The 143,488-nt window shown below is 45.6% G+C and overlaps 2 protein-coding genes and 1 long non-coding RNA gene across 7 annotated transcripts; 2 read left to right on the forward strand and 1 right to left on the reverse strand.

Moving 5' to 3' along the window:
* Positions 1 to 18,020: 18,020 nt before the first annotated feature.
* LOC138748481 (DNA ligase 1-like) lies at positions 18,021 to 41,562 on the forward strand. Of its 4 annotated transcripts, XM_069908762.1 has the most exons (8): positions 18,022 to 18,151; positions 18,341 to 18,452; positions 22,565 to 22,734; positions 27,582 to 27,769; positions 33,247 to 33,562; positions 37,910 to 38,124; positions 40,071 to 40,090; positions 40,844 to 41,562. In XM_069908762.1, exons 3-8 carry the CDS (start codon positions 22,573 to 22,575, stop codon positions 41,335 to 41,337), a joined length of 1,395 nt encoding a protein of 464 aa, XP_069764863.1. In that variant the 5' UTR covers positions 18,022 to 18,151; positions 18,341 to 18,452; positions 22,565 to 22,572; the 3' UTR covers positions 41,338 to 41,562. The 4 variants fall into 4 exon arrangements, with proteins under 4 accessions (XP_069764864.1, XP_069764863.1, XP_069764865.1 ...); XM_069908763.1 differs by lacking the exon at positions 18,341 to 18,452 and having other exon boundaries at positions 18,021 to 18,151; XM_069908764.1 differs by lacking the exon at positions 18,022 to 18,151 and having other exon boundaries at positions 18,232 to 18,452; positions 33,265 to 33,562.
* Positions 41,563 to 43,757: 2,195 nt separating this feature from the next.
* LOC138748553 (serine/arginine-rich splicing factor 3-like) lies at positions 43,758 to 81,104 on the reverse strand. 2 transcript variants are annotated; one of them, XM_069908957.1, is made up of 5 exons: positions 81,015 to 81,104; positions 69,579 to 69,802; positions 57,627 to 57,770; positions 49,014 to 49,100; positions 43,758 to 47,198 (listed from the first exon to the last, which is right to left on the reverse strand). In XM_069908957.1, the coding sequence occupies exons 2-5, from the start codon at positions 69,785 to 69,787 to the stop codon at positions 47,171 to 47,173; spliced, it is 468 nt and encodes a 155-aa protein (XP_069765058.1). In that variant the 5' UTR covers positions 69,788 to 69,802; positions 81,015 to 81,104; the 3' UTR covers positions 43,758 to 47,170. The 2 variants fall into 2 exon arrangements, with proteins under 2 accessions (XP_069765058.1, XP_069765059.1); XM_069908958.1 differs by lacking the exon at positions 81,015 to 81,104 and adding an exon at positions 73,611 to 73,701.
* A 178-nt stretch (positions 81,105 to 81,282) lies between these two features.
* On the forward strand, positions 81,283 to 83,740 carry LOC138748967 (uncharacterized). Its single transcript, XR_011348336.1, has 2 exons — positions 81,283 to 81,362; positions 82,597 to 83,740. It is a non-coding gene; the product is annotated as an uncharacterized lncRNA (long non-coding RNA).
* Positions 83,741 to 143,488: the final 59,748 nt, after the last annotated feature.

Genomic DNA, 143,488 nt, shown 5'->3' on the forward strand with positions numbered 1-143,488 from the left:
TGCTGAGGTTGTACCAGTCCCAAGTGTTGCAAAGGATAGGCCTGGCCCCGCTGCCACGCAGCACCCCAGTTAGCTGGACGTTGCCGCACTACCTTCATGGAAAGGTTTGACACCTGAAGGTAGAAACTCACGTGAATAGGGTGGTGAAGAAGGCTTTTAGTATGCTGGCCTTTATCAATCATTGCATGGAATATAGGTGTTGGGAGGTGATGTTGAGACTGTATAAGGCGTTGGTGCGGCCTAATTTGGAGTTCTGTGTGCAGTTCTGGTCGCCTAATTAGAGGAAGGATATAAACAGAGTGGAGAGAGTGCAGAGAAGGTTGACCAGAATGTTACCTGGGTTTAAGCATCTAGAGTATAGGGAGAGATTGGACAGATTAGGTCTTTATTCTTTGGAGCGTAGAAGGTTGAGAGGGGATTTGATAGAAGTATTTAAGATTATGAAAGGGATAGACAGAGTGGATGTGGATAGACTATTTCCGTTAAGAGGAGGAAAGATTAAAACAAGAGGACATGAGTTAAGAATTAAGGGGCAGAGGTTTAGAGATAACATGAGGGGGAACTTCTTTACTCAGAGAGTGGTAGCCGTGTGGAATGATCTTCCGGGAGAAATAGTGGCGGCGGAGTCAATTGTATTATTTAAGAAAAGGTTGGACAGGTATATGGATGAGAAGAAGATGGAGGGTTATGGGCATTGTGCAGGGAGGTGGGACTAGAAAGGGGTGTTTGGTTCGGTGCGGACTAGAAGGGCCTAATGGCCTGTTTCCGTGCTGTAATTGTTGTTATATGTTACAAGGCCATCAGGCAATGGTCAGCACCGAACATACTGCAGAAACTGAGAGCCGAGGACTCGATGAACCTAGTGATGTTGTTCCCTGAACTGAACATCCAGGTTATCTGGCAGAATGCTCATCGCCAGGGCTCACAAACAAGCCTGGCTGGCGGTGAGGGGAGCCATCCCAGTCAGATCCTTCCTGTACAACCAGAACAACACATGTGCTGCCCTCGAGACGTGTGGAGTGGAGTGGAGACAGTCGTCCACCTCTTTGCCAAATGCAGATTCGCCCAGAGTGTGTGGAGAAGGGTGCAAGGGTCCTTGTCACGGTTCATCCCCAACAGCAGCAGCACGACAGAGGACTCTCTGATCTGTGGGCTGTTCCCGGCAGAGTGCACATAATCAGATATCGAAAACTGGTGGAAGACCATCAACTGGGTGAAAGATGCACTTTGGTCGGCTCGAAACCTGTTGGGTCTTTCAGCGCACGGAGACGGCGGTGCTGACTGGCACATTCCAAGCTGTAGGAGGACGTGGCGGGGGACGCGCTGAGGCCTGGTGTGGCCAATGCAAAGGCGCCGTGGGGAAGGGTCACAGTGTGGAGACCTTCCATCGCCGGGGCTGAGACTCAGAGAAAGTCCCTCAACCTATAGGGCTGGGCAAGGGGGGGAGGGAAGGTAATGGTGTAAATGGAACTGAATGTAACAGGCCAGGGTGATGGAAATGTATAGATATGAAAGTAAGGGTGGGAACAGACTCTGAACGGTTTTCCTTTTGTAATAGTTTATTGTGCCCGATGGAGATGTGGGGGGGCTGGTAGTCATGGTGGGGAGCTGGCTGATGGAGGACCTCAGTTTTCTTCAGGCTGACTTCCAGGCCAAACATTTTGGCAGTTTCCGCAAAGCAGGACGTCAAGCGCTGAAGAGCTGGCTCTGAATGGGCAACTAAAGCGGCATCATCTGCAAAGAGTAGTTCACGGACAAGTTTCTCTTGTGTCTTGGTGTGAGCTTGCAGGCGCCTCAGATTGAAGAGACTGCCATCCGTGCGGTACCGGATGTAAACAGCGTCTTCATTGTTGGGGTCTTTCATGGCTTGGTTCAGCATCATGCTGAAGAAGATTGAAAAGAGGGTTGGTGCGAGAACACAGCCTTGCTTCACGCCATTGTTAATGGAGAAGGGTTCAGAGAGCTCATTGCTGTATCTGACCCGACCTTGTTGGTTTTCGTGCAGTTGGATAATCATGTTGAGGAACTTTGGGGGACATCCGATGCGCTCTAGTATTTGCCAAAGCCCTTTCCTGCTCACGGTGTCGAAGGCTTTGGTGAGGTCAACAAAGGTGATGTAGAGTCCTTTGTTTTGACCAGTTTACCTATCTCGGCTGCACCATTTCATCAGATGCAAGGATCGACAATGAGATAGACAACAGACTCGCCAAGGCAAATAGCGCCTTTGGAAGACTACACAAAAGAGTCTGGAAAAACAACCAACTGAAAAACCTCACAAAGATAAGCGTATACAGAGCCGTTGTCATACCCACACTCCTGTTCGGCTCCGAATCATGGGTCCTCTACCGGCACCACCTACGGCTCCTAGAACGCTTCCACCAGCGTTGTCTCCGCTCCATCCTCAACATCCATTGGAGCGCTCACACCCCTAACGTCGAGGTACTCGAGATGGCAGAGGTCGACAGCATCGAGTCCACGCTGCTGAAGATCCAGCTGCGCTGGATGGGTCACGTCTCCAGAATGGAGGACCATCGCCTTCCCAAGATCGTATTATATGGCGAGCTCTCCACTGGCCACCGTGACAGAGGTGCACCAAAGAAAAGGTACAAGGACTGCCTAAAGAAATCTCTTGGTGCCTGCCACATTGACCACCGCCAGTGGGCTGATAACGCCTCAAACCGTGCATCTTGGCGCCTCACAGTTTGGCGGGCAGCAGCCTCCTTTGAAGAAGACCGCAGAGCCCACCTCACTGACAAAAGGCAAAGGAGGAAAAACCCAACACCCAACCCCAACCAACCAATTTTCCCTTGCAACCGCTGCAATCGTGTCTGCCTGTCCCGCATCGGACTGGTCAGCCACAAACGAGCCTGCAGCTGACGTGGACTTTTTACCCCCTCCATAAATCTTCGTCCGCGAAGCCAAGCCAAAGAAGAGTTTATTGTGAATAAAGTCTATTTTTGGATTTTTTAAAAATTAACGTGTTTTCAAAGGCATTACAAAGCCTGTACATGACATTGGTGAAACTGCACCAAGTATATTTTGTGTAGCTCTGGCCTCCACCAGGCTGAGGTGCAGATGGTTCCCCAGTGTAAATATCTCCAGTGTCCACCACATCCATGCAATGGCCAAGAAGGTACAGGCACCAGAGCCTCTCCTCCCTCAGAAACCTGAGGGAAGCTGGTGCATCACCTGCGTCCCTCATGAACCCCCACAGGGGCATCGTTGAAAGTATCCTGTCAGGGGGCATCACTCTGTGGGACGAGACCTCTCCGCCCAAGCCCCTCAGGGACTGCAGAGGGTTTGCGAGCACAGCCCACGACCTTGTGAAGTGGGGGGGAGGGGGGAGGAGAGACACCCTCTATGAAGCATTTGAAAGCTGCCAAGAAATTCTATCTCAGCAAGGTGCCAGGGGTTTTCGGTGCCCCCCTCCCCACCCCACATCAGCTCCTGGAGAAGGGAAGGAAGAGCCAATATGCTGAGGAATCAATGCCTTTGCCCATCCCCTCCTCTTCACCTCTGCCCCGATCTATTGTCTCTTCCACCCTGGCTCCCTGCAAAGTGTGAGGCGGTTGTGTGTGGGGTGGGGGGGGGGAGGAGGGTAGCAAAGCCAGCCAGCACGTCAAGGGTTAACTCTGCAGTCTTCCCAGGTCTGTCTGCCTGTGATGTTTCGAAATGTTTAAAAATAGAGCAGGTTCGTGTTTTAAAGTCAGCGACCCTGCAGTGCCAGAAATAGAAACAAGGTTGGTCGTGCACAGACTGCTGAGCAGGAGGTTCGTGCGTAATCTCCCAGCTGCAGAGCTCAGCTGAGCAATGGGCAAAGCAGGCGAGCAGGTTCCACACAAAGGGACACTCTCCAATTGGACGATGGGGGTTAACGCTTTAACTCTTATATGTCCACTACCTGATGCTCATTCACTTGCCTGCTAACCTGTATTTTTTGTCCTTTTACAAATGTAGTTTATCCAATTATGACAAGAAGCCACATTAAAACAATATTTCCAGTGTTTCAGTTTCACATTACACGCTCAGATTATAACGTGGTCATCGCTGGAGAGACTCAAAGACTTCAAATTTCTAGGTGTCAACAGCTCCGAGGATCTGTTCTGGAGCCTCCGTGTCGATCCAATCACAAAGAAGGCTTGAGAGCACCTTTGCGAGGCACTTGAGGAGCTTCGGTTCGTCCTCAAAAACTCTTGTAAACTTCTACAGGTGGACCACGGAGAGCATTCTGGCTGGTTCCTTCACTGCCCGGTACGGAGGTGTCAACTCTCAGGACAAGAATAAACCCCGGAGAGTGGTGGACTCGGCCTGCAACATCACGGGCACCAGATCGAGGACATCTACATGAGATGGGGTCTTAAACAAAGTAGCCTCTATCCTCAAAGACCCCCACCACCCAGACCCTGCCCTCTTCACTCTGCCACCGACGGGGAAAAGGAACAGGAGCCTAAAGACGAGCACTCAACGGCACAAGGACAGCTTCTTCCCCGCTGCCGTCAGATTCCTGAATGATCAATGAACCAGACGCTGCCTTACTTTTCGTGCTCTATTATATTTATTTTTTATAGAAATGACATAAAATGATTCATAATATGAACGTTTGCTGCAAAACACAGAATTTCACAACTTGCTCATAACAAAAAATTCTCATTCTGACCATCCAGAACACACTCAATCCCCTGTGGCACTCACCGGTTCTGGAAATCCCTCATCGTACCCGTCAACCCCGCATGCTCCTTCTCCAAAGACACACGGGCACGGGCGTAACCTCGGAAGAGGGCAGGCAGTCAGCCCGATGCCAAGCCCTCGACCACCCGCTGTCTGTACCCATATGGGTGGCCAACCTGGCCAGGCCCAGGAGCAAACCGAACAGGAGATCCCCCCCACCCCGCCGAGCGACCCACCCCACTCCTCCTCACAGGGTGACCAAAGATCAGGAGCATGAGAGTAAAATGCAGCCAAAACTTGAGGAACAGCCCCTTCAGATACTCAAATAGAGGCTACACCTTCTCACCGTCCGTATCTACATGGTACACCGTTTCCTCCTGGCCGCAGAAATGACAGGCAGTCAGGGTGTCAGTAAATTTGTTACACGGTACAGCTCGGTGTAACACTTCCCAACCCAGGTCTCCAATGTAACAGGGGAGGACTCCTTCGAAGAGAGGACCTCCATCAGCTCCACCTTCTGACCTGTTGTGAGTCCATGCACTGGACAGTGGAACTCCGTCCCCATTCAGATAATTATCACTTTTAGAATCCTCTTACTGAGGATTCTTACCCACGTTAATACCCATTCATTCACCCTCTTTCTCCTTATTGTCAGTACGATGGACCCTCAGTATGACTCATGTCTGTCCATGGCCTCGTGTACTGTCCCACCAAGACCATCCGTAAAATGGAAGAACCACACTTGATTTTCTGTCTGGGCACTCTCCTGCCGGATGGCATTAACCTCGACTTCTCCATTTTCTGTTGGCCCATTCTCCCTCCCTCCCTTTCCCTCATCTTCTTTCCTCTAGCTCTCCACCCCCTTCTCCGGTTTTCATTAAACCACCCCCCTTCTTCTTTCCAGTCTCCTTCACCCCAGCTCTCCTTCTCCCTCTCTCTCTCCCCTTCACTCTGTCCCCTTTGCCCCAGCTCTCTCTCTCTCTCTCTTCCCTTTTTCCTGTCTCCTTTCACAGAGCCAAAATCCATTCTTGCATTTCCTCTTATCGTATCCAATTAGCATCTTTTGTCCGTTGGCCTGGCTTCTTCCCTCCCGTTCTTCCCTTCTTCTCTCTCCAGTCTTTTTCCAGTCTCATTCCTGTCCTTTGTACCTTGAAGAAGAAGGGCTCAGGCCCAAAATGTCGGTGATATTTCTTTACCTCCTATGGGTGCTGCGAGACCAGCTGAGATCCTCCAGTATCTCTGTGTGTTTCCACCGCCATTCAATAAGATCATGGCTGATCTCTGGATCCAGCTCAGCCACTCTTCTTAGTCTGGAAGTTAAAGGTTACTGAAGCAAGGAGGTAAGATGTAGGAAATGTGAAGGTTAATTAGGAACTTTAAGTTCACAAGATACAAGACAACAGAACAGGTGCAGGCCACTAGGCCCATCGAGTCTGTTCCGTAAATCTGCACTAAGCTACTCTACACTAGTTCCAATTTCCGGCCTTTACCCCATATCTCTTGATGCCCTCACTCATGAGATGCTTGTCCATGATGTTTAAATACTCGCAGTGATCTGGCTTCCACTTCTGTGTGCAGCAGTGAGTTCCATAGATCCACAACCCTCTGGCTAAAGAAGTTCTTCCTAATCTCTGTTTTATATGGATAACCTCTAATTTTCAGACTATGACCCCTTGTCCTCGATTCACGCACCAAGGGAAACATCTTACCCCCATCCACCCTATCTAAACCTTTCAAAATATGAAAAGCCTCTATCAGATCTCCTCTCATTCTCTTATACTTCAATGAATACAACCCAAGAACTGCCAAACGCTCCTCGTACGTTAGCCCTTGCATTCCGGGAGTCATCCCTCTGCACCCTCTCCAACAACATCATCCTTTCTAAGATAGGGAGCCCAAAACTGCACATAATTACTCCAAATGAGGCCTCACCAGTGCCCCATAGAGCCTCATTAACACCTCTTTACTCTTGTACACTTTTCCTCTTGAAATGAAGGCCAACATAGCATTCGCTTTCTTCACTACGAATTTCACCTGGTCATTAACTTTTAGGTTTCCTTGCACGAGGACACCCAAGTCCCTTTGCACATCCGAGGTCTGACAAAAGTTGTCCCCATTATCTGACTGTGTGGTAGAATTTGGGGAGATTTGATGGGAATATGTGGACATAATAAAATCAGATTAGTCATGGTCAATACCAGGCTCTGCTCAACATTTATGGAACCATTCTCTGTGAAGCAGTCAAGTTTAGTTGATTTCTTCCTTATTTCTCTCTGACCAATTGCATAAAATATTTTATGATTTTTGTCCGTGAACCCCCCCCCCCCCCTTAAATGTGCTGTGGCCCCAATGGGAATGGCTGGTACAGGCAGGGATCCAAAGGGCCAGTTTCCATGCTATTTGACTCAATGACTGTCTATAAATCAGCCACAATCCCAATGGATTCAGAATAGGTTTGAGGGACTGAATGGCCTCCTTCCAGTTCCATTTTACAACATCATACCATATCCTTCATGGGCTATGTCTCAGGCAGTCCCTCATGGTTGGGAAGACTTGCTTCCACTCTGGTAGCCTGGTCCATTGTCTAAGGTGATCCAAGACCATTAGAAGCCAGTCTTTACTGCACATACTTGGTGCTCGCCAGCGGCTATACTTTGTGAAGATTTTGAGGAGATTCAGTATGCCACCAAAGACTCTAGAAAATTCCTCCAGGTGGACCGTGGAGAGCATTCTGACTGGTTGCATCACTGTCTGGTTCAGAGGCGCCAACGCTCAGGACAGGAAAAAACTCCAAAGGTTGTTAACCCGGCCTGCAACATCACAAGCACCAGGCTTCACTCCATCGAGGACATCTACAAGAAGCAATGTCTTAAGAAGGCAGCCTCTATCCTCAAGGACACCCCCCTCACCCCACCACCACCCAGGCCAGGCCCTTTTCACTCTGCTCCCATCAGGAATAAGGAACCTGAAGATGAGCACTCAGCGGCACAAGGACAGCTTCTTCCCCTCCACCATCAGATTCCCGAATGGGCAATGAACCCCAGACATGGCCTCACTGACTCCTATTTTCTTACACTATTTATTTATTTTTGAAATGTTGCTTGTAGCAATATTTGCTCTGTGACTCTGCCACAAGGCAACGAATTTCATGACATGTCCGTGACAATAAATTCTGATTCTGCTTGCATTGACAGGCACATCCACACTCACGTGGCGCGGAACACTGAACTGGGAGCATTGATCTAAAGTGGGACTTGAACCATAACCGAAGGTGAGTGAGATCCCAGCAGTCACTGATGACACTCTATACTCTCTGCTACCCGCCATCGCCCCCACACCCACCTCCTACCGTATGCCTGTGCTTTCTTTGGATGCAACCTGCTTCTATGCTCCCTGTATCTATTCATTTCCCCACATTCATTCACAAAGCTTCTCTCTGAGACCTCTGTTCCCATTCACAGTTTCCCTCGACATCCCTTCATCCCCATGCACAGCCCCCTGGAGGCCCAGGTGTTGCCAGGGAGATGCTGGATGGACACTGAGCCAGGACTTTGTCAACTCTGTGGTCGTTCTAGTTGGGAGTGGGAGGAGAGGTGAGAACAGAAGAAGGGAAGGTACACCCAGACAAACACACACACACACACACACACACACACACACACACACATGCACCCAGACAAACACACACACACATGCCCAGACACACAAACACACACAAACACATACACACAGTCACAAACACATGCAAGCATGCATGTATACACACATGTACACACACAAACACATAGTCACACACATGAAAACACACATGTATATCATACATATACACTCACACACATATATACACACACCCAGAGTCACACAAACATGCAAGCATGCATGTATACACACATACACACACAGAGTCACACACACATGAAAGCACACACACACACACACACACACACACACACACACACACACACACACACACACACACACACACACACACACACACACACACACACACACACACACACACACACACACACACACACTCCCGTGGTCAGAGTCAGGCAAGCAGGCCTTTGTTTGAATGATTAGCCACTCTAATGGAGTCCCTGTTCCTCCATGATTTCATTCTTTCACAGAGCCGCTGGGACTCGGGCAGAGCTGAGGATTCCCCGCCTTGCTCTCACTGTCTTTTCTTTGGTGGTTCCTCCACGTTGACCCTGACCCCCACCACCACTGGAATCCCTACAACACTCAATGGTGAACTTATTATCTATCTACCTATCTTATGTATTCATTGTCTCTTTCAATGTAATTTACAATTATAGTTTTTTTTACAAGTTCAGCTATTGCATTCGCTGGAATTTTGAAGAATGAGATTGGATCTTAAAGAAACGTTTAAAATTATGAAAGGAATAGAAAGGTAGAGGTAGGTAAGTTGTTTCCATTGGTGGGGGAGACCAGAACTAGGGGACACAGCCTCAAGATTGAAGGTAGATGATTTAGGATGGAGATGAGGAACACACACACACACACACACACACACACACATGCACCCAGACAAACACACACACATGCCCAGACACACAAACACACACAAACACATACACAGTCACAAACACATGCAAGCATGCATGTATACACACATGTACACACAAACACATAGTCACACACATGAATACATAAGATAGGTAGATAGATAATAAGTTCACCATTGAGGGATTCCAGTGGTGGTGGGGGTCAGGGTCAACGTGGAGGGACCACCAAAGAAAAGAGAGTGAGAGCAAGGCGGGGAATCCTCAGCTCTGCCCGAGTCCCAGAGAGGGGTGGGGTGAATCTATGGAGTTCACTGCCCATTGAAGCAGTGGAGGCGACCTCAGTGAATATATTTAAGGTAAGGTTGAGTGGATTTTTACATAGTTAGGGGATTAAGGAGTATGGGGAAGCGGGATGAGCCTGTCACAGATCAGCCATGATCTCATTGAATGGCAGAGAAGGGCCGATGGGCTGAATGGCCTGCTCCTGCTCTTATGTTCTTATTCTTGTTCAGTTGAGTATGATAATAAATTCACCATCATTTTTAACACAGATCGAACAACAAACCTGGTTCTTTCTCGAGGCTTTGGTCATAACTCACTATCCACTTCGTGCAAAAAGGCCACGGACTTGGTAACATGACCACGTCCCACAGTCTGATCCTGAGAGATTTCTGTCTCTCAGGTGAGCCACGAGGACCAAGGAACACTACAGCGCAGAAACAAGCCCACAGGCCCTTCTAATCCCCACAGACCTGTTCCATACCCCCTTCCCATCCATGTAACTGTCCACATTTTTCTTCAGTATCAGTATTGAGCCTGCCCTCACCACTTCAGCTGGCAGCCTGTTCCACACTCCCACCACTCTCTGCATGAAGAAGTTCTCCCAAGGGTAAAACGTGAAAGCCTGCAGACACCATGATTGAAGTAAAAACACAACGCGGGAGAACTCAGCAGGTCAAACAGTGTCCTTTATGTAGCAAAGATAAAGATACAGAACTGATGCTTTGGGCTTGAGCCCTTCATCAAGGTTAATGTTACCTTTAAACTTTTTGTCCTTAATCCTTGTCCTCTAGTTTATTTTTTAATCTCACCCCCCTCGCCCCCCCGCCCCCCCCCCCTGCCTCCCACAGTTCTAAGGGTGTTAGGGATAGGAGTAACTACTGGAGTGATCACTTCTTGCAATCAAAGGGTTAAGGACAAAAACATCAGGTGTAGCCTGAGGTGGTAGGTTAGATTGAAATTTGGAGCATAGAGAGAGCATGGTGCTTTCAAATTTGCTGTTGACCCAACCCCTCCCTCCCAGCATCCTCCAGTGCTGTTGGGGTGATCCCAATCTCTGCGCCCCCACTCCTCCCCTCCCCTCACCCCCTTGCTGTGCATTTATGTGTCTAGCTTGGCTAAATCTAATGAGGCTTCAGGCATATGGGAATGACTCATACCAATAGAAGGCTTCCCCTTGCTTTCTCACTCTCTCTCTCTTTCTGTCTCTCTAATATTTTTTAGACCGCAATGTCGGGGAAATCGCTGAAAAAATTAACATAATTACTGCCCATATGGTCGGTCACAATGGGCATCTTTTTAGACTGCAAGTACCTGAGTGCAACAGTCCCGGGGGGGGGGGGGGGGAGGGGTTGGACGTGTTGTAGACAACTAATTTTTCTGGAACAATTTACACTGCAGGTTACCTCCAAAAAGTTGTAGGGGTCCTGCTGGATAAATCGCAGGGCAGGAATGGACTCAAAATTCCTGCACTCTCCTTTTCAGACTGCCCGTGTAGAGGCAAAATTCCTGGATTGTGCCATTACATGCCTGCAGTCTAAAAACCATCTCACTCTCTCACAAAACGTACATGCACACGCACATGTACACACACGCGCGTGCGCATCTCTATAATCCACCAGCCTTCCTTCCCTCACTGAAGATCACATAGATTAACCTAACTTCACCAAGCAATGAGTCACAGTGTGAGTCAGGATTCCCTTCTTCAAGGATTTAACACTTAGTCTCTGTGACATGCTGTGCCTAGGCTTCACTGCTGGGAATTCCTTTGTTTAAGCAAGTGCTTCCAAGATTCCTATGTAGAGTAGCAGGGTAGTCTACCACATGGAGAGGGCCACTCGCTCCAGATGTTCAGACTCAGAGCGTTTGGGCTGAATAGTTCTTTCTGTTCTATTCTTTTCACTTACTTATCGATGGAACGTGAATATCATCGGCATTTACTGCTCATCTGAGCTTGAAAAAGCAACTGTACTGGGGCTCTGTTGTCGCTGCTACCATCAGGCAAGAGGTATAGATGCCACAGGACTCACACCACCAGGTTCAGGAACAGCTGCTCCCCCTCCATCATCAGACTCCTCGACGACAAACTCAATCAGGGCTCTTACTCGTGCACTTTATTGATTTGCTTTTTGTTCTCTCTGTATTGCATAGTCAGTTTGTTTACATTCATTATCTGATTACTGTTTGTTTACATGTGATGCAATCACAAAGCACGGCTATACTTAGTGAGATGTCTGAGGCAGTTCGGTACGACACTGAAGACCTTGGTAATCCTCTACAGGTGGACCGTGGAGAGCGTTCTGGCTGGTTGCATTACTGCCTGGTATGGAGGTGCCAACTCTCAGAACAAGAATAAACTCCAGAGGGTTGTTAACTCGGCCTGCAACATCACTGGCACAAAACTTCACTCCATCAAGGACATGAGGCAGTATCTTAAAAAACCAGTAACTACATCCCCACCCCACCCCCACTAAAAAAAAAATTTTATAAAAAGCAGCCTCTCTCCTCAAAGACCCACCACCACCCAGACCCTGCCCTCTTCACTCTGCTACCATTGGGGGAAAAGGTACAGGAGCCTAAAGACGGGCACAAGGGCAGCTTCTTCCCTTCCGCCATCAGATTCCTGGATAATCAATTAACCAAAGACACGGCCTCACTTTTCATGAACTACTACAGTTATTTTTTTATATAGTAATGTCATAAGATGGTTACAATATGAATGTTTGCTCTACAACGCTGCCGCAAAACACCAAATTTCATGACTTGTTCCTGACAATAAATTCTGATTCTGTTTTACACTGAGTACAGTTTATATTTTGCACTACCAATAAGTGGGAATTCTGCCTGGCCCACAGGAAAAAGAGAATCTCAGGGTTGTATGTGATGTCATGCATGTGCTCTGACAATAAATCACAAATCTGAAAAAATCTAGAGTCTCATGTGGTCTGATCTGGGTGGCAGATATTAGGAAAGAGCATAGGTTTTCACAGCAGCCTAGTAGTTTAATAGATGTTTAAAATTTCAAGATTATTTTTAGATATGTAATGAAACAGGAAATGTGATATTACATAAAATTTCTTTAGTCTTCCATAAGCAGACAAAGGTCCGCCATCACCAGAAATTGCCCGGCGCTCCTTACAGATGGAGAAAGAGAAGCAAAAGAGAATCTGCCCAGTGTCCGTCAATTGGCCTCCAGCGCTCCCGCAGGCACACAGACTCCAGTCTAAACCACCAACAACCCGAGTCTCAGATGCAAACCTCTGACACGATCAGGAAGCCTCCAGCGCCCTTGACACCCTCTCACATCCCGGCACCAAGTCTACAGCCAGTCTCCAGTCGTCCACAGCCTGGTGTGAGTCCTTTGACCTCAGTCGCCAGCAGCCTGCGTGGGTTCCTCACCTCCAGTCGCCAGCAGCCCGCCACCGCCAGTGTGCTCATCAGCCTTGGCACCCTCGCTGGCCCGCCGCCGTGGTCACCGTCCCTTAGGGTCATCTCCTCTGCTTCTCCTTCTCAAACGGGGCATGCTTTCCTCGTTTTCTGGTGCCCTGTCCCAGTCCACCTTTTCCCCAGAATCTGCAACCCCTTGTGTCTGATGCTGAGCTTCGCCTTCATGAATCAAAGTATTGAGTCCAGGAGTTGGGATGTTATGGTAAAGTTGTATTAGACATGGGTGAGGCCACATTTGGAGCATTGTGTGCCGTCCTGGTCGCCCAATTACAGGAAAGATATCAATAAGATTGAAAGAGTGCAGAGAAGATTGACTAGGATATTGTCTGGACTTCAGGAACTGAGTTACAGGAACGGGTTACTTTAAGATTAGGAGGATATATATCTTTTATATAGTTTATTTCTAGGAGAATAAGGGAAGATTTGTTAGAGGTACTTAAAATTATGAGGGGTAAATGTAGGAAGGCTTTTTCCATGGAGGGTGGGTGAGATACAAACCAGAGGACATGGGTTAAGGGTGAAAGGGGAAAAGTTTAGGGGGAACTTCTTCACCCAGAGAATGGAGGGAGGGTGGAACGAGCTGCCAGCTGAAGCGATGAATGCGGGCTCAATTTTAACATTTAAGAAGAATTTGGACAGGTACATGGATAGGAGGGGAGGCGAGGGTGATGGACTGGGGGGCAGGTCAGTGGGTTGAGGCAGAATAGTAGTTCAGCACAGACTAGACGGGTCCTGTTACTGTGCTCTAATGTTCTATGGTTCTGTGTAACACTTTTGGGATCTGACATCTGTACGTAGACTGCCCAAAAATTAGATTCCAGGTGTAACTCTTAATGCATATGTAAACCTTCCAAGCCAATCAATTAGATTACAGATGTAACCCCACATTCGGGTATCTGTCACCAAACTCCTCATTTGGATTCCAGGCGTAACTCACATCGGGAGCTCACTTGGGGTAGTTCATGAACTGCCAGAAACCCTCAAATGGATCCCAGCCTATAATTGACTCCAGTATATCAACACTGATATTTATTAGACCTGTCAATTAGACCCAGCCTGATATCAGGATCAGGATTATCTGAACTGAGAAATCCCAAATTGATGTGTTGGTCGCCACTGCCCTCTGCTGGCAAAGAATGGAAAGAAATCACACAGAGAGGCTGGATGAACTCAGCTTCCACAGGAGGTAAAGATCTATTACTGACATTTCGGGCTTGACCCCTTCTTCAAAAATCAGACAACTCCCCTTCCCATTCTTCCCCCTCAATCTCTCGTCTTTGATTGAGACGCTTGCCTGTTCTTTGCTTGTGAAGAAGGTCTCAGGCCCAAAATGTCAGTGTCTTTACCTCCTCTGGACGCTGCGAGGCCGGCCGAGCTTCTCCAGCATTTATTTCGGTTTTTACTACAATCCCAGCGCCTGCAGACTTTCATGTTTCATTCTGGCAAATGGCGGCGCGGTTAGCATGACACTGTCACTGCACTAGCGGCCGGGACCGGGATTCGAATCTGTAAGGAGTTTGTACGTTCTCCCTGTGTCTGCGTGGGGGTTTCCCCAGGGGGGGGCTGCGGTTTCCTCCCACCATTCAAAAATGTACCGGGGGGGGGGGTGTAGGTCAATCGGGTGTAACTGGGCGGCATGGGCCCGTGGGCCGAAATGGCCTGTTACTGTGCTGTGTGTCTAAATTTTTTAAAATTAATTTTAAGAAAGAATGGAAAAAAAGGTGTAGTAAAAACACATAGAAAAATGTTGAAGGAATTCAGCAGGAAGTGATGCTTCAAATGGTCTTGTGTTTTCACCCTGCACCATTTGGGTTAACAGCCCAGATGAAAGAGATGGTGACTGCAGGAAAATTGAGAATTCAAAGTAATATTGAAAAAGAAAGGAAAAAATGTGGACAGGTACATGGATGGGAGGGGTGTGTCCTGGGGTGCAGGTCAGTGGGACTAGGGAAAATAATAGTTCAGCAAAGACTAGAAGGGCCTATTTCCATGTTGTAATGGTTCGATCAATATTTATCACTTCACTAACTGGTCATTATAGCTTTAGCAACTGTGGGAGCTGACGTGCATAAATCGCAAGTACATTTCAATGAAGAATACCCTTCAAAAGAACTCACCGCTTGTAAATTTCACTGGGGAGTTCTGAGGCTGTGCGCAGCCTCCACGTATAAAAGGGAATCTTCACTTCCACTATGAATGTCCCTCCATCACAATTTCACCCTTTCTACTCATTCCCCCGTGCAGCGAGAGTCAGAGAAAGCGCGGCTTACACGCCCTAATGCGTTGAGAGAGAATAAACATATAGAATAAAGGGAGACCAAGGTTAGGAAATGAAATGGACAATTGGGAATGCTTTGTTGCCCTTGGGAAGAAAGATATTGGCCATCTGATGTGGGTAATCAGGTTGCAAAAGGCAACTGCAAATTTCCCAGCTCTGTCATGTTGAGTAATTTCTTCATTCACTCCCTTGAGGTTGACGATGCCCTCGAGTTTGAAGCTGATTATATCACGACCCTGCACTCACTCCACCGCCACGTGCCACCATAACAATTATTCACTGAGATGTCCTGTGTGACCAAAGTTACATCAGGTCAGCAGTCCACACTGATCAGGAATGGGTCTCAGAAAAGATTTTAATGCCCAGCCGCATATTAGGGTCAAAGGTTTCGGAGAGTGTAAAGGGAGATGGAGAGCTGAGGACTTCCACTGTGCGCCATTAAGTCACAGAGAACGACAGGAGAGAAGCAGGCAGTTCAGCTCACTCACTCCACACCAAGAACCCATTTGACACTACTCCTTCCAGTACAATTTCATTCTCCCCACCTTCCCACCAACCTCCCAGGTTCTCTCGACCGCTCATCCACACACCAGGGGCAATGCAAATTAACAGACCAACCCACAACTCCTGGGATGTGGTCGGAAATCATTGCGGGGATCAGAGGTGGAGAGGGTGAGCAAATTTAAGTTCTTGGGAGTCACTATCTTGGAAGATCTTTCCTGGACCCACTGGCATCATGAAGAAAGCACATCAATGCCTCTACTTCCTCAGGTGTTTGCAGAGGTTTGGAATGACATTGGAAATCCTGGCAAATTTCTACAGATGTGTGGCAGAAAGGGCGCTGACCAGCTGCATCATAGTCTGGTATGGGAACAACAATACCCCTGAGCGTAAAGTCCTGCAAAAGGTAATGGACATAGCCCAGGACATCACACCATCGAGAACATCTACAGGGAACGTTGCTGTTGAAGAGCAGCAGTGATCATCAAGGACTCACCCCACCCAGCTCTGTTCTCGCTGCTGCTGTTGGAAAAGAGGTACCGGTGCCACAAGGCTCACACCACCAGATTCAGGAACAGCTGCTACCCCTCCACTATCAGACTCCTCAACGACAAACTCAGTCAGGATTCTTACTTTTGCACTTTATTTATTTTTTTGCTCTCTGTATTGCATATCGGTTTTTTTACATGTGCACGTTGAGTACACTGCCGATAAGCGGTAATTCTGCCTCGCCCGCAGGAAAAAGAATCTCAGGATTGTATGTGATGTCCTGTATGTACTCTGACAATAAAGCTGAAATCTGAAAGCCATGCAGTCAGAGGGAGAACATGCAAGTTTCACAGTGTCAGGGTTGAACATGGGTCACTGGAGATGTGATGCCACAGCTCTATCAGTAACACCACTGTGAGTTCACTGTGTCCAGACACGTCAGGTCTGGACACTCGTTTTCCCCTTCACTTTCCAAGTGTGCAGCAGGTCAGCGCCTTTGAATTATGTTTATAATTAACTTGAGTTTGGTTTGAGTTGGCAAGTACCATAGAACATTACAGCAGAGAAAACAGGCCCTTCAGCCCTTCTATTCTGTGCCAAACTATTTTGGTGTGCTTTTACTACGGGCTTTCGGCAGCAGCACAGTTGGCGTAACGGTTAGCTCAATGCCATTTCAGCACCAGCGATCGGGACTAGGGTTCAAATCTGGTGCTGTCTGAAAGGAGTTTGCACATTCTCCACATGTCTCCGGGGGCTCCGGTTTCCTCCCACAGGGCGGCACGAACCCAAGGGCAGAAATGGGCTGTTACCATGTTGTATGTCTAAATTTAAATTTGAACATTTTTATGCTGGCTAGGGTTCCTCCAGCATTTCGATACTAACCTGTATCTATCCCATAGACTTCCATACCTCTCCCATCCACGTACCTGTCCAAATTTTTCTTGAATGTGAAAATTGAGCCCACATTCACCACTTCAGATGGCAGCTGGTTCTCACATCTCTCCGGGTGAAGAAGTTGACGTGAACTGAGGTAACAGCGTACAGAAATGGTGGAGGAACTCAGTATCCATAGGGGTTAAAGACGTTTCAGGCCTGAGTCCTTCTTCAAGGAATAACAGGAAGGCATCAGAATTAAGGCTGGGGGAGGAGTCCAGGCCAACAAAAGGTGTTGATTCACTATGGTGAGAATTGATTTTGGCTCTGTGAAAGGAGACAGAGGGAAAAGGGAAGAGAGAGAGAGAGAGTGAGAGTGAGAGCAAGAGAGAGAGAGATGGGGAAAGGCAATGGGGGAAGAAGAAGAGGGGGGAGGTTTAACGGAAACCAGAGAAGCCGAAGTTAATGCCTTCCGGTTGGAGGGTGCCCAGATGGAAGATGAGGGGTCGCTCCTCCAATTTGCGGGTGGTCTCCGTCCGCCAGTGCAAGAGACCACGGACAGACGTGTCAGCAGGGGGAATTGAAATGGGCGGCCACTGGGAGATCCAAGCTTTTGCGGCAGACGGAGCCGAGGTGCTCAACAAAGCAACCTCCCAGTCACGTGAACTGAGGGGACGGGGAAGAAGCTTGCTCTGCGGGCTATACAGCAAGTCAACCCGCACGGTTTAGTGAGTGCAACAAATAAAACTTCACGCAGAGTGACTTACCAGGCAGAGGTCGGCCAGAATGGAGCAAGAGGAATGTTACGAGTGAGACCTTCCTTCAGAGTCTGATCGTGGTGGGAAAGAAATGGCCACTGCAGGAAGATTTACAAAAAATACAACTCCACCTCAGATATAATTTTACTTTGTGACTGACCCTGGTGACGTCATTGCTTCCTAATTAGCATATCAGCTGGATTTGCTTGAACCATTCTGCACCAGATATTGAAACAATAGGAAACGTTTTTATATATACAAGTACCCTCTCATTAATCGAGTCCTCATGCAGACACATAGACCTGTGGCAAATTAATGAGACCATACAGGTAAGTAGAAAAGGGAGTTGGGGAGGTTTTCTCACGTTTATTAATGATTAGTAAAATTACATAATAATGAGAAAGGGACAGGAGCTGAATGATGAGGAGGGAGCTGGGTTGAGCTCCCGCTTTAAGGAGGGGGGCGGGAAGAGGTGTTGAATAGGGGGCTTGCCTTCAGCTCAGTTCCATGTAACACAGGTAGAGAGAGCTCCGACTGACGTCACAACCCGATGACGACAAGGCCTTTGGAATTGCGTCTCTGTGCAGGGGATTCCCTGCTGGCTCGATAGTGACCGGCCGCTGGAAGAGTGTGAGTACCGGGGCAGCGAGTGGGAGCGGGCAGCTTCTCGGGGTCCCTGAATGTGTGAATCACCATGTTCTCTTTCGCGACCCGCGAAGACTGCGGCTCCTTTCGCCAGCTTCAGCCACGCCAGACCCTTCGGCCCAACTTGTCGCTGCTAGCCGTTTGCATTCTGGGCTAGTCCCACTTGCCTGCATTTGGTCCCCATTGCATCTGAACCCTTCTTATCCAAACACCTGTTTGTGCCTTAATAATTCCCACTTCACCAAGTTTCTCTGGTGTCTGGGTCCAGATATGGACCACCCTCTTCGTTGAGCACCTCGGCTCTGTCCGCCGCAATAGCGTGGATCTCCCAGTGGCCACCCACTTCAGTTCCCCCTCCCATTCCCTTGCTGACATGTCTGTCCGTGGTCTCCTGCAGAACTGAGACCGCCTGCAAATTGGAGGAACCCTCCAACCGGATGACTAACATCAATTTATCTGGTTTCTATTAAACCCCTTCTTCCCTCTCTTTTCTCTCTCTCTCTTCCCCTACCCCCCCCCCCCATTTCCCTCTGTCTTATTACAGTACAAGCCCTCACTATTGCGCCGATAGCAAAAAAAACGAAACCCTTTCTACCTTGTAACCCTCTATTTTTCTTCCATTCACGTGTCCCTCTTAAATGTCCCAATCGTTCCAGCTTCCAACACCATCCTGGCAATGCATTCCAGGCACCAACGACTCGTGTTTTTTTTAAAAAAGCTTACCCCTCATGTCTCCCCTAAACTTTCCTCCCTTCACTTTTGTACAGATGTCTTCTGGTGTTTGCTATTCCTGCCCCGGGGAAAGGCACAGACTGTCCACCTTATCTGCGTCTCTCAGAATCTTGCAAACCTCCTTTCACAGAGCCAAATCAATTCTCACCTTTCCTCTTATCACATCCAATTAACACCTTTTGTCTGTTGGACTGGACTCCTGCCCCTTTCTTTCCCCAATCTTTAATTGAAGCGCCTGTCTTTTTTCACATAAGGGCTTAAGCCCGAATCGTCTGTTCTACGTCTTTACCTCCTATGGACGCTGAGCTCCTCCAGCATTTCTATGATTTGACCCTCTGAAGGTTACCCCTCAGGTCCCTCTTAAATCTCTCTTGAAACTTGCGTCCTCTAGTTCAAGTTTAGTTTTTTAATGTGTCCTCTTCACTTCTGTCCTCGTTCCCCATGGGTTCCCAGAGAGATGTGGAGTAGAGAAATGGAGTGTGTTACACCTCCACTGGCATCAAACTCGTACTTCACCTCCCACTTCCACACCTCCCCATCTCTCCAGCTGCTCTTTGTTCACATTTAGAATGACCTACTAGTTCTAACTCCCGTGCTGTCGAAAGGAGTTTGTACATTCCCCCTGTGTCTGCTTGGGTTTTCCCTGAGGGCTCTGGTTTCCTCCCACCATTACTGGGGATGGAGGTTAATTGGGTGGCACAGACTCGTGGGCTGAAATGGCCTGTTACTGTGCTGTATGTCTAAATTCTTTTAAAATTTTTAAAATTCAAATTTAAGTCTCATCAGCTCCATGCAAGTCCCAATAAGTAATCCCATTAGCCCCAATCCTTTCTCCTTGATCCCCACCTCTTGATCTAACTTGTGAAGCAACATGGACAGAGTAGATGTAGAAAGGTGGTTTCCTGTGGTGGGAGAGTCGAGGACAAGAGGGCACAACTTCAGGATCGTAGTGTGTCCACTTAGAATAGAAATGCATAGGAATGTCGGATGGTGAATCTGTGGCCAACAGCGGTTGTGGAGGCCAAGTCATTGGGTGTATTTAAGGCAGAGATTGATACGTTCTTGTTTAGGTTATGGGGAGAAGGCTGGGCAGTGGGGCTGAGGGGGAAAATGGATCAGCTCATGATTAAATGGCAGGGCAGACTTGATGGGCAGAATGGCCTAATTCTGCTTCTATGTCTTATTGTCTTGAAACAATAGAGCACACCCACAGGGCCTTTGTCCCATGATGATAATCTGACCAAGATGTCAAAGAAAACCAATCCTGTCTTTCCACACCTGATCCACATCCCTTCGTTCCCTACAGGTTTTCATACGCCTGCTTCAATGCCATTTAAGTATTGCTACACATCTGATTCTGTCACCTCCAAAGCAGCCCATTCTAGCCACCCATCACCTTGTGTAGAAACTATCCCCCTCTCAACTTAAACCTATACCCTCTCCCTCTCGTATTTGAAATTTCTGCTCTGAAAGAGAGAGATTCTGACTGTCTACAGTGGTTTTCAAACGTTTTCTTTCCACTCACATCCCTATGCCATAGGTGCTCTGTGATTAGTAAGGGACTACTTTCTTTTTAAATTATTTTTAGTAAGGGATTACCCCATCAATGCCTTCATAATTTTATACTTAGCCCTCAGCCTTCGACGCTCCAGAGAAAACAAGCCAAATGTATCCACTCTTGCAGCTCACACATCCCTAACCTGGGCAACATGCTGGTGAATCTCTCCTGCACCCTCTCCAAAGCCTCCACAAGACCTGACAAAGGGTTCACGCCTGAAAAGTCTGACCATTCTTCTCCCACTGACGCTGCTCGGCCCGCTTAGCTCCTCTCGCGTCCACTGGACGGCGGGAGCCCTGGTCTAAACTTGCGATTGAGCCAGTGAAGTGAACTAAATGCTTAGCCCGCTGCTGTTTAATATTCTGCCTTCATCCCAGCTCCTGCATCATAATGGGCAAATGAGGGCAGAACGGTGGGGAAGGAGTTGTGAGATGCTGCGGTCACAGGCATTGCTGTGTCAATTGAAACTTCTACACAAAATATGTGTTGCATTTATAAAGCTCCTTTGCTGGCATCTCGAAGGAAACTAGGGTTTGTGTTACCCAATGCAGTAATTCATGGCGTCGCCCTTCATGGACCTCCTCCTGATTTTTCTTCTCCTTTTCCTTTAATTACTACTTCATTCTCAAAAGAGTTATTGATCTCGGTTCACAAATGCTAACGACCGCGATACTGCAGCTAAAACACCTGAACGTTTGGCAGAAGCAGCGACTATAAAAACACCTGCAGCAACAAAAACAACAGCGCGAGCTGATGAAACCACACGATTCGAAGCGTTGTTGTCATTGGGTAATAACGACGGCTCTGACTGGAGTGCGTTAGAAGGTTCAAAAAGTAAATTAGCATCGAGTTTTAGCCTCGTAGGTATAGATATGTGGAACCTGGCCTTACGGAAAATGTTTTTTGTTGTTATAACTAACTACAGAGATATATTCTGCAGAAACTCTGCACAAAAATTTTATAGACAGTCACTTTGATGTCACCCCCCCTCTGATGGTATCACCTGGAGCGGTCCATACCCCCCCCCCACACCCCATAGTGACGCCCAGTGCACCCAATCTGTGCACTGCAAGGTCCCACAAGCAGTAACATTATTATGAACAATTGACCTGTGTTTTAGGCCTGTGGGTTATTGCCCAGCAACACAGGATCCATTCCCCTGATCTTCGTCGAAATGTTGATCTGGTGTGCCCACCTGAGAATGGCAGCCAGGGTCTCAGAATTGCAGATGATCGGGAAATTGGCACCTTTGACAGTGTAGCTCTCCCCCAGGGCTACGATGAGGCACTGGCCCCCCAGGGATCTGTCTGGAGTAAGAGCCAAGAGTGAAGCCAAGATACTGAGGTGGCCAGTGACTCGAAATAGTGGAAGTATCTCACAGGAGCAGGCCTGACATTGTGTCAGAAAGACAAAGGGGAGTAGCTGGACAAAGATAAAAGATGATGGAAATTTGACATCCACACATTAAATCCAGTAATTCAGAATAAGAATTTATTATCATAAACATGTCACGAACATTGTTTTGCAGTTGCATCACAGGGCAAATATTTATATAAACCAAATAAATGAAAAAAAGTGCAAGGAAAAGTCAAAGTAAGGCAGTGCCTGTGGTCTATAAATGACAGGTCAGGCAAAATTTATGTCCTGGGGCAGGAAGTCTGAAGCGTGAACCTTGGTTCTCTCTCCGCAGTTTGCCTCCTGACCTGATGAATATTTCCAAGATCCTCTGTGATTTTTTTAAATATATATCTTGACCTTTGGGGAGAAATGTTCACATCATTTTGCTTTCTTGTTTCTGTTGGGTCAGGAATCAGAATGGTCTCCCCGGATTCAGAAACAACTGAGCTCTGCAGTCCTCTTGCGAAGCAGAAAGTCTGCTTTGAATCCCCAACCCCTGGGGCCCTCCAGCAGCATCTGTTCTATGGAGAGTACGACCCCTTCAAGTATGCCCCCATCTTCGAGAGCGACTTCATACAGGTATCAAGGAATCCGTTCACGGGCGCTGTGTCCTCCCTCACAGAAGCTGACAGACATTGAGGCCACTGTTGGAAACTACACTGAGGCGATTGCATAGGCTTGCAGCCCAGAAACAGGCCATTCAGCCCATCAGATCCATGCCCCATACAGATGTAACCCAATTAGCAATTCTTTCTCCTGCTTAGTTGGTTTCCTCTCGCACATAGTAAAAACATGCTAAAGAAACTCAGCAGGTCGAACAACTGATGAAGGACTGAAACATTGGTTATGTCTCTTTATCTTTGCTGAATAAAGTACAGTTGACCTGTCAACCACAATATCTGCAAACCTTCATGTTTTACTTCCTTCTTCTCTTACACATCTCCGCTTGGCATCTAAATCATTCCTTTGGGAACGAGGGCTACTTTTTCAACTATCCCTGAGTGAAAAATAACCACCTGAACTCCCTGTTGGATTTTTTTTGTGGCCGTCTTTATGTTCATGGACTTAGTTTTTAATCACCCCTTAAAGAGAACCAGTTTTTGTGTTGTTTTTTCAGTGTTTATATAAAAAAACACTTTCACTGTATAATTTAACGTATTGCTTTCTGTAAATCTGTGTGTGCACTTGGTTCTGATGCCATCCGGCAGCGGAATTGTACTGCATCTCTGAACAATGCCGCAGTTCCACAGGCAGCCTGGTTTGCACCAAGAGCTCTGAGACTCCACTTGTAAATAGTGCTGGGTCCTGTGGATAAACGTCCAACTCTTTCGATAGAGACTTATGTATTCTGATGACATGCATTGTCAGTCTTCACCTTCCAAGAGAAACGACCACTGGTTTACCATATTGGTAACTCGGTTCAGAATTTATGGTCACGAACAAGTCATGAAATTCAGAGTTTTGCACCAGTGACATACTTGTACATCCATCTTCTACCATCTTGCTACATCACTGCAAGGAAAAAATAATAAATACATAAATAATAGTTCACGAGAAGTAAGATGGTGCATTTGATTCATAAAATTATTGATTATCAGGAATCTGATGGCGGAGGGGAAGAAGCTGACCTTGTGCCACTGAGTGCTCATCTTCAGGCTCCTGTATCTTTTCCCCGAGGATAGCGAGTTTGAGAGAACGTGGCCTGGGTGGTTGGGGGGTCTTTGAGGATAGAGGCTGCTTTTTTAGGACACCGCCTCGTGTAGATGTCCTCGATGGAGTGAAGTCTGGTGCCTACGATGTCGCAGGCCGAGTTAACGATCCTCTGGAGTTTATACTTGTCCTGAGAGTTGGCATCTCCATACCAGGCTGTGATGCAACCGGCCAGAGTAATCTCCACTGTACACCCGTAGAAGTTTACAAGCGTCTCCTGTGACATGCCGAATCTCCTCAGACACCTCGCAAAGTATAGCTGCTGGCAGCCTTCTTTGTGATTGCATCAACGTGATGGCCCCAGGACAGATCCTCGGAGATGTTGACAGCCAGAAGTTTGAAGCTCTCGACCCTCTCAACTACTGAGCCCTCGATGAAGACCAGGTTGTGTCCACAATCATCTCCTTGGTTTTGCGGACATTGAGAACCCTAGACTATTGATCTGGAGACAAGATCAAATCCAATTACCCTATTTAAGTAACAATGAATCAGAAGTGAAAAAATGCTCGTCCCAGTAATGGAACCCTTGAGTGACTAGATTATTGTAAAAGCCCTCTGGCTCATTGCTTTTCAGGGAGGGAACTGCCTTCCTCTCCTGGATCTACGTTAACCCCAAATGAAACATGAATGTCTGAGACGCTGTGATTGTAGTTAAAAACACACAGAAATGCTGGATGAACTCAGCCAGTCTCGCAGCGTCCATAGGTGGTAAAGCTGTATTACTGACGTTTCAGGCCTGAGCCCTTCCTCAAGGTAGCAAAGAGAGAAAGGTGTCTGAATAAAGACTGGAGAGAGAGAAAGAGGGGGAAAGAATGGGAGGGGGAGGGAGACCAACAAACAAAAGGTGTTAAGTGGATATCATAAGGAGGAAAGTGAGAATTGTTTGTGGCTCTGTGAAAGGGGAGAGAGAGAGAGAGAGAGAAGAGAGAGAGAGAGCTGGGAGAAGAAGGCGTGGGGTTAATGGAAACCAGAGAAGATGATGTTAATGGGTTGGAGAGTGACCAAACAGAAGATGAGATGTTGTTACTCCAATTTGCAGATGGTCTCAGTCTGGCAGTGCATGAGATTTCTTCTCCCTTTCTCTTTCCAGTGTTTATTCGGATGCCTTCCTGTCTTTTGCTTTACCTCCTATGGACACTGAGACGAGCTGAGTTCCTCCAGCATTTCTATGTGTTTTTATGATCTGTTACTCCCCAACATTCATCAATATTCTCTGCAGGCGTCGAGGAACACTGATGTTCCTAAGGCAAGCCCCAGTGGGCAGCTGATAACCTTGCCTCTGACATCCATCCTGTGGATGCTTGTATTTTATCAGAAAACCTGAGTGCGGATGTGATCCTTGTGGCCATAAGGACAGACAGACCATTCGACCCATCAAGTCTGCTCCACCATTAAAATCACAACTGATGTATTTTTCCTTAACTCCATTTTCCAGCCTTCTCCCCATTTCCTTTGGCACCCTTGCTAATCAAGAACCCATCAACCTCTGCCCGTGACCTGGCCTCCACAGCCGTCTGTGGCAACGAATTCCACAGATTCACCATCCCCTGGCTAAAGAAATTTCTCCTCAGCTCCATTCTAAAGGGATGTCCTTTTATTCGGAGACTGTGCTCTCTGGCCCTAGATCAGAGGTTCTCAACCTCTTTCTTTCCACTCACGTCCCACTTAAAGTACTCCCTATGCCATCGGTGCTCTGTGATTAGAAAAGGAATTGTTTAAGGTGGATGTGGGTGGAAACAAAGTTTGAAAACCTGTTTTTTAGTTGTCCTTAATTGACTCGTTATGTGCAAGGTTTCATAACTCCAAAGGAAATGGGCCAATGACAATTTTTCTCAAGCAAAATATTTCTGTAACAATTGGGTCTCGAGCAGTGATTCTCAACCTTCCCTTCCCACTCACATCCCACCTTAAGCGATCCCTTACAAATCACAGAGCACCGATGGCAGAGGGATTACTTCAAGTGGGATGTGAGTGGAAAGAAAAAGGTTGAGAATCACTGGTATCAACTCTCCCTCGACTGGAAACATCTTCTTCATGTCCATTCTATCAAAGCCCTTTCAATATTCAGTGTGCTTCAATGAGATGAGAGTAAAACACAAAAGTCTGCTGACCCCGTGGTTGAAGTAAAAGCACAAAGCTGGAGAAACTCAGCAGGTCAAACAGAGTCCTTTATATAGCAAGGATGAAGATACAGAACCAGCGTTTTGGTCTTGAGCCCTTCATTAAGGTATGAACAAAATGTAGCCAGGTACCCAAACAAAATGTTTTGCTAATTTTGCTAATTGCCCTGATGAAGGGCTCAAGACCAAAACGCTGGTTCTGTATCTTCATCTTTGCTATATAAAGGACTCAGTTTGACCTGCTGAGTTTCTGCAGCATTGTGTTTTTGTGTTTCAATGAGATCCCTCCCCACCTAATTCTCTGAGAGACCCAGAGCCATCAAATGCTCCTCGTCCATTAACCCTCTCCTCCCCAGGATCATTCTCCTAAAACCTCCTCCAGACCCCTCTCCATTACCATACGGGGGCCCAGAGCTGGCACGATCACATTGCTATTTTGGAGAACTTAATGTGTACAAGCCGACTGGGAGTTCCTACATTGCCAGCTGTGGCTCCACTTCCTGCATTAGCAACAGCATGTTTCAGGGTGTCCAAAAGGTTGTGAGAAAGATTTTGGAAATTAAAGGTTTCCAGTCTATTTTTATTTTTAAAAAAATTTAATTAAACATTTCCACCCCCCCCCTCCATTAAACGAACCTCTCCCTCTAAACAAGGTTAACTTGCCTATCTAATGTACATAGGAAACGAAGGATGATGTTTGGAAACCAGACCAGATCAGGAACACCCTAATTCATTAAATTATGTTAATACTCCATGAATGGGCTCCACATCGTGTAGAAATTCACATCTTTTAATATATAATCTGATATTTTTTTTCTCTCAACTTAGGAAGGACATGACCTCCTATAGTCATTGAGTATGAGTAGGTGGGGTACTGTCTTTCCCTTTCATCAAAATGGCCCGTCATGCTATCAATTAAGGGGCTTGGGTCTAATTTGACCTTAAAAATGATTTGAATTTTTAAAAATATTTTTAACCATACATGCATTCAAATATATTTCAAAATACAGATGCAATAACGTATTCAATAACAAATACATGATGACAATACCCCAACACTCCCCCCCCAACCCCTCCACAGTCCCAAGGAAAGATAAAAGAAAAATGTATAGAATTAAGTGTGAAAATAGAAAGAAAGGATACGAATGAACTGATGAAAGTGTTAAGTCCCATTTGGTCAAAAATTCACACCTATTTCATCGTTAATAGGGTCTCACATCCATCTTAAAAGCTAAGAAGAACATTTAGAAATGCAAAAAAATTCAAAATTTAACCCTATTCTTTGTAAATATGGGTGCCAAATTTATAAAACTATCAGATTTTTCCTCAAATTATATGTAATTTAAATTGTATGTAACCCTTGAAAATGATTGATAAACGTTAGAAATAATTTTTCCAAAAGTTTTATAAATTAGGGCAAGTCCAAAATGTGGATCAAAGAAGCCTCAAAAATTTTACGTTTATCACATATTGGATTAATATCAGAATAGAAGTGAGATGGTTTAACTTTTGAAATATGTGCTCTATGCACCATTGTGAGTTGCAACCCGTTTCCAGTTTTGAAAGCTAGGATTGACTGAATTCCATCTCTCGCAGGTGACGAAAAAGGGGGAGGTCCTAAACATTCATAATCAGGTTATCGTGGTGACAGTAGGAGTGACCTCCACCAGCCCAAACTTTTCCCTCCCAAATGTCATGCTGCTTGCCCGGCCTATCAACGTCTTGAGGGAGATGATGTGCAACTGCCAGGTTACGGTTGACAGATGCCCCATGGAACTCACGAGGTAAGAAAGAGGTCTTCTGCGGAGCCTCAGTGACAATCGATAGCCAGTGAAATGGTGGGGGGTGGGTGCAAGGGGGGGGGGGGTAGTAGGTGAGGTAAAGCAAGTCAGTTGGATTTGACAACATTGTAGGAAAATAAGAACTGATGTCTCAAATGGCGTAACATCACAAAATATAGGAGCAGAAGTCGGCCCATTGGGCCATCGAGTCTGCTCAGCCATTCTAATCATGAGCTGATCCATCCTCCCACTTGGCCCCACTCCTGGCCTTCTCCCCGTGACCCTTGAGGCCGAATGATCAAATACCTGTCAATCTCCACCTTAAATCCACCCAATGACCTCACTTCCACGGCCGCCTGTGGCAACAAGTTCCACAGACTCACAACCTTCTGACTAAAGAAATTTTTCTGCATCTGTTTTAAATTGAGGCCCTTTTTTTCCTGAATCTCTTGTCCTAGACTCCCCTATCACAGGGCACATCCTGGCTACATCTGGTTCACCTCAGGTATCAAATCAACACAGGTGTTGACTGTGAAACACACCCATGCATGAGGCTAATAATGATGGATTGTTCTTATTCATTTTGGGGAGGGAGGGGTTTGGAAATTACAGGCAGAATCCTGCAGAAGGTGAGGGTGAGCTACCTTCTGGAGGCACGGCAGTCCTTTTGGTGAAGGGGGAATTCCTCGGAGCTGTTGGGGAGGGAGTTCCAGAATTTAGACCCAGCAAAGGTCTGCCAGATATTTCCATGTCAGGACGGTGTGTGAGTTGGAGGTGGACCTGTAAGGGGTCGTTTTGCCCATGTATCCCTTTCTGGTGGGAAAGTTTAGGAGGTGCTGTCAGAATCACTTGGCGAAGTAACTGATGGGCATTTTGTAGGTGGCGCACACAGCAGCCCCTGTGCCAGCAGTGCCGGAGGGAGTGTTTAAGGTGCCAGTTTGCTGAAGCTTCTTTAGAGTTGTCAGAGCTGTACACACTGGCTCTTGTTCATTGACTTCTGCATGGTGTTTAATCCGATCATTCCCCAGAGGCTGGTGAAGAAGCCATCCTTGCTGGGACTCAACACCCCTCTCTATAACAGGATTCTGATCTTCCCAACGGAAAAACCACAGCAGAATGTTGAGCACTGGCGCACCTCAGGGCTGGATGTTCAGCCCACTCCTGTTCACGCTACTGATCCAAGATGGCAACACCAGATCCAGCTCCAACAGTGTCATCGAGTTTGCAGATGGCACCACAGTCGTTGGCCTCATCAGCAACTATGATGAGTCGCGCTACAGAGAAGAGGTGAAAAATCTCATGACATGGTGCAAGAGTAAGATAGACAAGACAAAGACGATGACCAGGAATGACCACCCTCCATTGCACATCAACTCTGTAGTGGAGAGCACCAAGTTCCTTGGAGTTCACTTCACAAGTGGACACTCAACATCTCCTCACTTGCCAGGAAGGCCCAACAGCGACTGCACTTACTGAGAAAACTGAAGCGGGCAACACTACTGGTCATCGTTATATCACCCTTCTATAAGAAGTATATTGAGAATGTTCTGTCTGACTGCATCACAGTGTGGTACAGTTGCTGTAGAGAAATGGATCAGAGGTCAATCCACAGGAGCATAAGAATGGTTGAGAGGATCACTGGAGTCTCCCTAACCCCAAGCCACATCAACGCGATCTACTGGGATTGCTGTCTGAAGAGGGCGTGCAAAATCACTGAGGACCTCTCCCACCCTGCACAGCATCTTTCAGCTGCTCCCATCAGGGAAGAGTTACAGGAGTATCGGAGCCAGCACCACCAGGCTGAGGAACAGCTTCTTCCCACGGACAGTGAGAACGCTGAACAACCAAAGGAACTGCTCGCACTCGCCATCCGAGACTCTCATATTTTAAAAAAATATATTTCTTTATTTGTTTGTGTGAATACATGTCCTGCATATGTATTATTTGTCTGTATGTGTGTTTAGTCTGGTTGTGTGTCTGCATGTTTTGCACTGAGGATTGGAGAACTCTGTTTCATCGGATTGTACTTGTCCAATCTGATGACAATAAACTTGACTTGATACAAGTGGAGAGCATTCCATCATACACTTGACCAGTGAGTGAGAAAGATATTTCCATAGGTGAGTACTATACAAGATAGCCTGCACTTACAACCGCAATATTTATCAGGGGTAAACACACAGCATGGAAACAGACCCCTTGGCTTAGTGAGTCCATGTTAAGCTTCATATCCCCATTTATACTAATCCCACTCAACATTTCCTGCATTCTGACGACTCCCCCACCTCCATCCCACATTCCATCCTATACCTCACAATGCAGTGGGCAAATAATCTAACCAGCACATCAGGTTTGGAATTGCGATGAAGCTGCTTTGAGTTTTTAATTTTCCTTGTGTTGTCAAGTGTTTTAAGGAACTGCTTACCTCAATGTCCTGGAAGGGATGGCCCAATTGGGAAACTCCCAGACTCCCTTCTCCTCCCCCTGTGACTCCATACCACTGCATTCCCCCCTCAGTCAAACACCAACCCCTCTATGCGATTAAGACCTTTGATTAGCTACTTGCATTTCTTCCCTATCAAATAATTTGTGTTCCAGTTTGAGGGCCTAAGGGATAAAAATATTTCATTCCAGATGCCTGAACCTACACTCCTATTCCCAACAACCTGTCCATATGGAGCAGACTACACAATAACCCTCAGCGTTCCTGATCCTTTTAACCAAGACCCTTTTGACTTGGAGAAACTCTGAGTGGTCTTGCATGATATCCACTAGCTTCTTCAAATGTGGAGCAAGAGAAAGAGTAATCCTAAATTTGGATAGGTACAGAGGGCTATGGACTGGGTGTGGGTCGGTGGGACTAGGCAGACAAATAGTTTGGTACAAACGAGAAGGGCTGTGCTGCAATATTCAATGGCTCTATGTCTTTGGGATGTGGGAGGGAACCAGAGAGGCGAAGGAAAACCCATGGAGTTAGAAGTGGAACATGCAAACCCCAGACACTCAGCAGCAGAGGTCACGAGGAAGGATCTCCACCAGGTGTGCCACCTTCCGTGCGGCTGGTTCAGTCCTGGTCAATAGTGGGTTACCCCTGGGATGTGGATGGTGACATCTAGTGACAGAAATGTCTTGGAATGCTTATGGTTAGTTCTCTCTTTCTCTCTCTTCCTCTGACCCCCCCGCCCCCCTCCCCCCCCCCCCCCCAACATTGAGATAGCCATTGGGCTTCTGCGGAGCAAACTTTTTTTAAAAATTTAGACATACAGCACACTAACAGGCCCACAAACCCATGGTTCCCAAATACACCAATTAACCGACAATGCTGAACATCCTTGGAACGAGGGAGGAAACTGAAGCACCAGGAGATGACAAGGAGAATGCACGAACTCCTTACATTGGATTTTTCTTTTGGGCAAGCATGGCTTTGTTATGTGCACATGGGCAAGAGAGAACCGGTTGGTGACAGTAGGACATGCTGAAGCATGAACCATCTTCCCGACTGTAGCCATTGTGCAAATCGACCATTTGGTTGGCAGCAACAGCTGGATGACTTGATGCTGCCAAACAAGAAAACACTTTACTACGAGACAGGAGGGAGCGGAGTGACACCAGCTGTGCAGACGGGGAGAGCTGCTCAGGCTGGTTACATTGGAACTCTAAGTCTGTAGGGTAATCATGAGCCAGGTCTCCCGTTCAGCGGCACTTGCTTCTGGTTTCCCACAGCTCTCCGTTCTTCCCGTCCAGTTCCTTCTCTACCTGCAGTTCTCCTGAGAACTCTTTCCCCCCCCCTCCCCCAAACCCCTGTATAACCCTTGTATGTCACCCACTATTTTTGACCCAGGCCAGCAAATGGTTAGGTCCCAACATTAGGACCTAACTACCAAGTTCCTCCACCACCAAACTCCGCAACAACAGTCTCAATCAGAGACTCATTTAAGGACTCTTGCATTTTATTGATTTGTTTTCCTCTCTGTATTGCACAGTCAGTTTGCTTACATTTTTTATGTTTACATGTTCGTTGAGTGGTTTTTTTTCTGCACTACCACCAATAAGAGATGATTTTGCTGCACGCACAGGAAAAAAGAATCTCAGGGTTGCATGTGATGTCATGTACGTACTGACAATAAATCTGAAATCTAGATATCAGCAATGATTACTGCTTGAAAGCAGTTCCACACCAAGGATTACATCACACAACAGTCTGACCTCCGTACTGATGCAGAAATGTTTAAGGTGGGAAGTTCCTCTGTCTGTCTGCCCGACTCTATAAACTTCTCCTAACAAAGGAGGAAAGTTGTCCTCTGAATTATCAACTAATTTCCTGTCTGAAACATCAAACTCCCAAAACACCCCCCAATTCTCCCCGCCTCTCCCTCCTGCTCCACTCTGAGCAAGATTTTTGGCAGAATGCCCTTCACAGCTTTAGCGGTTTCCTATACGTACTGTGTTGGTGCTCAAGAGGTAGGGCCATTGTGATCTGTGGATGACTGGGCATAGTTCCTCTCAATATTTCCCCTTTAGCCCTGGTTTAAGATTATTTGTTTCTTCACGATCTGTGTAGCTAGCAGGAGAGGATTTACTACCCTCTTCCTGAAGTTAAGAACAATGGAGGAATATACAGAGATAAGATATACAGTAAAGCCCCTGGTATCCAGTGACTATGGTAAATGCCGGATCTAGATAAATGTATTTTCTAGTTGCTTGAGATTTTCTCTTACAATATCTAACTAATACACTTGCATTAAGAATAAACAGTTTAAAAGACAAAAATACTAGACTGTACTTGCACCAAACAAACTTTGCTTGCATGAATATATAAACCTTAAAGCATTTTACTTTATTTTCAGTCACATCCTTTGAAAACATTTAACCATTCCTTCTCCATCACTGAACCTACCGAAAGAGGAACAATAACGTAATAGAGAATTATCCTTCACCCCCCCCCAATGTTTACAGATAAAGCCTCTGACTAAGCAGGGATAAGGAGACACTTGAAGAGACACCCCAATGGCGAGCGGCATCATTCAGCTCTTCATCCTGGGCGACACCATTGCACAACTTTATTCAAGCAGCTACTATGGCCAAACCGCGACCAAGGCTCTCTGTTGGCTGTGTAACTTCAGATAACATTTTCGTCTGCCATAAGGCAGACAGGTTCGCCATCAGAATTTTTCTGAAGCTCCTCTTACAGTCAGAGAAAGAGAAGCAAGAGTTTCCTCAAAGTCACCACGTGTCAATGGATTCACATCCAGCACCTCCCGCAGCCCCCACAGCCGCACTGTCCAGTCCAAACTATCAGCAACTAAATCCTCACTCTCTGTATTTCTCCTTCTCCTTCCCTCAATCTATTTTCTTTTATTCCCAATCTCCCTCCTTTCCATTAGAAAGGCTGCTCCTGGTCATTGTGTTGTAGATGTGACTATCCCTTCCACGGTTTGGCATCGGTAGTTACCGAACGGGAATTGCTGACTGTGGTTCAGTCTGTGTTTCTCCAACAGGCTCTTCCCCCTGAGTTTCGTCAACATCTCCATCCACGACGTCTACAACAGACGGTTGCGACTGAAGCTGGCCAATGGTCGGACCTTCTACCTCCAGCTCTACGTTCACCCAGAATGTGAGAACAGGGTGTTTGAGCGCTGGATGAAGCTGGTGACCCTCCTCCACGCCAACCCAGAGGAGGTGTACGGCTATGAGGCTGTGACACCCGAGATTGAGTGCATCCTGGAACAAGGCAGTGTGGAGACCTCTGTCACTGAACTCTCAGAATGGCAACTGGAACCTCCTGAGATGTCACCGGTAGGTCCTGGGCTTTGGTCAATGGTAGATAGATGCTCCTTTGAAAACCAGGCCATTACCACCCATCGAGCTGCCATCCTCTTGGTTCTTCTCCCTCATCCCTCTCCCTAGGCATCCTTCTCATCTGGATGCGATTCATTAGAATCAATTCCTTGCCCCTACTCCATTCCACCCCACTTGTATTCTCTCCTCTAGAAGAAACCCATTCGATTCCAGTCAAATGAACACAGTTCAAGCCACCAGGCTCACCAATAACCTCATCTGCAGGGCTGGATTAAGGTCAACTGATGCCTTAAGCACAGCCCAACAATGGTTCCCCCTCACCCTTCCATTGTCTAACTTATTAAGCCTCAATAAGTGCTGAATGTGAAACAATAGATTAAAAATTCAGTTTTCTTCTACGCCAGACCCCTAATATATATTTGTCTCTCAGTCTATTCTCCACGCAAATCAATATGGAGCACACTAGAAATGTCCAATGGGGTTTCAGCAGAGGTAACATTTGATGCTGAATGTCATGACCACATTGAATTTAACCTTTTTGGTCATATGTTCATTACCGTGCTGTGCATTTATGTACATTCAGAATAAAAACAAGTGGCCAAACCCAGTTCAATATGGGCCCAAAAGAGCGAACCAACATTGGCTGAAGCTCTTCACAGCAGAGGAAACAATTCAATACTCAACTCAATCCAGCAATCGTTTCCTTGCTCAAACCACAGTTCCAACTCAGCACTGAGACCCAAGGAGATGCTGACCCCTCTCAGATGATTTTGCAGTTGCCATGGGCCCTTTTTGAGCTGGAGTCGAGCCTGCCTTGCTTCCTGACCAATATGAAACATTCAGCCAATCCGTCAGGAGAAAGATATTTTCTAGTGACCTGCTGTGCTGGAATCTTGTGGTGCACACGTCGGCTATCCTGTTTCCTCAACCACAAATGGAATGAGGTTGGAGCTCGTGGGTGAATACTGAAGGAGTGAAAGGCACTCATTTAAGTTTTTATTTACTTCATTAAAACAAAACCCCTCGCTATTTTAAATTGTTTATTGTAATCTGATTGTACAAGTACAATATGACAAAACAGCATTCTCCGGTCCTCGGTGCAAAACACACAGACACACAACCAGACATAACATGCATACAGATACACAATATATATATATATATGCAGGACAAGTATTCATCTGTACAAATAAATAAATAGTTTAGTGAATATGAGAGTCTTGGAGGGTTAGTATGAGCAGTTCCTTTGGTCGTTCAGCATTCTCACTGCCTGTGGGAAGAAGCTTGGTTCTGGCTCTGATCCTCCTGTATCTCTTTCTTGACGGGAGCAGCTGAAAGATGCTGCGTGCAGGGTGGAAGGGGTCCTCCATGAATTTGTGCACCCTCTTTAGGCAACGATCACGTTGATAGGACGGAGGGAGACTCCAGTGATCCTCTCTGCTACTTTTAAGGTCCTGTGGATTGACCTCCAATCAATTTCTCTACAGCAAAAGTTCCACACTGTGATGCTACCGAACAACAGTATGTTTTGACTGCCAAATCACCCAGTATCTGTTGTAATGTGGGAAACTTGAGTCAATATGATAACATTTCTAGCAATGTTCAATATTGCGAAGGTCAGTTGGGATAAATGTTCTTTGAAATTGTGCTTCCCTCAGACTAGTCCAGTGAGGATTGTTAGGAACATCTCCATCAGAACCAGAGCACCACAGGGCTGCGTTCTTAGCCCCCCCTGTTCTACTAGCTATGACTGTAGCATGACTGCACCACCACCATCTACAAATTCGCTGATGACACCACAGTGAAGGGTCGCACAAAAAAGGAGCAATGAGTCAACATAGAGGGAGATTGAACACTTGGCTGAACGGTGCACCAACAACCTCGCACTCAATGTCATCAAAACCAAGGAGCTGATTGACTTCAGGAAGGGAAATACCAGAGGTGTACGATCCATTGATTATTTATAGGGATCAGAGTTGAAAGTGAGCAAATTTGAGTTCTTGGAGGATCTTTCCTGGACCCAACACACCAATGGCATCGTGAAGAAAGCACGTCAGCACCTCTACTTCCTCAGGAGTTTGGTACGACAGCGGAAACCCTTGAAAATTTCTACAAATGTGTGGTGGAAAGTGTGCTGACCGGTTGCATCACAGTATGGGGACCAATACCCCTGAGAGTAAATCCCTGCAAAAGGTAGTGGACACAGTCCAGGACATTACAGGCAAAACCCTCCTCACCTTCAAGAGCATCTACGGGAAACACTGCCGTTGGAGAGCAGCAGCGATCGTCAAGGATCCACCCACCCAGCACACGCTCTATTCTCACTGCTGCCATCAGGAAAGAGGTATCGGTGCCACAAGACTCGCACCATCAGCTGCTCCCCCTCCACCATCAACTACAAACTCAATCAGAGACTTGTTTAAGGACTTACTTATACACTTATTGAATTTTTTCTCTCAGTTTGTTTACATTTCTTTCTTTATTTACATGTGCACATTGCATTTTTTTTTGCACTGCCAATAAGTGGTAATTCTGCCTCACCCTCAGTTTTGTAAGTGATGTCATTCAAACATATACTCTTGTCAATAAATCTGAAATTAAAAAAAAGCCAATTGCTCAAATCTCCCCACTTCAGGTCCCTCCCTGAGAACCAACCTACAAACTCCCTTCTCAGAACCTTTCTTGACGCCCAAGCTTATTTCTTTTTGGGTTGTTGCCTTTGAGGTATTGAGTCACTTGATGTGAGGGAGGATGGGGAATAGGAAGTGGTAGGGGAGGATTAGACGATGGAGGAGTGAGAACTGGAGGGTGAGGTGGATTGGATTGTGCATAGGGTTGATGGGATTTGTGGAGAGGGGAGACTAAAACTATTTATGGTAAGAGGGGATTTAAAAAGAAACCGAGGGGCATTTTTGCCCACAGAGGATGGTGGGTGTGTGGAGTGAGCTGCCTGAGGTAGTGGTGAATACAATGGGAAGGTTTGGAAGACATTTTGAAAAGTACATGGATAGGAAAGATTTAGAGGGATATTGGTCAAATGGGACTAGTTCCGGTAAGCAACTTGGTCAATGTGCACGGTTTGGGCTGAAGGGGCCTGTCTCTGTGCTGAGTACGGAAGGGAACTGGGGAGTGGAGAAATCAGTGAAGGAGATCAGAGTGGAATTGATGTAGGGGAGTGGGAAGTAAGTGTTGAATGCCCCTATTGATTTCTGCTTTGTGGAAGAGGGGTTCGTTCATCTGGAACTCTTGATTCATTAGAGTCAAGAGATCATGTTGCAACCCTTCAAATCTCTGGTGAGACTACACTTAGAGTATTGTGTTCAGTTCTGGTCATCTCATTACAGGAAGAATGTGGAAGCTAATGGAGAGGATGCAGAGGAGATTTACCAGGATTTTGCCTGGATTGGAAAATAAGGTTAGCAGAGCTGAGGCTTGGAGTGATGAAGGAGACTTAATAGAGGTCTATAAAATTCTGAGAGGCATAAATAAGGTGGACAACCAGCGCCCTTCCCAGGGCAAGACTAGCAAACTCCAGAGGACACCTATACAAGATGAAAGGAGGAAGGTTTAGAGAAGACATCAAGGTTTTATTTTAAATATACAGAGTTCTATGGGCCTGGAATGACTTGCCAGGGATGGTGGTGGAGGTTGAAACATTGGGGGCATTTAAGAGACTCTTAGATAGGTACATGGATGAAAGAAAAATAGAGGGTTACAAGGTAGGATGGGTTTAGCATTTTTTTTGGTAGGAACATATAGATTGGCACAACGTTGAAGGCCGAAGGGCTATACTGTGGTGTAATGTTGTATGCTCCATGCTCTCTCTCGCTATCTCCACAGATGTTGCCTGGCCCTTCTGGCTATTTCCAATCTCTCTCTTTTTGCCAGGATTTGAGCAAGGAGGCAGAAAAAAATTGTCAAGATATTCAAAACCGAGATGTCCACACTGAAGCAGAGCTGGGGTCGAGGGCAATGGGGAACGGGCCAAGAATTGAGGCCCTGATTGGATCATCCGTGATGTCTGCGAGGTAGTCAGGTCAAGGGACTTAACAGCCCACTCCTGCTCCCATCTCATAACAACGTTTAACGTTTCTGGAAAGCAATAGATGGCTCAACGTTTTGGGCTGAAACAGCATACCAGGAATGCTGTGAATCTTTATTCCTGGAGAAGGGTTTTTGGCCTGAAACATTGACTACCTAATGCTTTCTATGGATGCTGCCTGGTCTTGGTAGTTTGTGAGTTGGTTTAGTTTTCCAGGATCTGCAATCTTTCATGTTTATCCTTGAACTTATTTCTCCCTCCTCCTCCTCTCTCCTTGCATGCTTCCTGTGGCCACCACAAAGAGCATGAGGCAGTACTATGAGGCCAGTCATGCGAGCAGCAAGAAGAGCGAGAGGAGCGAGAAGAGCAAGAGCGAGAAGACCGAGGATTGCAGCGAGAGGTCCCAGAGCCGGAGAAGCAAGAAAAGCGGCTCCAGCAAAATGAGAGATAGCGAAGAGGAGACAGAGAGCATTCGTGACCTCTCGCAGGAGCAAGAGCCCTGGCCTCCTGTTGAGATGTGAGCATTTTTGTCTTCCCTGCTGCAGGTTTGGGGGGGGGGGGGGGGTCAGCGGTGCAGCCAGGCAGTAAGAGAGGAGGTATTCCCCGTCCGAGAATCACCAGGTGTGGGCTTGGAGTCCCACTCCAGTCTCTGCCGTGGTGTTGAGACAGCATGGGACTGTGATGTGATGTGCAATTGAAGTGGTCCACGCTCTCTGAGGGAATTAAAAGGTTCCCCCCCTCCCCATTGAAGATGTCATGGGGTAGTGCATGAGTGCCACCTCCCTGCTGTTCTACCACTATTTATCAATCTGGTCAATCCGATGTGGGCAGCACAGTGGCACAGTTGGCTCCACAGCTCCAGAAACCCAGGCTCAATCCTGACATCGGAGTTTGCATAATTTCTGTGACCACATGGATTTCCTTCCTCACATCCCAAAGCCATGCATGGAAGGTTGGGAGGTGAGTTGACTGCTATCTAGTGTCCTTCAAGTAGATGAGTGACAGAAGCAGAGGGGGGTTGATGAGAACATGGGGAGAATAGGACATGGGATTAGTGTAAAATGGGTGTTTGATTGTGAGTATGTACTCCGTGGGCTAAAGGGCCTGTTTCAACCGTGAATGTCAATCATTCTGAGAGATGGCAGTAATTGCAGGTAAGCTCTGGACAATAATCCTCAATGAAGATTGTTAAAAGCAAATTATCTGCTCATTGTTGCTGATGAGGGTTGTTGAAAACAAATTGGCTGTGTCGTCCCGTTCCCCCCCCCCCCCCCCCCCCCCCCCGACAAGCACTGCAGAAGTACTTCAGGGGTTATAAAAGGCACTATGCAAATGCAGCTATTTTGGAGAAAGAAAATGAATTAACATTTCAGCTTGATGAAAGATCAATCTAAAACATAACCTCCATTTTTAAATATAAATATTTCATGGTAACAGGCCCTTTCAGCCCATGCCGCCCAATTAGATCCAATTGACTTTTAATCCCCAGTAATTGTGAAAGGTGGGAGGATGTACAAACAGCGTTGTTTTGAACCCGGGTCGCTGGCGCCATAACAGGGTTGCGCTAACTGTGGCAACGTGACTCTCTCCATGCTGCCCAATCTGCTGAATATTTCCAGTATTTGTTTTTAACCTCCAATTTAAAAAGATGCAATCAATGTACATGCAGTTTCTCTTGAAAGGGCAGACAGAGGTGGGTGAAAGGGACCTGAGAATGGTGGTGAAGCTGGAGGGATGGGCCCAGTGGGCAGAGACCTGAGAACAGTGGTGATGCTGCATGGGTTCAGGGGGCTGGAGAAGTTGTGGGAGAGATTCTGGGATCAGAGTCAAGGCATTGAAGGGAATTGGCAAAAGAATAGGTGGCACAGTTCATGTAGTGGTTAGCACAACACTGTTACAGTGACACTGGTTCAAATCTGGCACTGTCTGTAAGGAGTTTGTACATTCTCCCCGTGTCTGCATGGGTTTCCTCCCACTGTTCAAAACATACCTGGATTGTAGGTTAAACGGTGTAATTGGATGGCACAGGGTCAAAAGGGCCTGTTACTGTGCTATATCTAAATTTAAAGAAAAATTATTAGGAAGGGTAGATGGGGGTTGCAGCAGTCCACAATGTGGTCTGGAAGGACAGCAGAATGGGTTGGAGAAGGGATTGGAAGCTTCCTTAGATGGATAAAAACCTGAAGGGGAAGGATAGCGGCAGAGGGCTGGGACCCAACCTGAAAGGTCCTTCAAAGAGTTATCATGGATGGAAAAGGCTGAATAACCTTCTCCTGCAGCTTAAGTACCACAGATTGTCAGTAGAATCTCCCACTCGATCATTTAACTTATCTTGACATCAAGAGATGGTCACCAACTCTCAGTCTGTCTCCATTCTTTGCCCTTGTTCTTAGGTAGTCACAGATTTAATAGAATCACGTTTGTTGCAATGCAAATTTAACTCCGTTATGCTTTATCCCACAGGCCACAGAAGAAGACTCGAGGTATGGCATTCGACTGACAGAGGTTCTGTTGTTGGGTAAAGAATGAGTAGGAGAGTGGCAGGGAGCTAGTCAGATCCTTCAGAGTTGACCCTGAGGTCCTGATAGCAAGAGACATTGGAACTGGACCATCCTGTGCAAACATCTGGGTGTCTATTCCAACCTTGAGCTATTCTCAGCCATTGTCTTCTTCCCAATTCTTAAAATGTGCTTCATCCCCAGTTAGAAGGTTGTCCTTCTCCACATGTGCCGGCAGACCCTCAATTCCCACTATTTTCTGATTTTTCAGAGAACTTGTGGCAAAAACTTTCACTTCACTCTTCTCTAATTCGTAATGACCTGGAGATCAGGTCTCGAGGCTTCAACTGCTTCTTTCTTTGGGGGTCCTCTGCATTGATCAAATGGAGTAATTTTTTAAAACATACAGCATGGCAACAGGTCATTTTTGCCCAGAAGTCTGTGCCACCCAATTTACACCTTACTAACCTACACCCCCAGTAATTTTAAACGGCGGGAGGAAATCAGACCCCCTGGGAAAAACCCATGCAAACACGGGGAGAACGTACAAACTCCTCACAGACAGCGTGGGATTCAAACCCGGACCCAATCGCTAGCGCTATAAAGGCATAAAATGCCAACCGTGCTGCCCAAATCAGTTTTGCCATGGTTGTCATGACAGCCACCCACTTTATGCCATCAATGAAGGTCCCCAAATTCTTGTGGTGCTTGAGCAAATCTCTTCTCTTTTCTTGCCAGGGCCAATAGGTTTCAACTTCTTCAAGGGAGACAAGGGTTCCAAAGAGAAGGCTCTGAAGGAAGGCCATAAAGCCAGGCCAGCGTCTGCTCCTCTCCCAGTTAATGAGGAGAAACCAAAGCTAGAGGAGGACAGGGAGGGAAAGGGTGACAGGGAGGAAGGCAAAGGAAGGCAAGAGAAATCCAAAGGCAAGGGGGACAAAGCGGAGAAAGAAAGGAAGAGGAAGGATAGGGAGAAGGAGAGAGAGAAACTACAGAAACAGAAGGAAAAGGAGCGGCAGCTTAAGGAGAAACAGCAAGAAAAAGATGACAGGAAGCAGAAAGGGAGGGAGGAGAAGGGCAAGGTTAAAGAGAAGAGGCAACAAGAAAAGGAAGAGAGGCAGCGGAAAAGGGAGGCCAGGCAGAGGGAGAAAGAAGAGAAGAAGCAGCGAGAGCGGGAAGACAGGAAGCAGAGAGGGATGGAGGACAAAAAGGTCAAAGAGAAAAAGAAACAATGAAGGGCAAAGGGAGTGATTCGTGGAAGTAACGGGTGGGAAAGCAGTTTGAAATGGGTCGGGTTTAACTATTGATACAAAGTAAGTGGTGGATTCAATGCAGAAACATGGCAAAGACAGGTGTTTAAATGTATCAAGAGATCTAAAGGATCCCTGTCACGAGGGAATAAAGTGCTTTCTTGCAATTTATTTTGGTTTTGACAAAAGATTAAAAGCCATACAACCCTATCTACACGTTTCCCATTCTGTGAAGACACAAATCTTTTAGTTCCACGTGTCGACTGTGATCAGTGTGTGAGAGACTATCTTCCTTGAGCTCCCAGTGCATCAACTCCCCTGACAATTTCTCTCTTTTGTGATGTCACTTCTTGTTTTGGGAACACTCAGTTGAAAACTTCAGTTTAAAGTTTTTAATATCTTTCAGATCTCATTCATATTTCTTCACCCTATTGTGCCAGAGTGGAACCAAAGAGACTCTCCCAACTCACAGGAGGACTGGCCTGCTCACGTTCATCAATGTTAAGCATTCATTTGGTAATTCTTCAAATTGCAAAGTGTACACCTGCAGCAAAAGTACACCCAGTGTGTTGGTGTTCATTCTCTGTACAGCTGGGATGGCCAGCATAGCTATTTGCTCTCAAAATGGATTTTGTATTTTATCTATGTACATGGGTGAAATGCTCGACGTACCTACATCAAGCAGAGCACTGTTCCCCCTTAGGGCAATGTGCTCAGCCCACTACTGACCCACAACAGCATCTCTAGATCCAGCTCCAACAGTGTCATCAAATTTGCAGATGATACAACAGTCGTTGGCTTCATCAGCAAACAATACACTACAGAGAAGTGGAAAATCTTGTGGAATGGTGCAAGGGTAACAACCCGAGTCTCAATGTTAGTAAGATGAAGATTGTGGACTTGAGGTAGACCACGAATGACTACCCTCCACTGCACTTCATTAACTTCCAACAACTCTGTAGTGGAGAAAGTGGAGAGCACCAATTTCCTTGGAGTTCACTTAAGGAGTGACCTATCGTGAACACTCAGTATCCCCTCACTTGTCAGGAAGGCCCAAGAGAGACTGCACTTCCTGAGAAGACTCAAACGAGCAAGGATACAGGCCAGTATTGTGTCAATCTTCTATAGGAGCTCAATTGAGAGCATCTTGGCTGGCTGCATCAGTGTGGTATGGATCAGAGGTCAATCCACAGCATCATAAGAATGGCAGAGAATCACTGGAGTCATTTCCACCCTCCCCCCACCATCGATGTGATTTACTGCAATTGTTGTCCAAAGATTGCACATAAAATCATTGAGGACCCTTTCCACCCTGCACACAGCTCCACCGGTCGGGGAAGAGATCCAGGACGATCAGAGCCTGCACCACCAGGCTGAGGAACAGCTTCTTCCCATGGGCAGCGAGAACACTGAACAACCAAAGGAACTGCTCACACCGACCCTCCAAAAAACTATTTATCTGTATATATGAATACTTGTCCTGCAGATGTATTATTTGTCTGGATGTGTCTGCACATTTTGCACTTGAGGACAGAGAACATTGTTTTGTCAGGTTGGACTTGTAGATGACAATAAGCTTGACTAATCAAATGTGTGCATTCAGCATTTCCTAAACACCAAGCATTAACCAATAACTCCTACATCGCAGTATTAATCTATCACCACCCTGTGACTTTCAGAGGGAATTGATATAATAACCTCTTCCTACTTAGCCTTGGAAATCTGTCATCATGTCTGCCTGGTTTCCTTTGCAGGACAGCCCTGTAACCCTTGGCTCATATGTTCATTTGCCAAGCTTTTTTCAGGGCAAACTAACATGGTTAAAGCCCTGTTCTACAATATAAGGAACTAACCCTGGTAGTTCTATGAGTGTACTCCATATGGTGACATGATCATTAATTTTAAGAGCAGAAATAGGATGAACAGGCCATTGAGTCTGCCTCACCATTTAATCATGAGCTGATTCCCTTTGCCACCACTCAGCCCCCACTGCCCGGCCTTCTCCCCATAACCATTGATGCCCTGGCTAATCAAGCACCTATCAATCTGTCTAAATACACCCAATGACCTGGACCCCACAACCGCCTGTGGCAACAAATTCCTCTGGGTGAAGGAATTCCTCCGCATCTCTGTTCTAAGTGGACACCTTTCAATCCTGAAGCTGGGCCCTCTTGGCCCACAGACTGACAAAATATGTTTTAGGTTTATATAGTCGGTATAAGTACAAAAGACACCAACTAAACGACTGCTTCATAGGGAAGGGAGCCTGTAAACTTGGAGCAGAGTGCAAGAGGGCCACAGCGAAAAAAAAATTGAGAATGGGTGCTTATCAAACGGGATGTTATAATCTGCAAGTCTGTCATAATGAAATGTTAAGTGGAGAACAAAATGCCAGAAAAGTCCAATGTGATTGTATTAACTTTTATACTGAAATCTGACAAAAAAACACAAAAAAAATACAATCAAAACATCAATCCAGCTAGTATCAAGTCATTTTCTTAAAAAGTCAGTTACTGACAGTTTGCTGTAGATGTCCACAGTGACTTCAAAGGGGTCCTGCTGTACTCTGGGTTCGCCACAAAAGATGCACAATCAGGAATCCTTTTCTTTGTGCTAGTGTGGCACACACAAATGGGCCATTCACATTACATTCTAAAAATCCTGCAGCAAGAAATATCTGCAAGCATGCATCTGGTTATTTTTACTCAAAACATTTTTCAGAACGAGGTTGATATGTTTCAGGGTACAGGTTTGGAATATAGAAGAGTTCAAAGTATTGGGAATTTACAACATGTATATCGTAAACTTCCAAGTTCCAATGCTAACTGTGTTTTTAAAAAAAAGCATTGCAATGATAAGCAGAATGACAAGTACTGTGCTCCTTTTTAAAAGAACTAAAATGAGCACATGGAACTCCTTCCCATAGGTCTTTCATCTATGCATAGCTGCCAAAAAAATAAGCTATCTTTCCCACCATGAAATCCCTGGACTGGATATCAATAAATGTTTTCAGACAGTTCTTTTTCACTTCATTAAGATGCCATCCAATGTTATTAAACTGTTGTACAGCACTCTGTAAAAGGCTGCTTTTGAAGTTTCACAAAAAGATGGCCTGAGATAGGGATGGCCTTTGGTAGCTTCTGCATTCATGTGAGAAAATGCGCGCAAATGTAAGCAAATCTTAAACCGAAAGCATTTCACAGCAAGATTTTGGTAGAAAGTATTTGGAATGGGCTGACCCTCTTGTTTAATCAGCAAAACAAAGACAGACAAATTCCATTATAGCATTTTAATCATTTAAGACCTAGTCAACCAAGTTCAGAATTGAGAGCTTGAAAATCCAAATTAAACACCAGAGCTACAGGTGTGGCTAGCCTAACCATGCTAAAAACTTCATTAAACTGAGGTGAATTTTCTAACCATCTCTGTAAGGTGACACTTTTCTGACCTTGCCAACATTAAAATGCAGAAATATCTAGCCTTTGTGTCTTAGTATCGGTCACGATCATTGGGAAGCCAGAAAATGTATCTAATACTTCCAGCTATTTTTCAGTTCTATTAACTGAAGTTAGGCTATGGAGGAAGAGTCTCTAAAGGATGCCATGTGATGTCAGTAATGATTTGGGATTGAAGTCTGAAATTTCAGTGCAGCTGGATTCCTCTAACTGATTCTATCAGAAATATACCCCATTAAAAAAAAACTTATTTGGAATAACAAGTAGGAAGAAATATATTGCAATCTTACTACCCTGGAGGATGTAGCCCCAGGAATATCTCTACATGAAACAGACATCTGCTGGGCCAAGCAGGGAATTGATGAAATTCTCATTCATTTGGAGAATTAACTGGCAATTAGACATAAAAGGCCTCAGGCAACAGAACAAACTATATTAGTTGCGACCACAAAATTCCAGGATCATGACTCCCATCCCCTTTTAATTTCATATCAGGCAGACACAATGAACTTGATAATTGTTAGCATTTTAAACATTAATACAAACATTAAGTTATGCTGTGAGCAAGGTCAATGTCACTTGAGTCATGTCCTTTAATACAAAATCTGTTTGTCAGATAGCAACACACTAGGTCTGAGAGTGTTAGAGACGGCTTACATTAGCAGGAATGTTTCTCAACTCCATCATCCCAAGGAGAGCAGGGTCAAATGATCTGTTGAAATAACACAACACTAACCTGATCAAAGCACTAAAACTCCCATTATAAATGAATGCCCTCATGCACCATGGGTTGTTATTTTTACATTTGATAAGATTTCTCTTCTGCCAAGCATCATTTCCCATACGAGCAGATTACCGATTAGAAAATGTCCCTCAAGGAGGTAAATGCTTGCAACCAAATGGTCTCTTGAAGCAATGATTATTTAAACCAAATTCTACTGTCCACGAGCAAGGTACATATGGCCAGTATCAGCAACAAATGAAGTTTGATCAGTTACTTTGCTAGGGCTCTGTCAGTTTTCTGTAGCTTCAAACATTGCAAAAGCAAACTTTACAGACAATATTTACAGACAATACTCTGAGCACTGCAGCCTGTCCAATCAGTTAAACTGTTTTATCACAGATCAAAGAGATCAGAAAGTTAGATAATGCCTAATGAAACTTCGGACACTGCTAGTTCTTTGGATGATGGTTGTCAGAACTTTGGGGTCAATCTTTACTTATCTCCTGAACATCAGAAAAGATGTGCACAACAGAGATGCAACTCAAATAAGGTGTTCTTCAAAAGCATCAACCACAGGAGGAAAAGAAGCTTCAAAGCAAGAGCGTACACCACTTAATCTATTTCACACCCCAAATCCTGTCATATTTTGAAGGATTGTTTTGCTGCAATGTAGAATGAACCCTACGAAGTCAATTAAAACTGAGATATAACCTCCTGCTGTCAGCCAAACTCTTCCTGGTATATCATTTCTTATATTGAAACGCATTATAGTATGAGGTTTCACCTTATTTCTCAAGGTTCTCCTGGTACAGGGGCAAACACAATTAGCGATACATGCTCTAGACGCTACATTAAAGCAGCAATAATGTGGTCCCCATTGACTGTGAGCCTGTTGATCAAAACTGACCAGTGCGCATCAATTAGTTACGACCGCTGCTTCCTTCCACACTCCTCCCTATAACTGCCCAAATCATTTCTTACATTGTTCAATTTTCAGTTAGTAGACAAGATCCTTTCCTTAAAAAGCAGATCTCTGCCTCACTGCCATGAAAGCTTCCTGACGACTGAGTTCAAAACAAAGATCAACCTGACAAAAACAAACTTAATTTCTGCTCACCTCTAAACTGTTTCCCCCTTCCTCACTCATGCCTTCTGTAAAACAAAACGAGTTCTGATGATGTAGTTTATAATCAGTACCTATATCTTGGTGAAAACCTTTTTCCAGTCACAATAACTTATCATTGCAATGCAAGACATAAAGTAATAAATGCACTGAAAGGGATTCAATGAATAACTGTTGACATCACTGGATATCTAATGAAAGAAATTAACAGTACATGACTTATAAGAAATGGAGGTTTTGTTGCTGTTCCAACACTGGTTTGACCCCCCTTTTCTGATTTGTATCAATTTTTGTAGTTTTACTTGACTTTTTTTTTGTCTTTGTTTTTAAAAAAGTTCCCAAATTTGGTGAGCTGGTTAAAGCTCATCCTCCAAACCAGAATAAAGGACAGCAGGCCTCCTCCCCGACCCCACTCTGCTGCATTTTAAGCCTGACCCATCGTAGAATCTCAGGAGCACTGCAGTCATTCATCTCCGGTAGGTCAGAGGGGAGAAGAGGCCGTCTCCACCACAGATACTACTTTCTCTCGATGGACCGGGAGCGACTGCATGGAGGAAAAGATAAAAGATCAGGTGTGAGATGGAAAACAAACACTCGAGGAAAAATTTCACCCTAACATTGAGAAACTCCTGACCCCAGAAGATATTATGGAGGCTTTGGTGTTATAAAATTCACAAGAATGGCAGTCAATTCAATAAGCTAAGCTGAGGCTGAATCAGTTTGCAGCTATATGAAGATCCTGATTTACTGCAAAGACCACAACCATTGTTATTTTACCTTTTGGACTCTGTGCTCCTGTTTTCAGGGATTACCAACAACCACATGTACTCAGTGTCCCGGTTTTCCGGGACTACCAACAGTGCATATACTCCCATGTCCTGGTTTTCAAAGACTACCAACAAGCACATATACTCTGTGTCCCTGTTTTCCACGACTAGTTTTATACCCAATCACCAGCTGGTTCATACTGTAGTTTACCCATGGACCCAGTCCAGAGAAGGTTAAAAATGGCTGGAGAACAAAGAATTAATTATTGAGCAAATACAAGTGACAACTACTTTTGGTCGATATGATGATCTCAGCATCTAATCTGGAGTAGCTGCAATCTGTAATTATACCACACCTTTAACATAGAAAAAAAATTCCTGCAATTTTCTCAGAAAAGTATTCGCAGCATTCCTCATAGCAGAGGAACACGTCAGGTGAACTAGCTTGATGAGGCAACTTAGAACCATTCACAAAATACACTACAGTGATTTGCCAAGACTTCAACCCACACAGCTCTCAAATCTGCAGGCCCTAACAAGAACAGTGCCCAAAAGACTTGAAAATAAATCATTGTTGTTCTATTGTCACTGGGCCAAAATCCTTGCACAACACTGGAGATAGAATTACAAGGGCTCTGTTGGTTCTAAAGGAAGTTGCTTCTCCAGAGCAACTCGGGATGTGCATCAAATGCTTGGGCTGGCTTTGACAAGAATACCAACATCCTGTTAAGAATCATACAGCACAGAAGTTGAGGAATTAACTTAAAAGGTTTAGGGCCTAGAAAGCCAAAAGTATGGCCAAAATGGAAAGGCAAAGGAAGGCTTTTGTAAAAGAGAGCTTTTGGAGTTCTAGCCTACACCAATCCAGCATCAAGCTCTGCAAACTTAATGACGAAGCAACCAAACCAATTTTCAGTCAACAACGACATTAACTGTACTCACAAAATGAAGACTGGCATCCCCTTGATATTACTGTATTCCACATACACTTGGAAGATACCCAAATTATCACCGCCACATGGAACAAACTGGTGTAACCTGGTTATCTTCGCAAAAGTATCATTATAATCTTCATGCTGTGCACCAGAACTAACTCTTAATTTTCTCTGTCCTCCTCCCCATTCAATTATTGTTTTTAATTACAGACAGTCACAATTTGTTCAATGGCATGCTCTTATCTGTTTGTTGTGACAGTCTCTTTGCATGCTATTTATCACAATATCAGCAACAAACTATTAAACAATTATCAAATGAGTGGTCAGGGACAATTTTAAACAAGCAGAAACATTCTGCCCTAAACAAACAGCTTTCTTGCTGTTTAGTGCTCTGTCTTGCTAGTTTTGACAATGCTGGTCATTTCACACACTCATCTGAGATTTATTTTAAAATGACATCTTGCATCTACCTAATCTGACAAATTTATCCTTTCAAAACAGTATAATGTCTGAATTTTTAAGCTAGTGAAACCATGATTAAAAAAGTGCCCCTTTTTGACAAGCAGGCATGCAAGTTTAAATATAGAAGAATCCAAGCCATACTGCAAAGGAGCACACTGAGAAGGAAATTACATTAAGAAATTCAACAGCACTAACCTATGCGATCTGGAGAAAGATCTTGATGGCTCCCGTCTATCCCGTGAAAGCGAACGCTCACGTCGCCTGTTCTCCCTGGAGCGAGACCTATAGTGGAGCAAGCAAAGGAAGAGTAAACAGACACAAGCCAACTGTAACCAGGCTTCACAAATTCCATGGCACAGATCTTATAAAATACAAGAGGGAAAACACCATAAGAATGAAAAATATCAAGCTAATTTAATGCAAACCAGACTAAATAGCAACCACTTTTATTCTCACTAAATGATGTTAGTGCACTTTCTGAATTGGTCTGTGAACAAATGCACAGAATTTGGCAACTTAAAAAGAGTGAACTTGTCCTCCCTGGTACACAAAATACACAGGGAAGTAAACCTCTAAAAACCTCAAGGTAGGAAATGCATCAACTTCATGATACATCTTCACGGCCCTTCAGCTTTGTCCAGAACTGTTTGTTTAGCCAATAGTGGTGATGCAACCATTTTGAAAACAAAATATTTAATCAAAATTGATTCCAGAAAAGAGCACCATCACCATCTAGCTTCATTTCGTTAGCATTCGGAGCATGTTAATTTGAGAGGAAAATAAATCCCGACTTCCTTCCCCATTAGCTGCAATAACAAAGTCCAGTGTGCAGTGTAGTCGGACCTTGAAGAGGCAGTAACCACCATTTTAAATCATGCAAGCTCTGAACCTACTCACTTCTAAAGTCCTCTCTTTTTAACAGCAAGGGTGGAATGATGCAAACCACAAGACATTGGAGCAGAGATAGGCTATTCAGCCCATCAAATATGCCCTGCCATTTAATCAGGAGCGCATCTATTTTCCTACTCAGCCCCACTGGCCAGCCTTCTCCTCATAACCTTTGATGCCCTGGCTAATCAGGAACATCAATCACCACGTTAAATACACCAAAGGCTTCAACTGTCAATCATTACAGCTATATAGGTAACTGCCACTGACAAACTATCCTCTGACACTTCCCTCTATACTAATCCTTCTAGGCAAGACTACTTTGATATCGGAGTTGAGTAACCATTTATGTTCTTCTGTGACATTCCTTTAACCTTTTGGACTCCTGCCATTTTTAACCTTTCATAATATATACTCCGGACTGGGTTTATGGGTAAACTACAGTACGAATACCAGTACAAACCAGCTAGTGCTTGGGTATAAAACCAGTCCCGGAAAACAGGGTCCAAATGGTTATCATTCCTTCATACCCCTTTGCAAAAAAAAAAAATCAAACTACTAAGGTAAAATCTATGCCACAACAGTTCAAAATTCAATGGTTGTACTGACATCAATTCTTACATCTTCAATGTTCTGGCGATCATTACTGACCAGACTCAAGCGGATAAGCCTTGACAGTACTGTGGATTTAGTAACAGGCCGGAAACTTGGGACTAACTGTTTCACCACACGACACGCCTTTTCACCATCTACATTACATAAACTAGAAGCACAATGGAACCCTCAGAACAAAACAACTGATGCACTGACATCCCATCAACCTTAATGACGATTTCCTTCAAGCCAACACAGTGTATGCCATCTATGAACATGGTGCATTACTCACCAAAATTATTCAGACAGCATCTGCAAAACCCACAACCTCCATCATCAAGAGGGAGGAAGGCAGGTTCTATTTTGTGCAAAATCTTTCCTCTGAATAAAATAGATATTAGAAGACTGACAAACAAATGAAAGATCAATATTTCCATACAGGCAAGAATTCAGATTCTGATCACTATTTTGTCGCTCACACTAGGAACCCAAGAACTTCAATTTTAGACTGTAAATAAATTATCCTACAAGCTCGGTCTCCTTGCTCTATTCTTAAAGAATTGTTACCACCATTAATTCATCACCAAGGCCTCAGTAGGAAGAACAATTTCCAACCGAAAATTCCAAAATGCACGATAGTAAGCTTGGATTTATGTAGAAACATTAACGTCTTTCAAGACCATTACTCCTGTTACTTGTGCACAGAATGCCAAAATGAGCATAATTATCATCAAGCCTGTTAAATTGTTTTTCCGACCCTCAAAACAGGATTAAGTTTCTGCTCCTCTCTCTACCCCTAAACACCTCCCCCAATGGTCATTTCCTCATCAAGGTCATTTCACCATGACTACAAGCACCTGGAAGCATAAACATTACACACACTCAACTGGTTTGAAATGGCAGCAAGGACATCTCCCGCAACAACCACCTCCAACACCAAGGTCAGATGGCCTTTACCGACGGCTGGGTCAATCTCTAACACAATATTACACCCAAGCTTTTAAATAATTACTGGAAGCACGTCATCTACACCATGGCAAAATAATTAAATTACTTTTAAGAAAAATTAACTTGTTTGGATGAAAATGTTGTACTGTGCCTCAGCACTGAAAGCAACTCAATAAATTCTTGATTTGGGCTACAATGCCCTTCCATCTGAAGGACTCATTCTTAAATAAAAAATTGCAACCTGCGAAGTCTGGATTGTGAAGGTAGGTGCTGACCAATTAATCAAGGAACAAAGTGCCCAAACACCCATTTAGAAGACTGTCAAAAATACCTGGTGGCCACTGAATTCAAGCACAAGAGCTTCCAAATGCACCTCTATTCTACAGGTTACTGTGGTAGGTCTTATGAAGGCTGCACACAAACATATCCTCATGTCCTGTAATCAGATCCATTGTTTGACACTTTCCTACGGCAGTAAATAATTAAATATCTATGCTCTCGAAAGATCCCCATTTTCCTAAACACCAAAGAATAAGATCTAACAATCTTCCAGATTGCCTCAGAAGCTAGGAGATAAGAGGACCAAAATCGACATAGATTTAGTAGATCAAGCAAGTGGAGCTAATGTCAAGATTAATCAACTATAATATTTGCTTTGAGCTCAAATACCAATCTCTCAACTAAAATGATCCTCTTGTTAGTCAGAAGGGAGAGAAAATCAAAAATATCACAAAGAAACTAACATGGAGTCTTTCCTTCTCTAGGATGAAAATTGGAATAATTTAATCACTTGAAAATATTTCCTTTCTGTCTTTTCATGGGAAGAAGAACAGAAGACTTCTAGCTAAATAATCCAGTATTACATTTATTAGATTTGTCTGGAGCACTCAAAAACCGATACCAGATAACAGTCCTGTATTTTTACACATATAATGCAAACCCCCCCCCCCGTGTTATCTGCCTGTGCACCCAATACAAGAATATTTTTTACACGTTGAAAAAATGCACACAATAGGGGGCATGGGAAAGTCAAACCGGCAATTTATAGTGGGCATGGGAGTACAATTGTGGTATTGAAAGAACACACACAATTTATAGCGGCCATGGGAAAGACATGCCAGCAATTTACAGCGAGCGTGGAAATATTAAAGTGAGTGTGAGAATATAATAGCGGCAGTGAAAGAATGCACAATTGACAGTGGCTGTGGGAAAGACGCAATTTATAGCAAGCATGGGAATATTATAGCAAGCATGAGAATGTAATAGCGGCAATGAAAGAACACGCACAATTTATAGTGGGTGTGGCAAATTTTGAATTTGGGATTATCTCTTTATTGAATGCCATGGTATTCCTATAAACAAGACATTCTGGCTAAGGCACTGCTCCTTATCAATATCAATTGCCCAGACACATCCGGAAGGAGGAGATTAACATATCAAGTGCCTCAGATTTGAGACAACATTAGAATTTAAATCCTAATTAACTCTGAAGCCTGTCTTCGATCTATTTAATTAATTCCTCTCCAAAACTTAATATGTTGCAGCGGGATATCATCTATATAATGGGCGATTGATACCTCTGGGGCAAGTTAATCGTGTGTTAATTGCAGCAGATACTGGTATGTGGTTTGTCTCGTGTCCCATTTAAATGCTTTTGCCAATCGGAATTTAGAATACTACACCTGTGCAGTATATATGTGTGTGTGAGCTTATATGAATATATTTTTACACAATTTATGAATTGCTGAGGGTTATATACATGTGCGCGTTATATGAGTGAAAATACGGTAATCGACCAAGGAGCTCCACAGAATAAATCTCTAGATTTACCTTTGTGATGGTTTTGAAACTTGCACATGGTTCCATTACTGTCACATAATACTACATTTAGACTGTAACACACATGAAATCCTTTAACTTGTGTCTACCATAAGGAAGGCAGAGTGTTTCCACTTTGACAAGTACCCCTCACAGAAACCTACGGCACCTGGAGTTCCTACGTGTACTGACCAGGTCTGAATCTGCTTAGCTTCAGAGATCAATCTCAGGCATGGTTTGACCTTATGCCTAAATACAAATCATACTCATTGGAGGCTCGTTTAAAAATTTGAAAACAAAACTGGGAACACAACGTAGGTCCACCTGCATTCAACAGCACTACGTCAAGTGCACAGCCTGCTTAAGAACCCAGTGCACTTTTAACGTTTTGCTTTCCTTAAGAGGACATTCAATAGATCTAGCACACACTCAACAGGAGCAGCAATTGATTCACATTCCAGAATTTGCAGGCATCAATCCAATAGAAGTGTCAAAGAGCCAAGAGTGGAAGGGGCTGAAAAGACTACAAGGGATGGGAAGGCGGAGGAGGAAAACACAAAAGTGAATTCTCGATTTAAAATGTAAAAGGCAGATATAACTTACGAGAACGGCCAACATTATAGCAAATCAACAGCCATCTGCAGGGCATGTCGTGTGACGATGGTGGTGGGGAGGTTAAAAAAAAGGGCCCTGACCATCTGGATTCATGCACGATGTAAAGTGTAGAATTAAATAAAAAATGGTATTAATTTATCTGCTGTGTATTGGCACGAAGACCAATCGAAGCAGCCCCTTTTAGAGTGCGTTGGTACCAGTTTACTGCCGATGCAGGCCTTGGGTTTGCAAAGGCTGGCGGACAACCACACCCCACTGATGGATCGAGAGGATTTCAGATGGTTATTTTTTCCCCCGTTGGCTGTTTGGTCGTTATGGCCGCCGGCAGAAACAGTAGAGAAGGGATGGTTGTTTATAAACAACGTGCTGGGGTACGCAGGAAAAGACCCAAACTTGTCGGTCCAGCGGCTGGCCATTCGGTTGCACACACTCACAGATACACGTGAATGCTGGACATTTGAAGTGTGAGGCGTTCGTTTAGATTGGGACGCGCTGATCCCCTGATGTAGACACAACCAGTTGATTGGCTAATGTAGACTCGGAGAAGTGGACGTTCTCTGAAATGGGGCAGGGGGTGAGTGCGTGGGTTTCAACTGCACATTTCATCAAAAGAAAAAAAAATGCACAGAAACACCAGTTACTATCTAACCAATCACGATGCATTTTCATTTAACTTAACTTTTCAATATACACATACACACCGACCGGTATTAGATTTAAAACTTCATCCAACATTGAATATATAAAGAGCAAAGAAAATATTTTTTTCATTTTTTTTTAAAGCGGTTCAGCAGTCGAGTCGAAATATTCGGTCTTTTTCTGAATCTGTAAACAAATCTCTAAACATTATCCCACTCCAATATAAAACTTCAGGCGTCGACATTATACCCGCGTTGCTGTGCATTATTTTGGACAGTCACAAACCCAAGCAAGCGAACCTTGTGCATTTAAAACAGATTAAACCATTTTAACTTTTATTTTCAAATAGCCACATGTCATTAGGTCAAACTCCTGGAACTCTCCTAGCAGCATTGTGGGTAAACCCTCACCTCAGAGACTGCAAGAAGACAGCTCCCCGCCACCTTCTCAAGGGTATTAGGGACAGGTAATTAAAAGTTGGAACCTATGAAGCCCACATCCCTTGAATTAAAATAAAAATGGAAAATTCAGAGGAAGTAGGAAATCTATCAAAAACAGCCTTAATTCAGAACCAATAAATCAAGTAACTAACAAGGTTAAATCTAATCCTCAAAGACCTTGTCAGGACTGATAGGAAAACAGCTCAAGGCATAAAGAAGCTCTGAAAGCTAACCTATTCCATTCTTATACCAAACCCAACATTTAGTACCTGATCTGAAACAATTTAAGTAGCCATCGTTTTTTTTTTGGAGGGGGAAAAAGGAGAGAAGAGAGGAATTGTTTAATCAGCCTCACATATTCCAAACAATGAAAGCAAGTCTCATGGGCTCATTTACTATCCAGAAACCACTTCTGAAGGGATAGCCAGGTGCACAGCCATAAGTGCATATGTTTTGAAGACAGAAGAATTGGCCTGTGATCCCTACAATTCCATTTGTGAGTGGCCACTAAGGAAGTTCTCATTTGGGATTCTAGTTTTTAAAACATGAAGTTCCCAACATTTATTTTTTAAATGTACTAGGCAGTAAGGGCTAAGATCTGGAAGATTTTGCCATTGGTTAAAAGGGAGAGATTGGGGGGATAGAGAGAGGAGAGAAAGAAAACAAGAAATAACTTCTATACAGGAAGGATGGAGAATTTTTGAACATATTACAGACAAGAGGATATGCCAAACATCTCTTTAGCATCACCTTGAGAAGGGTGGTGGGTGGCAGTGACTTGCTTTTAACTGCAAACCAATATGTACAATTAATTGAAATAAAAAGCCACATTTTAACAGACAGTGCAACTAGAATAAATTGGAATTATGATTTTTGAACCCAACCCAAAACGTGGAGTTATCCATGGATGCTGCCTGACTCGTTGAGTCCCTCCAGCTTCTCTTTGTTCCCTCAGGTTCCAGTCAACAATTTTTGTGTTTCTTTATGATTTTTGATGGTTATGATGAAGCCAGGCAACATGGCACAGGGAAAAGAATGAACAATTCAATTATCTTTCAGAGACCTGCATTCTCATGAAAAGCCATCAACCTTAAATGTTGACATGCTCTCTCTCACTCTCTATCTCTACAGATGCTGCTCTATTTGCTCAGGACTATCAGATATTCAGCATCTGAATTATTTTCATTTTGAGAATTTACCTTCTGACATCTGTCAGAAAGTCAATTTTATGCAGATACACTGGGAGAAGAATTTGTATACGAATAAATCCTTATTTCTTGCAGACTTTTTTTCTTCTTTAGGGTAGTTTCCTATCACAGTCTTGGAATATGCTTTCTTCTTGAGTCAGAAGTCACTAAATGTTTTGGCAATGTGACTTGACATATTTGATCTTCTCCTCACATGTTCTTGACACACGTCCAGATGAAGTTCACCAAATACCCAACAGGAACAGAGGACAACCAAGCTATTTTCCCAATTATTTTTAAACCATAATGATTATTAGAACAAGCATTGTTAATTTTACTGGAATCCCTTCATTTCCTTAAATCTGCAGTAAGTTTAACAGTCAATAAGTGTACTGTATACCAAATCATCCGTTTTGGACTAGCAGTGGAGGCATTTATCAAACGTCTTATCTATCTTAGTTGTAGTAGAATCAGTGAGGCATGAGTAAATACTGGGAGAACATTATACATTATAAAACACAAGAGAATAACTTCAAGGTAGTAATTTGTTTCAAGTCCTGATGGCAACTGAGTACCTGACTGTAATTTATTATTCTAACATTTTCTGCCTTGAAATCACTTCACAGAAGCATTATTTATATTAAATGAAAACTCAACTCAAGTAATTAAATAATTAAACATAGCTTAATAAAACAGTGCAGTGCTGCTGTGGTAGCAAGACCTTAGCCAAAGTGTTAAAAGATCTGGAAGAAATTTACAAGATCTTTAGATACTTTAATGTGAGAACTCCTTTACTGCACTTCCTAAATATCCTTTACTGTAAAAGGTTCTCAAGAGCATCTACTTCAATCCAGATATTATCTGGGTGAGGAAGTAGCCAACTAAATCTTTGGTTTTAAAAGGGTATGCTATCCTGAATACACTCTTTTTGTTCAACCTAGATTCAACTCTGGTGCAGAACAGCATCTCCACTCCGCAAACAATTGTAATTTTGCTATAGTTTAGATTCTATCTGGATTTCAAAATCAATTCAAAAGATTTGATCGGTTTCTTCACTATTTGAGGCAATTTGTACATTTATGGCATGTGATTATGAAATTTAATTAGACTTAATACATTGAATTATCCCATGCACTTAGATTAGCTGTCCAATGGGCACCTTGAACCAAACATTTAGAGTTTAAAAGGTACACTGGAGCTGCTATCAACACACTTTTGACAAAGATTGGTAGATTTGATGTGGCATAATTGCAGTAGGTGAAATAGAAGAAGGTTACTATGTTCTCAAATCACAACAAAAGGTCTTTTACTAAAAAAGTTGTAAAATTAAAATATTCAAGATTCCAAACATTATACTGAAGTCACCATTACTCTTGGCACAATAAAATGAAATCTAAGATCTAAAAGACACACAGAATGCAAGACAAAGACTAACTTACCAATAAACTTACATGGAAATACAGATTCAGGATTAGTAATTCCAAAAGATTTAGCTTAATATTTGCTAGGTTTTAGAATACACTAAGGCACCAAACTCAGTCGGAATATTTAAATGTTTCAATAACCACTAAAGGCCCACTGCAATCTTCTAGATTATGGGCCCCATCCCAACTCTGTTCCAGCTTCACACATGGTTGGAGGTGAAAAACAACCAACATTAACAATGGATCCACTCTCACCTCGAGTAGCGTCGCCGCTGTGGGCTGCGATGGCGATAATCATCATAACGGGGTCGCCTGGTCCAGGGAGGTGGTGGGCCACGGTAACGCTTCCTCCTTTCACCAGATGACAGCTCCACTCGGACACGAACGCCACACAAGGTTCTGCAACAGTCGGTAAGAGGTGACTGTTAGCAGCAATGGAGTACAAAATAATTGAAGGTTTGTGTTTCTCTCGGACAACTGAACCTCAACATGATGCAGCCCTTATTCCCCAAAAACAATGACTGGGTGAAACTGGTTCCAAAATTCACGAATGACATCTCAACAGACAGAAATAATATTGTGATGCAACAAGCCAAGCAGGCCAGAGTTCATTGGAGACACAAAAGACAGCAAAGGATGGAATCTGGAGCAAAAAGAAATCTGCTGGAATAGGTCAGAAGGTTGAGCAGCATTTATGGAGGCAAAGGGATGATCAATATTTCAGGTTGCAATCTTGCACCTGATTTAAGAGTAAAGGGAGAAGATAGCAAAGGTGAATCAAGAAAGAAAATCACAGGTCAGTTCATTTGATGATCGGTCTCTTCTCTGCTCACTTCACATGGGCTGGCTACAATAGCAATCATATCTTACCATCATTATGCAGGACTTTAGTAACATCACATCTGGGTTAGTGCAATATTTTGCTTCCCCTACTAAAAAATATACTTGAAGCAAAGATTGAGGAGACTAGTTCATGGGATGACAGTCATCCCATGCTAAGTTAGGCTCTATTCCTTAGGCTTTAGAACAGGGTGGTCAACCCATGGTAAATGCGCCAAAATGATTAGAAATGGCGCATTGAAGGAAACACTGTTAGTGCAGAGGGTGACACGAGTAGGAGGAGGTCCATTAGCATAGACGGAGGCCTGATTAGTCTAGACAGATTCAAATTCCTCCCCACCCCCAACTAAAACCAACACACACCTCTTTCTTTTCCGCTCCGTCCACCCTCCTCCTACTGTTCACTCTCAGCTTATTAAAAGGTTGAAGCCAAATACAACAAGACGACCTCCAAAGCCAGTTCTCACAAGACCTATTAGTCGCTGTTTATTTTGACGCATGACATGTAAAAGGTTGGCCACCCTTGTTTTGGAAGAATGAGATAATCAAATCAAAAAATTTTTAATACTTAACTGGACTGAAATGGAGAGATATTCCTTTGCTCCCTCCATGAACACTCTTACAGATTTTCATGTTCACAGTAGACCATTCCTCCCATTTTCAGAACACCTGACACAACTGAAACCTTTTCTGCTCTCCAGGATATTTTCAGTCTAAGCTGGTTGCATGCCAGAAGTTACTTAAATTTTCCACTCCACCCATTCAGTTCTGCCTACTTAAATGTTGCAGTATCACTAAGGTGAACACAAATATAATCATTAATCCCAGTAAGAGTGTGCTATTATTTGCTAAACTGAACCTGACTTTACAGGAAGAAAATGTTAATTTTCTGACACCAACTCATACCTCACTCTGGATCGTGACATTATCAGTGAATGTCAGACCATCATCTGCACGTCATTGGCTGCATCTCTTCTAGACATTACTTCCACAGCCTCTCAACTAACCCTCCCCCACAAAAATAAAATGTCCTTCCCCCGATACACTCAAGCTGGACTATCCAGACAGCGTCATCATTTTAACCCGTTGTTGTCATTCAGAAGTAAATTTCTTCCTAATAGGTGGATATTGGGATGAATTTCTGGTTGAAGGTGCTACCTCAGGTATTGCTAGGGTAATGAAATTGAAGTCAAGGGTAGATATTTAGTATCCCTTTTGGAAACTGCCATCGGCTGGCATGACGGTAGCCTAAATGTTACCTGCTATTTATCCATCTATGCTCAAATGTTGTTTAGATCTTGCTGCATACAAACTTCATCTAGAAGATGCAAATGCAATTGGGCAATATGGAATCAGTGAACACTCCCATTCCTTGCCTCATGGTAGAGGTCTACTGACGAAATACAACAAAGAACTGCTGGGAATAAGCATGATTAAGCATTAACTACCACAAGTATCATACTTTGTGTCAGTTATGGCTCCAACCATTAGAAAGTGCTCCCTTTGATGTCGATTGACTCCAGTTTTACTGGAGCTCTATGGTGCCTAACTATCAAATGGACCCTTAATGTGATGGGCAGTTACTCTCATGCCACTTGAATTCAGTTCTTCAGTCTATATTTGAACCAAAGCTACAGAAAAAAAAGTCTGGCAAAATTTGACCCGAACAAAATCTAAAATGGGAGCCCTCTCATCGATGACAATAGTCACTTTGCTTGTGGTTGAGACCATTCTGATGGGTGAGAAATTAATCAGATTGAAGTAGTCCTGCTTTTTGTGAATTCATTCCCCCCCCCCCCCATCTTACTCATGTCCCCATTCGATGTTCCAATTTAGCACTGTTTCCAGAGTTATTACAGAACAAAGATTGCATTTGTGCAAACTGCCCCCGTTCTCTATGGATCTAGAATATTCCGTTTGCAGTCATTTTCGCTCATCTTTACAAACTTTTGACTATTCTTTTTTGACAAAGTTACCCCTTTCATTAAAGGATAAGCACATTTACCCTGCAAGCTCAGTAATTTCCAGAGCTACTCCTGTCAAGGTACAAAAAGTGACAACCAAACCACACAGTACAATTCAAACAGACTTTATTCGAATGACACTAGTGGGAATGAGCAGTCGTTAGTGTTGGGGAGACAAGGTTACCTCAGTAAGACTGTTTGGTCTCATTCAAAGAACAGTCACAGGTCACAATATTTAAGGCATTTTCCTGCATACAAATTGGTTATCATTTCTTTGATCGTATTGTTACAACTTATGTTTTGCATTTTGCATATCCTCTTCCGAAAGATAGGGAAATGGTTTGTTGTCAATCATTTATTCTTATGTACATAATTAAGAGACAGCCTTCTTGTAGACAAAAATCAACAGAAGTCTGGAAGGGTTGCTCTCAGTACACACCAATATCCATTCTCTGCCTGCCTGATTTCTGGTTTTCAATGAACACATGCAAATGGCTAGTTTCATTCTAATCTTAAATTATTAAAGTTAACAAAAACTTCTGGGTAGAAACAATGTCAACCAGGGACTGAGTGGCGCAGTCAGTAGGCTGTTTCATGTCGGGCCTCCACCTTGAGCAGATGGAAAAATGGGAATTTACTTTTCAGACAGCAGCCCTAAAAGGCTGCTCCAGCATCCCATTCATATCGAGGCACCTCACAGTGCCCTCCGGATCTGACGGAGGTGGAGCAACTGGTGCCGTAGTGCCACCCGTCATAAATACGCGGCAGAGCAATGGCTGTCTTTCCTATCCATAATCTCCCACGCAGCTGAAACTGCTCTATGATTCCCAGAACAGTTCCAGTTGCGAGGGGAATTATGGGTAGGGAAGACAGCCATTGCTCTGCCACTTTTTGAGCCACAGAGGGCGGCCCAGTGAGGCTGTCTCAGCCTGCACCGGCCGCCCCCTGCTGCTCCATCAGTTCCCACAGCTCCCGCCCGCTGTCCCGACGGTCCCTGCTGCCCGATGACCCCCTCTGCCCCAAGGGCTCCTCGCTGCCCCTGGCTTAGAGGAAGAGGGGTGAGTGGGGAGATGGGTCGCAGGCTGATGGCATCATCAGCCCACCCATAAACAGCCGCTTAGCACGGCTGAACATTCAGATTGATCAGCAGAGGGCTGAAACCACGGAAATTATCCCTCTCGGAGGGGTTGGAATATGCGCTCGGAGATCGCTTCCACGCATTCATAAAGGTAGGTGATTATGAATTTTGGAGGAGTTTCTCTGTCTTCACATCTCAACTTTTGGGCTATCTGAAATGTTCTCGTGTTGCTGGATGCTTATTGAAGCCTTTGACAATTTACATCGCGACTAACAGGTGTGCTTTTGGGCAGGAAACTGATTTATGAACGAGCTGTCTTTCGACAGCTCGTTGACTCTATCGGTAGTTATTTAGCATTATTGTGTTAAAGATATCAGGCAGGCATCAGGATATCTGGATTCTAGGGGTTCTGTAGTAGAGGTGAGAATTGATTCCTTTCTGGGAGGTTTGTTAGCTTTAAACATAACCTGTTCTCTGGAAGCTTCTGACTGAGTAAACTTCTGCTGTGTTTTTTAATAAACAATTTTTGTAGCTATCTTATAAACACAACTTTCTAAACTCTGTTGTCTAATCTCTGCTTGTAAGAAATGTATATAATTCTCCCAGATTTCCAGCTGATCTCATGGCACCATCCATAGCTATGCTTTCAATATTCTTTTCATTTACTTTGTAGAATTATATCATCTTCAGTATTCCCAATTACATTTGGGTACCGGTGGTGACAGTGAGCCACTTCCCCAAATTGCTGATGGACTTTGATAATGCTCCCACATGGTTTTGGAAATTGGGCAGACTCAACAACTTTATAAAATAAAGCCTGCAGACACTGACTGTATTATAATACATAAAAGTGCTGGATAAACTCAGCAGGTCATGCAACATCTATAGGAACACACAGGCATCCAACGTTTGGGACCTGAGCCCTTCATCAAGGCATTTTGTCAGATTTTCTTATTGCATAATTCATCATTTTACTTTGGTAATTTCATGAATGAATCATTTTATTGTTGAATACACAAGTGTAATATACAATGAAATTATTTTGCTTTTTCTGTTTACAACTATATCTCTAAATGAATTAACTAATAATCTGGTGGTTAAACGTACCAAGAATATGGATACAGTTTAGAAAACATTTTGGTTTAATGAGATTTTCTCTCTCTAGTCCAATTTTTCCTAATTATTTCTTAAAACCCACGATTGAGGTAACTTTTTTTAAAAAATGGGATAGATTGGGCATAAAATGTTTTAAAGATTTATTTGTTGAGGGGAGTCTCGCTTCCTTTGAACAATTTTCAGTTAAATATAATCTACCAAATACTCTCATTATCTACAGATTAGAATTTTTTTTACGATCTCAATTACATACATTTCCTAAGAGGATTGATAAGAATTTAATTGATGTAATTTTTAATTTAAAACCTTTCTATAATAGTTCAATATCTAACATTTATGTTATGTTATTGGAAATAAGAGAGGCTCCCTCAGATGAAATTAAAAAAGCCTGGGAACAGGACCTACAGCTTTTAATTCCTGAAGCAACTTGGAATGCAATTTTCAAATTGGTTAGTATCTCTTTATGTGCCCGCCACTCTCTCCTACAATTTAAAGTCATCTATAGGGCTCACATATCCAGTCAAACTATCATTTTTATGTGGATGCATTTTCTCTTTGTGTTAAATGCAATAATGGAGATGCTTCATTAATTCTTATGTTTTGGACATGCCAGAGTCTTGAGAAATAGTGGATCGAAGTATTTCAAACTTTCTCTGTTCTTTTTAAACCAAATTCCTCAACTGCTTTATTTGGTATTGTTGGCGTGAGTGCTCGAGCGTTAACATCATCTGAGCTACATATATTAGCTTTTATTTCTCTTATGGCTAAAAGGGTGGTGTTGCTCAGATGAAGGGATGTTATCCGGCCTCATCATGCTCAATGGCGATGTGACGTCATGTCATGTTCAAACTTAGAAAAGATTAGATGCTCAATTTCCGATTTGAATGTAAATTTTCAAACACCGTGGGGATCTTTTTTGATTTACTTTAATAATTTCTGATTTGTTATGAAGGTAAAAATGTTGACTGAAGAGGTAATTGATCACTCTGATAATTTTTTTTTTTGGCCATATAACCGTTTATTTACAGCATGGAAACAGGCCATGTCGGCCCTTCAAGTCCATAATGGTTCACTTGAACAACTCCACTAGCTCCTCCGCAAACTCCTGAGGAAGTAGAGGCTTTCTTCATGATGCCATTGGTGTGTTCATGACTCCCAACACGTCCACAACCCACCAGGTTTATGACAAGGTCAAAATGCTGACTCAAGATTTCATGGATTAAAAACCATCTCGCGCAATCACCCAAAAGAGCTTCAGCAGACAGCCAAACAGCTTTTCTTGGTAGTGGGTTTAGATTTTCCTTTTTAAAAAAAAATATTAACAATACAATATAATTTGTTTGATTAAAATGTGGAGTACCTTGGATGAAACTATATGATGGAAGTATAAGGTATCCCTTTTAATTTTAACATATTGTGGCGGCTCACCACGAGGCAGGCGAACCGGCCCCACTTGTAAGCCACGCAGCAGGGCAGCCGGTCAAAATGGTGCCTTCGGGGCTCAGAAGCCCGCGCTGGGGGACCACGTTACGCCCGGGTTACATCAGCACCCTCCAGCGCGGTTCTCAGCCAGGTCCAGGCTGGGAGTACAAGTCCAGCCCAGCAGCCTGCAATAAAGCAGTCTGCTCACTGAGCTCAACCCGTCTGGTTGTGTGTGTGTGTGTGTTCTTTCAGGAGCAGGTGTAGCTGCCGCTACAATTGGTGACCCCGACTGGTTCAAATGTCTTTGAACCCATCATGAATGAGCCTGGGATCAACGTTATAGCGTGAAACTGCCTGAATTCTGGGTTCAGGAGGCAGAGACCTGGTTCGGCCATGCGGAGGCTGTTTCACCTCTGCCGGATTTCGTCCGACATGACCAAATTCAACCATGAAGGTCGCTGCCCTGGACCAGTCCACCGCCAGACGCGTGCTGCACCTTGTTCAGCACCCACCCGCCGAGGACAAATAAGAAAGCATCAAGCGAGTGCTTACCGGGACCCTCCAGACACCAGCGTGCCACTCAGATGCTGCACCTCGACGCCCTGGGGGACAGGTCCCCGATGGAGCTGATGGACAAGATGCTCACACTCTTGGGTGAGCATACCAACTGCCCACTCTTTGTGCATTTTCTTCGACTATATGTCCGGGTACATCAGGCCGCTGCTGGCCAAGGAGAGCTTCACCGACCTGAGGAAGGTCACCCAGAAGGCCCAAGAGCTATGGCTCACACGATTCCCGGAGGGCTCAGTGGTCCGGCAGGTCACGAGGCACGGGCACAACCACACCAAGCCTGCCCCCTAGTGCTGTGGTAGAGCACCCAGCCCCTGCAGGGGCCCCCAAGAGCATAACCATGGCCAAAGCATCCGCTCCAGGTCTCTGCTTCTACCACCAGAGCTGGGGAGCCAAGGCTCGGAAGTGTTGTCAGCCCTGCTCGTTCCAGGGAAACGACCAGGCCGGCTGCTGTTAATGGCTGCGGCGGCTGGCCAAGGACACAGCCTCCTCTACCTGCGGGACTCAGTCAGTGGCCAGCGGCTCCTCGTTGACACTGGAGCCCAGATCAGCGTCATCCCGGCCACGGCCGTCAAATCCAGGAATTGACCTCGTGGACTTCCCCTCCGTGCGGCCAACGCAACGGCAATCAGACATATGGAGACAAGACAGTCCACTTCCAGATCGGCCAACGGAATTTTGTGTGGAGGTTCACCGTTTCGTCCCTCCTGACTGCCATCCTGGATGCAGACTTCCTCCTTGCACACGGGCTTCTGGTGGACATTCGAGGTAGGTAATTCGCCTCCCGCTCGGAGCAACTGCAGATGGACACGATCAGCACGCCCAGAGACGAGTTCCAGTGAATCCTAGACAAGTTCCCGACACTCCTCAAGCCACAGTTCTCCGCTGCCTCGCCGCGCCACAAGGTGTTCCACCACATCCCCTCCCAGGACCCACCGGTTCACGCCAAGGCACGCTGGTTCCCGCCTGACAGGTGGCGAAGGAGTTTTCACACCTGTTGGAGCTGAGGATCATTTGGCGGTCCAACAGCCCGTGTGCCTCGCCGCTCCACCTGGTCCTGAAAGCCTCCGGCGGCTGGCATCCCTGTGGAGACTATCGACAGCTCAACGAGGCAACAGTTCCTGACTGTTATCCCATCCCTCATATCCAAGACTTTACAGCCAACCTGCAGAGTGCCAGGTTTTCTCCAAGGATGACCTGGTGCGCGGCTATCACCAGATCCCGGTGTACCCTGAGGACATACCCAAGATGGCCATCATCATCCCCTTTGGCTTGTTCAAATTCCTGCGCATGTTGTTCGGGCTCAAGAACGCCGCTCATAGCTTCCAGCACCTCATGGACTCCGTGGGCAGGGACTTGGATTTAGTCTTTATTTATTTGGATGACATCCTCGTCGCCAGCAAGGACCAGACGCAACACAAGGCCCATCTACGTGCCCTTTTCTCCCGACTGGCCAACTTCAGTCTTACCATCAACCAGGCCAAGTGCCAGTTCAGGAAAGTCCATGCAGTTCCTGGGCCGAAGGAGCCACGCCCACTGCTGCGAAGGTTGCCACTATCAGGGAGTTCCCACGCCCGGAACCTCAAGGGACTGCAGGAGTTCGCAGATTTGGTAAACTTTTACAACCGCTTCATCCCAGGAGCTGCACGCATCATGCAGCCGCTATTTGCCCTCATCGCAGCCAAGCACAAAATGCTTCCTTGGAACCTAGAAGCCTGCACCGATTTAGAGGCCACCAAGGATGCCCTCGCAAAGGCCACCATGCTCGCCCACCCGCACACCGACCTGCATACTGCACTCTCTGTCGATGCCTCTGCCACAGCCATCTGTACCGTCCTGGAGCAGCTGGTGAATGGACATTGGAAGCCGCTGGCATTCTTCAGCCGCCTGCTCCACCCGCCGGAACGCAAGTATAGTGTCTTCGACCGCGAGTTATTGGGCATGTATCTGGCGGTGCGGCAGTTCCGCTATTTTTTGGAGGGGAGGACTTTTACCATCTTCACTGACCACAAACCCCTCACCCAGGCACTTGCGATGGCAAAGGATCCCTGGTCGGTCCCCCAGCAGCGTCACCTCTCCTTCATGTCGGAATTTACCACCGACATTTGGCACAAGGTGGGGAAGGACAATGTGGTTGCCGATGCACTCGTGACCAGCCATCTGGGCGCTAACGCCCGGCCTCGACTTCGACCAGCTCACCTGGGACCAGAAGTCTGATGAGGAGATGAGGGCCTTCAAGACCGCCATCACAGGCCTGCAGTTCCAAGACCTCCCGACTCTGAGCGGCGAAAGAACCATCCTGTGCGATGTCTCCTTGGGCACCCCGCGGCCAGTGGTTTCCCCAGCAGTGGCACAGGCAGGTCTTCTGTCACATCTGTGCTCTGGGCACAGCTCACCAACAGGTTGGGGATTCAGCTACACCGCACCACGGCCTACCACCCGCAGGCCAATGGACTGGTCGATCGTCTACACCGCCACCTTAAGTCGGCACTCATAGCCCGCCTCACTGGTCCCAACGAATTGCCTTGAGTGCTCCTGGGCATCCGCTCCACTCCTGAGGAAGATCTGCAGGCGTCATCAGCTGAGCTAGTCGACGGTGTGCCACTGGCACTAGCTGGTGAGTTCGTCAACACACCTCACAATCCCCAGCGGTCGCCGCATGAACTGCTTCCTCACCTCAGGACACGCTTGGACTTGCTCGAACCCCCACCGCCACCCAGGTATGGCACCCACCCAGTCTCATGATCCCGGACAACTACTTTCCACGGAGTAAGTTTTCGTTCAGCAGGGCCCGATATTCACGCTGGACATGGGCGGCAGGCAGGAGCTGTTTACCATGGACAGGCAGAAGCCAGCGCACCTCGGTCCCACCGAACCTGTGGTCGTTGCCCAGCCCAAGAAGCGAGGCCACCCGACGAAAAAGGACAATGGCGCCGGTTCTGGTGGGGGGGGGGGGGGGGCTGTGTGGCGGCTCACCACAAGGCAGGCGAACCGGCCCAGCTTGTAAGCCACGCGGTGGGGTAGCCGACCAAAATGGCGCTGTCGGGGGTTTCCCTTCCTTCCAGCACGGGGCTCAGAGGCCCGCGCTGGTGGACCACGTGATGCCCAGATGACGTCAGCACCTTCCAGCGCGGTTCTCAGCCAGGTCCGGGCTGGGAGTATAAGTGCAGCTCAGCAGCCTGCAATAAACCAGTCTGCTCACTGAGCTCAACCCGTCTGGTTGTGTTATTTCAGGACCAGTGGAGCTGCCGCTACAATATATCCATTTGTACTCTGTAGTTTTGGATGTGAAATTTCAATGTTAATAAAAATATTGAAAAAAAGGAATAATCCAAACTGACCCATTTTCTACTAAAACAACCTCACACTCAATGTCACTAAAATGGAGGAGGTGGTTGTGGACTTTAGGAAGGGAAAACTGAGGTGTACAATCCAGTGATCATTGGCGATGGGACGTAGAGAGGGTGAGGAAATTTAAATTCCTGCGAGTCACCACCTCGGAGGACCATTCCTGGACCCAACACATGAATGTCAAATGTGAAGACAGCAGGTCAGTGCCCCAATTTTCTCAAGAGCTTGCCTTGCGGAGGTTTTGTACGACATCGAAAACCTTGGCAAACTTCGAGTTGTGGAAAATGGCTTCATAATGGCACAGATGGCAGCACCAATACACCTGAGTGGAAAGCCCTGCAAAAGATAGTGGATACATCCCAGGCACTGAGAAAATTGAATACTGAATTTGGAATCATCAAGGATCCACACCACCCAGGACCTATACCTCTTTCTTGCTGCCACAAGACTCGTACCATCAGACTAAGGTACAGTTGCTGTACCCCTCCATCATCAGACTCCTCAGCAACAAATTCAATCAGAGGCTCATTTAAGAACTCATACTTTGCATATTTATTATTGAATGTTTATTATTTGAATTATAGTTTGTTTGCACTCTTTCTGTATGCGTCTCTTTTCTTGAATAGTCTTTGGTACTGCTGATAAGTATAAATTCTATGGGCCGCATTTTCTGCTTTATCTCCGATTTCCTGACCTGCACATGGAGCTGTGCTCAGGATGGAAATGTGATTGGTGAGGATCATCTGGACCTGTTTCCGTCCAGGATATCTTTGATGCAGTATATGCCAATAAATCTGAACTTTGACTTTAAACCGATAACTTTAGATTTTATAAACACCCTTTTACCATTCAATCTCTCCTTTTGCCCAACCTTTACTTATTTCATAAACACCCTTTTACCATTCAATCTCTCCTTTTGCCCAACCTTTACTTATTTCATAAACACCCTTTTACCATTCAATCTCTCCTTTTGCCCAACCTTTACTTATTTCATAAACACCCTTTTACCATTCAATCTCTCCTTTTGCCCAACCTTTACTTATTTCATAAACACCCTTTTACCATTCAATCTCTCCTTTTGCCCAACCTTTACTTATTTCATAAACACCCTTTTACCATTCAATCTCTCCTTTTGCCCAACCTTTACTTATTTCATAAACACCCTTTTACCATTCAATCTCTCCTTTTGCCCAACCTTTACTTATTTCATAAACACCCTTTTACCATTCAATCTCTCCTTTTGCCCAACCTTTACTTATTTCATAAACACCCTTTTACCATTCAATCTCTCCTTTTGCCCAACCTTTACTTATTTCATAAACACCCTTTTACCATTCAATCTCTCCTTTTGCCCAACCTTTACTTATTTCATAAACACCCTTTTACCATTCAATCTCTCCTTTTGCCCAACCTTTACTTTATCCCCTCCCAAACTTCCCTGTATATTTCCAAAGCCTATCAATTCTATCTGCTACTAAATGGTCAACGAAAGTTCTCAAGAGAATGTTACAGATATAAATTGCTCTTTAATTTCAAATGCAATAGGAAATCCTAGTTTTAAATGTAACCATTGAGGAGGGATTTTAAGCAGAATACATGCCGATAACCAGCAATTTCCAAATGTGAGCGAGTAACTGTTGCAAGAAGAAAAAAAATTGAAAAGCATGACTGTACAGACAGGTGACATCTTTCAGAATCAGATTAGAAACTGGAACCTGTGAGGCCTAAGAGAGGAACTTTCGCACAAATTACCTTGCGATACTGCATTGAAACTACTTTGTCTGATGCATTTGGTGTCTGATAATGGAGTGGCAGATCTTCGAGACTGCTGTGTTAAATCTGTTGATGTCATAACTAGATCCATACCTGCCATCCAACTCTCGAACAGCATCTGCTGCATCACGAGGGTCCTCAAACTCTATAAACGCAAAGCCAGGAGGATTCCGTGCAACCCACACATTCCTCAGGGGTCCATAGTAGCTGAATGAACGCTCCAGCTCCGTCTTGTTTCCATTGGTTCCCAGGTCACCCACATAGACTTTACAGTCAAGTGGACAGGAATCGCGGCGCATCATTGCTCAGCTAAATTTCTTTAAACAAGAACAGAAATGTAACATTAAGATGCACATTACTAATATTATGTAGTTTACCAAGGCTTTCAATTAGCCAAACACTGAAAAGAAAATTAATACACTGAAATATACGATTCATAGTAAATTATGAATGCTTCCTCAGCATAAGCTTTGCCAAGTGTGCATAAAAATTCTCAAACTTTGATTTTTATACGAAGAACTTAAAGGAAGAATAGTTCATCCAAAGAACTAGGTGAAGTTTGGTGCCTTCTACTGAAATGCTGATTTCCACTTAATATTCAGGCGTGTGTCACAAATCCTAGGAAACTGACGAGATCTGCATGGCTTTTGGCAAAACCTGACAGTTATAACATTGCTTTTCACCCAGAATTGACAAAGCGCAATACTCTACACATACAACACCAACTCAATTTTCATGAAATACCCATCACACCAATAGCCTGAAATACAAGTGGTCAAAACATCATGCATTGTAGCTCAGGTAACAGAGACTGAATAATTAATTCCAAGTCAGACATGTGAACATCTGAATCCAATTAATTTAACACTAAAATTGAACAGTAACATGCAATTATATATAGTTTTTAATGAACAAATGTGGGTGAATGGTTAAGTGTTCTTTTTCCATACACTCAGTTTAGAAAAGTAGCAGTTACAACACTTAGTTGTCACTCAGCTGAACTCGGTCTGCAAGATTTATTTCGGATTTCTTACCAACAATAGATTTTGTGGAAGCCCATTGTGTAAAGTTAACAAAATTACCAGTGCTGATTAGAACACCACCCCTCATTTATATTTATTGACAAATTTACCTCTAATTAAATAAGACCAATTTGATTTCTGATTAGCAAATTGAAAACATTTCCCAGGGAACCACAGTTCTTCAAGCCTTAAAACTAATGTAGTTACATTATCCCCTCAAAACCGATCAGCAAACTCCAAGGCCTGGGACTCAACACCCCAGTGGGTAATTGGATCCTTGATTTCCTCACCGAGTCCACAATAAGGATTGGTAAGAACATCTCCACCAGTACCGGACAGAGCACCACGGGGCTATATTCTTAGCCCCCTGCTCTACTAGCTTTACACCTATGATCGTGTGGCGGATTAGGTTATATTTTATATTGAATATAGACATTTTTTAAAAGGAGATTAATTAACACTTCAAAATAGATCTCATTTAAAATGCCAGAGGTCTTCTCAAGCCAGACAGTCCAGGCTCTGAGTGCCTTTGCAAAAACTTTGAAGAATGCCTATAAGGACTTCACAAGTAGGTGTTAATTGGACATGCTGTGGAGTAATGGATTATTGTTTTGGAAAGCAACTGAGTCTGGTGCACTCAGTCTGTCTGAGTGCAGAGTGGTTTTCTTTTAGAGAGAATTGAGTTCTACAGTTCAGCAGCAGCAGCTGGGACTGGAACATGGCAAGCTTGTGGAAAAACCCCATTTTGAAGATGAGTTGTGAGTTCTTAGTTCAGCCTGTTCAAATTCCTTGTGGTCCATACAAGAGGAGATGGGTGGCTGTATAATGTTTCACGAAATATTTAAAACAAAAAGGAACTCTGTGATGACCTGAAAGAAAGAGGTTATCATCTGGAAAACCCTGATGGGGCAAGTTTCTTCGGCAAGACACTGAAGTGGCTGATCAGAAGGAATGTGGGTGTCCAACGAGCAACAAATCTCTCTCTGAAAACCGACAAGAATCTTCCTGAGCAATAACCATTTACCTTTCAAGCACCAAAGCCTGGTGAAATTCATAAATGTTAAATTCTATGCACAGTATAAGAATTGCCTGCAACCAGTGAACTTGGAGGAGTGAGAAGTGAGATTAGATTGTGAATCAAAGATCTTTTCTGAACTTACACACATATTACATACACATGCTCTTAGAATTAGAAGGGGGTTAGGTTAAATTAAAAGTATCAAGTTAGAGTTTGATCCTGTGTTCATGCTTAAAGATAATTAAAAGCAACTTTTGTTTAAGTAACCATTTGTCTTGGTGAATTTCTATTGCTGCTGGTCTCATAACATTACGACAACAAAACCATCTACAAATTTGCTGACTGTACCATGGTATTGGGTTGTGTAAGATGTGTAAGACCCAATGATCATTGGGGGAAATCAGAGGTGGAAAGGAGGATCTTTGCTGGACCTAACAGACTAATGCCATTGTGAAGAAAGCACATCAGTGCCTCATCTTCCTCAGGAGTTTGCAAAGGCTTGGTATAACATCGGAAACACTGGCAAATTTCTATAGAAGTATGGTGGAAAGTGTACTGGACCGGCTGTATCACAGTCTGGTAATGGGGACACCAATACCCCTGAGCATAAAGCCCTCTGCAAAAGGTAGTGGAAACAGTCCAGGAAATCACAGGCAAAATCCTCACCATTGAGAACATCTACAAGGAACGCTAACATCAGAGAGCAACAGCAATCATTAAGGATCCACACCCAGCACAGGCTCCGTTCTCACTGGCACCATCAGGAAAGAGGCATAGGTGCCACAAGACTCGCACCACCAGGTTCAGGAACTTGCTGCTACCCCACCATCTCCAGACTCAATGGCAAACTCAGACTTAAGGCCTCTTATGTTTGCACTTTGTTTTTTTTCCCCTCTTTACATTTCTTTATTTGTTTACCTATGTTCATGTGTACAGGTTTTTTTTGCACTACCAAGTGATAATTTTGCCTCGACCACAGAAGAAAGGATTTCAGGGTTGTATATGTCATGTACTCTAACAATAAATCTGAATCTGATTTCAGTAGTCACTGCAACTTTTAGAGATATGCTAGTGTTATTGCTACTTTCCTATTAAACACAACAAAATTTAACAGTGAGTTGCCAACATTCATTTTAAAAAAACTATATCTGACAAAGCAGAATGAACTAGGCCTGTGGAGCTGACTGTTGCAGACCTTAATTGGAATCAGGAGATTGTTTTAAATTCAGGTCAGAGAGGACAAACACGAATTGAATTGCCTGAAGCGGAGTACAGTTAATAAGTAAGTGGAGCCCTTATAACTGCTCCCATGGCGGCAAATGGTTAGCACCAAACTGCGATATACATGGAGAATGTAACTTGTAGAAACTGGATATTAAATTGGTTCATAAACTAAACTCATACATTTTTTTAAAAATCACACTAACTGCCTGTGTCCCAACTCCCGTTCACCCAACGACTTCTGCTTGCAGATGTAACCTAGCTCCTGGACCAATAATGCAGCATCACAGGTAGATAGGGTTGTGGCCTTAACTTATTGCCAGTTTAACATTCAGATAAGACCAAAATATCCTGATCTGGTTGCATTTTGGAATGACAATTCAAGAAAGGACATACACAGTAAATGGTAGGGCAATGAGGTGTGCAGTTAAACAGAGATCTGGGGATACAAATACTTAATTCCCTGAAAGTGTCATCAGGGGTACATAGGAATGAAGAGAGCTTTTGGCATATTGGCCTTCATAAATTTATGTGTGGGGATGCTATGTACAAGAGCAGTTTTGGTCACCCAATGACAAGAAAGATATCAATATGATTGAAAGAGCACAAAAAAGATTTACTAGGGTGTTGCCGGCACTTCAGGCAGTCACAGGGAAAGGATAAACAGGTTAGGACTTTATCCCCTGAAGTGTAGAACAAGGGGGATCTGATAAAAGTACAGGTAGTCCCCTACTTGCAATTTATGACCATCCTCACATACGACCAAATTTTTTAAAAGAATATAACATTTACTTGGTTTATGTTGTATTTCACAATCTATAACAGGAATACAGGGCCTGCAAGAGCCAAAATGGGTGTACTTACCTTGTTAATCAGCGTTCCAGGGTCCCAGGACTGGGCGTGGATATCTTGATTCCTGTGCGAATCTTCGGTAGGCTCATGCACGGTGGGTTCTCTTATTGTAGTTCAGTTGGCGAATGCATGAATTAAGGATGCAATTTTAATATCGTTAGGGCGCTTAACTCTCGAGCATGTGCCAACCAAACTCCCAACATGCAAACCACCGAAGACTCGCCCACAGGAATCAAGATGGCCGTGCCCAACCTTGGGACCTTGGAATGCTGACTAACAAGGTAAACATGGACCAGAATGTGGAAAGATGCACCAAGGTTAATCAACAAATTCAGGAAGCTTTAAGTTGTTATTGTCAAATGTAAGATAAAAAAAGATTTATTTAAAAAGTTTGCTTTAAGAATTTGGTACTCCACATGCGCGGGTACAATTCCGACTTAGTCCATTCCGAGATCTGACAGATTCTTCAGTCCCCATTATGGTCATAAGTTGGGGACGACCTGTATACAAAATGATGATAGGTATAGACAAAGTACAACTTGGCATTTTCTACTGAAGTTGGTAGAGCAGTGGGAGTTTGCCAGCTTAAGTGGTGAATGCAGGCTCAATTTTAATATTTAAGAAAAAATTGGACAAGTATACAGATGAGAGAGGTATGGAGGGCTTTGGATTGGATGCAGTTCAGTGGGACAAGGCAGCAAAATAGTTTACCACAGACTAGAATGGTCGTGGGGGGGGGGGGGGGGGGGGGGAAAGGGAGAGTGAAGAAAGGAGTGGATCCTGTGCAGGGTGGGGTGGAAGGATGCAATCGGTCTGGGGGGTGGGGAGGGGTGAAATGAGGGGAAATGTTCTATGGTTTGAATCTCTCAAATTTAGATTTGCCTGTGAAAGGGAGGGCGCCTTTCCACACCACCATCTGCAACATCTAAATACCTCCCTTTCTTACCACATTTCTTAAAACTCGTCGTCCCTAAAAATGAATCCGTTTTTGAAGTTTGCAATGTTAAATGTTGTTTTGATCTTCATCAAAGCACGTTGGGCATCCTAATTCATTCAAGATGCTAAATAAATGCAAGTTTTCTCATTGGTGTCTCAGAAAATTACTGGCATGACTCCGATTATTGATCACCATCCATCAAGTAATGGGGAGGAGAGAAAGTGGGAAAAGGGTGGGGGCGAGGTGAGAGGAAGAGGGGGAAACGGGGATAGGGAATGAGGAGGAGGAGGGGAACCAGAGATAGAGGGTGGGGAATGAGGAGGAAGAGAAGCACCGGAGAAGCGGGGTATGGTTAGAACTGGCGATGAAGTAGGAAAGGGAAGGGATCCACTGATGATGGCGGGTGGAGGAAGGGAGGGAATGGCGGGGGGAAGAAGGGGAGGGGGAATGGCACGGGGGGAGGAAGGGAGGGAATGGCACGGGGGGAGGAAGGGAGGGAATGGCACGGGGGGAGGAAGGAAGGGAATGGCACGGGGGGAGGAAGGGAGGGAATGGCACGGGGGGAGGAAGGGAGGGAATGGCACGGGGGGAGGAAGGAAGGGAATGGCACGGGGGGGAGGAAGGGAGGGAATGGCACGGGGGGGAGGAAGGGAGGGAATGGCACGGGGGGAGGAAGGGAGGGAATGGCACGGGGGGGAGGAAGGGAGGGAATGGCACGGGGGAGGAAGGGAGGGAATGGCACGGGGGGGAGGAAGGGAGGGAATGGCACGGGGGGAGGAAGGGAGGGAATGGCACGGGGGGAGGAAGGGAGGGAATGGCACGGGGGGAGGAAGGGAGGGAATGGCACGGGGGGAGGAAGGGAGGGAATGGCACGGGGGAGAAAGGGAGGGAATGGCACGGGGAGGAGGAAGGGAGGGAATGGCACGGGGGGGAGGAAGGGAGGGAATGGCACGGGGGAGGAAGGGAGGGAATGGCACGGGGGAGGAAGGGAGGGAATGGCACGGGGGAGGAAGGGAGGGAATGGCACGGGGGAGGAAGGAGGGAATGGCACGGGGGGGAGGAAGGGAGGGAATGGCACGGGGGGAGGAAGGGAGGGAATGGCACGGGGGGAGGAAGGGAGGGAATGGCGGGGGGAGGAAGGGAGGGAATGGCGGGGGGAGGAAGGGAGGGAATGGCGGGGGGAGGAAGGGAGGGAATGGCGGGGGGAGGAAGGGAGGGAATGGCGGGGGGAGAGAGGGAGGGAATGGCGGGGGGGGAGGAAGGGAGGGAATGGCGGGGGGAGGAAGGGAGGGAATGGCGGGGGGAGGAAGGGAGGGAATGGCGGGGGGAGAGAGGGAGGAATGGCGGGGGGGAGGAAGGGAGGGAATGGCGGGGGAAGGAAGGGAGGGAATGCGGGGGGAGAAAGGGAGGGAATGGCGGGTGGAGGAAATGGCGGGGGAAGGAAGGGAGGGAATGGCGGGGGGAGGAAGGGAGGGAATGGCGGGGGGAGGAAGGGAGGGAATGGCGGGGGGAGGAAGGGAGGGAATGGCGGGGGGAGGAAGGGAGGGAATGGCGGGGGGGAGGGAGGAAGGGAGGGAATGGCGGGGGGAGGAAGGGAGGGAATGGCGGGGGGGAGGAAGGGAGGGAATGGCGGGGGGGGAGGAAGGGAGGGAATGGCGGGGGGAGGAAGGGAGGGAATGGCGGGGGGAGGAAGGGAGGGAATGGCGGGGGGAGGAAGGGAGGGAATGGCGGGGGGAGGAAGGGAGGGAATGGCGGGGGGAGGAAGGGAGGGAATGGCGGGGGGGAGGAAGGGAGGGAATGGCGGGGGGAGGAAGGGAGGGAATGGCGGGGGGGAGGAAGGGAGGGAATGGCGGGGGGAGGAAGGGAGGGAATGGCGGGGGGAGGAAGGGAGGGAATGGCGGGGGGAGGAAGGGAGGGAATGGCGGGGGGAGGAAGGGAGGGAATGGCGGGGGGGAGGAAGGGAGGGAATGACGGGGGGAGGAAGGGAGGGAATGGCGGGGGGGAGGAAGGGAGGGAATGGCGGGGGGAGGAAGGGAGGGAATGGCGGGGGGAGGAAGGGAGGGAATGGCGGGGGAGGAAGGGAGGGAATGGCGGGGGGAGGAAGGGAGGGAATGGCGGGGGGGAGGAAGGGAGGGAATGGCGGGGGGAGGAAGGGAGGGAATGGCGGGGGGAGGAAGGGAGGGAATGGCGGGAGGAGGAAGGGAGGGAATGGCGGGAGGAGGAAGGGAGGGAATGGCGGGAGGAGGAAGGGAGGGAATGGCGGGGGAGGAAGGGAGGGAATGGCGGGGGAGGAAGGGAGGGGAATGGCGGGGGGGAGGAAGGGAGAGGACCTGGGAATGAGGGAAAGGAAAATGGGTATGGCGGGCATGAGAGGAAGGGAAATGGGAAGGATTAAAGAGAAATTGGGGAAAGGGGAGACAGGGGAATCGGTGGTTGGTGCAAAGAGGAAAGGGGGTTGAAGGGTCCGGAGGGGGGGAGTGAAGGGACCGGAGGGGGGGGAGTGAAGGGACCGGAGGGGGGGGAGTGAAGGGACCGGAGGGGGGGGAGTGAAGGGACCGGAGGGGGGGGAGTGAAGGGACCGGAGGGGGGGGAGTGAAAGGACCGGAGGGGGGGGAGTGAAGGGACCGGAGGGGGGGGAGTGAAGGGACCGGAGGGGGGGAGTGAAGGGACCGGAGGGGGGGAGTGAAGGGACCTTGGTGGGGGGGGAGTGAAGGGATCTTGGTGGGGGGAGTGAAGGGGTCTTGGTGGGGGGAGTGAAGGGGTCTTGGTGGGGGGAGTGAAGGGGTCTTGGTGGGGGGAGTGAAGGGATCTTGGTGGGGGGGAGTGAAGGGGTCTTGGTGGGGGGAGTGAAGGGGTCTTGGTGGGGGGGAGTGAAGGGGTCTTGGTGGGGGGAGTGAAGGGGTCTTGGTGGGGAGTGAAGGGGGTCTTGGTGGGGGGAGTGAAGGGGTCTTGGTGGGGGGAGTGAAGGGATCTTGGTGGGGGGAGTGAAGGGATCTTGGTGGGGGGAGTGAAGGGATCTTGGTGGGGGGGAGTGAAGGGGTCTTGGTGGGGAGTGAAGGGGTCTTGGTGGGGGGAGTGAAGGGGTCTTGGTGGGGGGAGTGAAGGGGTCTTGGTGGGGGGGAGTGAAGGGGTCTTGGTGGGGGGAGTGAAGGGGTCTTGGTGGGGGGAGTGAAGGGGTCTTGGTGGGGGGAGTGAAGGGGTCTTGGTGGGGGGAGTGAAGGGATCTTGGTGGGGGGGAGTGAAGGGATCTTGGTGGGGGGAGTGAAGGGATCTTGGTGGGGGGGAGTGAAGGGATCTTGGTGGGGGGAGTGAAGGGATCTTGGTGGGGGGAGTGAAGGGATCTTGGTGGGGGGGAGTGAAGGGGTCTTGGTGGGGGGAGTGAAGGGGTCTTGGTGGGGGGGAAGTGAAGGGATCTTGGTGGGGGGAGTGAAGGGATCTTGGTGGGGGGAGTGAAGGGATCTTGGTGGGGGGAGTGAAGGGATCTTGGTGGGGGGAGTGAAGGGATCTTGGTGGGGGAGTGAAGGGATCTTGGTGGGGGGAGTGAAGGGATCTTGGTGGGGGGGAGTGAAGGGATCTTGGTGGGGGGGAGTGAAGGGATCTTGGTGGGGGGAGTGAAGGGATCTTGGTGGGGGGAGTGAAGGGATCTTGGTGGGGGGGAGTGAAGGGATCTGGTGGGGGGGAGTGAAGGGATCTTGGTGGGGGGAGTGAAGGGATCTTGGTGGGGGGGAGTGAAGGGATCTTGGTGGGGGGAGTGAAGGGATCTTGGTGGGGGGAGTGAAGGGATCTGGTGGGGGGAGTGAAGGGATCTTGGTGGGGGGGGAAGTGAAGGGATCTTGGTGGGGGGAGTGAAGGGATCTTGGTGGGGGGAGTGAAGGGATCTTGGTGGGGGGAGTGAAGGGATCTTGGTGGGGGGTGTGAAGGGATCTTGGTGGGGGGAGTGAAGGGATCTTGGTGGGGGGAGTGAAGGGATCTTGGTGGGGGGAGTGAAGGGATCTTGGTGGGGGGAGTGAAGGGATCTTGGTGGGGGGAGTGAAGGGATCTTGGTGGGGGGGAGTGAAGGGATCTTGGTGGGGGGAGTGAAGGGATCTTGGTGGGGGGAGTGAAGGGATCTTGGTGGGGGGGAGTGAAGGGATCTTGGTGGGGGGAGTGAAGGGATCTTGGTGGGGGGAGTGAAGGGTTCTTGGAGGGGGAGTGAAGGGTTCTTGGTGGGGGGGAGTGAAGGGTTCTTGGAGGGGGAGTGAAGGGATCTTGGTGGGGGGAGTGAAGGGATCTTGGTGGGGGGATTGGGGGAGTGAAGGGATCTTGGTGGGGGGAGTGAAGGGATCTTGGTGGGGGGAGTGAAGGGATCTTGGTGGGGGGAGTGAAGGGATCTTGGTGGGGGGGAGTGAAGGGATCTTGGTGGGGGAGTGAAGGGATCTTGGTGGGGGGAGTGAAGGGATCTTGGTGGGGGGAGTGAAGGGATCTTGGTGGGGGGAGTGAAGGGATCTTGGTGGGGGGAGTGAAGGGATCTTGGTGGGGGGAGTGAAGGGATCTTGGTGGGGGGAGTGAAGGGATCTTGGTGGGGGGAGTGAAGGGATCTTGGTGGGGGGAGTGAAGGGATCTTGGTGGGGGGAGTGAAGGGATCTTGGTGGGGGGAGTGAAGGGATCTTGGTGGGGGGAGTGAAGGGATCTTGGTGGGGGGAGTGAAGGGATCTTGGTGGGGGGAGTGAAGGGATCTTGGTGGGGGGAAGTGAAGGGATCTTGGTGGGGGGAGTGAAGGGATCTTGGTGGGGGGAGTGAAGGGATCTTGGTGGGGGGAGTGAAGGGATCTTGGTGGGGGAGTGAAGGGATCTTGGTGGGGGGAGTGAAGGGATCTTGGTGGGGGGAGTGAAGGGATCTTGGTGGGGGGAGTGAAGGGATCTTGGTGGGGGGAGTGAAGGGATCTTGGTGGGGGGAGTGAAGGGATCTTGGTGGGGGGGAGTGAAGGGATCTTGGTGGGGGGGAGTGAAGGGATCTGGTGTTGGGGGGAGTGAAGGGATCTTGGTGGGGGGAGTGAAGGGATCTTGGTGGGGGGGAGTGAAGGGATCTTGGTGGGGGGAGTGAAGGGATCTTGGTGGGGGGAGTGAAGGGATCTTGGTGGGGGGAGTGGAAGGGATCTTGGTGGGGGGAGTGAAGGGATCTTGGTGGGGGGAGTGAAGGGATCTTGGTGGGGGGAGTGAAGGGATCTTGGTGGGGGGAGTGAAGGGATCTTGGTGGGGGGAGTGAAGGGATCTTGGTGGGGGGGAGTGAAGGGATCTTGGTGGGGGGGAGTGAAGGGATCTTGGTGGGGGGGAGTGAAGGGATCTTGGTGGGGGGGAGTGAAGGGATCTTGGTGGGGGGGAGTGAAGGGATCTTGGTGGGGGGGAGTGAAGGGATCTTGGTGGGGGGGAGTGAGGGATCTTGGTGGGGGGGAGTGAAGCGATCTTGGTGGGGGGGAGTGAAGGGATCTTGGTGGGGGGGAGTGAAGGGATCTTGGTGGGGGGGAGTGAAGGGATGGGGGGGTGAAGGGGATCGGGGGGGGGGGTGGGGGGGTGAAGGGATCGGGGGGTGAAGGGATCGGGGGGGGGTGAAGGGATCGGGGGGGGTGAAGGGATCGGGGGGGGTGAAGGGATCGGGGGGGTGAAGGGATCGGGGGGGGTGAAGGGATCGGGGGGGGTGAAGGGATCGGGGGGGGTGAAGGGATCGGGGGGGTGAAGGGATCGGGGGGGGGGGGGTGAAGGGATCGGGGGGGGTGAAGGGATCGGGGGGGTGAAGGATCGGGGGGTGAAGGGATCGGGGGGTGAAGGGATCGGGGGGGGTGAGGGAAGGGAACGGGGGGGTGAAGGGATCGGGGGGGTGAAGGGATCGGGGGGTGTGAAGGGATCGGGGGGGATGAAGGGATCGGGGGTTGAAGGGGATCGGGGGGGGTGAAGGGATCGGGGGTTGAAGGGATCGGGGGGGTGAAGGGATCGGGGGGGTGAAGGGATCGGGGGGGTGAAGGGATCGGGGGGGTGAAGGGATCGGGGGGGTGAAGGGATCGGGGGGGTGAAGGGATCGGGGGTGGGGGTGAAGGGATCGGGGGGGTGAAGGGATCGGGGGGGATGAAGGGATCGGGGGGGGTGAAGGGATCGGGGGGGTGAAGGGATCGGGGGGGGTGAAGGGATCGGGGGGGGTGAAGGGATCGGGGGGGGGTGAAGGGATCGGGGGGGGTGAAGGGATCGGGGGGGGTGAAGGGATCGGGGGGGTGAAGGGATCGGGGGGTGAAGGGATCGGGGGGGTGAAGGGATCGGGGGGTGAAGGGATCGGGGGGGGTGAAGGGATCGGGGGGTGAAGGGATCGGGGGGGGATGAAGGGATCGGAGGGGAGATTAGTGTGGGCCTGTGCTCCCTCCACCCCTCACCCCGGCCGCCACCATCGTCGTTCCAGCCACTATCGCCGCCGTTTTCTGGGCCTCCCTCCACGTCCCCGGGCGCCCGCCTTACCTGGTGACTTCCCCCGTGTACATCGAGTTTTCTGCCTCGCACTCCGGCTCTCCTCACGTCGCCACAAAATGGCGGACAACGCCCGTAATGGACAACCGCTCCCACCACTCACCGGCCGCCCGCTTTCAAACCAGCCAATCGCCGCCTTCCGTCCGTTCCTCTTCCGATCCAATGCGCTCGCCTCTCTTTGAATGGCGTTCGCCGGAGCCAATCACCTCTGAACGGGTCGAGCTTCCCGCCTGAAATAAACCAATTAGCTCGAGCGTGTGTGACGCCTGGGGAAGAAATCGGGCACCAAAATGGCGGCGGATGGAGGGCGTCGAACGTCTGAGGGAGAGTGGGGCAAGGGTGAGTGCTGGAGATCCTTGGTGCGTGAGGGCGGATTGTCAAACACATACTCCACGCCTCTCGGCCCGTATCATAAACCCGGGCCCAACACCCAAGGCATAAACTCAGCCCCCTCCACCCATGGCATAAACCACCCCCCCCCTCCACCTATGGCATAAATCAGACCCTCCATCCATGGCATAAACCAGCCCCCTCCAACCATGGCATAAACCAGCCTCCCCCCCTCCACCTGTGGCATAAATCAGACCCCTCCATCCATGGCATAAACCAGCCCCCTCCAACCATGGCATAAACCAGCCTCCCCCCTTCCACCTGTGGCATAAATCAGACCCCTCCATCCATGGCATAAACCAGCCCCCCCCCTCCACCTGTGGCATAAATCAGACCCCTCCATCCATGGCATAAACCCGGCCCCCTCCATCCATGGCATAAACCAGCCCCCCTCCACCCATGGCATAAATCAGCCCCCTCCACCTGTGGCATTAAATCAGACCCCTCCATCCATGGCATAAACCAGCCCCCTCCACCCATGGCATAAATCAGCCCCCTCCACCTGTGGCATAAATCAGACCCCTCCATCCATGGCATAAACCCGGCCCCCTCCACCCGTGGCATAAACCAGCCCCCTCCACCCGTGGCATAAATCAGCCCCCTCCACCTGTGGCATAAATCAGCCCCCTCCACCCGTGGCATAAATCAGACCCCTCCATCCATGGCATAAACCCGGCCCCCTCCACCCATGGGATAAGCCAGCCCCCTCCACCCATGGCATCAACCAGCCCCCTCCACTCATGGCATAAACCAGCTCCCTCCACCCATGGCATCAACCAGCCCCCTCCACCCATGGCATCAACCAGCCCCTCCACCCATGGCATAAATCAGCCCCCTCCACCCATGGCATAAACTCAGCTCCCTCCACCTATGGCATAAACTCAGCCCCCTCCACCCATGGCATAAACTCAGCCCCCTCCACCCATGGCATAAACTCAGCCCCCTCCACCCATGGCATAAACCAGCCCCCTTCACCCATGGCCCCCTTCCCCCCCCCCCCCCCCAAGATTCCTTTTACCTGCGGGGAAGCCACAATTACCACTAATTGGTAGTGCAAAAAATAAACTGTACACAGCATAAACAAATAAAAGAACTGTGAACAAACTGACTGCAAAACAGAGAGAACAAAAAGAAAACTAATAAAGTTCACATGTAAGAGTCCCTAATTGAGTTTGTCGTTCAGGAGTCTGATGGTGGAGGATGAGCAGCTGTTCCTGAACCTGATAGTGCGAGTCTTGTGCCACCTACACCTCTTTCCTGATGTCTGCACCGGGTGGTGCGGATCCTTGATGATTGTTGCAGCGTTCCCCGTAGATGTTCTCAATGGTTTTGCCTGTGGAGTCCTGGGTTTGGAGTCAAGGAAAGATCCTCCAAGATGGTGATTCCCAAGAACCTCTGATTTCCCTCAGTGATCACTGGATTGTATACCTCTGGCTTTCCTTTCCTGAAGTCAACGATTAGCTCCATGGTGACTAAGGCATTTCTGTGTTTTTACTACAAGCACAGCTTCTGCCGATTTTTGTGTTTTGTGGAATAAGGTTGGTTAGACAACATGAGAAACTGTATTTTTGAGGAATAAATAATTTGGAGTTGGAGGACATACCTTGGAGGCTTGTTAAAGCAGAGATATTAATAAGAAGGAATTAAATGACTTACAGAAGGAGAACAATTTACAGGATAATGGGAAAAGGGTGGGTAGGTTACCTCCCATAGACCTGGCAGAAATCTGATGGGATGAATGGTCACCAAACTCTTCCACTGTCTGTCTTCCTTCAAACAAACGTGACTAAAACTTGGGACCAGGGAATGAGGGCCTTGGCTTTGAAATGATGATGGATCAGCAAACGGGAGACTGGTAAAGCAAGCAAATAATGAGGCTATTGGCTCACTTTACACAGTGACAGGTTAGAATCATGAGATGGGAGCTGGTGATCTCACGCATGAAGTTTCCCAAAGAAAATTTTGACAAGCCTAAATGTGAAATTTTCTTCTCCCTGTAAAACAAAAAAAAAACAGGAAACAAATTGCTGAGACATTTTAACCAGAAGGCAGATTTGGAAATAAAATGTTATTCTCCTTGTTTAGGAAATAGTGAATTACTTCAGATTTATCGTCAGAGTACATACATGACATCCCATACAACCCTGAGATTCCTTTTTCCTGTGGGCCAGGCAGAATTACCACTAATTGGTAGTGCAAAATATAAACTGTACACAGTGTTAATATGTAAACAAATAAAAGAACTGTGAACAAATAATGAATGTAATCAAACCGGCTGTGCAATACAGAGAACAAAAAGAAAATCAATAAAGTGCACAAATAAATGAGTCCCTGATTGAGTTTGTTGTTAAAGGTTCTGATGGTGGAGGGGTAGCAGCTTTTGCTGAACCTGGTGGTGCGAGTCTTTTGGCACCTATACCTCTGTCCTGATGGCAGCAGCAAGATTAGAGCATGTGCTGGGTAGTGTGGGTCTTTGATGTTTGTTGCTACTCTGTGACGGCAGTGTTCCCTGTAGATATAGTGGGGAGGGTTTTGCCTGTGATGTCCTGGGCTGTGTCCAGTACCTTTTGCAGGGCTTTACGTTCAGGAGCATTGGTATTCCCATACCAGACTGTAACTCAGCTAGTCAGCTCACTTTCCACCACACCTCTGAAGACAATGTCAAGCAGATGTGCAATCATCCAGCTGAAAGCTGAGGCCCAATTTTTCATCAGAAAAGAAACAGTGTTTGTTTCAGGTGAAACCAATTGTTAGGATGACATAATTCTAGTGTCTAACACCCATGCCTTATTTCATTGGGAAAGATGCAGTGAGCCATTTTGTGGAACTGTTGCCATCTAGTGAAGTGCTGCTTGAGGAGGGAGCTTCAGAAATTGGACCCAGTATCTGAAGGAGGAATGACACAGTGAAACCCCCAATAATTTTACACCTCAAGACAGATTTTCCACACTGTTGAATGTTCCGACTTTACACCTTCCTCCTCTTGGACACCTTGTTCTGACCTTCTGCCTGCTCTGGACCATTATGTTTCCAACTGCCACTGAGACATCTCCTGGACACCTTGTTCTGACCTTCTGCCTGCTCTGGACCATTATGTTTCCAACTGCCACTGAGACATCTCCTGGACACCTTGTTCTGACCTTCCGCCTGCTCTGGACCATTATGTTTCCAACTGCCACTGAGACATCAGCCATATTGACTTCACCACTCCCCTCACTCATTCCAATCTCACCCCCTCAGAAAGCCTGGCCCTCCACTCTCTCTGCACTGACCCCACACTATTCCCTTGCTGACGTGTCTGTCCATAGTCTCATGCACTGTAATTTGGAGGAACAATACCTCATCTTCTGTCTGGGCATCCTCCAACTGGAGGTCATTAAAACTGACCAGTTTCCATTAGAAACCCTGTCTTTCTGTCTTACCCATCTCTCTCTCTCTCTCCCCCCTTCCTCCTCTCTCTATTTGTCTCTCTCTTTATTTGTTTCTCTAGTTCTTTATTTTTCTCTTTCTCTTTTGTCTCTCTTTTTCTTTCTCTCTTTCCCATACACACCTTTTCCCTCTGTCTCCTTTGATGTAGCCAAATCAATTCTCACCTTTCTTCTTATCATGTCCAATTAACATATTCTGTCTGTTGGTCTGTACTCTTCCCCCCACCCCTCACTCTTCCCCCAGCCTTTCTTCTACCTTTTTTCAATCATACCTTGAAGAAGGGCTCAAGCCCAATATGTCAGTAATATTTCTTTAACCCCTGTGGACACTGAGTTCCTTCAGCATTTCTGTGTTTTGACAACAATCACAGCATCTGCACACTTTCTTGTTTTACTCCCAGTAAGCAGGGGAACCATGGCTCTCATGAATTTAGTGGCACGGTTAGCCCCATGCAATTAGAGCATCAGCCACCCAGGTTCGAATCTGGTGCTGTCTAAGGAGTTTGTATGTTCTCCCCATGTCTAACGTGGGCTTCCTCCCTCGTCCTAAAGATGTGGGATGTAAACAGGTTGATTGGTCATATGGCTGTATTTAGGTGGCGTGGGCCAGAAGTATCTGTCACAGTATCGCTAAAATTAAAATAAATTTAGTTTGAGGGGACCATGGGAGCGGACCTTCGTGAGTTTAAAACAAATACTAGAAACCAGGCCCTCACCAAGGCCTGCTCCCATCAAGTCAAATTTATTACCATATGATTGTACAAGTACAATCCAACGGAACATGGCTCTTCAGTCCTCGGTGGAAACGTGCAGACACACAACCAGACAATTAATACATATGCAGGATAAGTATTTTTATGTATAAAAATAAATAAATATTGTTTTGTCTGAGCAGTTCCTTTGGTCGTTCAGCATTCTCACTGCTCGTGGGAAGTTTGAAACTCACTGGGATGTTAAGAATTGTGGGAATGAAGCCCTGTTGAACTGTCAGCATTTCCAAATAGTCATCAGTCAGATAGCAGAGCCTTACCCTGTCATTCCAATTAAGGAAGGTGTTCGACTTATGCAGGAACCTTCGGTGGGGTTGTGTTCCCATGCACTTGCTAGTTGTGGATGTTGTGAATATGAGAAACATTGGACAAAACATTTTTTTTATAAATGCCAGTTTATTTTCTTGACAGTACGCAGGATTAGTGCATTTGAAAACCCTCAATCAGCGAAATAATTGCGAATGTTAACGGTGTTTACTGAATTATAGATACTGTACAAAAAGACTTACATTTCAGAATATTCCAAATGACTTTGGAGCCAATTAAATCCTTTCAATGTGACAGAAATCCACTTAATTTTAGTCCATTGTTTTCCATGGTCCTTTTGAGATTCCCTATTGAATCTGCATCAGATAGAGGTTCAGGGCATTCCAGGATGGCAATATTTGCTGTGTTATGAAATTTTTTTTCCATGGTCCTTTTGAGACTTGTTTCTTGTTCAATTACCAGTAACTTCCGATCGTTGGCCTCTGGAAACTAACCTCAGTGGATGTTTACACTAACGAAACCATTTAGAATATGGAACACCACCAATAAATTACCTTTAGCCTTGTCTGCTCCAGGCTGTGTACATTGACCCACACTCAAAAATAGAAAGACTATGTCCATAAAATAAAACAAAACTGCGTATGCCAGAAATCAGAAATAAAAACACATACCATATATACATGCATAATAGTCACACAGTGGACCAATTTTTTAGGGTACAATTTAGGGGGTCAACTATTATATCCATACAGGTTTTGACTGCAGCATATAGCTGCATCATTCGAGGTTTTGGGAGCTCAGATGGGCAGATGAGCAGCAGCGGCCAAGGCAAGAGACCATGGTTGGAGTGTTGGGAGCTCAGATGGGCAGACAGCCAGGCTGTCGGGACCTCGGAATGGTGGGAGGCTTAGGCATTGGGAGCTCGGATGGATGGGCAGCCGGGGCCTGGGTAAGAGTCTGTGGGTTGGGGCATTGGGAGCTCAGATGGTTGGCATCTGGGGGCTGGGCGAGGGACAGTGGTCAGGGCATCGGGAGCTCCGTTGGGTGGGTGGTCGGGAGCTCCAGTGGGCAGGTGGCCTGGGCCAAAATTAGGATGGTTGACTATTGCACGAGTATTTATAGTAATGCTGGAAATACTCAGCATGTCAGGCAGGGTCCATGCAAAGAGAAGCAGAGTTAAGGCTTCAAAGTTAAAATGTGCCTGTGTAACTGTTTCGAGGGGCTAAGGAGTTTGAATTAATCCTTTTGCCTCAGGTTGTGTTTTCCATGTGTAAGAGTTGACATCAATTTTGCTGCTCAGTGCTGCACAGGAATAAATTGTTCCTCCTCGCCTGCCAACTAAAAGAAATATAGTCTTTGGCTGCATCCATCAGGAAGGACACAGGAATAAAACAGGTGACTGCTCCAGGCAGTAGAGGCATTCAGATTAAAATCTCCCTGTTATCAACATCATCGCTTCATGCTCAGACACACTGCGTGGATTGATGAGCATCTGCGATTGGTTCGAACAGGCCTCGGGATCCACAGAGGTTTGCATTAAAAGGGAAGCTCTACTCTTTGTAACTGGCCTGACCAATACTGTGCTCCCTTTACTGTTGAACCTAATTATCTTTAGGTGCTGAGATTAGGAGTAGGGATGCTAAGGTGAAGTTGTATAAGACATTTGTGAGGCCAAATTTGGAGCATTGTGTGCAGTTTTGGTCACCTAACTACAGGAAAGATAAGTTGAAAGAGTGCAGATAAGATTGACTAGGACATTACCTGGACTTCAGGAACTGAGTTACAGGGAATGGTTAAACAGGATGGGACTATTCCCTGGAGTGCAGAAGAATGAGGGGAGATTTGATAGACGTATTTAAAATTGTGAGGAGCATAGAGAATAAATATAGGTCGGCTTTTTCCACTGAGGATTGGTGAGTCAACCAGAGGACATGGGTTAAGGGTGAAAGGGGAAAGGTTTAGGAGGAACTTCTTCACACAGAATGTAGTGGGGGTGTGGAACGAGCTGTCAGCTGAATTGGTAAATGTGGGATCAATTTTAATATTTAAGAAGAATTTGGACAGGTACATGGATGGGAGTGGAATGGAGGGCTATGGTCTGGGTGCGGGTCAGTGGGTCTAGGTAGAATGATAGTTTGATGTGGACCAGAAGGGCTTTTTCCTGTGTGCTGTAATATTCTATGGTTCAAATTTCTTGCACAGCATGCATAAGTGCTGGAGAAACTCGGCAGGTTGCATAGCATCCAAAGAAAGTGTAATACAGTTGACATTTTGGGCTTGAACCCTTCGTCAGGAACATCAAAACCCGGGCAGACGCCTGAATAAAAAGTTGAGGGAGTTGGAAGGGAAGGAGCACAGGCTAATGGATATGGGGTAATTGGATGGATATAGGTGGGTGGGTAGAAGAGAGAGAAGCTGAGAAACTGAGGAGAGAGAGAGTCAAGTGGCTCTGATGTGAGAAGGAAAGGAAGGGGCTGGGGAGCTGGTGAAAGGGGGATAGAGGGGTAGGCAAAGAGAGAGTCTGGGGGAGGGGGCTAACAGAAATTGGAAGTGTATATTGGCTGCAAAACCTGGGGAAAGACCACAATATAGATGCATCCCGCCATGAGACGTTTGACGGTCTGCAATGTTCAGTAGTCCAGAAGGGTTCTGGATTATAGAGGCAGGGAGGATCTCCCCACCAGATGGCAGCACTGAGCCTCACATCTGAAGCGAGAAAGATTTTAAAGATTCGAGATTCTCTTACTGTCATTTAATAAATTAGAAACTGTGATTTTACACAAAATTTCCTTTAATCTACCATAAGACAGGCAAAAATTTGCCATCAGCAAAAATTGTCTGGTGCCCCTTACAGTCAAAGAGAAGCACAGCGCAGCAGGGTTGGTATAGCGGTTGACCCAATGCCTTTACAGTGCCAGCAATGGGGACTTGGGTTCGAATCCTGTGCTGTTTGTAAGGAGTTTGTATGTTCTCCTCACATCTGCATGGGTTTTCCCTCGGGGGCTCCGGTTTCCTCCCACCATTCTAAACATACCAGGGGTTGCAGGTCAAATGGGTGTAATTGGATGGCACGGACTTGTGGGGCAAAAATGGCCTGTTACTGTGCTGTGTATCTAAATTTAAATTGGAAAAAAGAGATTCCCCCCCCCCCCCCCAGAGTTACTGAGTGTCCATGGATTTACCTCTAGTGTTCCTGCAGTCGTAAGCTTTAGTCCAAACCATTGGCAACCCAAGCACTTGCACAATTAGGAAGCCCTCAGCACCCCCTCGCATCTCGGTTCTGTTACCCCTTCAGCCAGTCTCCTGTCATCCATAGCCTGGTGCGAGTCCCTTGACCCCAAGTTGTCAGCAGCCCAGAGCTTGGTTTCCTCGCGAGTCACCAACAGCCTGCTATCTGTGTTGGTCACTGTCTCCTCTGCATCTACCTGAGGGATGCTATTCTGGTACCCTGTGTGATTCCTCTGCTTCCCCAAAGTCTGCAACCATTCAGGGGCACTGCTGAACACAGACGCCTAAGTTTTCTCATCTCAGCCCAAATTAATATCACACATAGTCTCTCATAAATATCTCTCCAACTATAATGAATTGTTGTTGTTTAAGAAAATAGACCAATCTTTATTTTCACAGTATCATCTCCCAAAACATTTAAAACCATAAAGGTGCAGTTAATCGATTACATTGAGATTGATTAAGAGAAAATGTTTGTTGAGACACTGGTAAATTTTCAGCTTATTGCTATAGTGCCATAGGATATTTAAGGCCATGGCAGAAGGAAATAAATTGTTCTCTTTTACCCAGCCAAGCATCATTTTTAGACCAGGGTGACTAATCTTGGACCATGGTGAATGAAATTCCCCCTCTCTGATCCTGTGACCCATAAATACTCAGTTATTCATGACCAATCAGTGGGATTTAGGTTATGGGTTGAAGATGATTTCCTTCACTTCCATTTCTGTGATTGACCATTGAGGGGCCTGCTGTCTTTGTCACAGGTGAGCTAGGCTGGTGGAGGTGCACTTTGTCCACTGCTTGCTTCCCCATCCTGGAGAGGTGAGCTTCCCAGTGCCTTCCTGGACGCTTCTCTTTCACTCTTGAGCCATGATCCAGAAGTCAGTGAGGTTACATTTTCTTTTATATGGTGGTTGCCGTGACTTGGAGCAAACAGATGCAAGACTTGCAGGGAAGGTGATAGCAATGACCAGTTATTGCCTCGTGTACTATCAAACCCAAACCACCCATAAAGTGGAGGAGCAACACCGAATTTTCTGTCTGGGCACTCTCCAACTGGATGGCATTAACACTGACCTCTCTGAATTCTGCTTGACCACTCCCTGTTCTTCCTCTTTTCCCCATCCCTTTGTCTTCTCTCCAGGTCTCCATCCCTTTCCCTCTCCATTCACAGAGCCATCTGCCCTCCGTGTTTGCTGGTGTGCCCTCCCTCCCTTATCCACCTATTGCCTCCTGCCTGTGGGACTGTGCTTCCCCTGTCCCTCTGCCCGCCAGTTTGTTCGAGCAACTGCCTACATTTTGCTCCTACCTTGATGAAGGGCTGAAGCCAGAAATGTTGCTTATGTATCTATCTTTGCTATTTAAAGTATGCTATTTGACCTGCTAAATTTTTCAAGCAATTTACATTTGCATCAAAATTCTAACCTGCTACAGCTGAACAGGTACTTACTTTCTAAAGCAAACTACAAAAAAGAACCTCAACAGAATTGATAAAGGGTCCCAACTCAAAATGGGGAGACAGCTTCTCCCCATGATGCTGCCTGACCCACAGGGTTCACCCAGCAGATACTGTTAACTCAAGGTTTTGTATTTCTTGGAAGGTATAAGCTAAGGTCAGCTTTTCCCAGAAGGTAGAGAATCTGGAATTTGCTGCCCATTGAAGCAGTGGAGTCTACCTCAATAAGTTTTTTTTAACCACTGTACCACAGAGAGCATCTCAGTGTGGATCGGCAATTATCTCGAATCAAACCGTAAAGCATTTTGGATTATCGGCACCCAATTGCCCACCATTGAGGACATCTATCAGGACCGTTGTCTGGGCCGGGCAAAGAGCATCATCAGGGATGCATCTCACCCTAACTGTGGACCTTTTACTCTTCTCCCATCTGGTAGGTGCTACAGGAGCCTTCACTCTCGAACCAACAGGCTCAGGAAAGGCTTTTTCCCCAAGGCTGTGATCCTGCTGAACCTTAAATCCCTGCGCTGAGTGGTCCTGCACTCACACTGGACTGTCAGTACTTTTATAATTGTTTATTTGCTGAATTCACTTGTTTTTATTTACACGTAGTCATTTGTATAGAGCACTGTGTTTTTTAACTTCTGGTTGGATGCTATTGTATTTCATTGGTTTTATATTTTACTGGCTCAATGACAATAAAGTTGAATCTAATCGAAAATATATTTAAGACAAGGTTGGATAGATTTTTTACATAGTAGGGGAATTAAGGGAAAAGGCAGGTTGTGGAGATGAGCCAGTCATCAGATCAGCCACGAGTTCATTGAATGGCAGAGCAGCCCCGACAGGGCAGATGGCCGATTCCTGTTCCTATTTCTTACATTCTCTCTGCATAATGCTACACAGCCTGGCGAGTAGTTCCAGTATTTTCTGCTTTTATTTCAGAATTTTGGCACTTGAACTTTTCACTTTTCAAGACTGGAGGAGCGTTTGTGCATCAGATGGAGTTCAGCAGTGCTGAGGTCAGGCTGGTCAGTTTGTCACTGGCTCCCCCTCCAGGAGGGGGCAGCATTGTTCCTCAGGCAACAGCAAGTGGTCATCATTTGTTCACCAAAGTTGGCTGAACGGTTACATTGAAATTTAGACATACAGCACCATTACAGGGCCTTTCAGCCTACGAGCCCAATTGTCCTACAACCTCCAGTACGTTTTAGAAGGCAGGGAGGAAACAGGAGCCCCTGGGGGAAACCCCACACAGAGACAGGGAGAATGTGTGTGCTCACACCATTTGCCTCAACAGATGCTGACTTAGCTATGTGAGTGTTCTGATTTAGGTGAATGTGGAACTATTCTGTAGTTGGGTCAGTGCATATAGAACTGTACCCCAGGGTGGATCAGTGAGTGTGGAACTGTACCCTAGGGGTCAGTGCATATAAAACTACCCCAAGGTGGGTCAGTATGTGTGGAATTGTACCCCAGAGTCAGGCCCTTTCAAATTGCTATGTAAAATGGGGTAACTGAGCAATTTTCTCAGTTGAACACCAAGGTACATGGCTATTTGAAAGGGTGCAATTGGGTCAACCTGGTCAAAACAGAGTCCCAGACCTACCTCAGAGGGGGTCATGGAACCCAGTAACACTTACTCGGGTGTCCTCCTCTAGTGATTTGAAAGGGGAAATGACCAACCCGGTTACCGTGATGATGTCAGCGCTTGCGTGCGTGTATGCATCACGGGGAAACACCTGGCTGGCTCAATGCAGGATGCTGTTGCAGTGCTGCTGTGGCGTACCACTGCCATGAGTGGGGGGTGCTGCGACTTGCCGCTGCCGTGTACATGGGGGGGGGGGTTTGCTGCCACAACGTGCTACTCCAGTTTGCGGTGACGGCTTAATGTGGGAGTGCAGGAGCAATGACCGTCTTCCTTACCCATAATCCCTCATGTTGCTGAGCGTTTCTTTTAAATTCAAGCAAATATAGCTCCAGACGACTGAATCTCTGTGGAACTGTACCCCAGGGAGAGTGGGTGTGTATGGAACTACATGCTATTGAGTGCCACAATTTGAACTCTGGTAAGAGTGAGTCCTACTTGGAGAAGGGATGTGTTGGAACAAACTCTTGCTGTCAATCACTTACGCAAGTGCTGTACTTTGTGCCATATACAGCCTTCACACTGCTAATGTGGAACTCCAGAAGCATCACACTCACTCCCAGGTGCTCTGCAGCTGGGTCCCATGCTGCTGTCTCTCTGCATTGCCTTCACAGAGGTTCCACGTCATATCTTGTCTGGATCAGAGTCATCACAGAGAAGGGAAGGGTATTAACCACGATGGACAACAAATTTTTTCAAAAGCTTTGCTTCCTAAATAAACATTGGGGATTATGATAGACAACTTCAGGCCAAAAACAAAGATCATTTCAGATTATCTGTATCACGTAGGAAGTTGGAGAAACATTAAATTAATTTTTATTGACTTTAGCATGTTTAATCACATAATGATGTTGAGCCAAGCTCTCAGGTTGACTGAACATGTTGCACAACAAATGTGAGGAGCCTTTGGTCACCAATGTAGAGCTCATAGGCTTTCTTAATAAGTGCAGTCATGCTGTGTCTTTGAACCTTAAGTGAATACTCACCACGAATGTATCGCAGCTGTTGGGACATTGATGGACATTTCTGCTGTGTTGAATTTGCCTGATGATGATAATAAATGCTATCAATAAGTACACTCACTATGCTATTGCCTGAAGAAAATGTGTTCAATCTACATTAATGTAATGCTTAGCGTCTGTATATGTGAGCTGCTTTTATAGCCTGTCTGCATCTATCCTGACTACATATGCCTTGTCCTAAGACAACATTTGCATAGCACTTGCCCTAAGTGCATGTCCAGGCATGCTTGGACTGACCAAAACAGCTTACTTTGTGGGCAATGTACTAGTGGACTCAAAATATGGCAGGAAATTACAAAACTAGGCAATATCTAAAAAATGGTATACGATAGGATCATTTTAAGGTGATGTTCGAGATCGGCAGCCCAAAATCCATAAAATTCACCCAAACATGTTCAGGAAGCAAAATCTTCATTGACCAGGACCATTGATCTCCACAAGATCCAGGCAACTTCCTGTATGCTTGAATGGTGAGAAAGGTCATTCAAATCCATTTCTCCTTTTGTGACCAGATATCTTTTTGGTCTCTTTGGGAACTTAGCGGAAGAATGTGGCAGAATTTAATCTCACCGCCACTAAGAGGCTGCCAACTATAATCAGCTGCCTGATTTTACACACCTGGATTCAATGCACTTACCCTAGCTGGACCTGCCAGACACCCCCTTCCCCACCATCCCCAATCTCGCAAGGACCATAGGCCTTGAAGATGAACCCCTGGTGAGGGGACACCAGGAGTAAAACACAAAAATCTGCAGGGGTATGGACAAAATGTAAACAGGCCCCCATACACAATGGTGGGGGGTAGGGGCAGGTGGAGAAGCACAGGCTCACAGGCAGGAGGCAATAGGTGGATAAGGGAGGGACAGTGCACCAGCAAATGGAGAGGGGAGAATGACTGAATGGAGAAGGAAGGAGTGGAGAATTGAAAGAAGACAAAGGGATGGGGAAGAGAGGGAGAATGGGGAGTGGGTTAGCAGAAACCAGAAAAGTCGATGTTAATGCCTTCCAATTGGAGAGTGCCCAGCGGAATATTAACTGTTGATCCTCCAATTTACAGATGGCCCTGTTTTGGCAGTGCATGAGGCCATGGACAGTCAGTGTGAGAGCAGGGAACATAATTGAAATGGTTGGCCACTGGGAGATCCCCTGTCATTGATGCGGATAGAATGAAGGTACTCAGCAAAGTGATCTCCCAGTCTGCGCCCGGTCTCTCTGATGTAGAGAAGGCCACAATGGGAGCACCAGGCGCAGTCCCGCAGATTCACAATTGAAGTGTCGCTTCACTTGGAAGGACTGTTTGGGACCCCAAATGACAGTGAGCGAGGAGGGGTGGGCGCAAGTGTGGCACTTCCTGCAGCCTCGCAGGACAGCAGAACAGGTTGAAATGCAAGATCTGCATCCCAGGGTGATGATCGACAGACATCATCCTGACTGTTGCCTTTGAGAAGCCAGAATCAACACATCAATTCTCCGTCCCTTTTCCCTCCCTTCTGTGAGCAGACGCACTGCTTCCATTAAGGTTATTAACATTTATCAGAAGTGTCTGCCAGGCAATCTCTCTACCCCAATGGGTGAGAAGAGACATAGATCATATTTGTCATAATGTCATTGCAATAAATGGCTCTCTAACCCTGACACTCTATTCATGTTATGGAAGTGCCAGCAGGGAAACACAGAGAGATGTGTCACACACTTAGGCTGGCCCTCTAATTTGAGATCCTGGGATCTGTCCAAAAGCAGGGATCACTGCATCGCCAAAGATTGGCCAATCCAAACTGCCTTCCTACCCCCCCATCCCCCACCCCCAATCTGAGTGACACGCCATCCTACGATTCCCAAATGCACAGAGCAAAATGGTGCACCTTGTTCCTGATGGTCATCACATGATGACAGGGAATCATGTCAAAGCAATTATGTCACCTCAGGCACAAATTTCGTTTTCTAGTTATCTTCTACATGTCTGAACGTTATTTCTATTTTATTGTGTTTGGCCCTGGCTGATAAATATATTGTGTGTCACCAGACAGATGTTACATTATCAGTTTCATCCAGAGTCTTGAGGTTTATTTGATTGGAAGTTGGAACACAGTGATCATGTCACAGATGCTTTTTTGGGACTGTATAAAACCACATTTGTAGCTTGAGAGATTTTAAATGGAGAGGGAGTAAATGGAGAGAGAGTAAAGAGGGAGATTTACTCCAGATCTACCCGTGCTCTCCCTGCCATGGGAATGTGAGACAGGACAGTGCAAAGGGAGCTTTACTGTGGATCTAACCTGTGCTGTCCCTGCCCTGGGAGTGTGTGATGGGGCTGTGCAGAGGCAGCGTCAATGTGGATCTAACCCATGCTCTCCCTGGCCAGAGTGTGTGACGGGAGAGCACAAAGAGCTTTAATCCGGATCTAACCTGTACCCTCCCAGACCTGGAGAGTGCAGATGGAGCTTTACTGTGGATCTAACCCGTGCTCATTGGAAAGAAATTCTGATGACTTACCTCAATTGGATCATGTCTCAGCCTCCTTCACGCCAGGGACAAAAGCCTGTCTGGGTGGCAAGGTTAGTGTAGTGATTAATGCAATGTCATTTCACCACCAGCTGTCTATAAGGAATTAGCACATTCTCCCCATGACTTGTATACATTTCCTCAGAGTGCTCCGGTTTCATCCCATGTTCCAAAGACATACAGGGTTTGTAGGTTAATTGATATATTGGGGCAGCACCGACTCATGGGCAAGAAGGACCTGTTACCATGCTGCATCTCTTCTCCACCCCCTCTCCACACAACCGCACCCTTCCTCTGGAGCAGTGAACCGAACTGTGCACAATGTTCAGAGTGTGGCCTACCGGTAGAAATTAAGTAGAATGATAACATCGCATCCCAACTTTTGCAATTTATGCTCCACTGGATTCTTTGAAGTGTAGTAAATTAATGGAACAGCAAGAGGCCATAACAGCAATGCATTGGATGATGCTCTGCGTTGGCTTCCTGGGAGGACGAGAAACACGAGATACCTAGAGATGCCAGAATCTGGAGCAAGACACAATCCTCCATTAGATAGTGTTGTGCATCAAGTTGAGATACCTGCCCACAGCGCATCGGAATCTTCTGTACCTGTGACTGATAGGGCAGGCCGGACCTCTGCCTCGGGTTCCTCTCTCAGTGAGATGATGAGACCATTTCCCCCCCGTGACATCACAGCGATGTTGACCCGAGGCCCCTCGCCCCTCCTCAACCCCTGCCTCTAGGGATGGAATCGAGGGAATCAGCAGCTTGAAGATGGGAGGTTGGGGGAGGGGATCGGAAATGTGTGAGGATGGAGATGGGGGTGGGGGAGAGGAAGAGAAGCCCTTCAACTTTGCACCAGAGTTTTTTTTTATTTTTTTTTATTTTTCACACCATAAACCACATTGACCATGATACATACATTTTCCTTTTCAAATATATACAGTGTCATTTTCTCCCTCCTCCCATCCCACCCTCCCTACCTCCCCCCCATCCATTTAAAGTACAAAATCTAAGATACAAATTTTGCACCAGAGTTGAAGGTGAAGGCACACTGCGTTAAAAAATGAGGAGATTGTCACCACAAATTAGTCTTTTGTCAGGGACTCATCCAAAAGGTTTTCACTGTTACACCAATTCATTCTGCTCAAGAAATTAGATTTCATGAAATGAGCATGCTGTGTGTTAATTTGCCAATCTGAAGTCTGGCTGAATCATTATTATATTTTTCTGAAGCTTCATGAAACAATTACAGCACCTACTGGCAGTAAATGGCATGGAGATAGTCAATTTAAACAAAAGATTTGTGATGGAACATGGTAGTGGATGTGTGACCTCACTAGACTGTACAGGCTGGCCTGCCTCTGACCTTGTAACTCCTGCCCATAGATTCCCAATAAAGGCTGATAACCCTAGTCTCCTCCCTACATTCTAGCCTTGGATCTGGGCCAGCAGCATGTAGAGATGTGCCCAATGTTTCTGGATATTAAAGCCTTTAATCACTCGCTTTGTATCTGCTTGTGGTTATTGTTTGCACTACAAGCTTTAATTTCTGCAGTCCAATGGCCGTGGGACTAGGTTGTGGAGAAGGAACGGCAGGGATGAATTTTTTCCTGGAAGTATTGGAATTATCAAGAGCTGTTGGCTTTCTTCAAAGGGCCATCCTACCCTCTTTCTCACTGAAGGGTCAGGAGTGGAGGGTGTCAAGAACTTCAAATTCCTGGGTGTCCACATCTCTGAGGATCTGTCCTGGAGCCTCCATGACAATGCAATCATGAAGAGGGCTCACCAACAGCTATACTTTGAGGAGATTCAGTATGTCACCGAAGATTTTCGTGAATTTCTGCAGGTGTCCCGTGGAGAGCATTTTGTCTGTTTGAATCACTGTCTGGTACGGAGGTGTCAACACTCAAGGCAAGATAAATCTCCAGAGGATTGTTAGCTTGGCCTGCGACATCATGGGCACCAGATTTCACTCCATCAAGAACTCCTTCAAGAGATGGTGTCTTAAGAAAGCAGCCTCTATCCTCAAGGCCACCCAGGGCATGCCGTCTTCACTCTGCTACCATCAGGGAAAAAGTACAGGAGCCTAAAGATGAGCACTCAACGGCACAAGGACAGCTTTTTCCCTCAGTGCCATCAGATTCCTGAACAAACCGTGAACCATAGAACTATTTCTTGCACTATTTTTATTTATTTTGTAATTTGCAGTTTATATGAATGTTTGCACTGTGGTACTATGCAAAGCAATGAATTTTTTGACATGTTCATAAGAATAAATTCTGATTCTTTTCAAATGTGCCACAAACAAAGGAACATTCAAAGCAGGAAAGATGGCCTCCATTCTGGCTGATGGGAGAACTCCCCTGCACTTCAATGCAGTGTAGAGTGCTGGCGATCTTCCTTGCTCATCTCAGGGACAGTGGCTGAGGAGGTGTGGGTGGATTGGATGCGGGGGTTTGTGGTGATTTCAGGGACGCAGCGAGGAAACAGGCTCCTAGATCGACTGAATCTGGATCATCCACCCATGTTCACCCTGTTACCCCGACCCATTTTATCCTCCCCATCAAACCCCATCGCCCAGACTTCACCCCTCAGCCCCCGGACCTGCATGTCGTTAGGGTGAGGGAGGGAACACGCGGTCACAGGGAGGGCGTGCATCGCGGTCAGCCTGAACATGGTGGGCCTGTCTCTGTGCCCAACAATTGTATGAAATTATGAAAGATTGGCATTTATTTTCCCAGCTTCGTTTCCTAGATGGGAGAGAGATGAGACTTTTTTTGGGATCTCAAGATCTACCTTCAAATTATCCTGGGTGGTAATTATTTTTAAAATTACAAATTTTAAATTTAAGTTTCAACATACAGCCCCTTTTGGCCCACAATTCCATGCCGCCCTATTTCTCCCAGTTGACCTTCACCCCTGGTACATTTTAGAAGGGTGGGAGGAAACCGGAGCACCCAGGGAAACCCCATGCAGACACGGGGAGAACATATAAACTCGTTACAGACAGTGCGGGATTCGAACCTGGTCCCGATTACTGGTGCTATAAACACATTGCGCCAACCGCTGCGCTAACCATGCAGCCCCTTAATTGTAATTGTAGCCCTTTCATTTGATATCGTTGAGTCAAGATCCTTGAACTTCCTTCCCCAACAACAGTGAACAGCACATTTCACCACACTGGCTGATGGTGGAGGATGCACACCTTGTAGCAACATTCAGTCCCATAAATTAATAAAATTGCAAGCCACCAGAATTAATCAGAACGAGCTTTCCCTATTACACTAAATTCATTCTGCTAATGAATTAGGTCTGTGGAAATGAACGTGTTGTGTGTTAATTTGCCGATCTTCCTTCCTGGAGTCAGACTGAAATGCATTCACTCCTCTCTAAAGCTTCATAAAAATGACTTGACCTCCTACTGTACTGTCAAACTTGCCCTGTTAAACAGACGTTCATGTTGTGCAATTGATACAAGGTTGTTTGCCAGTTTAAAGGTGCCACTATATTATTTAAAGAGGAGTAGGTAGTTATCAAGGGCCACACCATAGAACCATAAAACACTACAGCACAGAAAACAGGCCATTCGGCTTCTCTAATCTGTGCCGACTATCATCTCCCCAGTCCCGCTGACCTCCCATTCCATAACCCTACAGGCCTCTCCCATCCATGTATCTATCCAATTTATCATTAAAACACAAGATCGAGCCTTCAGATGGCAGCTCATTCCAGACTCCTACCACTCTCTGAGTGAAGAACTTTCCCCTAATATTTCCTCTAAACATTTCCCCCTTCAGCTTAAGAATATGAGCTCTCATATTTATCTCCCCCAATCTAAGTGGAAAAAGTATTTTCGTATCCACTCTGTCTATTCCTCTCAAATTCTTATGCACTCCTAACCTGTTTAATCTTTCCCTGTAGCTCAACTTCTGAAGACCTGGCAACTTCCGAGTAAATCTCTGCATTCTTTCAATCTTATTGATATCCTTCCTGTAGCTCGGTGACCGGAACTGCACCCAATATTCCAAATTTGGCCTCACCAATGTCTTAAACAACTTCAACATAACATCCCAGCTCCTATCCTCAATACTTTGATTCATAAAGGCTAAGATACCAAACGCTTTCTTTACAACCTTGTCCATATGCGACATCACCTTCAGGAAATAATGTATTTGTATTCCCAGATTTCTCTGCTCCTCCGCACTCCTCAGTGCCCTATCATTAAGTTTGCCCTTCCAAAATGCATCACCTCACACTTGTCTGCATTATATTCCATCTGCCACTTTTTGGCCCATTCTACTAGCTGGTCCAGATCCCTCAGAAAGCTTTGAAAAGCTTCTTCGCTGTCCACAATGCTTCCTATCTTTGTGTTGTCAGCAAACTTGCAGATCCAATTCACCGCATTATCATCCATATCATTGATATATACAAGAACAATGGTCCCAACACAGATCCCTGAGGCACATCACTAGTCACAGGCTTCCAATCTGAGAAACAGCCATCCACTACCACCCTCTGTCTTCTCCCACACAGCCAATTTCAAAACCAGTTTACCACCTCTCCTTTAATATCCAGTGGCTGAACCTTCTGAATTAACCTCCCATGTGGGACCTTGTCAAAGGCTTTACTAAAATCCATGTAGATAACATCCACAGCCCTTCCCTCATCTACCTTCCTGGTAACCTCTTGAAAAACTCTACAAGATTTGTTAAATATGACCACCCATGCACAAAGTCATGCTGAGTATCCTTAATCAGCCCATGAATGTGCATACACCTGTATATTCTGTTTCAGAACTCCTTCTAACAATTTACCCACTACTGACATCAGGCTCACTGGCCTGAACATCTACAGGGAAGGCTGCCGTTGGAGAGCAGCAGCAATCATCAAGAATCCACACCACCCAGCACACGCTCTGTTCTCGCCACTTCCATCAGGAAAGAGGTATCGGTGCCACAAGACTCGCACCCACCAGGTTCAGGAATAGCTGATCCCCCTCCACCATCAGATTCCTCAACGACAAACTCAATCAGGGACTTCTGCATGTAATTGATTTTTTTTCTCTCTATTGCACAGTCAGTTTGTTTACTTTTTTTGTTTACATGTGTACGTTGAATACAGCTGTTTTTGCACTACCAATAAGTGGTAATTCTGCCTTGCCTCCAGGAAAAAGAATCTCAGGGTTGTATGTGATGTAATATATGTACTCTGACAGTAAATCTGAACTTTGAACATGATTGGCCTACTCTCTGTGCTGACAGTCCAATGATCTGAACATGGCAAAAATCTGCTCTGACTTTCATGAAGACCTTCCTGTTTGTGAATGACAAGGTCCATCACAAAAGGGAGAGGGGGGCATCTGGAGGAGGGGAATGGAGAGGGTGTGGAAGGTTGGACCATCACTCTGAGTGAAATTTTTAACCTCAGAACCTCCCAAGCAGTTTGGCAGCCAGTAAGTGCTGTTGTGAAATGCAGTCACCACTGAGAAACACACTGGCTAATTTGAGACTCCCACAGACCGCAGTCATCAGCTAGAGACCCAGCTCTTTGTTGGATTAGGCTTGAAGGGAGAGGAGTGTGTGTGTGTGTGTGTGTGGGGGGGGGGGGTGGGTGGGTGTGTGTGTGTGTGTGTGTGTGTAAGAAAGGGGGAGAGAGAGAATTAGAGAGAGGGGGAGAGGGAGACAGATAATTCTCAAACTCTCCCTATCTCCATGTGGGCTGGGACAGAGGGAGTAAATTCTCATTATGTTTTGGGGACGTGGTGATATATTTGTTACCTCTTATCCTCTACTCAGATAATTCAGCGCTGTGAGGGGCAGAGCAGTACAAATGATAGCTTCATGACTACCTGCCAACATGGCTAATAAGTGCAGCCCTATGCATGGGGTGAGGGCAACACTTCTAAACCGTTGACTGATGTGAACACTAAGTGATGCTTAATCACCTGCCACCCGAGAGCCTTGCTCTCCTGTGATGTACCTTGTGATTCCAGGTCCCACTGTTTAGCTCAGTGGGATTATGGTCTGGTTACCAGGTGTACACCACAAGGGCCTTCGCTGCCTTTTTTTCAAAGTTAATTCACAATAAAAAATATATTTACAGTGCTAGGTCTTTTCAAATTCATAGAAATAACCATCCCACCTACCCCCCCCTCCCCCAACCCCCACACACGCACACACATCTCTCTCTCTCGATTAATGCTGCAGCATTTCCAGCTAATAATGGGCACCATGGGTGTGCATGAATGGGAAGGAAAGCGACAGGGGATTAATTTGCTGTTCCCTGAGAATGACATATTACCCAATCGGGAATGCAGAGAGAGTGGCAAAGCTAATAGAAGTGAAATAAGGCTTGCTTTGAGGTGAATTTCTAATCACATATCACACTGCACTAAAGCTAGGCTAGAAGGAACAGAGTGATTGGTGTCTCAGAGCAGTCAGTGTTCCCATTAAATGCACACTGCCATTTACAGGACGGCTGTAGTGCTATGTGCTCTCATCTCTGAAATACGACTTGAGCCCATGACTCTTCCTGACGTGACTGAACCGGGATGTTGTCTCAGAAACAAGACAAATGTCCCTCATCACTACTTCAAGAAAGCCTCTCCATAGGCTTGTTCAACAGTTAATACCCCAAGTAAACTCTCAGGTTGCTGGACATTCCAGGCTGCAGGAGTCCATGCAGTGTTTCACACTGAGCCTTGGTGCAGCCGACATGAGGAACCACAGTGCAGGATCCTTAATCTTCCAAAATCTGGTTAACTTCCAAGAAGCCAGAGAGAGAGAGAGTGTCATAGAGTCGAACAGCACTTTAGCCCACTTTAGCCCAACTTGTCCATTCTGACCATGTTGGCATTCTGGACTAGTCCTACTGCCTGCATTCTATCCATATCCTTCTCTGATATGGACCACCCTCTGAGTGAGAAAGTTGTCCATCGAGTCCTTCTCCCCTCTAGTTCAAGAACATCTACCTTTGGGATATAGACCGGAGCATTCACTTCATCTATTCCCGTCACAATTTTATAAATCTCTCGGCCCAACATTATTAAACCTCTCCCTGCAACTCAAGTTTACCAGACCCAGCAACACCCTGGTAAATCTCCTCTAAACCTCCACCAACTTTTTAAAATTAAAAAAAAATTAGACATGCAGCAAGGTAGCAGGCCCTTTCAGCCCACAAGCATGTGCCATCCAATTTACCTAAATCCAATACATTTTGGAGGGTGGGAGGAAACTGGTGCACCCAGAGAAAACCCACACAAACACAGGGAGAATGTACAAACTCCTCACAGATCAATCTTGTTCCCAACTCAGGTCCCAGTCACTGGTGCAGTATTAGTGTGGCACTAACTACTTCACTAACCACGCCTCCCTTATTGATGTCCTTGATGCACTATCAATAACTCCAAAAGTCTGCAAGTTATGCAAAACTGTCAGGCATTTATTCACAATAACATGGAGGCACGTCCATGCTGGTTGACTGTCCTGAACTGGGGAGGGGGCTTTGGAACAGTCACCTTTATTCAGGAGTCTGTGGGTGGAGCCACAGGTACAGTCAGCCAATGGATGTGCCCCGACATAAATATACAGATAGTGCCCCTTACTGTTGCTGGGGGACCAGCACTGTCCACAGTGCTCCAGGTGAGGTCCCACCTTTGAACTCAATTCCTGGCCAATCAAACCCAGTGTGCCAAACTCCATTTTTTTAATAAACATACAAACTTTATTCAAACTACAACATTACAAACACAAAACACACACAGAACTACAACTAAAACCAAAAACCACCATAAACATGTGACAACACCATGAGAGGCAGTAATTACGACTACCTCCCTATTACACTGTATCGCACGTCAAATTAAAACACGGTTTTCGTCATCAACCAAGCATGTGATCCTCTGGGGGGCCCCACTGTTCCCGGAACTTGGCCACTGTCCCCTTGGACACTGCGTGTTCCTGCTCCAACACCGCATGGGCCTGGACATAACCCCGAAAGACAGGCAGGCAGTCAGCTCTCCCCACCCTCTCGACCACCCAAACCTCTCCTTTCCCACCCCCTCAACCGCCCAAACCCCTCCTTCCCCACCCTGTCCAGAGAAAGGCTTCCTTAGTCATGGTACATGTCTCGTTGACAATGATGTCCACATCCTATGAATTAATAAAAGAAAACCTGTGTTTCATAAATGTGTGTATTGATGTACTTTATTTATAGTGAAGAGTATGCAGATATGCTGCCTATCTAGGACAAAGCAATGTGGCACTAGGGAATTTCTGGTCCTCATGGAGAGTTGTCTCACGGCAACGGAGCCATTGTGAAAAGGAAAGAAGAGAAAAGTACAATGTGATGCTCTATATTTTGCTCTCAAAGGGCTGGAAGGTTTTTCTCAGGATAGTGTTTAATCTTTGTAAGCACATTTTCATAAAACATGACATTAATATTTTATACTGGTTTGTATCCAGCATGTTTCTGATGCAAATGTCATGTTGCAGTCTTGCTTTCCACAGATGTAATTTTTTTTTTGCTCTGGTTCACAAAGATGCTGTTCGAAGACAGCATATGGGTCAGCTGGTGCTTGTTGTGTTGTTCCAGCCTCTGCAAGATTCACGATTCCCTTTATCATGATGTACATAAAACACACAACATTTGTTTGCCCTCCAAACAAACACCACTAGCCCAGTTCACCATCGAGACAAGAAAGAGAAGCAGAGTCCTGTCAGCAGGGACATTGAGTGTCTGTGGATTCTGCCACCTCCTCTGATGTCACCACCTCCCGCACTGCCATTAACCCCCCCCACCGCCACCCGGCCTCCTGTCCGGTCCAGTGGTGGCCCCGAGCTCCAGGCACCCGAGTCACCTTCCTCAGCCCGTTTCTCAACCCCCGATATGATCAGAAAGATGTCAGCGCCCAAGGACATTCAGGAGGCCTCAGCACCCTCCCAGATCCCGGACCCAATACCTTGTTCCCCATGAGCCCGTCACCACATCATGCTGCCTGGTGTGAGACCTTTGGCCTTTGAGCCCCTTGCTTGCCCAGTGCTGTGGGTTCATCTCCCAGGCTTCTCCTGGACTGGGAGTGTGCTTCCTCTCCGGTGCTCTGTGCCAGTCTGCTGTTCTCCCAGACCCACACCCTTTGAAGTTTGGTGCATTTGGATAGCACAGGCTCGTGGGCTGGAAGGTCCTATTACAATGCTGCATCTCTAAATTTTAGAAGTTTTATTTTAAAGGCAATATTTGATGTGAAATGAACCTTCTGTTTCCCAATGATCGTTGCTGACAGCTATGTGTAAATTCAAAGCGATCTCTGAGGTCCTGCAACAGTGATGTCCCTAAGCTCATCTGACAGCTAATTGGTGTTAAAGAACCATCACAGAGAGGACACCACAAAGTAATTAAAACATTTTTTCAATTAATTTTCAAAATATTTTAAGTAAAAATTGGAGCATACAGATTTCAATTTTTTGTAATTTAGACATACAGCACGATAACAGGTCCTTTCAGCTCAGAGCCCATGCCACCCAATTACGCCCAATTCAGAATCAGAATCAGAACTTAATGTAATGAAATTTGGTGTTTTGCGGCAGCAATCATAGTGCAAATGTTCATATTATGACCATCTTACAACACTACTATAAAAAAATAGTGCACGAAAGTAAGGCAGTGTCTGTGCTTCATTGATTATTCAGGAATCTGATGGCAGAGGGGAAGAAGCTGTCCTTGTTCCGTCGAATGCTCGTCCTCAGGCTCCTGTACCTTTTTCCCGATGATAGCAGAGTGAAGAGGGCATGGCCTGGGTGGTGGGATCTTTGAGGTTAGAGGCTGCTCTTCTAAGACACTACCTCATGTAGATCTCCTCGATAGAGTGAAGACTGGTGCTTGTGATGTCACAGGCCGAGTTTACGACCCTCTGGAGTTTATTCTTGTCCTGAGTGTTAGCGCCTCCATACCAGGCAGTGATGCAACCAGCCAGAATGCTCTCCACGGTACACCTGTAGAAGTTTATGAGAGTCTTCGGTGACATACCAAATCTCCTCGGACACCTCACAAAGTATGGCCGCTGGCGAACCTTCTTTGTTATTGCATCAACATCACAATTGAACGCAAACAGTGGGAGGGAACCGGAGCCCCCCCGAGGAAAACCCACGCAGACGTGAGGAGAACGTAAATCTCCTTACTGACAGTGCGGGATTTGAACCCCGGCCCCGATCGCTGGTGCTGTAAAAGCACTGCGTTAATCGTGATGCCAATCGTGCCACCCAGATTAAAGCATTTTTTAGACATTGAAGCCAATTAAAGCAAATTAAAGATGATTAAGGCAGGAGCAGAAATATTTTAAAAATCAATCTATTCTGTTTGAAATACTCATTAAAGAGATTATACTCCAACATTATTTTTTAGAGACAGAGATATGGCAAAACAGTAATTATGGTTCAGCATTGTATTAGAAGTTAATTTATAACCTGGTGCATTCCATCATTTGAGCAGATTTAAAACAAAACCAAGTGTCAGTGATTGGGAGCCTGTGGACCTAATAATTAGTGTTTAGCAATATTTCCTACTCTCAAAATGTTAATTTGACCTGTTAGACTTTTACTGAGTGATTTATTCCAACAGTGTTGCCATACCACATCCAGACATGAACTCTTCAGACATGTCCTGCCACTCCACTATCTGTACACTAACCTGTAACCTGTAACTCAAATCACTCAGATGTTGTCCCACTGAAGTTCACCCTGAATTTTAAAAGATGGAAATGTTTTGGCAATCACATCTCTGAAAACACCAACAAACTTAAAGACTGTTTCTTGCCTTCAACTATCAGGCTCCTGGATGAGCCCCACAACAGTGCTCTCATCAAAACTCAGAAATACTGGAGGAACTCAGCTGGTCTCACAACGTCCAAAGGAGGTAAAGATATATTACTGATGTTTCAGGGCTGAAAATCAAATGACTGAATTAAAGACTGGGAAAAAAAATGGGGTAGAATGGGAGGGGGAGGTTTACAGACCAATAGACAAAAGGCCTGGAAGTCAGCCTGAAGAAAACTGAGGTCCTCCATCAGCCAGCTCCCCACCATGACTACCAGCCCCCCCACATCTCCATCGGGCACACAGAACTCAAAACAGTCAACCAGTTTACCTACCTCAGCTGCACCATTTCATCTGATGCAAGGATCGACAAAGAGATAGACAACAGACTCGCCAAGGCAAATAGCGCCTTTGGAAGACTGCACAAAAGAGTCTGGATAAACAATCACCTGAAGAAACACACAAAGATCAGCGTGTACAGAGCCGTTGTCATACCCACGCTCCTGTTCGGCTCTGAATCATGGGTCCTCTACCGGCATCACCTACGGCTTCTAGAACGCTTCCATCAGCGCTGTCTCCGCTCCATCCTCAACATTCATTGGAATGACTTCATCACCAGCATCGAAGTACTCGACCTGGCAGAATCCGTAAGCATCGAATCCACGCTGCTGAAGACCCAACTGCGCTGGGTGGGTCACGTCTCCAGAATGGAGGACCATCACCTTCCCAAGATCGTGTTCTATGGCGAACTCTCCACTGGCCACTGAGGCAGAGGTGCACCAAAGGAGAGGTACAAGGACTGCCTAAAGAAATCTCTTGGTGCCTGCCACATTGACCACCGCCAGTGGGCGGATATCGCCTCAAACCGTGCATCTTGGCGCCTCACAGTTCGGCGGGCAGCAACCTCCTTTGAAGAAGACCGCAGAGCCCACCTCACTGACAAAAGACAAAGGAGGAAAAACCCAACACCCAACCCCAACCCACCAATTTTCCCTTGCAACCGCTGCAACCATGCCTGCCTGTCTCGCATTGGACTTGTCAGCCACCAACGAGCCTGCAGCAGACGTGGACGTTACCCCTCCATTAATCTTCGTCCGCGAAGCCAAGACGAAGATGAAGAAGACAAAAGGTATCCATTGTTTATGATAAGAGGAGAGGTGAGGATTGATTTTGGCTCCGTGAAAGGAGACAGAGGGAAAAGGGAAGAGAGAGAGGGAGCTGAAAGAAAGGAGATGGGGGTGGGGAGGGAAAAAATTGGTGGGGGGGTGGTTAATGGAAACTAGAGCCCACAGTGCTCTCGCTATCCTTGCTATGTACTAACCGATCTATTTCACTGACCATCTACCCACTATGATTGGCTTTTGATCTTCTGCTTTGTTCAGCTGTATTCATATTGGAAATCCCCTGTTAGATTTCTTGGGGAAGAAGTAAAAGCACACAGTAAATGCTGGAGGAGCTCGGCTGGTCTTGCAGCGTCCATAGGAGATAAAGATATATTACTGACGTTTTGGGCCTGAGCCCTTCTTCAAGGGTAAGGAAAGAACAGGAAGGTGTCAGAATAAAGACAAGACTGGCCAGGGAAGGGTCCATACCAACAAAAGGTGTTAATTAGATATGATAAGAGGAAAGATGAGAATTGATTTTGGCTCCATGAAAGGAGACAGAGGGAAAAGGGATAAGAGAGAGTGAGTAAGTGAGAGAGAGAGAGAAAGAGCGCTGGGGGACTGGTGACAGGGGAGGAAGAAAAGGGGGGAGAGGTGTTTAACAGAAACCGGAGAAGTCGACGTTCATGCCATCTGGTTGGAGGATTGTTTCTCAGGGGAGGTCCATTCTCATTGTACCAGTATAATGCGACAATGATCTTGAATGTGAACTTGTCATCAGTTCTTCCCTCTCTCGGCAACAAACTTAGGGTTTCTAGGTTCGACAACAGAGGTGGAGAAATCCCTCAGTGGCTGGAGGTTTCACAATGCAAAGACAAGGATTGAAATCTTGGCATCACAGAATCAAGGGACGAGGAGTTAGTACAGAACAGGCTCGAGGCATTGAATGGACGACTCCTTTAAATTCAACGCCTGTTTATGCACTTTGAGACTCAGTGACCCCAAATCCTCGATGGTGCTTAAGTGCTGGGATTTACACCATTCGAGGTACAAAACAGAAATGCAGCGATGCTGTTTTTGCCGAGACTTTGGCAGTGGACAAGCAGAATTATTGTGCAGGTGTGTCGCAGGATGTCAGCTTGAGGTTCACAAGAAGGCGAGCTCATTCACTAACGCTGTGGATTAAAGATCATTCCCCTCAGAACTGCAATCAATCATGTAATTGGCTTTCTGAAATAAGCAGAATGGTCCAAGAGGATTTGGCATCAGAAAAGAGAGGGCTCTAATGTCTTACCTCGTGGATAGAACATTTGCAGCTCAGTACACATGATCTTTGAACTGGAGAAAAGGATGCACTCCCATCATGAGCTGCCCCTTTGCTCATAGACTTTCTACACTTGGTAGAGGGGAGAGGTGGAGAGGAAAGAAGGGGAAAATAAGGTGGATAGAAAGAATGGAAGAGGGACAGAGTGAGAGGAGAGATATGAACACTAAAACACATTCATATGTACGTACACACACATATGAGCTCATTCACGCACACGTGAACACATAAAAATACAGTATATCCTTACATACATTAACATATAGAATTGCATACACACAGACTAATGTATGTAATCATACATCCATAACACACTCACTGTTGAACTGCACACTCCTGCACAGCATTAATGCATGTATGCACACATGAACATGCATGTACATACATTCAACATACGCACATACACGCACGCACTCATATACACATCTGCACGTGCGCAAATGCATGCTCACACACACATACACGTACCCCCACCCGTGCAAAAGTGTGCTTACATGCGCACACTCACGCACGCACAAACACACACACACACACCCACGCACAGATACACACACACGCACACACACACACACACACACACACACACACACACACACACACACACACACACACACACACACACACACACACACACACACACACACAAATCCACAGTTGTTGACAGGCTTCTGGCTTTCTCTCCGAGATTGGTGTGTAGTAGCATTTTGTTCTCTCATGGTCATCCACATCACTGAGTCACAGAATTAATCATCAGAAAACTTGAACAGATAAAAAGAAACGAATAAATGGTTTTAACACTGAAGCTCAGACTCTGGAAATGAATAAAGAGAAGCCTGTATTGAGAAAATTTGCATTTTTGATTTGAAAAGTTGTCAGGCACTCAGTCACTGGGAGGTTAAGCTATCATCCTGATATAAAGCATTCATTAAATAACATTTAATGCTTTCCTTTAGTGAGCAGTTAGTCAGGCAGAAGTGAGGGAGAGAGCTCACAAATCCATCTGTCTTTGAAAAGAACAGATTGATATACAGGGTATCAGGAAAAAACAGTCAAGGGGGCTGAGACTGATTTTTGAGGAATTTAAGGATTAGAGATTGCAGTGGTTAGGGTGGAGAGAGACAGGAGAAAGGGAGAGAGGAAGTGAGGGAGAAGGAGGAGGAGAGAGAGGGATGGAGAGCGAGAATGGAAGGAAATGATCGATGGAGTTTTGAATCTGAAGGAATTAAGGAATATGGGGTTACTACAATAGAGTGGGTGGGGTGGGAAGGAAGGGCAGGTGGTGTTCAAGTGAAAGAGACCTGTCGTCATGTAGTAGAGAGCAGATGTAAGGGCTGAATCCCCATGGCATCCAATATACACAACAAACAATGATGGTCCCAACACAGATCCCTGAGGCACACTACTAGTCACAGGCCTCCAATCTGAGAAGCAGCGATCCATTACTACTCTCTGTTTTCTCCCATGCAGCCAATTTTGAATCTATTTTACAACCTCTCCATAGATACCTAGTATCTTAAACTTCTGAACTAACCTCCCATGTGGGACCTTGTCAAAAGCTTTACTGAAGTCCACATAGACAACATCCACAGGCTTTCCTTCATCTACCTTCTTGGTATCCCCCTCGAAAAACTTGACAATTGACTCCAACGGCTTTCCAACATCAGGCTAATGGGTCTATAATTTCCTTTCTGCTGCCTCGCTCCCTTCTTCAACAGAGGAATGACATTGGCGATCCTCCAGTCCACCGGAACTCCCTTGATTCCTGGAAGATCGTTACCAATACCTCCACAATCTTTACAGCGACCTCTTTCATGACCCAAGGGTGCATTCCATCCAGTCTGGGAGGCTTATCTACCCTTAGACCATTTTACTTCCCAAGTAGCTTCTCTCTCTTGATCTTGACCGCACTCACTTCACTTCCAACAGAGCCATGAGAGTCTGGTGTGCTACTGATGTTTTCCACAGTGAAGACTGATCCAAAGTATTTATTCAGTTCCTCTACCATCTCCTTGTCTCCCATTACAATTTCTTCAATGTAATTTTCTATTGGTCCTTTGTCTACTTTGGTTAACTTTTTACTCTTTATATATTTTTTAAAAACCTTTCAGAATCCTCTTTGATGTTACTTGCTATGCTCCTTTCATCATTCACCTTTTCCTTCCTAATCACCTTCTTAGTTGTCTTCTCCACCTTTTTAAGTTTCCCAGTTTGATATCTATTATTTATGATAAGTTATCACCTCCGGAGTTGTGCACAGTTACGGCCTCCATATCCAAGGAAGGTTGCTCTTGTGGAGGGAGTGAAACAGAGGTTCACTGGGTTGATCCTGGGATGGAAAGGCTGACATAAGAGTCTGGGATGATTAGGCTTGCGTTCACTCTGCTGTTCCAAGTTGCCTGCAGACATCCGATGGAGATGCTGACAATTAATGTCATCATTATCCTGTTGAGGAAAACAACAAAAGAGAGATGTGCCATGTCCACATTTCTGTATGTTTTTAAAGGGAGAGGACTTTCCTTTATCATAACCCCAATATCTAAGAGATGACTGGGATTGTTGCTTGCAAAATCTTTACCACAGCATCTTCCAGCTGCTTCCATCTCTGAGTATCTGAGCCCACACCACCAGGCTGAAGAACAGCTTCTACCCACGGGCAGCGAGAATGCTGAATGACTGATGAACTGTTCTTACAATTCCTCGAAATTCTCCTATTATTCAACAATATTTATTTACTTTTATGTACGTACTGCATATAAATTGCTTGTAAATATGTGTGCGATGTCTACGTATGTGCATTTGCATGTTTTTACGCTGAGGCCTGAAGAATGCTGCTTCATCCAGTTGTACTTTACAAAAACTGTAAGGAGTTTGTATGTTCTCCCGTGTCTACATGGGTTTTCCCTGGGGGCTCTGGTTTCCTCCCGCTGATTAAAACGTTCCAGGTTCATTGTAGGTTAAATGCAGGTTAATTGGGTGTAAAAATTGGGCGGCATAGACCTGTGGGCTGAAATGGCCTGTTACTGTATGTCTCAATTTAAATTTAACTTTAATTGTATGATCATAATAAACATGAATATATTTTCTGGCCAAGTTGGTGTAGTCACTGTTGTAGTTTGTGCAGAACCAGTCCCTTTGGATGAAAATGAGTGTATGATTTGTGCTGATGAGAACGCTGATTAACCAAAGGAACTGCCCACACTGACCCTTCGAGACTCTTATATTCATGAAATAACATTTATTTATTTATTTGTATAGATTAAATACTTGTCCTGCATATGTATTGCTTGTCTGTATGTATGTAGTCTGGTTGAGTGTCTGCATGTTTTTCACCGAGGACCAGAGAACACTGTTTCGTTGGGTTATACTTATGCAATCAGATGACAATAAACTTGACTTGAATGAGTATATATTATGCATTTCCCTGTTCGCTGTCTGTTGGGCACTACCAGTTACCCCAATAATCACAAGCGCAAAGATTGAGGGGAACGATGAGCTTTATTGTACAGAAGACTTGAGCTGGCCCGGATCCAAGCAAGGGAAGTGCAGGGAAGGGAGAGGTGGCCCGACCTTTATGGCCTGGGTCCCAAGGGAGGAGTCCAGGTGAGAGTGTCATAGGAACATAGGAACATAGGAAGTAGGAACAGGAGTCGGCCAAAAATGGCCCATCGAGCCTGCTCCGCCATTCAATAGATCATGGCTGATCTAATTTATGACCTAACTCCACCTACCTGCCTTCTCCCCATATCCCCTAATTCCTCTATCATGTAAAAATTTATCTAACCGAATTTTAAATATGTTTAATGAAGCAGCCTCAACCACTTTCCTGGTTAGAGAATTCCAAACATTCACTACTCTCTGGGAAAAACTATTTTTCCTCATCTCAGTCCTAAATCTACTCCCCCGTGCCTTTACCGGCCAATGAGTACATACAATCCATGCCATTACACTGTCAAAGACACTCATGGGATCTTCTCTATCTACCAGGGAAGAAGACACTTTAGGCCTCTGTTTATTCCTGATTCTCTGGAATTAGATCCAACTGTGCAGGTGTTCCATGACTGGGAGCAGCTTAACTCCTGCTCTTTCCTGCACCCCTGAAATTGGCCTTTGCAAGGACCTAATCCACTCTACTTCCATTTCCACCTAGCAGTGAGTTCCCGAGTGAAATCACTTTCTGGGTGAACCTTTCTCCTCATCTTTGAACCTTGAGCCCAAACGTTTAAACCCTCCCCACCAGTCCTTGTACCATCCACCAATGGGAATGGCTGCCTTCCTGTTCTGGCGTTGAATCAGTCCCCATCCACTTTGTCCTGACTCCGTCTCCTCTCTCACCCTCACACGTAACCGCAGAACCAAAGTGCAGAGTTACAGGCCAAAGTTTCGGAGGAACGGCAACACACTTCCACTATTGTGATGCAGTTCTTTCATCCCTTGAGTAAACCCAGTAACTAGTCCAGAGATGGTCCAGCCAATATTTTCACAGGTGATTTGGGAGGGAATGAAATAGAGGCAAGTTGGTGTGAGGAAAGTCAATTCTTCTCACATGTCTGTCCATGGTCTCATGGCACTGCCAAACTGAGACCAATAGCAAATTGGAGGAACCCCTCATCTTCTATGTGGGCACTCTTCAACAATATGGCATTAACATTGACTTCTCTGATTTCCGTTAAACCCCCCCCCCCACCATTTTCATCCCCCTGCCTCCTTTCATTTAGATCTGTCTCTTTCTCTCTCTCTTCCCTTTTCCTTCTGCCTCCTTTCAGAACCAAAAATTAATTCTCATCTTTCCTCTTATCATATCTAATTAATGCCTTTTGTTTGTTGTTCTTCCCCCCTTTCTCTCCCAATCTGTATTGAGATGCCTGCCTGTTTTTAGCTTATCCCTTGAAGAAGGGCTCAGGCCTGAAATGCCGGTAGTATATCTTTACCTGCTATAGGCGATGCGAGACTGACTGAGTTCCTCCAGTATTTACAGTAGGCTTTTACTTCTTCCTCAGCAACAGTGAAGGAGAAGATCAGAGGGGAGGGTTTTCTTACTCATGCCATCTCGAGGTGTCAGATCTGGCAGCGATTATTCATGGAGACTCGTGTTGTAACACTCAATTAGCTGAAGGCTTTAAAACATGAGAAAATCTGGAATGAATTCTCATTGATTAGTAATTCACGCCAGAAGAGCTCTCCTAAGGAATAAGAAAACAATTCTTACATTTCCCCGCACACAGCTTCAAAGTGTGGTCACTGATACATTGATGCAAGCCCACCAACCAATTTATACACATCAAGATTCCACACGATGAAGATACAGTAAATCCCCTGGTATGTGGGATTTAAGCAACCAGCAGCCTAAGCAATCGGCAAAAATTTTTGAGGAAAATAGATTTTAAAAAATAAGAATAAAATAATATGTAAAAAATATGTAAGTTTAAAATTGTAAAAGAACATGTTCTCTGAAGTAACACTTAAACCTTGGGTGAAGATGAGAGCAAATATTCAGCCATAGGGGAGCCTTGGTCGGGCTTTGCTCGTACCAGCTGTTTGAATAAGGTTGTGTGCAGGGGCTGGCGTTTGGGGAGCGTTTAACATCTCTTGGGTTGTATTCATTGCAATACAGGAGTATGAGGGGGGATCTCATAGAGACATTTCGAATATTGAAAGGTTTTGATAGAGTGAATGCAGATAAGATGTTTCCCTTGATGGGGACAATGGGGTTATAGTCTTAAAATTAGAAATGATCATATTTCAATTAAAATAGAGAGGAGGAAGAACTTCTTTAGTCAGAGGTATCATGCATCTGTGGGACTCACTGCCGCACAAAGCAGTGGAGGCCAGATCACTGGGAGTATTTAAACGTGAAATGGATAAGCATCTTATTAGTAAGGGATATGGGGAAAAGGCTGGAAATTGGAACTAGGTGTGAGCATAATTCAGCTTAGTGTAGAGTCACAGAACAGACTCGATGGGCCTAATAGCCTGCTTCTGCTCCTTTAACGTGAACTTGTGAACAGTAGTGGCGTCGCCCAGGATGAAGAGCTGGTTGATGTCGTTGGGGCGACTCTCTTAAAGTCTCTCCTTATCTCTGCTTAGTAAGACTTTCCCCAGTCAGAGGCTTTATCTGTAAACTTGAAGGGGAGGTTAATTATCTATAATGTTATTATTCGTCTTTCAGGCGGCTCCTTGGAGGGGGAGGAACCTGCAGATGCAGCGACAGTTAAATGTTTTCAAAGAATGTGACTGAAAATAAAGTAAAATCATGTAAGTGAAGATTATTCAGTGTAAGTACAGTATAGCCTTTTTGTCTTTTAAACTGTTTATTCGTAATACAGGTGTATTAGTTAGGTATTATAAGTCTCAAGCAATCGGAAAATATGCTTACCCAGCATCTACCAATCCCCATAGGTGCCAGATAACCATGGGTTTTACTGTAATTCCTTTTTAATACTAAAACAAAATCTGCCGATACCTAAACAGATATCAGGAAATGTTTATCGCTACACTAGTTTTCATGGGTCATAGAACAAACCGCTGGAGGATCAGAGGTCAAGCAGCATCTGTGAAGGTGAAAGGAATTGTCAATGTTTTGTCCCAAGATCCTGCTTCAGGGATGATAGTAGGGAGGGAAGATAACAAGAGGAGGTAGGGGTGGGGGGATGGGCTAGTAAAACCACAAAATGCTGGAGAAGCTCAGCAGGTCAAAGGTAAAAATATGTAACCAACGTTTTGGGCTTGAGCCCTTCAACAAAGTACAGTATAATAGAATATCAGGAAGTGTCTGAACAAAAGAGTAGGAGGGGGAAGGGGGTGGCAAAGGCACAAGATGATAGGTGGGGAAAGAAGGGAGGGGACAGCAATGAACTGGGGGAGGGAATGGCTGGAAAGAGAGGAAAGGGGAAGGGGAAAGAAAAGGCAAATATGTTTAATATCATCTAGCTGGAGGATACCCAGATGGAAAATAAGGTGTTGCTCCTCCAATCAGGAGTGGGGCAGAACATAGGCCATGGACAGACATGTAAGTGTGGGAGTGTGGCCCAAAATTGAAATGGTTGGCCACTGGGAGGTTGCTGTGGTTGCGAACGGAGTGGTGGTGCTGAGCGAAGCGATCTCCCAGTCTGCGACTGGTCTCTCCGAAGTAGAGAATACCACGTGAAATGTACAAGTGAAGTATACAAGGGGGAGATGGGCTGGTGGGTAATGGGTGGATGAAGGAGAGATGAAAGATGATTGACTGATGGAGCCAGGAATGTGGAGGGGAGGGTGGCAAGGGGTGATTTGTGATACGTGGATGAGGGAGGGAAGAAGGATGATGAACTCTTGGAGGAAAGTGGGAGAAGGGGAGAGTGGCGGGTGATAGGTGGATGGAGGAGGGATGAAGGATGATGGACAGCTGGAGGCCGGTTGGGGAAAAGGAAGGTGGCATGGGGTGATTGGTGATAAGTGCATGGATAAGGATGAAGGACAGATGGAGTTAAGAGAAGGGAAACGGGTTGGTGATAGGTGGGACCACAAAGATGAGGGAATGCTGCTCCAAACAGACACATGGAGCATAGAATAGTACAGCTCAGGAACATGCCCTGCAGTCCTTAGGGTCTGTTCTGACCCATGATACTAGTTTAAAATATTGGCGTCTGTCTGCAAATGATCCACATTCCTCCATTGCCTGCAGGGTCAAGTGGCATGGTAAGTGTAACACTTAGTGCAACGCCTTTACAATGCCATCAATTGGAACTGGGGTTCGAATCCAGCTCTGTCTGTAAGGAGTTTCTATGTTCCCCCTGTGTCTGCGTGGGATTTTCCAGGGGGCTCCAGTTTCCTCCCACTGTTCAAAATGAACCCAGAGTTGTAGGTTAATTGGATGTAAATTGGGGGGAACGGACTCGTAGGCCAAAATGGCCTATTACCGTGCTGTCTGTCTAAATTTAAAAATTTTAAATTAAAAAAAATGTCTCCACCATCACCAATGTCTCTCCACCATCACCAATGTCTCTCTAATATAACCAAGGACTTTCTAACATCATCAATGCCTCTCCACCATCACCTCTGTCTCTCCACTGTCACCAATGTCTTTCAAACATCACCAAAGTCTCTTAAACATCCCCAATGTCAGAACTGCATCAGTTGCCCTGGCTGTATGCTCCAGGCACCTGCGACAAGACTCCTTGGAGTCCACAGCCAAGCTTGCATACCTGCCCCACTGGGCTAAGCCTCACATGAGGAGAGCAGCATACATGGAAGATCAGCTGCTGGGAACAACATTTGTTTCATTTTGTAAATGAACAATTTGGCATGTGACCGCGTTTTGTAACCATTTAAATGTAGGAAATTGCTGATACATAATTTTTAACAAATAATTTATTTTACACTTGTTTCGAAAACGTTTATAAATGTCGAATGTATTCCCAGACAGATGAGCCCGACAGATTTGCTTCCCCAAGGGGATTAGTTAACCAGCTGCGTTTTTACATCAATCCAGTAGTTTCTTGGTTACTGTTACTAAGACTAGCATATTTTTTACATTGTAGACATTAAATTACTTGAATGTAATTCCCCAGATGCTATGGTGGGATGCGAAAGCATGTCTCTGGATCAGTGGTCCAGGACATTGGATCTATTCCCAGGAACTTAACCCTTACACTGTCATATTCAAGTGAGGAGAAGACTGCAGGTTGTACAGAGTGCTGCAGGTGAAGGCAAGAGAAATGTGAAAAGAATCAAAGAAAAGCACAAAGCCTGCTCTCCACTGCTGCCTGTGTGGAGTCTGCACATTCTCCCTGTTTCCCCTGTGCTCCGGTTCCTCCTACATCTCAAAGATGTCGTCAAGTTTATTGCCACTTGATTGCACAAGTACAACCTGACGAAACAGTGTTCTTTAGTCCTTGGTGCAAAATACACAGACACACAACCAGACAAACAATACACATGCAGGACAAGTATTCATACAATACAGATAAATAAATAAATATAGTTTCATGAGTATGAGAGTCTCAGAGGGTCAGTGTGAGCAGTTCCTTTGGTCGTTCACCTTTCTCACTGCCTGTGGGAAGAAGCTGTTCCTCTGCCTGGTGGTGCTGGCTCCCTGATGGGAGCAGCTAAAATATGCTGTGTGCAGGGTGGAAGGGGTCCTCAATAATTGCGTGCAGCCTCTTTGGACAACAATCCTGGTAGATCCTTATAGTCCTGTGGGCAAAGCAGAATTACCACTGATTGGCAGTGCAAAAAATATCCATTCTCAGCGTCTGCATGAAACGTAAACAAATTGTGCAATACAGAGAGGGAAAAATCAATGGTGCAAGAGTCCTTAAAAGAAAAAAAATCTCAGGATTGTATGTGATGTTATGCATGTACTCTGACAATAAATCTGAACTTTGAACTTTTCGGGAACTGAGAAAGAGAGAACTGGTTAGGGGTGGTTTAGGAACGCACAAGATGAAGAGAATCTGGCTGCAGACAGTGTGGTATGGTTGCTGTAGAGCTCTGGATCGGAGGTCAATCCAGAGGACCAGAAGAGCGGCAGAGAGGATCACTGGGGTCTCCCTCTCCTCCTCCAACACAATCTACAGGGATCGTCGTTATGAAAGTCAGAGGTAGGTAATTTGTTCCCATTGGTGGGGGACACTAGGGGACAGAGAGGAGGAACTGCTTTTCCCAGAGGGTGGTGAATCTGTGGAATTCACTGCCATTGAAGCAGTGGAGGTGACCTCAGTAAATATATTGAATAGATTTTTACAAAGTAGGGGAATTAAGGGACATGGGGAAAGGGGAGGTAGGTGGAGATGATCCTATCATCAGATCAGCCATGATCTTATTGAATGGCGGACCAGGCTTGACGGGGCAGATGGCCGGCTCCTGTTCCTATTTCTTATGTTCCTTCTGAACCTTTAGGCATGGTTAGTGTAGAGGTTGGCACAATTCTGTTGCAGCACCCGCTACTGGGTTTATATGTTCTCTCTGTGTCTATGTTGGAGTCTTCTTTCCTTGTACTGCATGGATTAAGTTAATAAACTTAGAGATATTGTCCATTGTTTGTCTTTTCTTAATAAATCCAGTTTCGTTAAGTTTTACTATTTTTGGTACACAGACAGCCAATCTGTTTGCTCATAGTTTTGCTATTATCTGATTCCACCTGCATTGAATTCGCCCATCGTTATTGAATGAAGATCTACCGGGACCAATGCCTGAAGAGGGCGCACAAAATCAGTGAACCGGTGCGGACTCAAAAGGCCTGTTTCCGCTCCGTAAATGGTTATATGGTTATATGTAGATTTTACCCAGGGGCTCCTGTTTCCTCCCACTGTTCAAAACATACCAGGGGTTGTAGGTCAATTGGGTGTAATTGGATGTCACAGGCCCATAGGCTGGAAGGGCCTGTTACCGTGCCGTAAATCAGTGTTACAGTCTATAAACATTGAAATTGTTCCTATCGCTACCTCCTCCTCAGACAGCTTGCTCCACCAATGCACCACCCTCTGTGCAAAAGTTTTGCCTGTCAGGTCACCTGCCACCCAAAACCTGTGCCGCCTCCCCCCACTCCAGTTTTAGACTCCCCTCCCGTAGGGCTCCCCTGCTCCTTGGCAGACCCTGAAGTTTGGAGCAAAATCCTGATGAAGGGTTCTGCCCAATACCTCGACTGTCAATGTCTTCTGTGGTGGATGCCTGGCCCGCTGAGTTCCCGCAGCGGCTGGCGTGTTTCTCATTGGATTTGGGTTGCTTAGGTAGGCACAATACTGGGGGCTGAAAGGCCTATGCAGTGCTGTAATGTTCTGGGTCAGACAGCATCTGTGGAGGTGAAGGGACAGTTAATGTATAAGGTTGGGGCTTCGTGAAGGGTCTGGATCTGAAATGTGCAGTTGGTGACTGCAGAATGCCTGTAGTGCATGGGTGAGGGCTGGAATTTCCAGGTGTTGATAGGAAGTTGGGAGCATCAAACAGGATTAGTGTAAATGGGTGCTTATGGTCTGCACATTCCCACATGCAGTGAGATGCTGAACGACCAAGGACCTGCTCACACTAACCATCTGAGACTCTTGTATTCATGAAACAATATTTATTTATTTATGTGTATATATGAATACTTGTCCTGCATGTGTATCGTGTGTCTGTCTGTGTGTTATGTCTGGTTGTGTGTCTGTGTGTTTCGCTCTGAGGACTGGAGAACACTGTTGTATCGGGTTGTACTTGTTCAATGATTGAACTTGTCGTTGCCCCTTTTTTTACTTGTCATAGCACGGACTCAGTGGCAGAAGGGTCTGCTTGGTGCCTTATCCTCTGCGAACTATACAGCTATCAGGGCTTCGTGAGCCTGAGGCCTAAGCACCTGTATACAACCAGAGGCCTGAGTTTACGTCGTCAACCACAGACTCAAACAAAGGTTCACAGCCCCAGGGCCATTTCCAGACCCTCTCTCTGTCTTGCCGTCAGAAAGACCAGGTATGATATATTCAGGCAAAGTACAAAGGGATTTCTTTGGCATTTGTGGGGTTAATAGTGGACTGCTGGTGTAATTGACAGATGCAAATATACTGCTGGTATGGAGTGAGTCGATCTGGGCCTGTTCCAGTTACCGACCTTCAGTAACTACAGATTAATCGCTCAGAGACCGCTACAGACAGCTCAGTGGGACATCGTGGCTCTGTGCTTTCACCCTCTGCAATCCTCTGAGGTGGAACAGTCGGGGTGAGGTCACAATCCAATTCTAGGGGAAGGAACCAGGTTCAGGAACAGCTGCTCCCCCTCCACCATTTGACTCCTCAACAACAAACTCAATCAGGGGCTCATTTAAGGACTCATACTTTGATCATTATTTATTATTGAATATTTATTTTCTGTATTGCACAGTTTGTTTGCAAAAGAAATTGGCTGTCCACCTTATCTATGCCTCTCAGAATCTTGTAGATTTCTATTATGTCACCTCTCATTCTACGTTCCAAGGATAAAAGTCCCAGCTCTGCTAACCTTGCCTCATACGCTTATTTTCCAATCCAGGAAGCATCCTGGTAAATCTCCTCTGCACCCTCTCCATAGCTTCCACATCCTTCCTATAATCGGCGAGAAGGGTGGGTGGGAGAGGTCCATCCTAAGTCGTCAAGTTTATTGTTATCCGATTATACAAGTACAACCTGACAAAACAGCGTCCTCTGGTACTTGCTGCAGAACACACAGACGCACAACCAGATATAACACACATACAGATAAACAATACATATGCAGGACAAGTATTATATCTATATAATTAAATAAATAAATGCTTTTTGTGTAAATGAGCGCCTTAGATGGTCAGTGTGAGCAGTTCCTTTGGTCGTTTAGCATTCTCACACTGCCTGTGGGCAGAAGCTGTTCCTCAGCCTTGTGGTGCTGGCTCTGATACTCCTGTATTTCTTCCCAATGACCCAGCCCAACTTTTAATCTTTTTCTGGTACCAGTACAGAGGGAGCAATGTCATGGAACCCATCGGTCTCTGGCAACCATTCACACAAATTCTACACAGCCCAATTTTACTCTCCCCACATTCCCATCATCTGCCTCGGATTTCACCCCTCACCTCTAAACCACAGGTAACTTCAGCAGGCAATTAACCAGCCAAGGCAAAAATTTTGAGATGTGGGAGGCAAATGGAGCACCTGTAGGAAATCCAAGCGATCACGGGGGAGGGGGGAACGTGCAAACTCCACGCACACCGTTCCACAAACCCAGGTAAGAATCAATCCAATAACCTGGTTATATTGGTAACTGTTTTTTACTGCTGGGATAGGACTGTTTTGTTCAGTCATCCTTTTAAAAATTATTTTCCAAAAATAAATGAAAAAGAACAAATTTAAATTGATAACCAGTGACTGCATCGGTAGCTTACTCAGTTGTTGACCATATTAAAAATATCGGCCCAGTTCCCTGTGAAGCAGTCAAGTTTATTTGGTTTATTCTGTGCTTTTCTCCTTCCAAATGCATTAAAAAATCTAAAAATATTTTATGTTTTCAGTCCCCTTTAAATGGGGTGTGGTCCCTGGGGTGGTGATGGGGGGGAGGTGGGGCAGGATAGGATAAAGAGCTGTGATGTCTTCCTACATTCATTGAGGTATTTTACACGTCCTGATTGGGGAATGGGTGAAGGCAGCTATCCTCAATGGTTCCACAGCACATTTAAGGAGGGGGACACAGAATGAAATCATTAAAAAAATGTATATTTTTGTGCAGTCAATAGGAAAGTATGGAAGAAATGAACTAAACTTGACTGATTCACAGGAAAGGGGGCCCATTAACTTTGAGCAGAGTCTTAAGGGGGCTAGAGCCAAAAATAAAGATTGAGAACAGCTGGTCTCGGGCTGGTTGCTAATTTAAATTTGAACTTTTTCATTTTCATAGTGGAAAATAATATTATTTTTAAAAGGATGTCTGAGACAAGTAGTCCTAAAAGTCAAAGAATGTCATGTATGTTACATTCTAAATGTAGCATTATGTGACAATAATGGATCCTTTACCTTTTTTTAGTTACCAGTATATTATTGGATCAGCTCTTATCTGGGTTTGGGGAACAGAATGCCAAGGGGAAACTGAGATGGACAGCCACTTACCTCTCAATGAGGGCTAGCTGGATTCAGGGCAGCACCTACAACATTGCAGCATAGAAACAAGCCTCTTCGGCCCTTCTAGTCATGTTGAACCATTTATTTTTTTTGCCTAGCCCCACTGACCTGCACCCAGCCCATAGCCGCCCATACCTCTCCCATCCATGGACCTGTCCAAATTCCTCTTACATGTTAAAATTGAGCCTACATTCACCACTTCTTGTTCCACACTCCCACTGCTCTCTGAGTGAAAAGGTTTCCCCTAAACACTTCCCCTTTACACTCTTAACTCTCTGGTTTGTATCTCACCTACATCAGTGGAAAAAGCCTATTTACATTTACTCCGTCTGTCCCCCTCATAATTTTAAACACCTCTATCAAATCTCCCCTCATTCTTCTACGCTCCAATGAATAAAGTCCTAACGTGCTTAACATTTCCCTGTAATTCAGTTCCTGAAGTCCGGGAAACATCTTGTAAACCTTCTCTGCACTCTTTCAATCTTATTGACCTCTTTCCTGTTAGGTGACCAGAACTGCACACAATACTCCAAATTTGGCCTCATACAACTTTAAAATAACATCCCAACTCCTGTACTCATTACTTTGATTTATGAAGGTCTATTTGCCAGAAGCTCTCTTTACAACCCTATCCACCTGTGATGCCACTTTCAGGGATGTATGTATCTGTATTCCAAGATCCCTCTGTTCTACCACACTCTTCATTGCCCTACCATTTACCGTATACATCCTTTCTTGGTTTGTCCTTGCAAAATGCAACACCTCACACGTGTCTAAATAAATTCCATCTGCCATTTTTCTGCCTAACTTTCCTGCTAGTCCAGATTCCTCTGAAAGCTTTGAAAACCTTCTTCACTGTCCACAATGCCTCCAATCTTAGCATCACTATGCTGCCTGCTGCAGTAGAATAGCTTGGCTGTGCAGATGCATGGGAAAGTAAAATAAGGAAGTGGATGGGAGGAGGGGGTATGGAGGCCCCTGGACTGGGTGCAGGTCGTTCGGTCTAGGCAAAAAAATAATAGTTTGACACAGGCTAGAAGGGCCATAGGGCCTGTTTTCCATGCTGTGATGTTCTATGGTTCTAATAGTTTCTTGGGGGAATCACTGATAATGATTCGCAGTAGAGTACCCCTCCAGTCACAAGGAGAGTTAAATCTCAGGGCATTGTCCTCACCTGCAACTAAGATAGCCAGATGTCGATGAGCCGTGAGCTGGTGATATGTCAAATATGGATCGACAACTCTCTGAGCTGTCCAGAATGCAGAACTGGAAAGCCTGCTGTGTGCTTGCTGCAGAGATTCTCTCTGTTGTGGCCACACATTTTAAAAGCTAATTTAGCAGATTAATGTCTGCACAGCTTGGGTCTTTCTGCGCAGCCCACAACACACAGGGCAGGTGCTTGCTGTTTTACACACTGCTCCGCACGGTAGCTGCAGTTTGCTGCCTGCTTCGACGGACTCGGCTCGCTGAGGGGGGAGGGGAGGGGAGGGGTCTTTGGCGGAGACTCCTGGGCACCGTTTGTCACTGGCATCACGGACAGGGGGATGGGGTGTGGACCCCTCCGGGTGTCACCATCAGAGGAGGTGACACCAAAGTGACTGTCTATAAAAATTTTGTGTCCTGTTTCAGCAGAAATTTATTTTTTCTAAAAAAAAACATTTTTTATAAGCCCAGCTTACACGCATCAATATCCCTACAAGGCTAAAACTCTATGCTAATTTACATTTTGAACCTTCTAATGCGGTCCAGTCAGTCAGACCCCTCCCCCCATGCTCAGCGCCTCTGCCACTCTCCCCCCCCCCCCCCCCCCCCACAAAGTGACACCACTGAGTCTGGCACACACTGCCTGAGGGGGTGGTGGAGACAGGAACTGCCACATTTTGGGTCTATTCAAACACACCATTCACAAAGCAGCGGACCAAGTGCCAGGAAATGGGATTGGTGTCGGTGGCTCCTTGGGCATGTGGGCTGAAGGGCCTGGTTCTGTGGCTATGTGACTTCGTGATCTTAGGGTGGTAGTCTGAGAGGTCCAGTCTCCCTTACCCCAACCCTGCCCGAGCACACAATTTCACTGACACCCTTGGGCCACACTCTCCAGCGGGAGGACAGGCTTGGTGTCACCCAGTGTGGTAACTCATGGTGTCACCCACCCCACCCCATGGACCTCCTCCCACACCAGACCATACAGAATCCTTAATACCTGTAATGTTTTTTGTACTGATGTTACTAATGCTGTAATTTTTCTCCTTTTTTTCCTTTAATTACTACTTCATCCTCAAAAAAGTTATTGATATCGGTTCATAAATGCTAACGACCACAATATTGTAGTTAAAACACCAGAACATTTGACAAAAGCAGTGACTATAAAAACACCAGCAGCGACGAAAACAACAATACGTGCAGATGAAACCACACGATTCGAAGCATCGTTGTCTTTGGGGAATAACAACAGCTCTGACCGGAGTGTGTTAGATGGTTCAAAAAGTCAATGAGTATCGAGTTTTAGTCTTGCAGGGATAGTGATACATGTAAGCTGGGCTGACAGAAAATGTTTTTGTTGTTATAAAAAGCAACATGGATATTTTTTTAAAAATAATAAATTTCTGCCGAAATACTGCACAAAACTTTTATAGCCAGTCATTTTGCTGTCACCCCCCTCTGATGGTGTCACCTGGTGTGGTCCGCACCCCGCGAGTGATGCTAGTGTCCAGACTGCAACAATCCTTCAGAAAAGAATATTCTTCCTACGTGTAACCCTGAACTATAGAAACACACTGCAGCACAGAAAACAGGCCCTTCAGCCCTCCGAGTCTGTGCTGAATTATTTTTCTGCCTTGACCCACAAATCTGCACCCAGTCCATACCCCTCTCATCCATGGACCTGCCCAAATTCTTCTTAAATGTTAAAATTGAGCCCATGTTCACCAATTCAGCTGGCAGCTCGTTCCACACTCCCACCACTCTCTGTGTGTGAAGAAGTTCTCCCTACTGTTCCCCCTAATCTTCTTCCCTTTCACCCTTAACTTCATCTTAACAAAATCTCTTGCTTTATTTATATCAGTAAGATTGAAAGTGTGCGCAGAAGATTTATTAGGATGTTGGCAGGACTTCAGAAACAGAATTACAGGGAAAGATGAAACAGGTTAGGACTTCATTTCCAGGAGTGTAGAAGAAGGAGAGGAGATTTAATAGAGGTATACACTATCATTTATAGGAGTAAATGCAAGTAGGCTTTCTTCCACTGAGGTTGGTGAGATACAAAAGAGAGGAAATAGGTTAAGGGTGAAGGGAAATATTTAGGGGGAACGTTACACAGAGAGTAGTGGGGGTGTGGAACAAGCTGCCAGCTGAAGTGGTGAAAGCAGCCTAATTTTCACTTTTGTGAAATCATGAAGGCATCATGAAGAAAGCAGGTCAGTGCCTCTACTTGCTCAGGAATTTGCGGAGGTTTGGTACGACATCAGAAACCCCGGCAACTTTCTACAGAGGTGTGGTGGAAAGTGTGCTGACCAACTGCTTTACGGTCTGGTATGGAAACACCAATATCCCTGAGCATAAAGCCCTGCAAAAGGTAGCGGACACAGAACAGGACATTACAGGCAAAACCTTCCCCACCATCGAGAACGTCCACAGAGAACGCAGCTGTTAGAGAGCAGCAGCGATCATCAAGGATCCACCCCACCCAGCACATGCTCTGTTCTTGCTGTTACCATCAGGAAAGAGGTATCGGTGTCACAAGACTCGCACCACCAGATTCAGGAATAGCTGCTCCGCCTCCATCATCAGACTCCTCAACGACAAGCTCAATCAGGGATTCATTTCAGGACTCTCACTTTTGCATGTTTTTTATTTTCCCTCTCTGTATTACACAGTCGGTTTGTTTACATTTCTCATTTACATATGTACATTGTGTACAGTTTTTTTTTGCACTACCAATAAGTGGTAATTCTGCTGTGCCCACAGGAAAAAGAATCACTGGGTTGTACATGATGTTGTGTATGTGCTCTGACAATAGATCTGAAATCTGAATCTTAAAATTGGTCTCAAAAAGAGGCTTGTTTGTATTGACTTATTTGGAGCTGGGAAGACCAGCATGTATTTCCCATCCCTAATTGCCATGATGGTGGTGAGCTGTGTCTTGAACCGTCACTGTTCCTCCAGTGCTGATGAGGTCCATGGGGTGGGGGTGGGTGACACCATGAGGAGAGAGTTTCAGGTCCATGATGAACTGGCAGCCTGTTTCCAAAGCAAGGACGACGTGTGACTTGGAGGGGGATCTCCAGGTGGTGGGGTCCCTTGCCTGGGTTTGAGAGGTTCTGTCAGAGTCGCCCGGATGGTGTTTAGGACAGAGGACAACTGGGCTTCTTGAGAGATATTGGAACTGCGCTCTTCCAAGCGAAGAACAGGGTGTAAATTGGGCAGCATGGGCCGAAATGGCCTGTTACCGTGCTGTATGTCTAAATAAAATTAGAAATTCCAGTGCACAGATGGTGGAAAGGATTTGGGTGCATTTTTATAGCACCTTACACAATTTCAAAGCTCGACAGCTAATGAAGCAATTTTGAAGAAAGCGAATCTCTGAAATGCTCTACTCAGGAGGCTGTCGAGGCGATTAAGGGAAATGGAAAGATCAGGGAATCAATGCCAATGGGGATCTGGCTCAAAGGTGGGCAAGAAGCCTGGGGTACAACAACCACAATCATTTAGAAGGGTGGGGCAGGTTTGAGGTGGCAAGTGGCCTCCTCCTCATATTTTCTGGAGCTCTAAATTCAAGAAAGCTTTGAGGGAATCAAAACTCTCCAACCATCCTGTTTATCCCTGGAGATGAAAATAGCATTTAATAGATGCGGAATTGATGCAGATTACATTTTATAAATTTACGGAGGATGCAACAAGGGGATTGTCATGGTTGGGAATCTGAAGTGACATGGATTACATCCCACACCCATCTTATAATCATCCACATGAGAACAATGCTTTCACAATCCAATACCATGTTGCAGCAACCTACACAGAATATAAAAACAGAAAACTAGGCTGCTTGCTTCAACCGGTTTGTTCCGCCTTTGTATGCTGCAGAAGCATGGTTACCTGTGGAAAATTCTTCCAGGGTTGTGGGTAATGAGTAGGGAGGGGGATTGTCTTGATTGAACATTCAAGAGTTGAGAGGTCATGTTGCAACTCTACAAATCTTCTGGTGAGACCCCACTTAGAGTATTGTTCTGGTCACCTCATTACAGTAAGGATGTGGAAGCTACAGAGAGGGTGCAGAGGAGACTTACCAGGATGTTGGTTGGATTGAAAAATAAGTCTTATGAGGCAAGGTTAGCAGAGCTAAGGAGGATGATGTTATAGAGGTCTACTAGATTCAGAGGCATAGATAAGGTGGACAGCCAGTGCCTTTTTCCCAAGGACGGAGAAGCAAATACTGGAGGACAGCTCTACAAAGTTAAGGGAGGAAAGTTTAGAGGAGAAATCAGGGGTAAGTATTTTACACAGAGAGTTCTGGGTTCCTGGAATGCTTTGCCAAGGATGGTACTGGAGGCTGAGATGTTAACGGTATTTAATAGACACTTAGACAGGCACACAGATGATAGAAAAATAGAGGGTGATGAGATAGGAAGGGTTTAGATATATATTTTTTGATAGGAATATAGGTTAGCACAACATTAAGGGCCAAAGGGCCTGTACTGTGCTGTCATGTTCTATGAACTGCAGTGAGTTGGCACAGGCTTGATTGAACAAGTGGCCTCTTTCTGTGATGTGATCCAGAACAAGCCCCTGTAAAGACAACGGCCTTGCCGGCTTTTTACTGAGGTGCAGGAATGAAGAATGAGTATATACTTCATTAAACACTGCAGGACCTTTTGCGTGGAAGGCAACAATAGTTTGCCAACAATCCAGCAAGCCCTGAGCACAACATTGAAATGACAGTCTGGAAAAAAAGGGTGGCATTACCGGCGCTGCTGTAACTGTTCTCACGAAGGGTCCGACTGCCCAGTCCTACTGCCGACAGCTTAGTACGGGCTTTAAATGGCCTATGAAAGGAGCCAACAGATGGTGGTGCCTGTGTTTGGCAGCAGCCATGAGGTGTTGGGTACCAGAATTTAGGAGGGGGGGGGGAGATCACTCCATTGAGAAGGAGAAGCAGAGGTGACGACCCCAAGGACAGAGACTACGATGGCAGACTAGCGAGGGGCTCAGTGACTGAAGGACCAACACAGGAGGTGAACTGTTGGCAGCTTGCAGGTAAGGAATCCGCACAGGCTGTGGGCCGCTGGCGACTTGAGGTCCAAGAACTCACACCAGTCTGCGAACTGCTGGAGACTGACTCATGGGGACCAAGTGCTGGAACCAGGATTCGAGAAGGGAAGAAGGACTCCCAGAGGGCCTTGGGTGCTGAAGCCTTCTTCATTGTGTTGTAGGTTTGGATCTGGAGCTCCGAATGCCAATGGTTCAAACTGCACTTGAGGCTGTGCGACTGCAGAGGCTGCAGAAGCACTTGAGATGAATCCATGGACACCCAGTGACTCTGAAGGAGCTTTCTTTAGCTCCAAGGGGCTAATGGCGCATCTTTATCTGTCTTATTTCAGGCTAAAGGTCATTTTGTGTAATAATACATTTCTGCTTTATTACATGACAATACATAGCATCTGATCTCACCTGGAGTTTTGCCTCACCACTCTGAGCCCACATAAGAACATAAGAAATAGGGGCAGGAGTCGGCCATCCGACCCGTCAAGCCTGTTCCGCCATTCAATGCGATCATGGCTGATCTGATGAGAGGCTCATCTCCACCTCCCTGCTTTTTCCATTAATTCTTAAATATATTTACTGAGGTCTCCTCCACTGCTTCAAAGGGGAGTGCAGTTCACAGATTCTCCACCCTCTGGGAAAAGCAGTTCCTCCTCATCTCCATCCTAAATCTACTCCCCTGGATCTTGAGGCTCTGTCCACTAGTTCTGGTCTCCCCCACCAATGGGAACAACTTAACTACCTCTACCTTATCTATGCCTTTCATAATTTTATACATCTCTCATTCTTATAAATTCCAGCAAGTACAGTCCCAGACGACTCAATCTCTCCTCATAGGGCAACCCCCCTCATTCCTGGAATCAACCTGGTGAACCTCCAAAATTAGTACATCCTTCCTCAAGTAAGGAGACCAGAACTGCACTCAGTGCTCCAGGTGCAGTCTGGGAATTGAAAATGCCAGCACCCTGGTGAGAACCTCGTTGCAGTTTCCCAGGCCAGAGATGTTGCTACTGCAGCAAGACTCCTAATGATGTCAAGAATGGAATGTCCTCATTTCATTTATAAGTACTTTCTACCCTATGGATAATCACCTCCTCAAATAGTTTGCCAATTAATATTTCATAGCATTAGTACTTCCATTTGTTTGATGATTTGCCTTTATGATTATTATAAATGCAGTGAAATCTTATTGCAAGTCTAATGAGCACGAGAACCAGACCTCCAGTCCTAACTGTACCTGAGGAAGAATTTTGCATGTCTGTCTGATTCATTCTAGATTAGAAATTGAGGAAGATTAGAACATAGAACATTACCACACAAGCCCTTTGGCCCACAATGTTGTGCTACTCTATACCTGTGGTGAAAAATGTCTGCCAAGCTGTCTGTCTCCTCTCTGGTGAGCCTTGTTGTACTAACATTAGCTGTACATAATCTCTACTGTTAAGGACATTCCCCTTGGATATAACTGTATATGCATCTATTGTCTTTCATTATTGTACCATGAGTTTCTGCTAATAAAATTGAAGGGCCAGTTGATGAAGTAGACAAAGACGATGTGGTCAAACAATAATCATGGCTTTTATTAGCAATAAAGAAAGACAATAGGTGCTTATACAGTTATATCCAAGGGGAATGTCCTTAACAGTAGAGATAATGTACAGCCAATGTTAGTACAGCAAGGCTCGCCAGAGGGGAGACAGGCAGCTTGGCAGACATTCACCACAATACCAGCCCAAGAAAAACCTAAACCCTCCCTATCTCATAACCCTTCCATGTGTGTGTCTCTTTAAATGCCCCTACTATTTCAGCCTCCACCACCACTCCTGGAAATGTATTCCAGGCACCCACAATATCCCTGATATTGCCCTGAAATTTTACTCCTTTCCCTTTGTGCAAATGTCTTCTGTTGCTTGCTGCTCCCACCCTGGGAAAAAGATGCTGTCTGTCTACCTATCTATGCGTCTCATATTCTTGTGTGTGGTATCCGTCGGTCGTGGTCGACCATGGGTACTGCACCTCTGGCAGTAGCTGGAGTGGTCTCTCCAGGGCGCAATCCAGGGCAGAGTTGATATGGAGATCTGTTGCCCATGCAGTAGGATTCCCCCCCCCCCGCTAATGACAGGTCCAAAGGAACGACAAAGGTTGATACAGTTTGGCGCCAGCAGCATCGGAGGAGTTGCCGCACCGGTGCTGGGTGCAGCAGTCAGCCGCCTTTGGGAGTCGATTCTGGATTTTTCCTTGGGGTTTACTCCTCAACCCTTTCCTGTGACTGTGTATAGCCACAAAGCAACAGAGGTTTGAAATTAGAGTTTACCCTCTCTTAAATGAGTTACCATCCTTGAAATCGGAGTTTAGCCTCTCTTAAATGAGTTACCATCCATGGTTAATGAGCCCCATCTACCCATGGCCTGCCTTTGCCCCTTCTCTGCCGGGCATAAGAACTATGCCCCACGTGAAGGCCAGGGGCTGGACTTGGTTGTCAGAGGCTGTTTGAGTCGCAAGTCTTGAAGAGCATTTGTGTAGCAGTGGGAGCTCGTCCGCACGACCATCCTTTGTCTATGACAACGTTTAGAGCTCATATTCTTGTAGACCTCTATTAAATCACCTCTCATCCTTCTTCACTCCAAAGTGAAGATCCTGCTAACCTTGCCTCATATGATTTGTTTTCCAATTCAGGCCAAATCCTGGTAAATCTCCTCAGCACCCTTCCCATAGCTTCCACATCCTTCCTGTAATGAGGTGAATAGATTTGAGCAACATAGTCTAAGTCTGGTCTTTCCAGAGATTTATAGAGCTGCAATGTTACCTCTTGACTCCTGAACTCAATCCCCTGTCTAATGAAGCCCAGCAAATCATAGGCCTTCTTAACTACCCTATCAACCTGTGTGACAACCTTAAGAGATCCATGGATTTTGACTCCAATGCTCCTCTGTTCTTCCACACTGTTAAGTATCCTACCATTAAATGTACTCTACCTTCAAGTTTGACCTTCCAAAATGCATCACCTCACACTTCTCCGGATTGAACTCCTCCCAACTCTGCATCCTGTTGCAACAAACTTCATCACTATCGACAATTCCTCCAACCTTCGTGTCATCCGCAAACTTTCTGACCCATCCCTCCACTTCTTCATCCAGGTCATTTGTAAAAATCACAAAGAGCCAGGGTCTCAGAACAGATCTCTGCTGAACTCCCCTAGACACTGACCTCCAGGCAGAACACTTCCCATTCACTACTGCTCTCTGCTATCTGTTCAAAAGAATGGAAGCATTCTCATCAAATGCTCTGATACTTTACAAGATAGATAGCATAATGGTTAAGTTCATTTACCAGTAGACAGGGTTTTCATCCAATAATCTGAATTCAATCCCACTGAGGCAGCTGGGGAGTTTAAATATAAGAACTTAAGATAAATCTGAAATCCAATACAAACATCTGGTCTTGGTAACAGTTATCAGGATGTAACTGAGTGTGGTAGATTCCATCACCCAAAGTAATGACCATCAAGGAAGGAAATTTGCTATCGTTATGGGCTTGCGGACCCTTCCCTCACTAGACCCCTACTCAAAGTGAGTGAGGCATGTTTCAAAGTTCCTTTTATTGTCACACAATAGTACAAAATTATGTAATATACATGCCTGCTGTATGGCAGGCAAATAAGTTTTTCACACAGCCACTACGTTCCAGGAATGCATGCTGTGTAAAAAGCTCAGAATGGGAATGAGGGTGCCATTCCCGTTCTGACATTTTACCTCCCAGACCCCTAGTCCTTTTCCCAGAATGCCCGCAATCTGAACTGAACTGCAGGTATTCCATAAAGCGGTGAAGCGTAAAGCGTGCAATGTAGCAGAGGCAATTTTCTTCCCTTCCCTTTGTACAGATGTCCTCTGGTGTTTGCTATTCCTGCCCTGGGAAAAAGGCTCTGGTTGGCTGCACCTTAATGATTTTTTTTCTCTCTGTATTGCACAGTCAGTTGTTTCCATTTCTTTCTTTATTTACATGTGTGCATTGTGCACAGTTCTTTTTGCACTACCGATTAGTGGTAATACTGCAGCACTCGCAGGAAAAAGAATCTCGGGGTTGTATGTGATGTCAAGTTCTTGGATAATGAAAGAGGCTTGAGTGACTGTGAGTGGTCACCTCTGCTTCCATTTTACATAATTGCAATCAAGTTAGAATCGACTTCATTAATTAAAACTAATTTCAATCAGCGTCTCCTTGCATTTACAATCTCACGAAGGAGTGACAGGCCAATTTGTAATGTAAACCCCTTCCAAAGCTTTCATTCAGCCTCTCAAGGGTTTTGAGTACACTCGTTACAGAAATGTCCTTCTGCTTCATTGAGGATCAATGATTGTTTTCCAATATCGTCAGAGGGCGTGCAGAGACAACTCACCAAGGCTGCAAGCTTTCATCGATGCAGAGAGATGAGAGAAGCTGAGGCTTTTTCCTCGAGCAGAGATTAGTCAGTCAAGATGATTTGGTAAATAAGAAGAAACTGATTCTCCCTGCAGGAGAGAGAGAGAGAGAGAGAGCTGGGTACAGATTTATGGTGAGATGGTAGAAAGAGCAGAGGGCAGACAATGAACATTTTTATCATTGTTAAGAACTGGTCAAATGTTTGTATAGCTTGCAGGGCTGTGAGGGTAAAGCTGCACTAATGGGAGAGCTTCTTCTGAGATCCAGCACAGCACAATGGGCAGGATGGCCTGCTTTGTTCTGTGGGATCCATGATTATAACCTAGGATCCAACTTACATGTAAGCACAAATTGGGTGGCACGATTGGCGACGTGGTTAGTGCAACGCCTTTACATTGCCAGTGATCAAAACTGGGCTTCGAATCCCGCGCTGTTTGAAAGGAGTTTGTACGTTCTCCCCGTGTCTGGGTGGGTTTTCTCTGGGTGCTCCGGTTTCCTCCCACTGTTCAAAACATATGGAGTTGTAGGTCCATTGTGTGTAATTGGGTGGCATGGGCTCATGGTCCAAAAGGGCCTGTTACGTCCAAAAATATTACTGACATAAAGAAAAGTTTCTTTACTGAGATGGGTATGAAAAATTGGAATTCTCCGTCTCAGCAAGCTGTGAATTGTCAGCGACTGATTGCATTCAGGTCTGAAGTTGGCAGATTTCCAAACACAAGAGGATCTGGGGAGCAGGAGGAAGGTTGTGAAGGTCTCTTCCCATGGTGGAGACGGCCTGAGAAATTGCATGACGACCCTGACTTTATCTGGTCCTTTTTCATTCTGTTTTTTTTTTCTCTGGACTAAAAGTTTCGGGTTAAAATCTTGCATGAATGCCCTCCACCAGCTTCTGCATGGAATATCTGCTGTGGATTACAGAGCAGGTGCATTGAAATTCGGTAGCTCTCTGAAGACTCTAGAAAACTTCTACAGGTGTACCGTGGAGAGTATTCTGGGTGGTACAGAGGTGCCAATACTCAGGACAAGAATAAACTCCAGACGGTTGTTAACTCAGCCTGCGACATCACAAGTACCAGACTTCACTCCATCGAGGATGTTTACAAGAGGCAGTGTCTTAAGAAAGCAGCCTCTAACCTCAAGGACCCCCACCATCCAGGCCCTGCCCTCTTCACTCTGCTACCATCGGGGAAAAGTTACAGGAGCCTGAAGACAAGCACTCAGTGGCACAAGAACAGCTTCTCCCCCTCTGCCATCAAATTCCTGAATAAAAAATAAATTACAGACACTGCCTCACTTTGTCTTATTCTTGAACTATTTTGATTTATTTTATGAGGTGGTTTTTATATAAATGTCTTGCACTGTGATGTTGCCCCAAAAAAAACTAATTTCGTGACATGTTCGTGACAATAAATTCTGATTCTTAAAGGTCCCATTTGGGGTCAGTTACACCTTTTCCTCTGAGCCTTTAGCCTGAAATTGTCCCCCACTGGAAAACTACTGACCATGATGGCCAACAAGCAGCCCAGCACCAATGACCCATCTCCTCCTTCAACAGTTCATGTGCTGAAGCCCCACACAAGTCACCAGGAAATTCTGGTTCCACCTTGGCGATGATCACATCTGAAGAGCTATTGATTGGGTTTAAAACCAGGAGTATTGCTTCTTTCTTGTTCAGAGAGAATGATGAGGAGGGAGTGGATTTGTTGGCAGAGTTACCATGTGTGACTGCACGTGGGAGTTGAGTTACAAATCGTTGTAGAGAAAACTGCCAGTGTTCTAATGGTCAGATTGAAGGATATCTGATCTGGGAAAAGTGTAAATTGTGCAGGTCATTAATGTCTGCGGTGGTGGAAGAGATGGGGAGCACAGGCCACAAATCAAACACACAGTGTTTACCATCTTCAACGACTTGAGACGACGATAACACAGTGTAATGGTATGGATTGTATATAGTCATTGGCCGGTAAAGGCACGGGCTGGCCCATCCCCTGATGACACTCTCCCCTGGACTCCTCCCCTGTGGCCTAGGCCATAAAGGTCGAACCACCTCTCCCTTCCCGGCACTTCCCTAGCTTGGATCCGTTCCAGCTCAAGTCTTATGTACAATAAAGTCTATCGTTCCCCTCACACAGGTAATTTTCCCTCCCATTGGCTCAGCCCAATGGCATTCCCTCCCAAGCAGGTCATTGTGGCTGAGCCCTGCTGTGTTTCTGATGGTTTTCCTGGACTCATTCAGGAGCGGTGCCTGGCTGATAGCTCTCTTGCTTCTGAACATGTGGGTTCGTCCAGGGTCGAGAACTGAACACAAAACCCAGGGTTGGTGCTCCCAAAACTGCTCCCTGAAGTTGCTGCAAGGCCACAGGGACTGTCTTTCAAGATTCCTTTATTGTTATTGAATAGTACAGAACACAAAATATCATCTGCCATTTGCCTGCTGTAAGGCAGACAAGTCACCATTAGTCACCCACACCCCTTACTGTACAAGAGAAAGAGAAGCAAAAGAGAGTCCCCTTCAGAGTCACTGAATGTCTGTGGATTTGCCTCCAGTGCTCCTGCAGCTTCTGCAACCACACAGTCTCCTGTTCGATTCATCAGCCACCCGAGCTCCAGATCCAAACCTCTTATGCAATCAGGAAACCTTCAGCGCCCAAAGCCCCTTCAGGAGCTCTTCCTGCCCTCAGCATCCTCTCAAATCGCGGCTCTGATACCCAGTTCCAATGAGCGGGTCACCCGACTGCAAGTCGCCCGCAGCCTGTGTGGGACTCTCAGCCACTGAGCTCCTCACTGGTCTGCTGCCGTGGTCACTATCCTGTACGGTCATCTCCTCTGCTTCTCCTTCATGGAGGGGGAGAAGTGTTTACTCTTCCCATTTCTGGTGCCCTGCACTGGACTGCAGCTTCGCGAGAGTTTGCAACCCCTCGTGGCCGCTGCCGAACACAGATGCCACACTCTTGGGCCCAGATCCTGTGTTTGCAGAATTTTACTTACAAATATGGGCATCTCCTTTAACAGGCTATTGAAAACCTGTAGATGCCAGCATTAGGACGGGGTGGTTGAATCCTGCAAATTAGCACTGTTTCTTCGCTCCCCGCTCTCCCCGGCACCGCTACTGTTACAGCAACTCCGTCTGTGCCACCATTGTTTCTTTCTGATGCCATACTTGGAGAATTATTCCTGCTGTCATGGCCAACATCAGCCTGGTGTCCTGACCAACATCTGCTTGGTGTCCTGACTAACATCTGCCTGGTATCCAGGCCAACATCAGCCTGGTGTCCTGACCAACATCTGCCTGGTATCCAGGCTAACATCTGCCTGTTCAACATCTCTACTACTTGGGGGAACTTGCTAGAGCATGCCACGCTGACTACACTTCTTAGATGCTCCATTGACTACGATGACTTCAGGATGACGTGAAAAGGCTTATAGAACTGTTAATCATTTCTTCCTTTGCATTTTCCTGAAGAATCATTTTCTGAGCAACGTAAGCAATTATTTGCACTGCTGGAACATCACATCCATTGCATCCAGAATGTCCCTTAGAATTCCCTTGGGACCTGGGAATGCTGTACAATTGACTAAATGGAGTAGTGCCTGAAATACAAACACTTGCTTTGTTTGTGACCAAGGTACTCCGAACACACCAAGCAGGGGGCGTGGGACAGAGATCTTAACAGTAAAGAGTAAATTGCATCTGTGGCCAAATAAAGATGCAATCAGATCTAACCTGGAGGCTGTTTAACAATTTTAAACTGTTCTCACACAATTCTTTTCCAAAATCTGTTTCCTTGTAGTTACCACTTCCTCCTTCTCCACTATTAGCATCTTTCACACTGACTGTGACACAGCATAACTCTTAAACATCAACAGGCTCCGAGCCACAGGCGGAAAGTTTTTATTCCACACAGATATGAAGGACAAAGCAAAGTCAATAATGCTGACTCACTGCTGTCCAAATAGAGCATTACCCCTGATTATTAATTATGGCTGCAGCAAAGCTTTCATTTCCAAATAGGTAATGTCACAGAAAACCCTTGGAGCATTCCACATGGCTGTCTTCCACAATCTGTCCAAAACCAGCTGCTCACCAACAGCCCAGCCTGCTCTCTGCCCTGACACCTGCATCATTCCTCTCAGTCACCCATTCACCGGAGATGGCTGTCACAGGTAGTCACCCCGAACCGAACCACGAGGCCACTAGGAGTCCTTTGGGGAAAGATGGCAGTGAAGGGCATGAGTAGACAAGGCACCTTTTGCAAAAGACCGGTCATTTATCTTTGCTGATGTTGAGACGGGTACCTTAAACGTTCCCGATTTGTTTAATCTCTCGAATACCAGCTGTCATGGTGACCTGTGTCAATCATCCCAGATGACACTGCCAAAACCTAACCATCATGAGGGCAGGTCCATGGTCCAGAACCTCCCATATGAGACTCAGTCTATTCAACCCGTACATTGAATTACCTTTGCAAGTCCCTGCACCACCCCAAACAGATCACTGTAGTGGGGGTAGTTTGATTGAGGTTATCATGGTACCTAGTGTGTTCATACTATAGAGAGTATGGTCATGGTACATAGTGTGGCAGATATGTTGCTAGATTTTGAGCTGGAACCCTGGACCAGGGACAGGAATTTGAAGCTTTCCCTGACAGCTGGCCATTTACATTCCCAACATCTTCAATATATCTGGGATTTTAATTCCACTGATGAGTTAGCATCATTGAGGGAGATTGAAAACTTGGCTGAATGTTGCACCCAGAATAATCACAGCATTCATTGTCACCAAAACCAAGGAGCTGATTGTTGACTTTGGGAAGGGAAAACCAGAGGGGTACAATCCAGTGATCATTGGGGAATCACTATCCTGGATGATTTTTTTCCTGGACCCAACGCACCAATGGCATCATGAAGAAAGCATGTCAGCAGCTCTACTTCCTCAGGAGTTTGCGAAGATTTGGTATTACACCAGAAACCCTGGCAAATTTCTACAGAGGTGTGGCAGAAAAGGTGCTAACCGGCTGCATCACAGTTTGGTATGGGGACACCAAAACCCCTGAGTGTAAATCCCTGCAGAAGGTAGTGAACATAGCCCAGGACATCTCAGGTAAAACCCTCCCCACCGTCGAGAACATCTGCAGGGAATGCTGCCGTCGGAGAGAACCAGCAGTCATCAAGTATCCCACACCACCCAGTTCTCGCTACTGCCATCAAGAAAGAGGTGTAGTTGCCACAAGACTCACACCACCAGGTTCAAGAACAGCTGCTACCCCTCCACCATCACAACAAACTCAATCAGGGATTCATTGAAGACTCATGTTTGCACTTTATAGTTTTTTTCCCCTCTCTGTATCGCAGTCAGTTTATTCCCATTTCTTTATTTGTTTACGTGTACATTGTGTACAGTTTTATTTTTGCCCTCCCAATAAATGGTAAATCTGCCTGGCGTGCAGGAAAAAAATCTCAGGGTTGTGTGTGACATCGTGTATGTTCCCTGACAATAAATCTGAAATCTGAACCACAGGGTTCAATGATCTCATTCAAGGAGGAAATTTCTTGTCCCTATCCAGTTTGCCCAACTACATCTCGACCCACCAGTGTGGTTGTCAACCATCTCCCTCATGAGGGCCCTATCTGAGGATCTACAATAAGTGCTGTCATTGTCACATCCCTTCGACAAGGAAATTCCATGTAAGACACTCTGATATTTGCATATCAAAGCTGCGATTGCCATTTGATGAAACCTTCACAGCTCCCACATGCTCACGCTCTGCATGGAGATAAAGTTTTAAAAACACATCTGTGCACTTATACCAACATTTCATCCTCCCAATTTCTCAAGTCCGCACCAGCTAGGAGGTCGAGGACAAGATCAGTGACAGTCAGAACCAATGAGTTTTAGTCATGTCGCAAAGTGCCCAGTAAAGAGTGGCACGATTAGTGCAACCACGTTACAGCACCAGCGACTGGGGTTCAAATCCGGCACTGTATGTAAGGAGTGTGTACTTTCTCCCGTTGCGTGCATGGGTTTCCACCAGGTGCTCCAGCTTCCTCCCACCCTTCAAAATGTACGGGGTGTAATCGGGCGGCATGGGCCTGTGGGACTGAAGGGGCTGTTACCGTGCTGTGTGTCCAAATTAAATTAAAAATTAAAATGAGAAGGGTTCTCCTACAAGCAAATGGACAGACCATCCATAAGAGATGGCACAGAACAGGGCTTTCAACACAGCATCCATGCCCGTTCTCAGTGAGAGTGAAATTTGTCTGACGTTTAAAGCTGTTGCAGAAGGCAAGGGGTTAAACATAAGAGGCATGCTAGAGTTACAGGAAGTCTAAAGGAGTTGCATGCTCAGTTTCTCCTCATTAATATTCAGGAGAAAGGTTATGCTCCATATGGCCAGCATCAAGATTAGCAGTATTTGAAATTCAGGTGAGTAAGGAGTTGATCTCCACATTGTTCTGCTCCAAAGTAAGATTAGGTTCTTACATTGACCAGATTGCTTGAATGACATTTAATGATCCCATTCAAAGAAGTGTTTGAAATTAATGTCAAGATGAAAAGAGAGAGAGAGAGAGAAGATGATTCACCCTCCCGCTGGAGACTGACTGTTCTGGGCCACATTCAGGGGCGGCCCGGTTGGCTTAGCTGTTAGCACAACACCTTTGCAGCTCAAGCGACTTGGGCTCGAATCTGGCACTGTCTGTAAGGAGTTTGTATGTTCCCTTCGTGCCTGAGTGGGGTTTCCTCCAGATGCTCCGGTTTCCATCACCCTTCGAAATGTACCAGGGGTTGTAGGTTAATTGGGTGGCACAGACTCATGGGCTGGAAGGGCCTTTGCCGACTAGATGTCTAAATTGAAATTTTAAAATTCTTCTCTGCTGTTAACCAACATTCATCTCTTGACTTTTACTAAACGTTTTGGCACGCTGAGACAAAGGAAGGGGCTTTCATAATGACAGGAGGTCCTAAAGTAGTTTGCAATGATCTATGTCCCCAGTGTGTCATGCTTGATATTGAGGCTGCACAGCAAGATCCCACAAATAATGATTGAATCACTTGTTTTACTCACATGGACAGTTGAATGACCAGGAGGTGTCCATTCTTCTAATCAGCCATCACCAAACTTCAGCTTGTTACATTGGCTAATTCAATAACAAGAGATTTTAATTCTGCAATCAACAAATGTGTGGTTTCATTCTGAAGGTGCACTGACTGCCTATGTCCAAGCACTGACTCCCTGCATTCAGATACTGATGTACATTCCCCAACTGACGGCCTGCATTCAAATTGTGACTGCATTCAAATAATGTTGCCCACTTCCCACACTGACTGCCTGTGTTCAAACACCGATGGCCTGTATTTAAGTACTAACTGCTCATTAAATGTTTTTATTTTTCACACTATAAACCATATTGATCAAGATACATACATTTTCCTTCTTAAATATATACAGTGTCATTTTCTCCCCCCTTCCCTCCTCCCCTCCCTCCCTCCCTCACCTCCCCTCCCATTTATTTAAAGTTCAGAATATAAGATACATTAAACCCTTTAAACAATGTTGTCACTCAATAAAAATAAACAAGAAATTCCACTGAGTCAGTTCTTTTCATTATCTTTTCCTTCTGTCATTTTAGGTGGTAGATGTCCACGGTAGGTTTTCTCTATAGTGTTTCATGTATGGCTCCCATATTTGTTCAAATATTGTAATGTTATTTCTTAAATTATATGTTATTGTTTCTAATGGAATACATTTATTCATTTCTATATACCATTGTTGTATTCTCAAGTTATCTTCTAATTTCCAGGCTGACATAATACATTTTTTTGCTACAGCTAGGGCTATCCTAACAAATCTTTTTTGTGCTCCATCCAAATCAAGTCCAAATTCTTTGTTTTTTATGTTACTTAGGAGGAAGATCTCTGGGTTTTTTGGTATATTGCTTTTTGTGATTTTATTTAGTATCTGGTTTAGATCTTCCCAAAATTTTTTCACTTTCTCACATGTCCAAATTGCATGAACTGTTGTTCCCGTTTCCTTTTTACAGCAAAAACATCTGTCTGATACTGTTGGATCCCATTTATTTAACTTTTGAGGTGTAATGTATAGCCTGTGTATCCAGTTATATTGTATCATACGTAACCTCGTGTTTATTGTATTTCTCATGGTTCCGGAGCATAGCTTCTCCCATGTTTCATTCTTTATCTTTATGCTTAGATCTTGTTCCCATTTTTGTTTGGTTTTACCATTTGTTTCCTCGTTCTCCTTTTCTTGTAGTTTAATATACATGTTTGTTATAAATTTTTTGATTATCATTGTGTCTGTAATCACATATTCAAAATTACTTCCTTCTGGTAACCTCAGACTGTTTCCCAATTTGTCCTTCAAGTAGGATTTCAGTTGGTAGTATGCCAACATTGTATCGTAAGTTATATTATATTTATCCTTCAATTGTTCAAAGGATAATAGTTTATTTCCCAAAAAACAATTTTGTATTCTTTTGATCCCTTTTTTCTCCCATTCTCTAAAGGAAAGGTTATCTATTGTAAAAGGGATTAGCTGATTTTGCGTCAGTATTAGTTTTGGTAGTTGGTAATTTGTTTTATTCCTTTCTACATGAATCTTCTTCCAAATGTTGAGCAGATGATGCAATACCAGAGAATTCCTACGTTGTACCAATTTTTCATCCCATTTATATAATATATGTTCAGGTATCTTCTCCCCTATTTTATCTAGTTCTAATCTAGTCCAATCTGGCTTTTCCCTTGTTTGATAAAAATCTGATAGGTATCTTAATTGTGTGGCTCTATAATAATTTTTAAAGTTTGGTAGTTGTAAGCCTCCTTGTTTATACCATTCTGTTAATTTATCTAGTGCTATCCTCGGTTTCCCCCCTTTCCATAAAAATTTCCTTATTATTTTCTTTAAATCCTTGAAAAATTTCTCTGTTAAGCGTATTGGTAATGTCTGAAATAGGTATTGTATCCTTGGGAAAATGTTCATTTTAATACAGTTTATTCTTCCTATCAGTGTTAATGGTAAATCTTTCCAATGCTCTAAGTCGTCTTGTAATTTTTTAAATAGTGGATAATAATTGAGTTTATATAGATGGCCGAGGTTTTTATTTATTTGTATACCTAGATATCGCATTGCTTGCGTTTGCCATCTGAATGGTGATTCTTTCTTAAATTTTGAGAAATCCGCATTATTCATTGGCGTTGCTTCACTTTTATTTGCTTTAATCTTGTACCCCGACACTTCTCCATATTCCTTCAATTTCCTATGTAATTCTTTTATTGATATTTCTGGTTCTGCTAAGTATATTATAACGTCATCTGCAAATAGACTGATTTTATATTCCTTGTCTTTTATATTTATCCCTTTTATTTTATTTTCTGTTCTTATCAGTTCTGCTAGTGGTTCTATGGCTAATGCCTTGTTGATCTGCTTAAGTTAAATTGTTTTGATATATATCCATTTACTGTCACTTTCGCCAATGGCCCCTTATATAATGCTTTAATCCAATTAATATATTTCTCTGGTAAGCTGAATTTTTGTAGTACTTTGAATAAATAATTCCATTCTACTCTGTCAAAGGCCTTCTCTGCGTCTAAAGCAACCGCTACTGTTGGAGCTTTATTTCCTTCTACTGCATGAATTAAGTTAATAAATTTACAGATATTGTCTGTTGTTCATCTTTTTTTAATAAATCCAGTTTGGTCTAGATTTACTATTTTTGGTACATAGTCGGCTAATCTGTTTGCTAATAGTTTAGCTATTCTCTTATAATCTGTGTTAAGTAAAGATATTGGTCTATATGACGCTGGTATAAGTGGATCTTTCCCTGTCTTTGGTATTACTGTAATTATTGCTGTTTTACATGACTCTGGTAAGCTTTGTGTTTTATCAATCTGGTTGATTACTTCCAGAAGGGGAGGAATTAATAAATCTTTAAATATTTTATAGAATTCTATTGGGAATCCATCCTCTCCTGGTGTTTTATTGTTTGGTAGATTTTTTATTATCTCCTGTATTTCTTCTATTTCAAATGGTTTTGTTAATTTATTTTGTTCCTCTGTTTGTAATTTCGGTAGTTCAATTTTAGTTAAAAATTCATCTATTTTATCTTCTTCCTCTTCGTTTTCAGTTTGATATAGTTGTTCGTAGAATTCTCTGAAGTTTTCATTAATCTCCATTGGATTATATGTGATTTGCTTGCCTTTTTTCCTTAATGCCAATACCATTCTCTTAGTTTGTTCTGTCTTAAGCGGCCAT

Source organism: Narcine bancroftii, chromosome 13 (assembly GCF_036971445.1).
Source record: "Narcine bancroftii isolate sNarBan1 chromosome 13, sNarBan1.hap1, whole genome shotgun sequence".
Classification (NCBI taxonomy): domain Eukaryota; kingdom Metazoa; phylum Chordata; class Chondrichthyes; order Torpediniformes; family Narcinidae; genus Narcine; species Narcine bancroftii.

Bases quoted from the DNA above. Each gene is read 5' to 3' on its own strand.
- LOC138748481 (XM_069908763.1), top strand. From the start codon at position 22,573: ATGGTCTCCCCGGATTCAGAAACAACTGAGCTCTGCAGTCCTCTTGCG. The intron at 33,563-37,909 runs GTAGGTCCTGGG...GCCACCACAAAG, and splicing joins AACCTCCTGAGATGTCACCG to AGCATGAGGCAGTACTATGA. The intron at 40,091-40,843 runs GTATGGCATTCG...TTTTCTTGCCAG, and splicing joins GCCACAGAAGAAGACTCGAG to GGCCAATAGGTTTCAACTTC.
- LOC138748553 (XM_069908957.1), bottom strand. From the start codon at position 69,787: ATGATGCGCCGCGATTCCTGTCCACTTGACTGTAAAGTCTATGTGGGT. The intron at 57,771-69,578 runs GTATGGATCTAG...CGACTGTTGCAG, and splicing joins GTTCGAGAGTTGGATGGCAG to AACCTTGTGTGGCGTTCGTG. The intron at 47,199-49,013 runs GTTAGTGCTGTT...TCCTCCATGCAG, and splicing joins TCTTTCTCCAGATCGCATAG to TCGCTCCCGGTCCATCGAGA.